This window comes from Pelobates fuscus, chromosome 1 (genome assembly GCF_036172605.1).
Source record: "Pelobates fuscus isolate aPelFus1 chromosome 1, aPelFus1.pri, whole genome shotgun sequence".
In the NCBI taxonomy this organism is placed as follows: domain Eukaryota; kingdom Metazoa; phylum Chordata; class Amphibia; order Anura; family Pelobatidae; genus Pelobates; species Pelobates fuscus.
In genome coordinates this window covers 403,300,553-403,444,731 of record NC_086317.1, presented here as the reverse complement: position 1 = coordinate 403,444,731, position 144,179 = coordinate 403,300,553, and the positions used below count along the sequence as shown (strand labels likewise).

Sequence of the window (144,179 nt, the reverse complement as noted above, 5' to 3'; positions counted from 1 at the left end):
TTTTTTTTTAAGGCAAACAGCATGCAGAGTTACAGCTTCATGCTTGAAGATTTTGCTATATTTATGGAGGCATGAGGGGCGCATGGGGGATAGATGGTGGTTTTAACACTATAGGGTCAGAAATACATGTTTGTGTTCCTGACCATATAGTGATCCTTTAACGTTTATTTACGGATTCTGTCCTTGTCTATTGATCTGCCTTTGAGACCTTGTTTGTCGCAACTAGAGTAATATATTATAATTATTACATGCCTTTATATCTATAGGTCTTTCCTCTAGTTGTTGTCTTTTCTTAACAGGTATGATATTGCAATCCTTCATCTGGCATCGAGCGCCACTCTGAACAGCTATGTAAAACTGGCAACACTGCCAAGTTCTGGGGCTGTCCTGGCCCACAATTACGCTTGCACCGTTACTGGATGGGGCAGAACCAGCAGTAAGCATCTGATTTTTAAAAAATAATAATAATATTATATCTATACAGTCTTGCTTTTTCTGTTCATCAATAAATATGAAAAAATATAAGTTCCTCCAACAGGTTATTAGAGAAAATATTCTGATGATTAGTAGATACTACATATGTTCCATTTAACATCATATTCTGCTTAACATGAGCACTTGTTTTCCCCACAGCTGGTGGATCCCTCCCATCAATCCTCCAGCAGGCCCCTCTGCCTGTGGTCGCTCACTCAACCTGCTCGTCAAGTTCCTACTGGGGCAGTACCGTGAAGACCACCATGGTGTGTGCAGGTGGTAATGGAGCTCAGGCTGGATGCAATGTAAGATATTGAGTTACATTTTCATAATCTTACCATGTTGTGCAATTTTTCCTAGATAGGTTTATTACTGCAGATTCTCAGTTCTTGAAATTTTGAACGCATTGTTTGAGTTTGTTTTTGCCTAGCTACCTTTCTAAGACAAGTGTTTCGCTATTTTAACATGTCTTACTTATCATTCAACGATTCTGAAGACACATTATAAAAAACAGTGAAGGATCTGTAGATGGAGGAAGGTGGCCTCTTGTTCTCTCTCCTCATTTGCTTGTCCTTTTTATCTAGGTCAGGTTTTCAAAGCATCAGTCACTTAATTATGTCTAAGGCCAACATGGTACTGATGACTAGGCAGTGCAGCACATGTCTGTCTTGCATTGATTAATGGCACAAAGATTTTGGGGTGACAATGTAACTTGGAATTAAAAAAAAAAACACCTCATCATACACAAAGGTACACTGCTTAATTTTTAAAAAGTTTGTAAAAATTTAAATATTTAATCTGTTTCAATAAAGCATGGAGGGAGGAAGAAACAATGGTACACATAGGTGAAGTGGAGGTAATATGGATAAAAGAAGAGCTTGAAGCCAGAGACAGGATATACAGGATGAATAAAAGAGATGGAAAGAAAAGTGTTATTATTAGGCAGAAGGATTCTGGGTTGAAGTGAAGGGATCTGAAACACAAATCAAGATGAATGACTGAATGGCTGCACGGATGGCTGGCTAACTGGATTGATTGATTGGTTGATGGGTGGTTGATTGTTTGATGGGTGGTTGGCTGGCTGGAAGGATGGATAGCTGTCTGGATAGATAGCTAGCTAGCTGACCTACAAAACAAGAGATGGACTGGAAGGTAGATAAGAGAAATAGGAGTACATTTTTCAGTGTAGTTTTGTAGGTGTTATCCATGTTTTTTAATCATGTATGTGATAATATTCCTAACCGTAGTTTTGTAGACATATTGGTCTATATAATAAAATTATAACATCTATTCAAACATTTTTAGTAACTGATTGAAAATGTATGTCATTATTGCAAGCATACCCTTGGATGCTTACATTGGATAAAGATGGTCTAGACTACATTTTTTTTTTCCGTTATAGGGAGATTCTGGGGGACCCCTCAACTGTGCTGTCAGTGGAGTTTACCAGGTCCATGGTGTAACTAGTTTTGTGTCTTCTTCTGGATGCAATGCCTACCAGAAACCAACAGTGTTCACCAGAGTCTCTGCTTATATATCCTGGATCAATGCTGTAAGTTTATTTTACAAAAAATAGATATGTATGTGCTCTAGAATGAACATTGTGAAAATAGTAATGTCTGTTCCTTTATCCATTTGTAATTTTATCAAATTTATAAATAAATGTAGTGTTCTCCAATATCAACATATGAAAATTAGAATTATTTTATATTTCCATTTTGCTTGCACAAACATAATTAGTATGAATATTCACCAAAGTGCATCCAGGCATTTGGTGTCTAATGCATGCTATCCATAGCTATATATCGGATCATGGGTAAGAAAAGCATGGTAAGTCAATTGGGAAGAAAAAAAGGAAATATATGAGACAGAAAGAGTTAGAGCAAAGACCATCACCTGCAGGCAATGTGGCTGTTAATAAAAGCATGAGAGGAAACCAACAATGTAATTTTCTACTCAAATCATCGGTGCCTGCACTATAGATCTGGATCTTTTTGAAACTTTAACATCCAACACTAGCAAAACATATTGTGGGCTTTTGTTCACATCAAATGGAAAGCCATTGTGGCTGCGCTTCTCCTTTTCTCTCGCCCCACCACTTGCCCGCTCGATCCTGTCCTATCTCACCTTATCGGGTCTCTCTCTCCTTGTCTTGTGCCTTCCTTAACACACATCTTCAACTGCTCTCTCTCTTCTGGTGTTGTCCCTGCTGATCTTAAACATGCCACTGTAGTACCTATCCTGAAAAAAACATCTCTTGACCCGTCCTCCCCCTCCAACTATCGTCCCATATACCTGCTTCCAACTCTCTCCTTGACCCTCTTCAATCTGGCTTATGCCCTCTCCACTCTTCTGAAACTGCTCTTATCAAAGTTACTAATGACCTAATCACAGCTAAATCCAAAGGCCACTGCTCCATACTAATTCTTCTTGACCTCTCTGCTGCCTCTCTGCTGACCTCTCTGCTGACCGTTGATCATGCTCTCCTTCTTCAAACTCTTCAATCACTCGGTCTCTGTGACTCTGTCCTCTCGTGGTTTTCTTCTCCATCTCTCCCAACCCTCATTCAGTATCTCCTTTTCTAATGATACCTCCTCCCCTCTTCCTGTCTCGGTTGGAGTCCCCCAAGACTCTGTCCTTGGTCCCCTTCTATTTTCTCTTTATACTGCCTCTCTTGGCAAACTTATTACCTCTCTTGTATTCCACTACCACCTGTATGCTGATGACACCCAGATACATCTCTCCTCCCCGGACCTCTCCCCTGCCATCATGCAACGTGTCACTGCTTGCCTTTCTTCCATCTCTGACTTGATGTCTTCCCACTTTCTGAAACTCAATCTCTCTAAAACTGAGCTCCTTGTCTTTCCTCCTCCTAATACTAATCCTCCTCTTTCGCTCTCCATTAAAGTTAGTGGTATCCACATAAGTCCATCCTTGCAAGTGCGCTGTTTTGGTGTCATACTTGATTCTGGCCTCACCTTTGAGCCTCACATGCAGTATGTTGCGAAATCCTGTAGATTCCATCTTAAAAACATAGCCTGCATCCGCGCCTTTCTTATGCAAGACGCTACCAAGGAGCTTGTCCATGCTCTGGTAATTTCCCTCATGGATTATTGTAACCCCCTCCTAATTTGTCTACCCAAAATACTTATTGCCCCGCTACAGTCTGTAAGGAATGCTGCCGCCAGACTAATTTTCCTCTTTAGTCGGTCCTCTCACACTTCCCCCCTCTGTCAGTCCTTACATTGGCTTCCTGTATCCTATAGGTGTCAATTCAAAGTACTAACCCATACCTATTAAGCACTGAACAATTCTAGCCCATCGTATATCTCTTCACAAATCCATAGGTATGCCCCTTCTCGGTCTCTCTGCTCTGCCGTGACCTTCTCCTGCTTGCTCACACCCGTACGGCAAACTCACACTTGCAGGACTTCTCGCTGGCGGCTCCCTTCTTATGGAATAGCCTGCCTACCACCATCAGACTCTCCCCTAGTCTTGTATCTTTTAAGAAGTGCCTTAAAACCCATCTCTTTAGGAAAGCTTATGGCCTCCCAGAGTAACCTCTACCTTACATACCGGTCTCCTACTGTCTCCTAAATTGCAGAACTCTACTGTCTCCTCCACCTCTGCTTCACTCCACCTTGTTTGATTGCTATTTCCTGTCCTAATGTGTTTTCTCCACCTCCTATAGACTGTAAGTTCGTTTGAGCAGGGTCCTCTACAACTTATCGTTCCTGTAAGTTTTCTTGTAATTGTCCTATTTATCGTTAAATCCCCCCTCTCATAATATTGTAAAGCGCTGCGGAATCTGTTGGCGCTATATAAATGGCAATAATAATAATAATAATTGTTGGCAGTAATGCACGTGGGATTTTTAAAATTTTAAAAATAAATTATTTAAGAGGTCAGGAAAACATTTGCTCGCAAAGGTATACATTTGCATATGGCACACTTTGTCAGAGAAAGTGGCATACTTGGATTTCAAATACATAACATGTCATGGTATACATCATGTTCAATTACACAGCAATGTTGTATCATGATGGAGACAACACTTTTTTAAAGCAATATACAATTCCCTCTTGTAGTAAGAGAATAGAAACCATATGGAGAGGATAATTGGGGAGATAGAAGGGAAGTAGAAGATGAAGAAGAGGGAAAAAAATGGGGGAAGTCCCCTCCATGCTCGATCCTGCACATACGTAGCCCCATCAACCCCATCGCGTCAGCATTCAAACCTTACCCTTCATATACCTCCCAAAGCTGTTATACTTTATTAAATGTTGTCATTGAATTATGAACTTGGGCCATGTGTTTGGACATTAAATAATTATCTTTACATTTCAAAATTATTTTTCCTTTGTTGGGCATATCCATTCCCAGCCACATCTGCACTAGAGCTCGCTATGCTGCCAGTGTGACTTTATTTAATCATTTTTGTTCCTTGCGTGGAAGACCCTCTGTGGCTTTAGCATATAAGAAGGACCAGGGCTTAATATCTATGTGTCAGCAAAATACTCTCGCTAATAGATTCCTGATTATCTACCAATACTGCTGCACATTGGAGCATGTCCTCCATATATGAATATATGCTCCCCCCAGCACTGCCAGCACACGTCCATCATTGATTTGCCCATGTGATGCAAGTTGATTGGGGTCGTACACTATCTCATCATGGTCTTAAAAGATTGTTCCTGTAGATAAACGCACATTTAGATTTTTGCGGCAGCATTCAATATGTTCCCACTTCCCCGCTTCCATTGCTGCAAATCAGCTTCCCACTGTATGACATACCGGAATATATCCCTCTCACCTCCCAGGGCACCAAGATGAGCACAGAGCACTTGGGCTTTTTGATGCATATCAAGAATATATTAAGAACATATCACTTTTTCATTGGTAACTAACAATGCATTATTCTTCTTTCAGAATATCTAAACAGAAGACATGTTACCAAGAAACACTTATAAAGACATCAAAAAAAGATTGTTCTTATACTGTTTGAATTCTGTATTGGAACCCAACATGCATTAAAGAACAACATATTCTTACCAGCTGTCGTAGCACTATTGTTGTGTTTTGTTTCATTTAAATCTAACGTTTATTTATTTTTTAATAAAAATTGTAATCTAATGCGTAAGTCATGGTGGGCAATGCTCAGTATTATTCTTTAATTAACCTCTTCACCACCAAGCTCTTTTCATTTAAAATAATAAAGTAATATGTATTCGAAACATAATGCACACAACTATAGGGTGCAAGATCATTCTTGTAAAACGTATTTTATGTTAGAGGTTAATGTGCACCATTTTTGTCACGAACAGTAGGTGCAGTAAATATATGTAGCTACTTGTTAAACAAAAGTGTCTAAATAGCCCAAAATCCACCCCTCCCACCAGATATTTTCTATAAGTCAGGTGACTGTTATAGCCACTGTAGAATTTCCAGGACTACTTCTGCAACCAAGCCATGGTGGAATTTGAGGTATGCTTGGGATCATTGCCTTGTTGGAAGGTCCAATGACGCCCAAGCTTCAACTTCCTCACAGTCAGCATGATGTTTTCTTCTAGAATCTCATGATACTTCAATGGATTCATCTCACCTTCCACATGCTGCAGGTTTCCAGTGCCAGAGGATCCAAAGTAGCCGCAGAGCATCACTGAGCCACCACCATGCTTAACTGTTGGCAGTATTCGTTTCTTTGTATACTTCATTATTTTTCCTCCAGACGTGCTAATGGGCCGAAAAGTTCCTGTTTTGTTTCATCAGTCCACAACACAGAAGCCCAAAACTTCTGTGGCTTATTTATTAGATTTAGAGCACATTTGAACTGACTTTTCTTGTGCTTTTGGGTCAGTAGTGTTGTACATCTAGGAGTTCCGGCATGGAACCTTCTGCGTTTAGTACGCTTTTTACTGTGCTCATTGAAACCTCAGTGCCTGTTGCCACCATATATTGCTGCAGGTCTTTTGCAGTCACTCAAGGGTTTTTCACAATCTACCTTCTAAGAAATCTGGTTGCAGCCATTGATAGCTTCCTTTTTCTGCCCCATTCAGGTAGTGTAACCACTGTTCCTTAAACGATGAACATGTAAACTAGTGAGCCTTTGAAAAAGCCTTTTTATACATAGTTACATAGTTACATAGCTGAAAAGAGACTTGCGTCCATCAAGTTCAGCCTTCCTCACATTTGTTTTTTTTTTTGCTGTTGATCCAAAAGAAGGCAAAAAACCCAGTTTGAAGGTGAAACACGTTAGAGTTATTAACTTTTTTATGTTTGAATTTTATACCTTTTATAATCTCCAAATAAAGCTAATTGTTTCGTACCACCTTGGAGATTCCAGACCTATATTTGAAATTTTATCCTGAAATATTATCCTGAAGATACTCCTTGGTGAGGATTATACCACCCAAGCCTTGTAGGATTGAGCAATACCTGTGTTTGCTCTCTGTTTAGGATATCTGACTGTCCCCCAGTGGTACAACAATTAAAAGCCTGGGAACAATACTTATCAAGAACCACAAGGATCGACTATCATATGCACAGACGGGGATTGTTCCATCCACGCGTATCCATCTGGAGTTGAACATAAGCTGCAGAATATTGTAAGTGCATTTCTGTTCTTTTATATTCCACCAGGATTTATAATATACTACACTATATTAAGTTTTTTCTGTTCATTTTATATACCACTTTGGATTTGAGAACAATTCTACAGGCGCTGTCTCCCGCGCCCTTCTCTGTATACCAACTACAATACCAGAAAGAAAAGACTCTGGTTAGGGAATACCAAGCTGCCGTACATACAAAGTACAGGCACCAAAATTCCATCCCCTTACTATTCCTGACACCTCTCAGTCTGTACTTTTCTTACTAACATGCTTAAATTGTCTCAGTCACCTTCTGGGCTCTTCACATATCTTGCAAACATTACAATGGTGACATCGCTACTTGGTGTCCAGTGGGTCAAGAATATAAGATATAATTACCTGATGCTGTGCATGGGTGCCACCATCTTCTTTTTTCAGCTCCTAGCACTTCATCCACCAGGAGCCCATGTCAGTGCTTTACTCTTGCGCATGTGTGGGAGTACAGCATTGATGTCTTGAGAGACTCCATAGAAGCTCTCTTGCGATCAGTGAGACAATGCCATTTTCACACCGCCATCACTACCAATGGCAGGGGTATTGACAAAACTTGGATATTCTCTGGCTTATGTAATTTCTTCCCACTTAATAAGAATGTATATTTTAGGACAAATTAGTAAAAACTATTTTTGATTTAGGTAATGTTTCCAATACCATTATTTTGGTCTAAAATTTGCAGCAGTTCACTGTTTAGTAAATAGCCTTGTATTAATTCTTGTTCTAAATTAGGCTGTTTTAAGTTATTATACTGCTCTAATTTAAGCATTTAAGTTATATGTATAAATACACATGGCCAAATTGAATAACCTTTAAAACTTCATCTGTTGTGAGCTTGACTCTAACACTAACAAGGGAACATTGTAAACGACATATGTTTAATAAGGTGAAGCTTAGTACAATTTACCTGGCATCCAGCCTGAGCTCTGTTACCCCCAGCACCCATCGTCATAGACTTGACTGTGCTCCCCCAGTAAGAGCTGCTGGAGCAGGTTGAGTGAGTGACTACAGACAAAACTTTCTAATCTCTTTCATCAGTTCTTTCATAGATTTACAAGATTCTTGTAGCGTAAGAATAGTATCATCTGCATATAAGTTGATCTTAATATTATCCTCTTTATTCTCAAAACCTCTTATATTTTGATTACAACGGATAGAAACTGCTAAAGACTCAACTGATATAAGAAAAAAGAGGTGAGAGGGGACATCCCTGTCTTACTCCGTTCATAAGTTTAAACCAATAAGAATGAAAACTGCGCCCTACTACCCTAGCTGAGGGGCCAGAATAAAGTATCATGATTTTGGCCATTATCGCATTGCGTAGGCCAAAAGCTAATAATGCCTCTTTCACAAAGGACCAGTTGACCCTGTCGAAGGCCCTTTTGGCATCTAGCGACAGGGTCAACAAGGGCCTCTGGTCTGATTTTACCTTATCTAGAATGTCTATCAATCTCCTAATATTGTTTACTGAGGATCTTCCTGGTACGAAACCCACTTGGTCCAAATGTATCACAGAGGGTATAATATTTTTAAGTCTTTCCACTAAGATTGATGAATAAATCTTGATATCCACATTTAATAGTGAGATAGGCCAGTAGTTCATAACATTATCTTGGTCTTTACCCTGTTTGGGAATCGGGATTATATGGGCTTGAACCATTTCCTCTGGAATCTTGCTAGATTTCCCCAAATCATTAAAGACTTTAGTAATATCCTTTATGATGTTGTCTTTCATCAATGTATAGAATAAGTTATTATACCCATCTGGGCCAGGAGTTTTATTTTTCTTACATTTTACAATGGCGAGTTCAATTTCTTTCTGAGTAAAAGGTTGGTTTAGTTTTATTAATTGAGCCTGAGAAATCTTAGGTAGATTAAGGTTTTCGAAGTATCTTTTAACTGCTTTGATTGGACCTGGATCTGGAAGATTATACAGTATTTTATAAAAGTTGTTAAATGTTTCTCCAATCTCTTTGGGTGACATCACCAATTTGTCCCCATATTTTATTTTTGTGATAAATCTCTTTGCTTTTTCTTTTTTTAACTTATTGGTCATCTAATTACTAGTTTTATTACCTTGATAATACCACTTCCTTTTAAGGAATTCCAGTGCTATGTTAGCATTGGTGATTAATAAGTCTTTTTTTTTTTCGTTGCCATTATATTCGATATGGTATTGTTAGATGGATTTAATTTATTTTCATTATTATTTAAACCATCCAATTCTGTATATAATTTCGGGAGGTTATTAAATGTATCTCTTTTATCTGTAGACCCTATTTTAATTATGTGACCCCTAATCACGCATTTGTAGGCACACCATATGGTTGATGTGTCTACCTCAGTATCTCTATTCTCCCTAAAATATAGATCTGTCATTATCTTTAGAAAATCCAAATTACTCTTTTTTTGTAAGAATTTGATCATTTAATATCCATTTCTTTCTCTGTTTTATATATGAGTCTTGAATATCTAAACTATTCCATTATGATCCGACCAAGGAATAGTTACTATGAATACCTTTTTAATCTTATTGGTCAGATTGATATCACTTAGTACTACATCAATTCTTGAATATACAAGATGAGTTTTTGAAAAATAAGTAAAATCAAGTTCCTTTGGTTGGGACACATGACACAGATCTAGCAAAGCATGGTTTCTTATTAATTCCCTCAGCCTTTTAGCATCATTTTGAACATTTCTGTTGGTTTTAGGAACCCCCATATTTTTACAATCATACATTATGTCCATGACACAGTTAAAATCCCCCATCACAACAACAGATCCTTGTTTAAACTTTTCTATTTCTTTAAACATCTTTATAAATTTAATTTGAGATTGGTTAGGTGCATATATATTAACAATTGTATATAATAGATTATTTATATCTCCGACTACAATTATATATCTTCCCTCCGGATCACACTTTTGAAATAAAATCTTTACATCCAATTACTTTGAGAACAAAATAGCTACTCCTCTTTTCCTTTTTTCTTTTAAAGAAGCCCCAAAAATGAGAGGAACATTTCTGGATTTTATCCTAAAATAATTCTCCACCTTCCATTGGGTCACTTGCAGGCCACAGATTTCAACTCTTTTTTCTCAAGGTTATATCTTTTTCGGGGGAAAATTAATACCTTGCTCATGAACATATAAGCTAGGGTTTTATACAACCCTATCACATAGGAGTAAAAATCCCCCTTTATGACTGACACGCTACTCCACATATATTCAACCACAAACAATCAAAAGAAATAAAATATTGGTAGAACACCGCCTCCCGACGGTGTTCAAGCTGGTAAAGGTAGAATGGGCTATTAAAGTCTATAGGTGAGAGGGGCTGAGAAGTGAAGACACATAGTTAAAAATAAAAAAATAAAAAATAAAAACATCTATCTATATACTCTGATCTGATTTGATAACTTGTGCTAGGTTGAACAGCAACTTAGAACTTAATGCGCTACATGTACGAATTACATAATTTGTGCTCTATTCTATATTATTATTATATTTTCTTTTTCTATTTATCTAGTTCTTTAGTTAAATTTTCTTTAAATGAACCCCTTAATACTTGATTTATCTCTAGTCATTCTGTGTATTAGTTTTCCCTGCAAAATATACCAAATATCACTTTATATCTTTATTCCCATATCTTATCTTATCTTATCGTGAATACTATTCAACAAATTTTTAGGCTATTTAATGCCCGCTAAAAAAAAAAAAAAAAAAAAAAAAACATTTAAAAAAAAAGGACACATATATTGTCTGGTATGTTATGGTGGCAATGCCTAGATTGGGCTTCACCCTTATATATTACATTCTTGCTATATTTCTCCTAAAACTTTGTGTGAGGTAACTTCAGAGTTACAAAATTTCTATTTTATTCTACATCAATTCCTATCACAGTGTTCTTGTGTCTAAGTTTACCATTCTCTTCTTTTCCCCTTCTTTTCCCCTTCTTTTATCTTCCCTTCTTAAGCACATTATAGTGGTTATAGTGATTCTACACCCCTTTAATTTAATCTATGTCTTTAGTCACTCTATAGTATTTATAGTATATTCCCTTGTTCTCCACTACAGTGTACAAGTAAGTGCAAAATACTAAAGTACACTGCATTTTTAAAGTGCAAACAATCAATCCATAAGCGCATTATATATTTAAAGTGCATAGAATAATAGTGTAATAGTATAAACTATATTACCATAACACTAAATACACTAACTACTTGATAAACTGCAATAATCAACTATGGATATCCAATTATATTCAAAGTATAAGTCAAGTTAAAAAACAAAACAAAACAAAACATATCCAATTCACTAGTCTTCTTCTTCTGTTGTTCTTGACTTTGATTTTCTTTGTTATAAAAGATAAGCCCTATAGTAATCAATGTAAATTAAAGAGACAGTACAGGGGATAACCCTAAGTAGAGAATGCGAGCAAAAAGGAAAAGGGGGGGACTGTCCCTCAATAATGAAAGGTATCAGAGAGAATTACTTTAATAAATTGAAATAAAAACACACACAAAAAGACTGACAAAGTTACTGTTCACTACTGCCTCAATAATGGATAATTGGGGCAGAAAAGGTGACTGTAACTGTACTTACTGGGTGTACACAGACGAAGAGGCGGTGAACAAACAATTAGGACACAAATGGGGCAAAAAGTCTAAACAGTAGTTAAGTAAGTATGTCCCTGCAGGGATGGCTGTATGATAGCCTTGTACAAGTTGCCCAGGGTAAACTTAGTATACGGATACTGATGCCATGTAACGGAATAACAATGGTAAAAGTAAGAACCGATTGGCTACAGTGTGCTGTATATGACCCTGCAAATCCAGGTGGTAACTACTGAAAAAGAAAAAATTGCCCAGCATAAAAGAAAAATATATACATAAGCTACTATCCCCCTAGGGAATAACCCTGTGTTGAAAGAAATGTGTGTATACAACAGGGTCCCAATGGGTATATCGGAGGATGTAGCTCAACAAGCAGCACGTTGCTAACAGGAGATGGGCATAATATCGGTCTAAACAATACCCATAATGAAGTTAGAGTTAGTGGCTAGTCTGTGCCTTGGTGGGCACTTAGCTAGAATAGCGACGAAGCTATACAGTTGCTAGTAAGTTGTCACTAGCTGCAAGGGCTAATAAACCCCTGGGCGATGTCCCTGCGTAACAATCAAGTGCAGCAGAGTCCCAATGGGTATATTGGAGGATAAAGCCAATAATGAGTGAGCAGCTAATAGTAGGTCATAGGATAATTAGATTACAAGCTAGCAAGTGCCTACGTGGGCACCTGACTGTAATAACACTGGATGCCAGACTATAGACCCCCTAGGAAATACCACTGCGTAAACATAAAGTACAGCAGGGTCCCAATAGGTATACAGGGGGGTATAGCCAATGATGAGAGGGCAGCAAATGTTAGGGCACAGAGCAAAAATCTTTGTGGCTAGTGTATGCCTTCGTGAGCGTCTGGCTATAATGGCAACACTGTACACTAGCTAGCGGTTGTCCTAAACTGTGCCTTCGTGGGCACCTAATAAAAGAGACAAAATATATATATCTTGCTAGCAAATACCCTAATCAGTGCCTTCGTGGGCACCTAGCAGTAAAGATAATAAACCCACTAACGTGCTAAAATAAAGTCTCCAAGCTATTACCCTAATCTGTGCCTTCTTGGGCACCTAGCAGTAAGGATAATAAGCTTGCTAACGTGCTAAATAAATTCTCCGAGCTATTAATCTAATGTCACGAGATTAAGAGAGGAGAGGTCCAAGGATCCTGAGTAGAGCAGAGATAAATGCAATGTCTATATGCAGGGTAGCACAAAACTCAACACAAGGTGAGTTACACAGGACCAAACGTCGAGCCCCGACGCGCGTTTCGCCAGAGACAGGCTCATCAGGGGGATGTTTACGCAGTGGTATTTCCTAGGGGGTCTATAGTCTGGCATCCAGTGTTATTACAGTCAGGTGCCCACGTAGGCACTTGCTAGCTTGTAATCTAATTATCCTATGACCTACTATTAGCTGCTCACTCATTATTGGCTTTATCCTCCAATATACCCATTGGGACTCTGCTGCACTTGATTGTTACGCAGGGACATCGCCCAGGGGTTTATTAGCCCTTGCAGCTAGTGACAACTTACTAGCAACTGTATAGCTTCGTCGCTATTCTAGCTAAGTGCCCACCAAGGCACAGACTAGCCACTAACTCTAACTTCATTATGGGTATTGTTTAGACCGATATTATGCCCATCTCCTGTTAGCAACGTGCTGCTTGTTGAGCTACATCCTCCGATATACCCATTGGGACCCTGTTGTATACACACATTTCTTTCAACACAGGGTTATTCCCTAGGGGGATAGTAGCTTATGTATATATTTTTCTTTTATGCTGGGCAATTTTTTCTTTTTCAGTAGTTACCACCTGGATTTGCAGGGTCATATACAGCACACTGTAGCCAATCGGTTCTTACTTTTACCATTGTTATTCCGTTACATGGCATCAGTATCCGTATACTAAGTTTACCCTGGGCAACTTGTACAAGGCTATCATACAGCCATCCCTGCAGGGACATACTTACTTAACTACTGTTTAGACTTTTTGCCCCATTTGTGTCCTAATTGTTTGTTCACCGCCTCTTCGTCTGTGTACACCCAGTAAGTACAGTTACAGTCACCTTTTCTGCCCCAATTATCCATTATTGAGGCAGTAGTGAACAGTAACTTTGTCAGTCTTTTTGTGTGTGTTTTTATTTCAATTTATTAAAGTAATTCTCTCTGATACCTTTCATTATTGAGGGACAGTCCCCCCCTTTTCCTTTTTGCTTAGATTTTCGTTGTCTTCAGACCTTCTCTCCTGACTTTGAAGCTTCAAGATTCTTGTCTTGCATTTGAATTTTCAATGTTGTTGCTGTATCTAAGGACTCTCTTTTCCTTTCATAGTATAGGGTGATTCCAGATGGATATCTCCAATCATATTTGATCTTCAATTTTCCACAGGGATCTTGTATGGAACGACAAATCTGGAAAAAACATTATTTGTTCATATGGGGATCCTTTTAAAAAAAATTCAAACATTGCTTTCATAATTTGATCTTTGTATCTAACAGCAGGGCAGCATATCAGAACATCTCTTGGAGTATTGATATTTCGATCTACAAATGGATGAACACGATGAAATCGTTCTAGAAAGTTAACTTCTTTGTTCGTGGTTAATCCTAAGAACGTAAAAAATGATGTCAAGTATTTTTCCAAATCAGTTTGCATCCATATTCTGGAATGCCTCTTATCCTTATATCCTCCATTTCTGCTGATTTTGCTTCTATCTCTTCCATTTTTTCTAAGGATTTAATTCAGTCATTCTGTGTATTTAGTTGGAATGTGAGATTCTCCATACGCTCTTCAGATTTCTGGAGTCTTTCTCCTAGTTATCTTAAATCATTGCTCAATTCCATCGTTTTTCTGTTAATTTCTTCTTTAAATTTCAGAAACAGATAGTAAAGAGCAGCTTTTAAAAGGTCTGGAGTAATGTTTTGTTTTTCAGGCCATGATGAGTCTGCACTATCTTTTGTGTTATCAATATCTTTTGAGGAGTTAGAATTTAAAGTGAAATCCTTTTTTCCCCTTAAATATCTGCTTGTGGGGAAAAAAAATTGACAGGCTTTTGTCTGATTTATCATTTTTCTTTTCTTAATTAATATGTTTATTTCCACTATAGATTTAACCAGGTAACTTCAAATAGATCAGATTTAATTATGGCTTATTCAGAGGCCGCACTTTTCCCTTCCAATCATACAGACAAAGTATTCCCCACAAGGGAAAAAAAAGGGAAATGTATTTTATCTCGTCCTCTCTTTCCTTTCCCTCTTTTCCTTCTTTTCCTTTCTCCTTTCCTTCCACTTTCCTACTTTCCTTTTCTTTCCATCCTTTTTCGTTTTCTCTTTTTTTTTTACCCCCTTTCCATTAAGCTTCTATTTTTAATTTTCCACCTAAGCACTTTAAGCAGTCTTATTTTATGCTTCTGTTGCACTTTACTGAAAAAAATTCACTGCGTCCTGGCGTTAGGCGTTACTTGTCGCGATATCCCTGTAATGAATTGATCAGCTCTGTGTAGTCTCTTTGTATTGACTGCCATACTGTTCTTAGTCTGACTCCATTCAGCTCACTCTCCGACTCTCTGGCTCCTTACTTTATAAGGTCGTCCTCATTCGTACTTCATTCATGCCGCCACGAGTCATTCGTTTGCCCGCCTCGAGACAAATGCTGCTTGAGATTAGTGTGAATTGTCTCCTGTGCGGATATGTAACTATATAATATTTGGTGCTATTACCTTTCTACACAGTGAGCACCGGTCAGGACACGGTTAGCACGGATAAGAGAACCTTCATATGTGTGATACCAGCTGCTGCCAGAGAGATACTGGAGGGACATTAATAATAATAAAGAAAAGTAACTAAATTAATAAAACAGACCCGAAGATGTTTGTTTCAAATAATATTGAGTATCTACTTTGTAGTTCAGACAAACATAGGTTTTGATTACAGTACATGCTCATTGAAAATTCTTGCTAGACGAGATGCATCTTTTTAATCAAAGTTAATCTCTTGTTTTAAAAAACATATTGATGACAAGTTCACCTTTACATTTGCACATATTCAAACTGTATGTTGTTCCGGCAAAATTTCTAGGAGTTTTACACATTAAAATAAAGTCTCACCTTCAAGAAGCACCATGACCTCTGCAGCCACTGTAGTGTTTTGCGGTGTCATAAATATTTTGTTAGATGATAAACCTGGATTTATCTACAGAGCAAAGCAGGACCATGACAGATAGAATACCAGCTAGGTTATCTCAGCCAATGAGTTTAGTCCTGCAAAGTCCAGCTTTGTCCTATAGAGCAGTCTTTTCCTTTTGGAGAAGACTGTATGCAGAGGAGGTAGATTTGGGCAACGAGCAAGAAAACATTATTTCTGTCCACCTCATTTGCACTGTCTGTCACGCCAAGGGTGCATAATTCATTGTTGCATAATAGAATATTAAAGTAATTTGTGTAGTGCATATATGAATTGACCACTTGGTAAGGATCAGATGACAGAATGAGTAGTGTGAATTGCACAGGAATGTGAAAGGGAGCTGATGGTTTACCATATGCATTGATCCTTTGATTAAGCAAAAGCTCTGTAAGGTGTGAGAAGTCACACATAAGTGGCCTGGAAGTCTAGCTCCAATGTAAACTAGCTGACTTCAGCCATATGGCGTCTTCCTTTTAATTGATGAGTGGATATCTTTGAAATGTTAATGATCATTAGCTTTCAAGAAAAGAGAAAAAACAAGCCTTGTGTTCCAGTATTAAATGAAAAAAAAGAAACATTAATATTTACCTACAGAATAATAATTAAGCCTAATTTTTGTTATATTTGGAATGTGACCAGCACAATCTTCTAATCAAGCCCACGCATGATTTGCGTAACTTAACCATAGGGGAAGGGATTGTGATGTCTGCTATATTGGGTGACAAGTAAGAAGTGTGACATATCTATGGATTGGGAAAATGGTAACACATTCATAGATGCAATTATTATTTCTGTGGCAAGTACATAAAAGGAGATAGAACCAAATGTTTCCATTTGGATTGATGTTGGTCTGCAACACAAGGGGGTGTCACTTATAGTTACTATAGGTATGCATTATCTCCACCTCTGGGCGGGATTTGGTAATCCACAGGGTATATGTCTAATGATTCTGAAATGTGTCTTTGTACTTGCTTGAGGGCCCAGAATCTAATTCTAAGTGAGTCACCATCGTTCTTACCAGAGACCCCCTGGGGCAGAAGTTTTAATCTGAAAAGCTGAGTAAGTGATTAGGACTTCTGTTATTTTATCCCTTTTGTTTTTATCTGTTGTTGGTGTAAATAATTAGTTTAGCATCTATTTTTTGTATGCACTGTGACTATTTTTTGATCATAATACATATTCCTTTATTTACTTCTGCCTTTGTCTGGTAAAGAATCACGTTACCTGAAGAGACTAATTAGTATTTTGCAATTACATAAATATTGTGCTAAGTTACCTTTGGTGGGTTTTTATTAGTAAGTTACCTGGGGGACCAAAGCACCCCATTTTATAAATTATTATAAAGTCTTAGTGGTGGCAGCATTAATATAGTAATAATACTGTGATAAGTAGGAGCAGCCCTCCGACGCTTGTCCGCATGGTACTTCTGGGAGGCAGAATTAGAAAGGTGCTGGTCAAGGACAGGCATACCCACATCAGAGAGCACAGCAGGGAGGATGGTGGGATGATCACCGTAAGTGACAACAAATGGAAAATGACCAGAGGATTTGCATTGTTCCTAGCGAACTCGGTCGACGGGAGCAATTCTGACCAATTGTCCAGATCTTGAGACACAAAGCAACGTAAGAACTGTTCCATAGATTGATTGGTACGTTCGGCAGCACCGTAAGATTGTTAATGGTAGGCAGAGGAGAATGCTAGTTAAATGCTCAGTTCCGAACAGATGTTACGGTGTTTTATTTAACAATTGGATAACCAGCCATTTTAGTATCATGAAAAAGATGCAACAATTCCTTTCGATGAGCAGTAGAAACAAAGAGCCTGCCCAATGGCGTATTAGGAGGGGCATTGGTTTGATCAGCTTGGATAGACTCCATTAATGTGGAAGAAAGAGTTGTGAAAGTAGCAGCAATTATATTATCAGAGGGAACAATAGAAGATACCCTGGAATCTGAATTGTCAATCTCATCATACATACGAGATAGAGCATCTGCCTTGGCATTACGCAAACCTGACCTGTAAGTAATAAGGTAGTTAAACCTGGACAGAAACAAAGACCATCTACCTTGTCTGGGATTCAGTCTTTTAGCATCTCCAAAATTGGAGAGCTTCTTATGATCAGGGAGAATCATAACTTGAGTTTGAGGCCCTTCCAAGAGATGTCTCTATTCTTTGAGGGCGAGTATAATAGCTAGCAACTCCCTATTACCTATGTCATAGCTTTTTGCTGCTGGAGATAACTTTCTAGAGAAAAAAAACACATGGATGAAGGGGTTTCTCTGGGCTTTCTCTTTGGAACAGGATAGCACCTACATCTAATTCAGACGCATCCAGCCACATGACGAAGGGACAAGAATGATCAGCATGCATCAGAACAGGAGCAGTAGAGAAGGACTGTTTCAGGACCTCAAATGCCCTTGTGGCTTCTTGTGACCACACCTTGGAGGATCCCTTTTTAGTTAAAGCAGTGATAGGTGCTATGATAGAAGAAAAAATATGTATGTGCATTCTATAATAATTGGCAAAACCAATGAATCTTTGGATGGCTTTGAGTCTATGAGGTAAGGGCCATTCAAGAACTGCTGAAACTTTTTTAGAATCCATTTGTAAACCTTTTGATGTAATGATGTAACCCAGAAACTGAACCTTTTCCTAGTAAAACATGCACTTCTCAAGTTTACAAAATAAACCGTTGTCAAGGAGTTGCGAACCTTGCAAACATGTATAGGATGTGTCTTTATATAAGGTGAATGTATGAGTATGTCGTCCAGGTACACAAGGACAAAACTTTTAAAAAGATGGCAGGGGCATCGCATAAGCCAAAAGGCCAGTGCTTTGTCTGTCAATAAATTCATGATAAAGGCTATCTTAGCCTTATCTGTAGCAAATATCCTGGGTGAGAGCTCAAAATTAACCCCAACCTGATTAAGAAAACCCCTGCAATTTGCTGAATCTCCTCTGTATCTAGGGGGAGGAGTGAGGTGAATGCAAGGACTAGGCCCAGCTGCCTGGGCAGAATCAGGAGGAGTCTGGCTACTAATAGACTTGCTGTGATTCCTGTTGGAGACATGCAGTCCTAGTCAGTATGGTCTGTAAAGCTTGGGCAAACTGGTCCATCCTGTGGTCCATTTGTTCCAAACGGGCTTCGTTATTGGCCAACTGTTGTCCTAAACCTGTAGGGTCCATGGCCCTGTCGTTATGTCAAGATTGGGTAGCCCACACACACAGAGTATAGGGAAACAGTAACCAGAATGAATGGGAAAAAAAAAGAGAGAAGGTACGTATTCCGGACTTTAGAATGGCCGGGTTAACGTGTGCCCTAGATAGGCGATATATACAGAGTAAAAATAGGAAACCAAGGTCAAGGACACCCGAGATACTCAAATACCAAATGACAAACCAAAGTCAGGGTACCAGTAAATCAGAAAAGTCAAATACAAAGCCGGGTCAGTAACAAGAAAAACAAATAACAACTACACAGTAAGCACTCTCGGGCAGAATAAATTACGACAATGATCTCCAGAAAGAAGGAAGTATAAATAGGGAGAACAAAAATCTTATTGGACATCATCATCACCCTTCACCAAATAAAACAAAGGGGAGTGATATGTGAAGGGCAGATGATGTGTCCAAATAATATGACCTGTCACTTTAATGCAATTAAAAGTCTACACTTACAGGGTCCTGTAATCTCCAAGGACTTCTGTAGGTGGCGCAATGCTGCCAAAATGATCAGGAAGCCTTGCCAGAAGACAGATTGTGCAGAGGCTGCTCTGCACATGGAGCAATGAAACACAGCACAGTGTTCACTGTGGCCGGGACGGAGACTTCCTGGCTGCTGCGTGGCACCCCCTTCCTTGCTGCTGCACCGCACCCCCTGGAAGCATACCGAGGTATGAAACCATGGAAAAGCGTTTTGCACAGTATTTGTTCCTCCTACCACATGCTCATTTCCCTTGGCATTTTAATAACATTGTTATTTTGTGAGAGTGGAATATGTTAGTGTTTTACATTTACTTTGTGTTTTAATAACTGGTTAATATATATTAGTTTCTCCAAGGTAAAAATAACCAAATAATTTCAACATTCTCGTGACACAGAAAACATTTGATTTGATAATGCAAAGACATGCTACAGTTTTTAATTGCATAATTATATTGTGCAACTTAGGGTGTGACACTTTGACTGCAGTATTATTAGCCTACAAATATTGCTAATAACATTTATTAAACTTAATTAAAGCTAATGTATTGACACAATTTTATATCAAGACGTATTTTTATTTGAACCTCTATATTGTCATAATGATGACATTCTAGAAATATTGTTTTTTGTGTTTCAGTGGATGCTCACAGTGCCATGTTTTGCATCCAATACAGGCCCCAATGTAATATTGTTGAGATTTTTTTTCACTGACACAGTGGCTATGATACATACACTGCTATCTATCTTTTTAGCATAAACTTTAAATTCTCCAGCTGGTGTCCAAGCATTTTAAATATTTTTATTATATGGATGATGTGACAAACTCTCCTTTTCCTGTGAGTTTGCCATGAGTTTTTGGAGGGGCTTGTTTGCCAGCCTCTTTCCCCAGGACTATGGCCAATGTATTAGACCTGGCTTCAGCACTGTGGACAGGCTTTGTTCATGCCTTTTCCCCTCTGCGGTTCGGTATATGGGGCTACCGAATGGATTCTACTTATGGTGTTCGTTTACCGAACAAACAACCGAACAGTCAGACCACACACAAGTGGAGTGTGCAACCCATTTATCCCCCAGGCTGGGAGTTAACCACAGCCAAAGTGACAAACGACTGGGTGGTCGCCATTTGTATAGTCGAACACGTGGCGATGGCCATCTTGTTTAATCGAGCGCAGTCAACAGTGTTTTGCAGTCGAATTCATGGAACTAAAATCAGACACTTGACGGGACGAACACCGCTGGGACTTCCACCTCCATCTATGTTCGGCTAAATATGCACGAACAGAGCGCTGTTCGGTAGAAATAATCTACCGAACACACTTCAACCCTGACTTTGTGCACGAACAGTCCCGTTTGACTATTTGAAGTGTACCTTTATTATTGGAACTATTTTGGGCATGAAGCCATGCTTGCGGCCAGTCAAAAAGACACTTCCATGGAACCTTTGAACCCCTGCTCTAATCTGGGTGATTTTTTAATATGTTGCTCGCCCAGATCAGGGCTATCCGGGGATCCCAACCAAGCTGCGGCGGTTCGTGGGGTTTGCAGTGGTTATGGTACTCCAATGCAGTGCTTATGGTACTCGTCAGTACTAGGAAGCAGTGATTGACGGAGGTACCGGTCGGGGTGCAGTCGGTCTGTCACAGATGATAACCATTTTGGATATTGAGTTTGAATACTTTGACCCCCATGGGCTTTAATTTATCTGACCACCTTCTTCTAATATTCATGAAATATACATAACAAGCTAGTTGACTAGTTGACTAATCACAACTCATTTTTTCCTAACTCACTCTACTTTTATATATTTAAGTATGTCCTAATTTTCAATATTTTTTGTTTAACATTTTTTTCATTCAGAATCTTGTTGAAGGCAATGTTATTCATTTTTTGGACAGTAAGAATAACTCTAAAATCCTGAGAGGTTTTGCTTGTTTGTACAACATTGTTGTGGTTGTATTGTTTTTTGTCAATGTCAGACATGCCTTTTCTAACCTTTTATATACATTTCTCAGTGTTATTTTGAAAGGAACATTCTGATCACCAATACCAATTAAGTGTATTGAATATGTGTGGCCTTATATTCATGCTATGGCTTTTGTACCTGTTTAAATTTATGTAGATTCGCTAAAAAAGCAAAAGGCTGTGTTACTGCATTCCGCAAAACAATCCTGCACCTTAGCCATGCATCCCTTTTTCATAAAACATCTTTCTGAAGATATACAGTTTAGATTAGCAAATGAAAGATCTGTGTGAGTTGAACTACTGGCTTGACTGTTGACTTATGTATAATACAGTTGCATTCAAAATTATTCAACTCCCCTTGAAAAATAGGTTTATTGTCAACATTTACAGACTTTCAGCTGTTTGCAATGAACAAATGAAACAAAAGTAATTGAAAAACCTAACACAATGAAGTCTTCAAGTGGTTTCCCCAAATGCAACTGAACATGCAACTTATAATGACATCTCCAGTCTGACAATTATTCAACACCATAAATAGAATCCCTCACAACAGCACAAATATGCAAAACAGGTGTTGTCTCAGACATACCTGATGAAACTAATCAAGGGCTTCACCAAGTGTTTGAGCTTGAACACTTGATCAACCTGAACTGGATAGAGATTTGTTGAGGGTCAGGTTTGACTGCATGTTAAAAATAGGGCTCGGGGGGCAGAGCCTGACTGCCGAGCAGGATAGACGTGCTGTACATCAACTCCTGCAAGAAGCGACAATAATGGGGATAAATACCCCAAACACAAAACCACCCACCAGTCAGGGGGCATGGGACGAGCTGGGGAAACCCGGGTGCATCAAAGGAACCCACAATCGAGACTCACACTGCCTGGGATCCCACGCAAAGCACAAGGGGCCTACATGCGGCCGAGCCAGGGAGAGACGGCCGCTCTTCTGGATGGTAACACCGCACACACACCTCTCAGTGCACCAGCCTTCCTCCCCCCCCCCCCCGGGCCGGCGGGGGTTATCCCGGCCCGCGCTCGACATCCACAAGCACCAGCTGAGACAGCAGTACAAGCCTGACGCAGACAAGCAGAACTACAACCTCCTCCAAGGCGCACCTAAAATGGCGGCCGGCAGCGAGACATGCAGGATGGCCATGCGCCCGACACAACCGCACTGGAGTGACCCACTGCAGAGCCTGGGGGCGATACCGACCCACTTCTGGGATATACTCACACAGCGGCAACAACCAACGGGGGAAGGGACCTCGCAGAGCTACGGACCCACGTGCCACTCACTCAGAGCCGGTGTCGGCTGACCAAGACGGAAGGACCTAGAGACAGTCTGTGCCCCTACAGGCCCTGCAGCAGAGACTCTGCAAGATCCCACCGCACAGTATGTCCCACACTGCGGTCAGAACTGGCCCTAACAACTCGCAGCACAGACTGTTGCATTCATATAGCAGGAGTGGAGCAAGCAACACATTATAAGAACAGGCAATTAGCTTGTTAACTATAGATCAGTTAGCCGATGATTATCCATTGCAAATGTGATCTATTGTATGTCAGTATTTACCTTTTAAAAAAAAATGTGCAGATTCCACTAACTGCTCTCAAATCTTTATGCATGATATATTCTCAAGTTCACTCTGTATAATGTTGTTTTCCTCTTCTCTGCTTGTCCGTGAACATATTCTGCACTCAGTCAGCTATTAAGCCCATCTCCTAAATATAATGTCAAACATGCAAATTACTAGTTAGTTCTATTCCTTAAACTTACTCTCAAATAGTCAGCCAGCATAGCCTATGTTTAAACACTTACTGCACCACTGACTATTACTCTGCCTTTTACCGATTTCTCTACTGTATAAAAAAAAAAATGTGCACTCATTTTCAATGCCACAACTGTTATGCTTTGTTTCCTCTACAACATGTCACTGCTGTTGGGGCAAGACATGTATGATTGTTATGATAAACCCATGCACGGAAAAATAAAGAATTAAAAAAAAAAAAAAAAATAGGGCTCAATCAAAAAAAATGGTCCATGAAGTTAAGAGAAGAGATCACCTTCACAAATTAGGATCAGGATCCAAAAATATATTGAAGACATTGAATGGACTTATAGACACGGTTGAAAGCAAAGTTTGCAAGTACGAAGTTAAAGGAACTGTGATTAAACTACCTGAACAGGGCAGAAAAAGGAAACTATCAATGAATGCATTTAGGTTTCTGAGAAGGCAGGTGGTGAAAAACCCTTGAGTGACTGCAAAAGACCTGCAGCAAGAATTGGTGGCAACAGGCACTGAGGCTTCAATCGGCACAGTAAGAAGCATACTAAACGCATATGGTTTCCATTCCAGTACTGCAAAATGTACACCACTACTGACCCAACAGCACAAGAAAAGTTGTCTCCAAATTGCTCAGAATTGTATAAATAAGTCACATACATTTTGGGAATCAGTTCTGTGGAGCAATGAAACAAAACTGGAACTGTGTGGCACAATGGATCAGTAATATGACTAGAGGAAGAAGAATGAAACATTCAATGAAAAGAGCACTCTGCCTACAGTTAAGCATAGTGTGGTTTGGTGATGCTCTGGGGCTGCTTTGCATCCTCTCGCACTGGAAACCTGCAGCTTGAGGAAGGCAAGATAGATTTATTGAAGTATCGGAAAATCCTAGGAGAAAACATCATGCCGCCTGTAAGGAAGCTGATGCTTAGGTGTCATTGGACCTTCCAACAAGACAATGAATACAAGCATACCTCAAATTCCACCAAGGATTGGTTGGAGAAATTTCTACAGTGGCCATCACAGTAGCCTGACTTGAACCCCATAGAAAATCTCTGGTGGGATTTGAAGAAGGTGCTTGCAGCATGCAAACCCCAAAATATTACTAAATTGGAGGCCGTTGTTCATTCAATGGGCTAAGACTCCTCAGGAACGCTGCAAGAAGCTAGTGTCTGGCTATGCATCTCGTTTGTAGCAGGTCATAACAGCAAAAAAGGTGCTCTACTAAGTACTACAGATGCTTAGCATGAAGGGGTTGAATAATTTTAATACTGGACAAGTCATTATAAGTTGCATTTTCAGTTTCATTTGGGGACACCACTTTTTTGTTGTGTTGAGCTATTTCAATTGCTTTCAAGTGATTTGTTCATTGCAAACAGCTGAAACTCTGTAAATTTTGATAAGCCTGGTTTTCAATGGGTGTTGAATACTTTTTTGTTATAACTGTAGATAATCCTTAGACAAATACACTGAGGCAAAGGCAAAAAAAGACTCGAATGAGTCTAGAAATGAGAACACTAAGAACTGGCAAAAAAATAACCTTAACCTTTGGTTAAGTCCCTTTTCAGGTCGCAAGCTGTTGTAAACAAACACATTTATAATGGATGTGTTTGCAAACAACAGCAAAATAATATAACATTTTCATAACCATCAAAACAATGAAATTTAAAAAACAATGCTAAGTCATAGCTCAACATGCTAATACTTTAGTAATGGATTCCTTAAAGAAATATACCTAGCACAACAGCCACTGCAGAACTGTGCAGTGTTTATGGTGCCAGGAGTACCCTGGGGATGACCTAATCTAAATAATCAAGCAATATTAGACTTTGACGACGTTCCTGGTGTTAGCTTGGTGCCTCTCCTGACCTCCTCTCAGCCTTCAGGAGAGCAAGAAGCTCCTGATTAGAAGCTTCCATTAGTTCTCCTGAGCTAAGCCCTGCAATGGCCCTTCAGCTCACTGGCTGAGAACATCAGCTGATCACAACCAGGCAATGAGCTAAAGCAATGCAAACAGCTGTGCTCAGGAGACCCCAGAACTAAATAGAATGGGGGTGCCAGGGGCATTCCTGGCTTTATAAATGCTACAGTTATGTTCATAGTGGTAATGGTGCTTGGAGTGTTCCTTTAATGTGCCATCAGTGTTAACCTTCTGAAAAATTTTAAAATAGGAAAAGTTCAGTGCAAGTATACAGTGTCCTTGATGAAACTTAATAGCATTGGTAATTGTTTTACAGAGACTACCAAGAACCTAATGGTTCTGCTTGCAACATCTGCAAATATTCCCATTACTGATTACGGCTCATGGTATATATAAAGTGATCACAGAGGACCAGTTTACCAGAACATTTACCAGCTACTGACTGAAGATGTTGAGGCTCCTTGTCCTTGCTGCTCTCGTCCTTTGTGGTAAGATACATTGACAGCTAACTGCACACCATCTGCTAATCCAACTTCACTTTGCTTTACACTTCACTAACTATTATTTTTGAAATGTAGTGCTTGTTCTCACATGTAAGAGTTTCAGTTATACTGTCTTACTTACACTGTGAATAATAACAATTATTATATTTTAACAGTTCTTCAACCCTAAACATTACATGTCTCTCTTCCTATCTTCACATTATTATAGTTTACGTTACATGCATTTTATGGGGTTCCTCTGTTATCAATGTCCCCTTACTCACTGATCTTAAAACATGTTTTTTTTATTAAATTAAGTACATTAGATGTCCTTTCAATTTTTTTTTAATGCAATAGCCCACACCTACTGACCACAGGAGTTATTCCCCCATTATTAAGTGCAGTGGTGTATCCTGGTTTTGTGCTGACCTAGGCAGGACAAAACTCAGGCGCCCCCCCCGCGCCACCCTCACCCAACCCTTCCCCCCGCACCGCCTTCTAAACACACACACACACACATTCACTTACAGATACGCATAAACTAGCTAACAGACACACACACTCACTAACAGACACACACACTCACAGGCAAACACACTCACACTTACAGACACACACTCACTCACTAGCAGACACTCACTCACTAACAGACACAAACACTCACACTAACAGGCAAACAGACACACAGTCAGAGAAACACACACAGTGTCAGACACATACACACACACACTGACACACACTAACAGACACACACACACACACACACACACACATTAACAGACACACACACTAACAGGCACACACTCACTAACAGACACACACACACTCACTAACAGACACACACACTCACACTAACAGGCAAACACACATACAGTCAGACACACACACTAACAGACACACACACATTAACAGACACACACTAACAGACACACACTCACTCACTCACTAGCAGACACACACACACTCACTAACAGACACACACACTCACACTCACACTAACAGGCAAACACACACAGTCAGAGACACACACAGTCAGACACACACACACTAAGACATTTTTTATTTTTGTATTTAACCTCCCCCCCAGCCTCCTTACCTTTGGGAATGCTGGGGGGGGTCTCTTTCTCCCTGGTGGTCCAGTGTCTGCTGGGCGGGCGGCGCTGGCGGCTGACAAGGGAGAGCTCCCCCTGAGCTGTCTGCTCAGCTCCCTCGCGCACCGCCCGCAGAGTGAGGCTGGGAGCCGGAATATGAGATCACAATATAAAGCTCTTCGCTGTAGGATTTATAGTTTTTAAACTATGACCATTTTATGATGGCAACCGCCAGTGAAGTGAACAATTTGGAGCAGTTTGTTTTTAACCGCTGTTCTCTGCCCTTGCTGTAGAGTGAGTTGCCATAGGAACCCAGGTGTGTGAGCAGCCAGCAGAGTGTTCCGGAACATAGAGGCTGCTACATGAAACACATTCTCTAAACTGCTGTCATTCCTACAGTTTTGATAACACAAAAGTGAGCACTATCACATTTAACCCCTTAAGACCGCAGGGCGTACTATTACGTCCTTTTTAAAGCGGCTCTAAACGCCGCAGGACGTAATAGTACGCCCTAATTTTTTTTTAATTACCCAGGGAGCCCCCCGCGGCACCTCCGTCCTCTTCAGCCCCCCCGGGCCATGTGAGAGCGAGGTCCTTGTGAGGACCTCACAATCACATGGCCAGGATAGCTGCCTGGTGCATTGCCAGCAGGGGGACTAACTGTAATAACAGTTAGTCCCCCTGTTGGCTGAAAATCAAATTAAAATAACTTAAAATAAGTGTAAAAAAATATATATATACTTATATCATATATATATATGATCTAAGTATATATATATACACATATACACACATATACACACATACACATACACTGTCTAGGTGTATTTTAATATTAATATATATATATAATTGTATATATATATATATATATATATTAATATCAAATTACACGTAGACTGATACTGATTAAATATATATATATATAATTATTGTTATATATATATTTATATATAATATAAAAAAAATTTAAATACGTAAAAAAATAAAATAAAAAAAATAATTACAAATAAAATATAAAAAAATATATAGATGTGTTTTATTTCGTTCTAACTGTATTGTGATATTAATATATATATATTTATATATATTAAAATAAAATACAAGTAGAACGAAATAATATATATATCTATATACATAAATATATACGTATATATCACTATATATATACCTATATATAAATACAAATATTTAAAAAAAATTATATATATATATATATATATATATATATATATATATATATACGTATATATACACATATGTATATATATACATATATTAATTCTACACATATATTTATGTAATAATTTTACATAATTAGGTATCCTAATTAATTACAATTAGCGGGACCTGCCTGACAACCCATGCCGAAAGTATAGGGAATTCAATTTGCTAGCACTATATTTAACCCTATAACTTTCCAAGACACCATAAAACCTGTACATGGGGGGTACTGTTTTACTCGGGAGACTTCGCTGAACACAAATATTAGTGTTTCAAAACAGTAAAATGTATTACAACGATAATATCGCCAGTAAAATTGAAGTTTTTTGCATTTTTCACGCACAAACAGCACTTACACGGACGATATTATTGCTGCAATACTTTTTACTGTTTTGAAACACAAATATTTGTGTTCAGCGAAGTCTCCCGAGTAAAACAGTACCCCTCATGTACAGGTTTTATGGTGTTTTCAAAGATTACAGCGTCAAATATAAGGCTTGTGTTTCATTTTTTTCACATTAAAATTCGCCAGATTGCTTACGTTGCCTTTATGACCCTATGGTAGCCCAAGAATGAAAATTACCCCTATAATGGCATACTATTTGCAATAGTAGACAACCCAAGGTATTGCAAATGGGGTATGTCCAGTCTTTTTTAGTAGCCACTTAGTCACAAACACTGGCCAAAATTGGTCGTTTTTTGCATTTTTTCACACACAAACAAATACTAACGCTAACTTTGGCCAGTGTTTGTGACCAAATGGCTACTAAAAAAGACTGGACATACCCCATTTGCAATACCTTGGGTCGTCTACTATTGCAAATGGTTTGCCATTATGGGTGTAAATTTATTTCCTGGGCTACTATACAGTCTCAAAGGCAACGTAACCAATCTGGCGAATTTCAATTTCAAATGTAACGTGCTATATTTGACCCTGTAACATAACCAAAACACCATAAAACCTGTACATGGGGGTACTGTTTTACACGTGAGACTTTGCTGAATACAAATATGTGTATTTTATTGCAGTAAAAGCAAACAGTATTATGACATTGACAGTTAAAATGTCATGTAGAACTAAAAAAATAAAACAAAATCTTATTTTCTCCCATTTTCTTCATATTAAATTATGTTTCATAGCTAAGTATTTGATATTACATGAAAGCTCTGTTTCCCCTGAATAAAATGATATATAATAAGGGGGGGTGCATTTAATATGAAAGAGGTGAATTACGGTTGGACAGACATATAGCGCAAATGCCAGGTTTTGTTTACATTTTGTTTCGTTCACAACTTGTACATTTGGCTGCGGTCTTAAGGGGTTAATAAATATATTTCAAGCCACTCCAAATAGTTACTTTACTCACTCCAAACACTCCACACAGTTACTCTGCCCACTCCTTAAAGTTACTCTGCCGAGTCCAACCTTTCCACAGTTACTCCAGCCACTCCAACCACGCAACAGTTACTCAAGCCACTCCACCCGGTCACTCCGCCCACTCCAGTTGTAGACTACTGGTGGAGGCAATTCCCCAGAAATTGTAGCTTTTCTAATTTCATTTAAAGTCTCTCACCTGATTGGCTGGGAAGTTGTTAGTTTCTGCGTTTAGTAGATATGATTCAATAAGTGGTGACACTTGACCTCTACAAGCTTTTTAAAATCTTTCAATGTGGTGGTGTTGGAACATACACCTGTTCTGTCCTTGGTGATCTCCAGAACTGCGTATAACTGTGTATAAAGGCAAATTGTAAAAGTTGCATTCACAAATGGCCACTCACACTTTTACTGAAGTTTGCAAGCCTTGAATATTCTTTTTCAAAATGGAAATTCCAAATCTTCTGTCTGGATTAGAATCTACATAAATGTATTGGCATATATGTGCTCAAGAAAAAAGTATATATATAAAAAAATAGATGCACATTCAGAGTGAAGTACAAAAAGAGTATTTAATAACTTACATCAAGGTATAAAATCATCAGTGTAGTCCCTCTATGTCACCACCAGGGGTCCTACGCGTTTCATCCAACCAAATAGGACTTCCTCAGGGACTTGTGTGGTGTGTGATCAACAGGTACAAATTAACAAACAATAAACAATAAAATTCCCCTCCCTCCCCAGTCATTATATATCCCTTAGTGTCCACATAATGAGTAGTCTCCTGCAGGTGTCTCTTCTCTATTTTCCGGGCTGATTTCACGATCTCCTCACATGCGCCGGGTGTTATGACGTCATCATGTCCGACGACGCTTGCGTTCCAGCATGCGTTCCTTTGCCGAAACCCGGAAGTTAGCCGAGAATTACTGTCTTTCTGCTCCCTGCTCGATCTCAGTCAGGCATATATTTATAGTTAGTGGAAACAAGGAACAAGAGGAAGGGGTAATAAATACATTACTCTGCATCAAAGAGGTTCAATACTTAAAAATAATCAATTATCATTATTCTTCATATATCAATTGATACTATCTATATTATAAAAATACATACATATGAATAAAAATAAATACAAAAAATATATATAAAAAATATACAATTTCTTTCAAGAGCACAAACATTCTTATAGTGAACAAAAGGTGCAATACCCAAATGTATATTGCATTCTTCCCATTGCTTTTTAGTACAAAAATATAGACCATTTAAGTGTTTTTTGCAGAATCCATTTCAAAAGAAATACTTTCTCCACTCTATATAGTTGTAATGTTATAGGTCTATATTGGAAAATTATATTATATGTTTATTTAATTTTCATATAGGGGGAAGGGGGGCGGTTTTTACAACCTACCTCCACAATTTCTTTCAACTTCAAGGCATGCCATTTACAAATTCCAAAAAATATAAAATTTGCCTATTATGAGTTCCATTCTTTCAATTTATTAAGCCCCAAGAATTTCATTAATTTGGATCTATTAGATTCAAAATATATGTTAATTTTATTTTTTTATGGATAGAGATAGTAGCCTGGATCTACATAAAAGATGATATTATAGTCTTATTAGCCACAGAAAAAATGCAATATTTACAAAGGAAGTATAGAGAAGAAGGTACAAAAAAAAAAAAAAAAAGGTTTTTTAATCTTCAAAAAAGTTCCACAAATCTATGTCCAAATTTAATCCATAGGGCTGCAAAGTTTTTAATTTATTAATCCAAAAGGTCTCTCTTTGTGAGAGGCTCTTGGCAAGATTGCCCCCTCTCCAATAGGGTTCAACATGTTCAATGCCCATGAAGGAAAAACCTGACCAGTTGAACTTGCTGCAGTTGTTACAATGAATTGGAACAATATGTTTAGTTGATTTTTTTCAGATGTTATTCTGATGTTCTAATATTCTTTCTTTTAATTTCCTGCAAGTTCTTCCTACATATTGTTTCCCGCATGGGCATTGTAACATGTACACTACATTTTTGGTATTACAATTTATATTGGATTTCACCTTAAATTTTTCTTTAGTCATTGTACTGTTGAATTCTTTTTTCTGTATATATCTTTGATTCTTACAGGCCTTACATGAGTTACATGGGTTGAAACTCTTTATATTTGTTTCATTCTTTTTTCGCTGGACCTTTAACGCATAGCTTGGGGCCAATACATTCTTTAGATTTTTTGTTTTTCTAAAAATAATTGTTGCCTTTTCTAGTAGTGCTTTTACCAATATTGGATCTTTTTATGTAAAATATCCCAATGTCTATATAGAATCTTTTTTATTCTCCAATGATTAGTGTTATATTGTGTGACAAATGAATATTGGTAATTATTCTTAACTGCCTTTTTTGGTTTAGATGTCATTAACTTCTTCCTATCTTGCCTTCCAATTTCTCCAATTTCCTTTTCCAATAATGTTGGTTCATATTTTTTCGTTATAAATTAATTTTTCAGATGTTTAGCCTGTTCCTGGTAATCTAGATATTTAGAACAATTTCGCCTTACTCTCATAAGTTGCCCCTTTGGAATAGACTCCAACCATTTTTCCTCATAGCAACTTTTCCTATGTATATAGCTATTTCCTTCTGTTTTTTTTGAAATAACATTTGGACTGAATGACTTGATCTTCTACAAAAAAAACATATATCTAAAAAATTGATTGTTTTAACATTTATCTCATAAGTGAATTTTAATCCATAATCATTTAGACTTATATAGATAAGGAAAAGTTGTAGTTCTTCTCGTGAGCCCTGCCAGATCATTATTACATCATCGATAAAACGCTTCCATAGGACCAGGTTCGCAGCCCAGCCATGCCCCCTCCATACGTGATTGGATTCCCAATCACGCATGTATATGTTGGCATAGCTGGGGGCGAACCTGGTCCCCATTGCTGTCCCGGTGTCACGATTCGGAGAACCCAACACGCTAACACACACATACACACACACAGAAAGTATGCAGTACCGGACCTTAGAGTGGCCGGGCTAAGCACACAAAGAATACTCAGGAGAACAAGCCGAGTAAGGGGAACCAGAAAACAGAATAACGAGAAACAAGCCGAGGTCAAAGGGTAGGAGAAAGTCACAAAGTCAGTATAACAAGCCAGAGAGTACGTAACCAGAAAGCACACGTTCAGTATCAATACTATAAAGCAAAGACCACAACAGGGCAGGGAGGAACAGGAAAGGTAAGTATTTAAACCATCAGGTTAATTCTGATTGGATAATTTCCAATCAGAATTAACAATCACACGTGGGAGATATCTAAACGCCCCACTGTGATTGAGGCACTGTGCCTTTAATGCCGGGTCAGGTGACTGACCCCGGCGTGACATATCTTGGGCAGTCTTCCAGCGTGCAGCGTCATGCATGCTGCCGCTGGGGGGCGTGGAGGAAGACGCGGGCGGCATCCGAGGCTGGAGGGATGCCGCTCGCCGAGCCCACGTGGAGAAGGGGACCGCGGACGGCTGGAGGGTGAGTGCCGCGAGCGGACTGCAGCCTCCCCTTGCAGCCGCCCGCGGGATCCTGACACCCGGTAATCTGGAGATAAAACGAATCATCGAAGAAGAAGTAATTATGCTTCAAAATAAAATGAATGCTCTTAAGTATGAATTCATGAAAATCTGTTGAGACATTTTCATCTTCCATCATGACCCGTTCCACTGCATTTAAACCTTTATTATGTTTAATGATTGTATACAATGAAGCAACATCTATAGTCACCCAAATGAAATCCTGTTTCCAAGTGATGTCTTCCATTATTCTTAAGATGTGCGATGTGTCCTTTAAATAAGAGGGTGCTTCCTGAGCATATTTCTGGAGGTTATGATCTACAAACTCTGATAAGTGGGCAGATATAGAATTAATACCACTAATAATGGGTCTTCCGGGTGGTGTTACTGGGTTCTTGTGTAATTTGGGCAAAAAATAAAATATTGGAATTACGGGAAAATTGTTAAATAAATATTCCTTATTTTCTCTGAAAATGATACCTTTCTCATGTGCTTGATTTAATTGAGATTTAAGAATAATATTAAACCTTTTAGTTGGATCATCAGTGAGTTTAATATATGTATTTATTTCCCCTAAGATGTTAAAGGCTTCATTTACATAATATTCTCTGGTCATAATTACTATGGCTCCTCCCTTGTCCGCTTCTTTTATAATTATATTATCCATTTTCTGTAATTTAGTTATGCCGGCCACTTCCTCTTTGCTCATATTGTATTTGTTACCCCTCCGGGCCTCTTCTCTGTCTAATTTTTCTAAATCATGGCATACCATGTTGTTAAAGGTTTCCAAAAAGGGACCTTTGTCTCCTACAGGATAACATTGGGATTTTCTTTTGAATTTATCATAATGACTACCACTTATTTCGTCTGGATAAGTAACAACCTCTGAATCTCTTTTTAAGAAAAATATTTTCAATGTCATTTTTCTAATATATTTTTGGAGGTCTATATATGTATTAAAATGGTTCATTTTTTGATTGGGGGCAAATTTTAATCCTCTATTTAGGGCTTTTAAATCTGTATCAGTTAATTCTATATCTGTTTAATTATAGATTCCATATTGTTTCTCTAATTCCCTTTTCTCAGGAAGTCCTCCCTCCTGAGATCTTCCTCTGATCTCTTTCTTTTTGGTGGAGTTAATTGATTGTCTGGTGGGGTTCCCATTAGGTTGTATCGAGGTTTGAAGAATTGTGTGATTCTTTTTTTTGCTTATACTGTGTGGAAGACAAGAGGAAGTCTTTTGGGATACTATTGGAAATCTTATCCTATACAGGAAAGTTTCTCTCTGCTGATATAAATTAAGCACTTATTACACTGTGGTGGGTGTACACACACATTGTTTCTTTTTGATCTCCAGAACTACCTGCTATGGCCTTATAGTACTTGTGGAACACTCAATGATTAGACCATTGAGTCAATGCAAAAAATGTTCAATCTTTATTAGATAGGACAAATGTTTTAAGAAATTCTACTAAGGGGCAGTCTAGGAGTGTCTCATTAATTACCAATCAAAAAGTGACAATTATTAATTAATAGCATGTAAAGCTTGTGCAAACAGCATGGTAAAATAAAAGTATATATGAGTACATTGTAGTAAAAATAGTCCTGATCTACTGATGATGCTACTTACAGATGTAATTAATTTGGAAATTAACAGACATCCAGCTGTTTAAAGGTGTAGTCTATTTGCAAAGTAGCAGACATCACGCTGTTTAAAGGTGTAGTCCATTTGGAAAGTAGCAGACATCCATTGAAATCTGTATCACAGATCTCCAGGCTTTAAGGCTATCATCCAAGTCACACAACAGTCATGGGTAAAACATTTTCTGGCTAATCAGGTTTTGCCAGTGGCCCTGGTATCAGGGGACATATTGGAAAAAATAAGAATGTCCTGCAGTGCCTGCTTGTCACTCACGATTAGCATTGGGTCAGCGGGCAAGTAAATCTGAAGCGATATCTCTCAAAGAGTATTGTTAAACAATACAACTTCATGATTTATTATTTATTCTTATAATAGTAATTCTAATACATTTAACTAAGTCATGTAACTAAGCATTACACTTTAATTTACAAAGTGCTTCATTGCCCTTTATGAACACTATCTGATCTGTGAGAGAGGCACATGTTTTATATGATAACATTCAGTTTGCATGCATCTAATCAGTACCTTAGTCTTCAATTAAATATTCAACTAGATATTGAACAAAGCAGAATCAGGCCATTTCTCTTTAATTCTTAGTTCTTGATGGAATCCCAAAATTTCACCTGTCTTGGGACTACCTTCTGGTGGTCAGCCAGAAGCAAATATGACAAACAAACTGCTTTATTTGCAGTCTAAACCACATATATGTATGTTTTTTCCTAACCTAAAAGGCTGCTGGACAAATCTAACTTGTACTTGTATACTACTGGAGAGAAAGACTAAAGGAGTAGTAGTTACATTGAATAGGTTTATAATGAGGGGTAATAAAAACAAATATCAACATACAGGTGAACAAACACTTAACAAATTCAGGTAGAGCACATTAACTGCTAAAATTATTAAATTAAAAATAACATTTAAAATAGGATATCGAAAATCAATGTGTAGCTATGAAATGCTTTACAACTGGTTAAAATTCACATTCATTTTTTTCATATCATTTTTAATCAGTCACTGGAATGTTCTAGGAACAGCGTAGCTCCTAGCCACACATCCTACTCACACACTTAAATGTATATATCTATATCTCTCCCTCTCCATCTCTCTCTCTCTATCTCTCTCTCTATCTCTCTCATATATATCTGTTTTGCTTTTCTATTTATTTGTTTATTTCAAAATACGACAGAGCATGCGGTGTGTTTTTTTTTTTCAACTTCTTTTTATAATTCAAAACAATTAATTATATACTACCACTATGTTACTTAAAAATTAAACTTATTTAAATAGATTATACCATATACATGTAACAAACAAAATGTAATTGATTTAAACGTGAGAAATATATTCTTATGGTAGATAGTGGGACATAGATATTGAGCATCCCAAACAAGGTATTGAATAATTTATTAACAATAATTGCAATAACTCAATAACTTCCGAATTTTAGCTGAACCATATTCAGGCTCATTCCGAAATCTCACTGCAAAATCTAGGCATTGTTAAATAATGTGACCAATGTCCGGATTTTGCAGTCCAAATGACCCAGTAGAGCAGGGCTTCCCAAACTTGTCATTTTTTGCTTTTAATGCATATTTTAAAAATTTACACCACGGCAATCTGCTTAAGAGGCATACAATTGGCACACCATGGCAATTAGTTTTAGACGCATAAAATTGGCACGCCATGGCGATCAGTTTTAGAAATATACAATTGGCACACCATGGCAATCAGCCTTAGAGGCATACAATTGGTACACCAAGGAAATCAGCTTTACAGGAAGATAATTGGAACATCATGGTAGCTTTAGAAGCATACAATTGGTACACCATGGCAATCAGTTTTAAAAGCATACAATAACTTCCGAAGTATGCATCATGACAAACAGCCCTAGATGCATACAGTTGGCACATCATGTCAGCTTTAGAGGCATACAATTGGCACACCATGGCAATCAGTTTTAGATGCATACAGTTGGCACACCATGGCAATCAGTTTTAGATGCATACAATTGGCACACCATGGCAATTGGTTTTAGATGCATAAAATCAGCTTTAGAGGCATACAACTGGCAAACCAGGGCAATCAGCTTTAGATGCATACAACTGGCAAACCAGGACAATCAGCTTTAGATGCATACAATTGACACACCAGGGTAATCAGTTTTAGATGCATAAATCATGCCATATCATGGCAGTTTTAGAGGCATAATTCTGGCATATCATGGCAGTTTTAGTATTAGATGCATAATTATGGCATATGATGGCAGTTTTAGAGGCAAAAACTTGGACTATCATGGCAGTTTTAGAAGCATAATTTTGGGTATCATGACAGTTTTAGAGGCAGAAACTTGGCACTTCATGGCAATCAGTTTTAGAGACATACAACTGCTTACCCCCAGACTCAGTCAGAATCAGAAGTGCTGTGTCCTGCTCTTTCATCCAGGCACCTCATGTTGATTATCCCAGTGGTGGAACTAATGTAGGGAGGGCCCTGGTGCAAGTCTGTTTTCTAGGCGCCCCTCTAGTGCAAGCGTGGCCAAAAGGTAGATCCTCATCTGTCGGAGAACTTCAACAATGCTATACCAGCTGGGGATCTACCATTTGCTGATTGTTGCAGGGTGATATTTGTGAGCAGTGTTTGAGCATTTGAATGTAAGCATGTTTTTCTTATTAAGTATATGTGTGCATGTATGGGTGTATTTGTATGTACTGTTGCCATTGGAATGTAGTGGTATACTTGTGTGTAATGTTTGCATCTGAATGCAGAGGTGTTTGTATGTAGTGTTGGACTTTAAATGCAGGTGTGCATTTGTGTGCAGTGTATACACTTCCACACACATTGAAACACATACACAGATATACAGAGACACAGACACCCAAATATATACACTGACACAGCGATACACACAGACACACACACAACACCTAGTTTCCCGCACACAGATACACGGACACTCATGTACACAGATACACACTGACACAAAACACACAGACACACATGGACACACAAATACACACACACTGACACTAAAAGATAAATGGATACATGTAACGGCACCCCCCAGGCATAAAAGGGTTACACCGCTGTTTAGTAGATCTTCCCTTCCAGAGACACAGGCACAGCTACTGTAGACACCAATCCACCGAACCAGAGAAGCATATGAATGCCGTAAACAGCTGAACCGGAACCATACGAATGCTGTAAACAGCCGAATAGGAAAAACCATGCAAATAGGTTAACACTCCTAGCAGTCAAACTGGAACAGCATACAGTAAATACCCCCAAGAACGAGACAAAGCTCTGTGTTGAGGGTCAAGCAGTGGACAGAGCTGTGGCTTTATTGTCCTTATGTACACATTAGTACCACCCTCAGGGTTTTGGGAAACAACCAATAAACACGTACAATACACTCAGACACTCCCACACAAAACCATCCCCACTGCCTGTGATACAATTACCTTACACAAGGGGTAATGTAATTATCACAAGCAGCGACATACAGTTTTTCCACATTATTCGTAACTTTAAAAGTATGCATCACATTCACATAAAACATACATTTTCAGAATCAGCATACTCCAAATACAAACATATGTCATTGGTCCATTGGTCCACATTGGTCCACATTGGTCCACATTGGTCCATTGGTTCAAAAGATAGATTAAAGTCCTTTGTGACCAAAGGAAGCATGGCTTTTCTGCCCAAAACCAGTTCCACAGAGTCTTCTATCCTTGAGATAATTGGGAAGTAATCCAATTATCTCCAAGGACAGAGGCAAAACTCCATTAAGCACATGGCAGTAAAAAGACAGTAAAATACAATAAAATACACAAGGTTACATTTATTACATAAAATACAGACATGCAACATATCCCCAGATAGCTTAGGTATGAGCGCACATTATTACTGAATGGCGCTCAGACCACACACATACAGTTCAATTGCTATGGAGCCAAAGTCTTTTATTACATGAATAGGCTCCATGGCATAGCTATCTGGGTTAAATGAGTTAATTCAGTAAATCAGAGAATCTACCGAACGCCAGGGCAGAAATACATGAATAGACCTTTCTGCATAGGAAAATAAAGTATTTAAATGCTGGTCCATAGTCAAAAGGCAGCAGGCAGGCAACCAGGCTCCTACAATGCACAGTGGCGAGATTGGTCTCGTCACAATACACATACACACAGAGACAGGAGGTGAGGGTGACAGTGTGGGAGGGAGTGTTTGTGTACTGGTGACAGTGTGGGGGGACAGTTTGAAAAAGGGTTGCAGTGTGGTGGGCAGAGTGAGAAAGGGTTACGAACTGTGTGGGGCAGGGGGAGAAATGGCTACAGTGGGGGGCAGGGTGAAAAAGGGTTACAGTGTGGGGAGGGGGGCAGAGTAAGAAGGGGTTACAGTGTGGGGGGGATGGGTGAGAAAGGGTTACAGTGGGGGGAGCAGAGTGAGAAAAGGTTACAGTGTGAGGGCAGGGTGAGAAAGGGTTACAGTGGGGGGGGGCAGGGTGAGACAGGTTTACAGTGGGGGGAACAGAGAGAGACAGGGTTACAGTGTGGGGGCAGGGTTAGAAAGGATTACAGTGGGGGGTAGCAGAGTGAGAAAATGGTACAGTGTGGGGCAGGGTGAGAAAGAGTTACAGTGTAGGGGGCTGGGTGAGAAAGGGTTACAGTGGGGGGAACAGAGAGAGAAAGGATTACAGTGGGGGGGGCAGTGGGAGAAAGGGTTTCAGTGTGGGGTGCAGGGTGAGAAAGTGCTTCAGTGTGGGGGCAGGGTGAAAAAAGGTTACAGAGTGACAAGGGAGGGAGAGTGAGAAGAGGTTACCGTGTGGCTGGCAGGATGATAAAGAATTACAGTGGGGGCAAAGTGAGAAAGGGTTACAGTGGGGGGGCAGGGTTATAAAGGGTTAAAGTGGGTGGGCATGGGGAGAAATGATTATAGTGTGGGGGGGCAGGGGGAGAAAAGGCTACAGTAGGGGGCAGGGGGGAAAGGGCTACAGTGAGTGGGGCAGGGGGAGAAAGGGTTACAGTGTGGAGAGGGGGCAGAGGGAGAATGGGTAACAGTGTGGGGAGGGGGGCAGAGTGAGAAGGGGTTACATTGTGGGGAGGGAACAGGGTGAGAGGGTTAAAGTGTGGGATGGGGGGCAGGGAGAGAAGGGGTTACCATGTGGGAAGGGGGCAGGGTGAGAAAGGGTTAAAGTGTGGGGAAGAGGGCATGGTGATGGAGGTTACAGTGTGGGGAAGGGTCAGGGAGAGGAGTTACAGTGTAGGGGGAGATACACTATGTCCTACCTTTATTTTTAATATAATACATTTCCTGGTGGTCCAGTGTCTCCCTGGTGGTTCGGTGGGTTACCTCTCCGGTCTGCAGCTCCGCCGGGTGCAGAACTGCAGTGTGATAGAGGTCTCGCAGGACTCAGAGTGTTGCCATGCTAACGCTCTGGGAGCACGCAAGACATCTATTACACAGTCTGCTGCTATGCACCCGGCGGAGCTGCAGACCGCAGGTTGTGGTCTCTCTCTTGGGCAGACTGATGGAGGGGTGCGGCATAGAGGGCAAGTCGTCGGGCCCCCTCCTGTGTCGGGCCCGTGGTCATGGACCGATGGCCAGACTAATCAGTCTACCTGACGGTCTCATAGCCCTAGGTCGCCGGCGGCCCACACTTTGGGAAACCCTGACGTAGGGCATAAGATGTTTTTTCTCATTCAGTACATGGCTATTCTGACTTTAATGAATAACCATGAGAGTGAATTCACTGAGCTTATACTCACAGTGTTTTATTTACCCCAAAGGACAATGTTATGAAGATGCTGAAGGAAATGAGAGGGTGGTAGGAGGATCAAATTCTGCACAAAATGCATGGCCTTGGCAGGTACGTGTGGCTAACTTCTCTCTTTAGAAGGCAATAGAAAGTATTGCAATGAAAACTCCAAGTGCGACTGTGGAACTCTACGATAAACTACACATTTATTTAACAAGAAAATGCTAAATTATATACTGTTTATGATTTGCTTGATATTTAATACATATGTTGAATCATTTCCCTTGTCCAGATTTCCCTTCAGTATCAGTCTGGAAGCAGCTGGTACCACACCTGTGGAGGTTCTCTGATCCGTGCTAACCGTGTCATGACCGCTGCTCACTGTGTAGACAGGTAAAACCATCAACATATAATATTGTGTTAGCAGCATTAATACAAACATTATAATCTACCTAAAATAGATATCCCAAGCACCATAACCACCAAAGTTAATTGGATATTTAAACCATTGTGAATCAACACATCCCTTTTATTGCTATCCCTTTCAATGGCCATGATGAAAAGACTACACTGATTCAATGTATTCGAAATAGTCCATACTCTAGTGTTTGGAACTCTTGCAGACTCTTGAATATGCAATTTGTGCTCATACCATACACAAACTCATGGAAAGTGAGGAATGAGTTTACTTCGTTATAGATATCTCAGGCTAAAGGAGTAGTAGGCTTTAGGTGCTGGAGATTCCTTTTGTTAACCCAATTTAAAACAGCATAGCTTTGAGGCTCTATAGCCACTGCAAAAAGCTGCAGTTTTTATTGGGTACTATTGATGTGCTTCCTACATTTTATAATGAGCATCCGTATGAGTAAATATAAACTAAATGATTAATGAATTAATGATAAATGAAAAATAAATGATTATTTTCTTTAATAGTACAATAACAAGTAAATATTAATCACTAGTAAAATCTATTTAATGTATACAGCAACAACACAATTTGCCAACATATAAATGTATATTTGCATACTCAGACGTATACTAATATAAATTTTTTTGCAAAAATCTTAGTCCGTTACAACTACAGAATTTCCTTCGATCTTTCACTGCTTTTTCTGTCATCAAATAATTTCTGATCCTTGCTAAGATTCTGTACTTTGCTTCATCTTAAATTGAATCTCCTATACCAAACGCTAGTTAGACAGATCCAGTCTAAGAGTCCATGGCAGGGTACAAAAACTATGGAAAACAAAACAATACTATCACCACATTAACGTGTGAATAGTGTGAAATAAGTATGCAATATATTTAGCAGGTAAATCAAGTGGACAGCCTTCCAAGGATCACTTCCCAGGTAGTGATCTTTAGACCAGAATACAAGCAGAACACATATTGGATACGGCTGTGGAATCTAAAAAGAACACAAAACATAGTGTAATACAATTTTAACAAATAATGTGCACTGTACAAAAATGCACTCACAAGATGTGGACATATTATTCGCTCAACGGGTGCCTCCCCCGATGTAATTGGGGGGCTATGGATCTCTCTCCGCTGTCTGCAGTATAGCAGGAAATCAGGACTCTGCACGGTAGTATAAAATAGCGGCTTTTATTATAAATCAAATAAAATTGGTAAAACAGCAGTAGTTGTGGGCTTACGTGTTTCGTCCCACATTTGGAACTTCCTCAGAGACCATAAAATCAAAGTAAATTACAGATGGTTATACAAAAATAACAGCCTAACAATTCCCACCCCAGAGTCCCTTTAACCCCTTAAGGACACATGACATGTGTGACATGTCATGATCCCCTTTTATTCCAGAAGTTTGGTCCTTAAGGGGTTAAATAGGGCTAATCCATGAGTTCATTGGTGGTTCAAAGAGCGTTGCTTCTCCTGGTCTTGCTGGTTCCCTTCTTGCACTGGATCACTTGTAGATCTTCAAAGAATTATCTCCCATGTCTCGTCTGGTAATTAGACATCTGCCAAAAAACTGGAACTGGAAGTGTGTCCCATTGAACACTTCCACGTTCCATTCACTGAGTGATGTGAGCCACAGAGATCAAGACGGCTGTATATGTGCCATATGTAGTGTGCGACCTCTAGTGGTCACCAAAGATATTGAAAGATTTAACAATGGTATTACTAAAACGAAACAGCAAGTATTTAATCTGCTATAGAAAAGGGTTGTAATACCATGGATAATCATTAATCAGAACCCTCAATATGAATTAAAGTGCAAGAAAATTAACTTATATCATGTGATTATTGCATAATTATTTTTCTTTTATTAATTATATCTCTAGTTTTCTTTTTTGTTTTTTTGACTTCATTCAATTAAAGATTAATTCTTTAAAGTGACAGTGAATATATTAAAGGGAATATGTGCAATAATTGATGAATGTCAATTGTTCTTTCTCATGTTCTAAACAATAATTATTTAAATAAAATAACATAATCTAATGTAACCACACATACCTAGTCGTGAAATAGCAACTAATTACATTTGATGTCCCTAATTTAAAGATGGACAAAAATAATTTATATTTCTATTTTTCTTTTGCTACAATAGTTTTAATCATAGAATTATTTATTAAGAGTAACACCAGATATGTTTAGGTGAATAGGTACATTAAACCATAAATACCTAATATTTAAATTATATTCAAAATAGTGATACGGATGTACTGTATTGTTTTTATACATCCTCACTACTATAATATGTAATTGTGTAGGCTATCATAAATCGGTGATTGGTATCCCCCATATATAGAGTATATAGAACATATGTGTACAGAGGAAGATAATACATTTAGAAAAAAATACACCAAAGGTGCATGAACCAAAAACAAAGAGGAGAAGATATGATAGAAGAGCTAGATTTAATTCGTTTTTTGTAATTTGGACTATGTCCACATTAAGTCCCTTTGGTTCCAACATTTGGAGTTTGTGAATCCAATAGGTTTGACGTTGAGCAAGTTTCTTTACCCTGTCACCACCATGCCAATACGATGTCACCCTTTCAATACCTATACATTTAAAAATTTTAAATGAAAAATTGACAGGACTTGCAATGAACTGGGACCGAATGTGTATGTGTCATGAGGCTCTTCTTTATATTATTTAGATGTTCTAAAACCCTGACCTTAAGGATTCTTTTAGTACATCGACATTCTGTTTGCCACACGGGCACTGCAGCAAATAAACTACAAAGTCCGTGTGGCATCCAGTCTCGGACTTAATCTTAACCCCTTAAAGACACATGCCATGTATGACATGTCATGATTCCCTTTTATTCCAGAAGTTTGGTCCTTAAGGGGTTAAAGGGACACTATAGTCACCTGAACAACTTTAGCTTAATGAAGCAGTTTTGGTCTATAGAACATGCCCCTGCAGCCTCACTGCTCAATCCTCTGCCATTTAGGAGTTAAATCCCTTTGTTTATGTGCCCTAGTCACACCTCCCTGCATGTGACTTGCACAGCCTTCCATAAACACTTCCTGTAAAGAGAGCCCTATTGCAAGTTCTGTTTAATTAAGATTTTCTTATCCCCTGCTATGTTAATAGCTTGCTAGACCCTGCAAAAGCCTCCTGTATGTGATTAAAGTTCAATTTAGAGATTGAGATACAATTATTTAAGGTAAATTAAATTTGTTTGAAAGTGAAACCAGTTTTTTTTTTCATGCAGGCTCTGTCAATCATAGCCAGGGGAGGTGTGGCTAGGGCTTCATAAACAAAAACAAAGTGATTTAACTCCTAAATGACAGTGAATTGAGAAGTGAAATTGCAGGGGAATGATCTATACACTAAAACTGCTTTATTTAGCTAAAGTAATTTAGGTGACTATAGTGTTCCTTTAAAAATTTCTCCCGTTGTAAAGCTGGAGAATTAATTTACCCTATCCAAAAACATAGTGGAACAAGCTTTACAAGAATATTGAAAAAATAATTACATCCTCTAAAGGTACCAGAGAGCCCCATGGTGTTCCAACACTCTCTGAGGAAGGTCCAAGTGTGGGACGAAATGCGTAAGACCACAACTACTGCTGTTTTACCAGTTTTATTTGGTTTATAATAAAAGCCGCTATTTTATACTTCCATCCGGAGTCCTGATTTCCTGCTATCCTGCAGACAGCGGAGAGGGATCCATAGCCCCCCAATTACATCAGGGGAGGCACCCTTTGAGCGCATAACATATCTTGTTACTGCATTTTTGTACAGCGCACATTATTTGTTAAAATTGTATTACACTATGTTTTATCTATGTTCTTTTTAGATTCCACAGCCGTACCCCATATGTGTTTTGCTTGTAAAAAAAAAAAACTATGGGCTGGATTTATTTAGCAGAGTAAGGGTTTAATCTACTTACTTAATAGTAATTTCTCCATTGAATACTATGGGTAAATTGTTATTCAGAAAACAACCCAATCTGTCATAGTACTAAAATATTTTTTTTTCAACAAAAAAGTACTATTGTAACATATTTGTCATACCTAAAACGTATCTCATTTTCATGATATATACCTTCTACATACTGTGAGTGACATAAAAAACAACTATATTATTTTATTTCTAATAAACAGAGTTTATACCTTCCGTGTGGTTTTGGGAGAACACAACCTGAGTGTAAACGAGGGCAGAGAACAATATATCTCCGTGTCTAGAATTGTAAAACATGCCAGCTGGAACACCAACAATGTGGCTGCAGGGTAAGAAATAGGGAAAACTAATGTGTGAAATTATGAATTTGCCACTTCATAAAAATAATATTAGAATATTTGTTTATAAGAATAACAACATTCACAAAAAATGACATTTGTTAAGTGAAAAGTGGATGTAAACTGCTCCCCTTTCCGAATATTAATATTCTGATCTTAGGGCTCCCAGTCCTTTGAAACACTCTGGGACAACTATCCATTAAGTACATATTCATCTTAAACATACATTTTAACTGATAAATATTTTTTTAATATTATATTCTTGGGATACACGTAATGATGTCCTTTTGCTATCATTTTTATCCACACAATGTTCTCCTAAGCTGCTATTAACATACATTTAAGAACTCTGTCATTGTAAATAGCTACAGTAATATATTGTGTAATTATAACCTACATTTACATCTATAGGCCTTTCTTCTAGTTGTTGTCTTTTCTTAACAGGTATGATATTGCAATCCTTCATCTAGCATCGAGCGCCACCCTGAACAGCTATGTAAAACTGGCAACACTGCCAAGTGATGGGGCTGTCCTGGCCAACAATTACGCCTGCACCGTTACTGGATGGGGAAGAACAACCAGTAAGTATCTAATTTGTTTGTTTTTTAAATAGTATACCTAAACATTCTTGCTTTTTCTGCTCATCAATAGATATATAAAATATCAGTTCATCCAACTGGTTATTAGAGACAATATTCTGTTTGGTTAATTCTGATTGTTGAATAGTAGATTATTACATATGTTCCATTTGACATCATATGCTGCTTAATATGAGCATGTGTTTTCCCCATAGCCGGTGGATCCCTCCCCTCAATCCTCCAGCAGGCCCCTCTGCCTGTGGTCGCTCACTCAACCTGCTCAACAAGTTCCTACTGGGGCAGCACTGTGAAGACCACCATGGTTTGTGCAGGTGGTAACGGAGTTCAGGCTGGATGCAATGTAAGATATTGAGTTACATTTTCATAATCTTACAGTCTGTGTTTTGCAATTTTCCCTTGAAAGGTATATAAACGCAGCTTCTCAGTTATGGTGAAAGGTGACAATGTGTCAGGGTGGGGGTCCGGTGCCCGGGGGACCCAGTATGCCTGATGTTCAAAGTAGGAGTCACAGTGTGGAGGTGGATTAGCAGGGTCTAGTGCAGGGTATCCGCACGCCCCCTGGTGTTGAGCACCAGCGTTTGTGCAGCCACATACCAGAATCCTGATTCAGCTTATACGGATCCCAGGAACTAGGAGCTTGGAATTAAGCAGACCTCCCAGAACTGAATAGGGAGGTACTGCAGCAAGAATGTATCCAGTAAAAGGCAAAACTAGGAAAGGCACCAAACATGGAAACAAGACAGAACTAATAGAACCCAGAACCAGAGAAGGATAGGAAGCTAAACCCAGAACATGTACATAATACATAAGGGAAATAATGACATAACATGGACAGGACTGTACATGGACTGGGAATACAAACTAAAACAAGACAAGATATGATAGGCAAACAAGAGGAGAAATAACTAAGTACTACATATGAAAATCATGGGGATTTAGTTACATTATATGATCATATATTGCATAAGCCTGCCAACAAAGCCAATGTACCCCATATCTGGCCGGTCCTACTCTGCCTAATGTATGCTAAAACAACCAAAGTAGACATATATAGCACTTATCTGCAAGAAAGGGCAGAAGCCTTGAGCAGCTGCCTGCAGGAACACTGAAACAAAAGGAATGATGGAAAACAAACGGGTATGGCAACATAAAACATAAAACATTTAAAGGAACCCTAGAGACTGGGAATTCCTGGGACGGAATACAAGAATGAACCCAGAAAAACCCAGCATAAAGAAAACCAGACATAGAATAGAAAACCAAAAAAAAGAAGAAAAATTAAACAAGAATTGTAAAAAGAGTACTGGACACCAGAAGCCATTGCCAGAATGATCCGCAGCTAGGAACAGGATGTGACACAATGTTTGAAAATTTGAATGCATCGTTTGAATTTTATTGCCCAGCTACCTTTCCAAGGCAAGTGTTTCACAAGTTTGACCTGTGTTACTAATCATTCAACGATTATGAAGACCACATGGTATAAAACGGTGAAAGATCTGGAGGTTGAGCCTGCAGGCCTCTTGTTCCCTCTCCTCATTTGCGTATAATCTTCATCTAGTTAAGGCTTTCCATTTTCTCAGAACATCAGTCACTTAATTATGTCCAAGACCAAGAGGGTACTGATAAGTAGACAGTGCAGTACATTATTGCCTGGCATTGATTAACGGCTCAGAGATTTTGGACTGACAATGTAACTTCTCATCAGACGCAAAGGTACAATATTTAATTTCAAATAAAAAAACAAAACAATATTTAATCTGCTTCAATAAAGCATTAAGGAAGGATTTGAAGTCACAACAACAGATACACAGTGGAGCAGAGCTCCCTGTACCCTGGCTGGGATGGAGCCTCTCCATCCTGGAAAAGGGTTGGGGACTAGCTCTATTTCATCCCAAGGACTGGATGACACGACACACAGTCCTGGGAGAGATAGTTCTTACAAAGACTTCCCCACTTAATCCTCCACAAGCTGGAACAAGATGCTGAGCAGTAATTAGCCCTTGCCCCTTCCAATAACTAGTCAACACATACTTCTGGGAGTGCAACAGATTTTAATGAGACAAACTCGTCCATTTATGCACAGACCCCCACAGTGGGTCTCCAAACAATACAATACAAGCCTCTCCCAGGTGTCTCTGTGCCTGGGAGATAATTGAGTTAAATACCGGTAAGTTAATTATCTACCAGGAACAGAGAGCCAAACATAAAAGTACCCCAAAACATTATAAAAACATGCAATAACCTCACATATCCTACATCCCCAAAAAGCCCTGATATAAGTGCCCAAGTTGTCCAAATAGTGTCTAGGGAAAGCTGCTGAGGGCGGTTGAGCAGGGTAACTCCCAAACGTGGTGTGCGACCTGGACCGTAGTCGGTGGGCAGGAGACCAGCTTCCACACTCCTCCAGGAGCTCATGGCAAATGTTCATGGGAAGGAGTGTTTGTCGCACACAGGAATGAAGTTGAGGTAATATGTATAAAAGAAGAGTTGATAGCTAGACAGGATATGTACGAGGAAGGAAAGAGGTGGAAAAAGTGTTGTTACTATTTGAGAGAAAGAATCTGGGTTGAAATGGAGGGATCTGAAAGACAAATCAAGGTGAATGAATGATTGGTTGGATGAATGGCTGGATGGTTTGATGGATGGAAGGATGGCTGACTGGCTGACTGGATGGATGATCGGATGGCTGGCTGGCAGATAGAAGAAGATATGAACTAGAAGGGCTTTTTAAGTATAGTTATGTTAGTGTTTTAGATTATCCATGTTTTTTAATTATGTATTTGATAATATTGCTAACCATAGTTTTGTATACATATGGGTCTATATAAAACATTATAAATATATTCTAACATTTTTTTGTAACTGGGTCAAAATGTATGCCAATATTGTAAGCATACCCTTACTTAAAGCTGGTCTAAAATACATCTACATTTTTTCTACTATAGGGAGATTCTGGCGGACCCCTCAACTGTGCTGTCAATGGAGTTTACCAGGTCCATGGTGTAACTAGTTTTGTGTCTTCTTCTGGATGCAATGCCTACCTCAAACCAACAGTGTTCACCAGAGTGTCTGCTTATATCTCCTGGATCAATGCTGTGAGTTAAATTTGAATAAGAATAAAATTCGTATTATATTTATGTGCAGTAGATTGACCATACATAGTGAAAATGGTAAAGTTTGCTTCTTTATCCATCTGTCATTTTATCAAATGTATGGATATATTCGTTGTTCTCCAATATGAACATGTGAAAATTTAAAAAGTATTTTATATTTCCATTTTACTTGCACAAACAACATTTGTACAAATATTCACTATTCACCAAAGTGCATTCAGCCATTTGGTTTCTAATATAGTCCATGCGTGAGATAGGCATAAGGCTATCCTAGACTTAAGATAAGGCCAGGGACTAATTAAAAGTATTTTGAAATAATGGACAGACTAGATGGGCCGAATGGTTCTTATCTGCCGTCACATTCTATGTTTCTATATACTGGTTCATGGGCAAGAAAAGCATGGTGAGTCAAAAGGGAACAAAAAAGGCATGATATGAGGCAGAAAAGGTTAGAGCAAAGTCCATTACCCGCAGGCAATGTGGCTGTTTATAAAAGCAAGAGGAAAACAACAATGAAGTTTCCTCTTTAAATCATAGGTTTCTGCACTGTAGATCTGGGTAACAATATAGCTATAGAGTTGTTGTTAACATCAAATGGAAAGTCGTTGTTGGCAGTCATGCACTTGGGCTTTTTAACCCCTTAACCCCTTAAGGACACATGACATGTGTGGCATGCCATGATTCCCTTTTATTCCAGAAGTTTGGTCCTTAAGGGGTTAATGAATGTCAAGAACTTATTAAGAACATATGACTTTTTCCTTGGTAACTAACAATGCATTATTCTTCTTTCAGAATATCTAAACAGAAGACACGTTACCAAGAAACACTTATAGAGACATCAAAAAAGATTGTCCTTATATTGTTTGAATTCTGTATTGGCTCAACATTCATTAAAGAACAGTATATTCATACCAGGTGTCTCTGCTCTATTGTTGTGTTTTGTTACTTTTAAATACAAGGTTTATTTGTTTAAATCAAAATTGTAACCTAATGCTCAGGGCATGGTGTGCAGTACTCAATATCATTCATTAATTAATATCTTCACTACCAGTCTCTTTTTATTTTAAAAATAGCATAATATATATTTGATGCACACAATGCACATAAATATAGTGTGCAAGACCATTCTTGTGCAAATTATTTTATGTTTAATGTACTCACTTTTTGCCACAAACAGTAGATGCAGTAAATATAGGAAGATACTTGTTAAACAGAAGTGTTCAAATAGCCAGGTAGATGTTATTGTTTAAGACCAAAACACTACCTAATAATAAATTGCTAACTGTAGCATCAATTAAAGGGACACTATAGTCAGCTGAACAACTTTAGCTTAATGAAGCAGTTTTGGTGTATAGAACATGCCCCTGCAGCCTCACTGCTCACTCCTCTGCCATTTCGGAGTTAAATCCCTTTGTTTATGAGCCCTAGTCACACCTCCCTGCATGTTACTTGCACAGCCTTCCATAAACACTTCCTGTAAAGAGAGCCCTATTTAGGCTTTCTTTATTGCAATTTCTGTTTAATTAAGATTTTCTTATCCCCTGCTATGTTAATAGCTTGCTAGACCCTGCAAGAGCCTCCTGTATGTGATTAAAGTTCAATTTAGAGATTGAGATACAATTATTTAAGGTAAATTACATCTGTTTGAAAGTGAAACCAGTTTTATTTTCCATGCAGGCTCTGTCAATCATAGCCAGGGGAGGTGTGGCTAGGGCTGCATAAACAGAAACAAAGTGATTTAACTCCTAAATGACAGTGAATTGAGCAGGGGAATGATCTATACACTAAAACTGCTTTATTTAGTTAAAGTAATTTAGGTGACTATAGTGTTCCTTTAAATGACCTGTGTCTTTTCATGCAATCCCCCTCCCCCTGAGGGAATGAGTTTTAGTGGCTATCATGCTTAAACTATTCCTTGTGTGACAAATTAAGCTCACAAATTATTCTCCAAATGGGAACAAGGGGATTGGTGTTTAAAAGGATGCTTTTGGGGATACTGCAGGCACACGTTGGGCACCAACACAACTTAGTACATTTGATTTTGGTTTATTCATTTTGGCTTCATATTCCTACTGCTTTTTACTTTAAATTCAAATCTCTTTATTTGCCTAAAAAATAAGAAAAACAATAGTTGCAAGCAGGGCCGGTGCAGGGATTTCTGCCGTCCTAGGCAAAGATCCATTTTGCCTCCCCCTTCATATCACTAACTCACTGAAAGACACACACTGACAGACACACACACTTACTGACAGACACACTCACTGACACACACATTCACTGACACACACACACACTCATTCACTGACAGACACACAAACACACACTCGCTGACAGACATACACTCACTCACTGACAGACACTCACTGACATACATACACTCACTCATTGACAGACAGACAGACACACACACACACAAACACACACACAGACACTTACTGACAGACAGACAAACACTCACTTACTGACAGACATACAAACACACACTCACTGACAGACATACACTCACTCACTCACTGACACACACACAGACACTCAGTAACATACATGCATACACTCACTCACTGACAGACACACACACAGACACTCACTGACATACATACACTCACTCACTGACACGATACACACGCACACACAGACACTCACTGACATACATACATACACACACTCACTCACTGACAGACACACACACACACACACAGACACTCACTGACATACATACACTCACTCATTGACAGACACACACACACACTCACTGACAGACATACATACACTCATTGACAGACAGACACACACATATACAAACACACACACAGACACTCACTGACACTCACTGACATACATACACTCACTCACTGACACACACAAACATAGACACTCACTGACATACATACACTCACTCACTGACAGACACTCACTGACATACATACACTCACTAACTGACAGACACACACTCACTCACTCACTGACACACACACAGACACTCAGTGGCATGCATGCATACACTCACTCACTGACAGACACACACACAGACACTCACTGACATACATACACTCACTCACTCACTGACAGACAAACACACACACACACACAGACACTCACTGACATACATACACTCACTGACTGACATGATACACACGCGCACACACAGACACTCACTGACATACATACATACACACACTCACTCACTGACAGACACACATACACTCACTGACATACATACACTCACTCATTGACAGACATACACACACACTCACTGACAGACATACATACACTCATTGACAGACAGACACACACATATACAAACACACACACAGACACTCACTGACACTTACTGACATACATACACTCACTGACACACACAAACATAGACACTCACTGACATACATACACTCACTCACTGACAGACACTCACTGACATACATACACTCACTAACTGACAGACACACACACAAACACACACAGACACTTACTGACAGACAGATGTGCACTCACTTACTGACAGACACACACTTATTGACATACATACTCACTCACTGACACACACACTGACCTCCCTGCTGGGGTCCAGTGTGGAGCAGCTCCTCACACCTTCGGCGCGCCGTCTAGTATGCCGGAGCCGGAATTACGTCATACTCCGGCTCTCGGTATTACAGAGGGCACGTGAGGGAGGAGTGAGAGGCTGCAAGAGCAGCCTCCCTCACTGCCTTCCTGCTCCGTTCCCCCCATTCTTCCGGGCACTGGCTGTTTTTTGGCAGAGCATGCACCTGCCATCAAGTAGGTGCCTGCTATGCCTTACCTAATACAGGTTCGGGGGGCCACCTCCTGGGCCCTCTGTGACAGCGCTCTTCTTGGTGCCCCTACCCTCAGGCACCTTGTGGTTCGGCCCAGTGCTGGGATCGGCTCAAGAGCCGCTCTCCCAGCGCTGCAGCCCCAGACAGGGGGAGCCCACCAGGAAATATCCTGGTGGGCACCCCCAGCAGGCCGGCACCCTAGGAGAATGCCTAGTTCACCTAAAGGTGGCGCAGACCCTGGTTGCAAGCTTTTCCAGCTTTCTGAAGTGCAACTCTGCTTCTTAATAACACTCACCGTTTCCACAAAGCAACTGGCGTATTAGATAAAGTATGCACTATGCTTAACCAATGAGAAATCAGTGTGAGTTGGGTGGTGACATCAATCCACTCTATAGCCAATCACTGTCCTCCTATTATCTACCCCCTTACCTCTCCCCCTCCATCCCCCCTCCATCATTGGTTAGAAATTATATACTAATAAGACAGCAGTCAAGTCAGCAGCTCAGCTCACATTGGTCTTTCATTTGCTCAACTACACTGAATATCTTTCCATCAGAAAAATTATTTGTGAAAAAGGGAGGCAGGTTTGTTTAGCTTTTTGCTTTTGTTTAGGACAACTATAGAAATTTGAACAAGTAGAAAACCATAGCATAAATGTAAGACCAGCACATATAAAATACACTTAAAGGGAAACTCCAGTGCCAGGAAAACGATCTGTTTTCCTGGCACTGGAGGGTCCCTCTCCCTCCCCCCCCCCCAATACCCGGTTACTGAAGGGGTGAAAACACCTTCAGTGACTTACCCGAGGCAGCGGCGATGTCCCTCGTCGCTTTCTCCGCCTCCGCGGCGCTCCTCCTCTTCATTGCATCAGCCGGTGGGCGAGACTGATCTCGCCCAGCGGCCGAGGGGACCTAATGCATTACGTCTCCCCATAGTAAAGCATTGAAAAATAATTTCAATGCTTTCCTATGGGGTTTTGAGCGACGCTGAAGGTCCTCACACAGCGTGAGGACGTCCAGCGACGCTCTAGCACAGGTTTCCTGTGCTAGAACCCAGGAAGTGACCTCTAGTGGCTGTCTAGTAGACAGCCACTAGAGGTGGAGTTAACCCTGCAAGGTAATTATTGCAGTTTATAAAAAACTGCAATAATTACACTTGCAGGGTTAAGAGTAGTGGGAGTTGGCACCCAGACCACTCCAATGAGCAGAATTGGTCTGGGTGCCTAGAGTGTCCCTTTAAGTTATATTGGTGACAAAAATGTTCCTTTCAAAGAAACACTGAGGAATGGATGTGAAAGGTTAGAAAAAGTTTGTCTCATAGTGACAAAAAAACAAACATGCAATACAACCACAACAAAGTGAAACACCGCCACTAAGTAGTGTAAAAACAAGCAGCAATCTCACATTACAAAGGATTCTCCTTTCTATCCAAAAAAATGAATTACCTTGCCTTCAACAAGAATCTGAATGAAAATATTGTTGGACTAAAAATATAAAAAATTAGGAAATACTCAAATATATAAAAACAAAAAAGATAAGTAGAGTAAGTTAGAAAACAAAATTGGTGATGATCCACATGTAAATATGAACTAAAAGTTTGGCAACTAGCTAGTTATGTTTTATTCATGTATCTAAGAAGAAGGTGGTCAGTTCAATGTTGTAATTAAAGCCCACGAGGATCAAAGTATTCAAGTTTAATATCCAATATGTCTATCATCCATGTAATAAAAATATTTAAAATGCTTGGACACCAAACGGAGAATTTAAAGGATATGCTAAAAAGATGGTTAGCAATGTGCGTATCACTGTGTCAGTGAAAAAAATAAATCTAAAAAATATAATTTAAAAAGAGAATGCCGCATTACAACTGGAAATGTAATGGCCTTGCAAACATTGTATTGAAGTAGGTATAATCTTGTGATGGATTCCCACTAATTGATTTTAACTTATCCTACGAATAAATATTTGAGTTATCAAATCCTAGATCACTTGCACCAATACAGAATCCCCAGTTGTGTTTATTTCCCAACCTTATGACTTTAATATTTTCCATTACTCTCTATGGAGTTCTATATTACCAACAAAACAATGTAATAGCAAACAATGTCACTAGAAAATGAAGAAGTTGCCGCGCACACTGCACAAAAAACTGAAATAATTGCTTTATATCCTAAAATATGATTATTGACATTTTTTTAAATTAATAAAAAACTAAAATGTTATTGTACTATTATTCCTTGGGTTGAAATTAAGAACATGCCTCTAAAAGATAACTAATGATTAAGTTACAAATATTTGATTTGCACATGGCGTGCATTTATTTTATCCTGCTTTTTAGATTTTTATTCCTATAGTCTGCCTTACATGAACATATGCTTCTTTAGTTGTATTGGACATTCTTTAGAACTTACATTTACTGCCAAGTGAAAGGACTACCCTGGCCCACAATTACGCCTGCACCATTACTGGATGGGGCAGAACCAGCAGTACGTAGATTGTGAATAAATGTAGATCATTTATACAACCTTTTTTTATCATCATATCATGTATAACTAAAACACTTGTGCACTAATAATTGATCTAAACTGCTTATTATTAGGGCCCTCCAGCAGGCCCCTCTGCCTGTAGTCGCTAACTCAATCTGCTCCACCAGCTCTTACTGGAGTTTTATAGCCAAGTCCACGATGGTGGGTTCTGGTGCATCTTGCAGCCGCTTAGTAGAAAACTCCCTAATTCCCACGGTATTAGGGAGTTATCTACTAAAAGGCTGAAAGACCTAAATTGGCCTTTCATCCACATTTACTAATACTAAGTAAATATTACTTAGTATTAGTAAATTCTGCCCCTACTCGCTATACCGCGAGTAGGGGCATGTCTAGTAAGCAGCCAGTGGCTGCTCGCTGTAAAAAAAAAACACAAAAAAAACAACCTATTGGCTCCCACCCCTGTGCGATGGGTGGGGGCCATAAATTACAATGGGAGGAGGGGACCTACTGCCCTCCCCCCGGCCCCCACCCTTGAGCGGTGGGTGGGGGCCATAAAGATAATGAGGGGGGGACCTACTGTCCTCCCCCCGGCCTCCACCCCTGGGCGGTGGGTGGGGGCCATAAAGATAATGAGGGGGGACCTACTGTCCTCCTCCCCGGGCCCCCACCCCTGGGCGGCGGGTGGGGGCCATAAAGATAATGAGGGGGGGGACCTACTGTCCTCCCCCCCGCCCCCACCCCTGCACGGTGGGTGGGGGCCATAGAAATAATGAGGGGGGGACCTACTGTCCTCCCCCCCACCCCCACCCCTGCACGGTGGGTGGGGGCCATAAAAATAATGAGGGGGGTTACCTACTGTCCTCCCCCCGGCCCCCACCCCTGCGCGGTGGGTGGGGGCCATAAATCACAATGGGGGGACCTATTGTCCTCCCCCCTGGCCCCCACCCCTGAGCGGCGGGTGGGGGCCATAAATACTAAACAGGGGGGGTGACCTAAGGTCCTCCCCCCTTGCCCCCACCCCTGAGTGGCGGGTGGGGGCCCTAAATACTAAATTTTACTCATAACACTCTGATTGGTGGATTAAGTAACCAATCAGAGAGTTATGAGTCAAATTACACAGCATGGGAAAATTCCAAAGAACTTTCCCACGCTGTGTAAAATGACACAGAGCACTCTGATTGGTGGATTTCAAACCAACCAATCAGAGTGCTGTGACAGGTAAATGTAGAGACTTACCTGTCAGTCTCTTCATTTACCTGTCAGAGCACTCTGATTGGATGGCTTAAACCCACCAATCAGAGTGCTCTGAGCCTAATTGCAGGGCAGGGCAAGGCTTTATAAGCTCAGTCTGCGCGGAGCCCTCGCCGGGTGAACATGGATTATTTTTTTTGCGCTCGTTTTTTTTTTTTTTTTTTTTAAATTGCGTCGGTTATTATGGTTTTTTATTTGGCCTTTTTTGGGGCTGAGAAAAGAAGATTTAGAAGAAAGAAAGCATCGAATGGTAAGTTTTTTTTTTTTTACATGTACTTAAAGGTCCCCCCTCATTATTTTTAGGATGAGGGAGGTAGGTAGGGGGTTAATATTTTTTTTCAGGGGGAGGGGTGACTAGGGGTTTGGGGACCCCTAGTCACCTGGGGGGACACATTTTTTTAGGGCCCCCACCCGCCACTCAGGGGTGGGGGCCAGGGGGGAGGACCTTAGGTACCCCCCTTTTTTAGTATTTAGGGCCCCCACCCGCCGCTCAGGGGTGGGGGCCAGGGGGGAGGACATTAGGTCCCCCCTTTTTAGTATTTAGGGCTCCCACCCGCCGCTCAGGGGTGGGGGTCAGGGGGGAGGACATTAGGTCCCCCCATCTTAGTATTTAGGGCCCCCACCCACCACTCAGGGGTGGGGGCCAGGAGGGGACAGAAGTTCCCCCCCTATTTTTTTTTAGGGCCCCCACCCACCGCTCAGGGGTGGGGGCCGGGGGGAGGACAGTAGGTTCCCCCCCATATCATTGAGTAAACTCTGACAACCCCCCTCCCCACCCCCACCCCCAAGCGGCAGGTGGGGGGGTTGTCAAAGTTTACTCAATGATATGGAATAGGGGTCGGACCGAACATCGCATATGTTCGCCCACCGTGGCGAACGCGAACAAGCGATGTTCGCCACGAACTATTCGCCAGCGAACTGTTCGGGACATCTCTGCTAATCACATGCTTCTGTGGAGTCTCCTACAATCTTATGGGACCTTACGTAGCTATGAATGTTGTACTATGACACAAGCACAAGAGTAAAACACTGACATGGGCTCCTGGTGGATGAAGTGCTAGGAACTGAACAGAGAATATGGGGGCACCCACGAGGTACAGCATCAGGTAAGTATATGTCATATCCCCGGCCCACTGCACGCCAAACAGCAATGTCACCATTGTCGTTTTTGCAAAATTTGTGAAGGCCCCAGAAGGTGACTGAGCCAATTTAAGCATTTTAGCAAGAAAAGTACAGACTGAGACGTGTGCCTATATATTTATTAAATATATGGCTCCAAGGGATTAAACAGGGCATATCACCCATTCTCTAAGATGTGAGGCCTTTTGAGGTAGTTCACTTTTGTCCAATGAGTGCTCACAGAACCGTGGATTATGGCACTTGTGAGAGGGCCTTAGCTATTAAGGATATCTGATCCTGTGACAGCAGTTAGAGAGATTCCAAGATCCACCTCTACTTCCTTAGTTGTGAAAGTGCATTACGGCAGATGATATTAGAATATAAAACCATATTATCTGCAAGAATTTACTAGCTTAAATGGCCGCCAGAGTGTGGGAAAACGGATAAAAATGATATCTGCAGGCAAATGTTTACATTGTGTACTAATACGCAATTTTCCACTGACTTCCAACAAATGAGTACAGAGGGAAGTGGAACTGAAAAGATAAAATATGTTACATGCAATAATTCACTAGCTTAAATGGCAGCCAGAGTGTGCGAAAACAGATTAAATGAGCTCTGCAGACAATTGTTTACATTCTATAAAACGCCCTCACAAAAATGTTAATTATGCACTATCCCAAATCCCTGTGCACATTCAAATAACTGGAGGTTTTTAGTAAAAGTTATCAGTTAAATTTTTTACATAACTGTTCATATATTATAGATAGAGGGAAAAAATAGGAGGAGTAAAGCAAATCTATCGTTATATATGATATATTCATAAACATATCTATCTAACTGTAGATTTTTTACTGTTCCTCCATTTTGGGAAGAAATAGAAATACTGAAAGTTTGTCCATCAAGCTAGATGTTTAAAATACCTTTATTAATATTTCACATAATGCAATCGAGTTTCTTAATAAACAGAATTGTTTGGCTTACAGTTAAAATATAGATATATAATTACCAATATTTCATTTATTTGTTTCCTGACCTCTTTATTATCTCAGATATCAAATTATTTATCCTGCTGTATGACCACTGATCGGTTGTATCTTGAATTGGCAAAAATATTTTGGATGATTTTAAAGATGTATTTTCCATACATTTGATCTGTTAGAAATAAAGTATTATAGAAAAAGTTACAACCAATTATTTAAAATAGTTGTGGACTTTTTATATTATCGAGTGGATTTATTTTATAATATATACATTTTTATTAATTTACATAAGTTAATGGTCATTCTTATTCTAGTCCAAATTAAGTGTTTATATTTATCTTATCTCTATTATATGTGAACTGCAGTTTGCCTCATATGTTTAAATTCTAGTACTTTGTATCTAATATTATTTAGAGATCTTGAATTTCAGGAGCATGCTTACAGGAAACTACTTTGTTTTTTAATTCTCGTTCTTCGTTCTTGTCTCATGTCTGGTTAATTCATTTATCTTATGGTCCAAAGAGTTCTTATAATCCAATTAACTAATGGTCCTCAAAGGTCTACTTTGATATTTAACTCCATACTCTAGAAGAAAAAACTATTAATAATTCAATTTGACAGTATTCTTCTCATTCAGTGACAGCTGCCAAAGGGTGTTGATATGCATTAAAAAGAGCTGTAAGACATTAACTATTCTTCTCAAATTACAGTTATGTAAAATATGTGTGATAATTTTTATTTGCAACACTACACATGTATAACATATCGATATGTTGTATTACTGATAAGCTGTGTAGAAAAAAAGGCATAGAGGCAGGTGTGAACATAGAGGAGTAAAGCATCGCATTAAAATCCCACATACAGACACTCCTCACTTACCTACAACCCGGTTGTAAAACGAATTGGTTGATAAGTGAGGAGTTAAGGGATTCCCTGCTCTGGTGCGTTCGTCTATGTTCGGGGAAACTTCCCCAAACATAAACGAACGCACCAGAGCAGGGAATCCCTCTAATCTATGTTCAGGGAAATTTTGAGAACTTTTGCATATTTACATTTAGAATGTTTTTTTTTGTTTTGTTTTATGTAATTTCTAAATACAAACAAGATATTTTAAATTTACAACTGCAATTTTTTTATTATTACAGTACTGATGTAATATACACGTATGATGTAATATTGGATGATGTACATTCATTGTATTTCCCCTGTTTTTGGTATACAGGTAATACAGGTACTGTCATAAAAAGAATTGATCGGTAAATGAGGTCTATGTTCAGGGAAATTTCCCCGAACATAGATTAGAGGGATTCTCTTCTCTGGTGCCTATGTCTACATTTGGGTAAATTTCCCTGAACAAAGACAAGTGCAGCAGAGCAGAGAATAGAGGGAATCCCTGCTCTGCTGCGCTTGTCTACGTTCTAGGAAATGTACCCAAATGTAGATATACACACCAGAGCAGGGAATCCCTCTAATCTATGTTCAGGGAAAATTCCCCAAACATAGACTAGCTCTCTAACATGGGAATCCCTTGAATCCCAATGCTAGAGAGCTGGTCGTAAGTGTGAGCAGTCGTAAAACAGGTAGGTCGGAATGTGAGGACCACCTTTAGTTATTATCTGTATTGTTATTGAAAAATGTATTAATACAAATATTTGAAAAGAATGGTTTAGAGTTGGGGAAGTTTTAGTATATCTATAGTTAGCATGGTGTCATGGGAGGCGTACCCCAACACACAGGAAAGAGGAAACCCACAAAAGGATCCAAAAGGCGTATTACTGAGTCTTAGAATGGCTGGACTTAACGTATTAATCCAACAAGAAACAGGGTCAAGATAAATCACAGAAATACTCAGAGTCAAGACAAAGGCAGGGTCAGGATACCAGAAATCACGAGTCAAATATGAAGCCAGGGTCAGGATACCAGAAAACATGAGTCAGATACAAAGCCGGGGTCAGGATACCAGAAAGTCAAATACGAAGCCGAAGTCAAACACAGGAAAGCAAAGACGAAGCCAAGGTCAAACACAGCAAAGCACAAGGGAATCACCAGGAGCACTAAACGAGGATCCAAACAGAAACCATGATAGGGCAAAGAATGGAGGCTAAAACAAACTTTAAATAGGCTAAAAAAGTTTCCATTGGTTCACATCATCTCTGCAAGCCCAAACAGCATTGAGTTGCCAAGATGACGTGGTCCCTTTAAGGTAATGACGTCATGGCTTTTTCTTTTATTTTTAGGAGTTGCAGTTCGTCCTGCAAACTAGCAGAGGGAGCCGTTCGCGGGACCAAAGGTAAGTGTTATATCCGGGCAGCATGGCCCGAGGACTAAGGCAATGTGGCCACGCGGTAAGTTCTGCCTGCATGGTCTGAAGAGAGGAGCTGCGCGGGCACCGGGTAAAGTAATTTTGGGATGCATGGTCAGTATGTATTTGTATTGTTCAGTAAACTTGGGCATTGGTCCTAATTACTGTTTCAATTTGAATTTCATTATCTCTGAAGTGCCATGCAGACAGAAAACCAAGCAAACTTGGTTGATTTAGTAGTTACATTTCTTCCCAAAAAGAAAGAACAGTAAAAAATAGACATGTGCAATTCGTTTCGGTCTGAATATGAATTCGGACGAATTTCTGGCAATTCAGACATTCGGGTACTTCCGAATGTCCGAATTGCCGAAGTGCCGAATTGCCGAGGTCCCGAAGTTTGGAAATTACTGAATTTCCAAAGTGTCGAAGTGCCGCAGTTGCCGAAGTTCCGAAGTGGTAAAGTGCCGAAGTTCTGAAGCACAGTATTGTCTAAGTACTAATATACTTACCCAGTGAAAGAAGAAGAATGTTACATTGTAAACAATTTAAATAAAAAGTATACAAACATAGCCAGGATTCAGCTGTAAGCATTTGCAACACTTACAACAATCAAGTAACATACATCCATATAAAATGTAAGTTACTTGGCCAGTCAATGTAATGACAGGAATGAATAAGTAGATAACTCCCTAATTCCCACGGTATTAGGGAGCTATCTACTAAAAGGCTGAAAGACCTAAATTGGTCTTTCACCCAAAATTTACTAATACTAAGTAAAGATTACTTAGTATTAGTAAATTATGCCCCTACTCGCTATACCGCGAGTAGGGGCATGTCTATTAAACAGTGAGCAGCCTGTGGCTGCTCACTGTAAAAAAAAAGATTTTATTTTTTTGCCCCCCCGCACCCACCCCTGAGCGGCGGGTGGGGGCCCTAATGTAAAATAATGGGGGGACCTATTGTTCCCCCCAGGCCCCCACCCTTGAACGGCAGTTGGGGGCCCTAAATCAGAATAAGGGGGGGAACCTAATGTCCTGCCCCCGGGTTCCCAACCCTGAGCGGTGGGTGGGGGCCCTAAATAATAAGGGGGGGACCTAATGTAGGGGCAAAATTTACTAATACTAAGTAATTTTTACTTAGTATTAGTACATTTGGCTGAAAGACCAATTTAGGTCTTTCAGCCTTTTGGTAGGTAACTTCCTAATACCGTGGGAATTAGGGAGTTATCTACCAAGTGGCTGCAAGAGAAGTCCCGAAGCCAAAGTCCCGAAATTCCGAAGTGTCGAAGTGCCGAAGTGCCGAAGTTGCCGAATTTCCAAAGTACCGAAGTGCTGAAGTTCCAAAGTTCCAAAGTTGACGAATTTCCGAAGTTCCGAAATTCCGAAGTGTCGAAGTGCTGAAGTACCGAAGTTCCGAAGTTGCCGAAGTTCCGAAGTCTTGAAGTGCTGAATTGCCGAAGTCACGAATTGCGAAAATCCCGAATTTTCCCCATGCACATGCCTAGTAAAAAAATCTATATTTATATAGATATATTTATAAATATATCATATATATATATATATATATATATAAATATATTTGTTTTACTCCTTCTCCTTTTTTCCCTCTATCAGTGTTTTATCACTTGATATGGGAATCAAATCAACATTTAGTGGCTGTCCCCCAACTGTCAATCATCTTTTTTCCCATCAATCATCTCTTTTGTTCATGCCATGGGTGGAATTCTGAATCACAAATCATATGAAATTATTTAGTACTTTTACTCCTCCTTTTCTCTCTATTGGTTACTTTTTCTCACATGATCTGTCAGCGAAATGGCATGAAAATACACCTACCGGTGTACTATAAAATATATACACAATATTCATATTATATTTATTTTGCAGTATAGTAATTGGTCCATTTTCGCTTCAGGTTTTAGTTGTCCGAATGTTTCTCTGAATATTATCCCATAGACGAAACTTTGGAGAACCAAACTGGTACATAAATGAGCGTTGGACATCCGGAACAAACATTTGATTATGGAAAATATAATTTGGCTTAACTGAACTTTCCTGCTGTGCATAAGACTACAATTCAGTAAAATTTGAGTTCAGATGCTGATATGTGAATAAAAATGAATGTATAGTTTTGAGCTACTGAGTATAATGTCACATTGCGATAAGCAGTGTTTTATATTACTGCAACTTTATGTAAAGAATTATGCAATGTTTCCTATTTCATTTTCCTTCCAAAGATTTTTAAAATAGGTACGTGTATATAAATATACCTTGTCCTTGAAGAAACTATACAGTATTGGTAATTGACATATTTTACAATATACTATTGCAACATGTAACATTTGCAACGATTCCCATCATTACGTTTTGTACGTTCTCTTGGTATATATACAGGGAGATGAGACTACAACTTTCTCTGTTGAAATTAGCAGGAACTAACTGAAGATGTTGAGGCTCATTCTACTTGCTGCTCTTGTCCTCTGTGGTGAGTTCTATTCATAGCAAATCGTAGATCACTGACCTCAATTAATTATATGTTAGTATCTACTGGCATCCTCTATTCCTTTGTAAACAAGACGAATACTGTCTTCAATAACATGTTTAGTCTTATTGTCCTCTTATTAAAAATTGGGCAAAGTCAGGTAAGTAAAACATAAATAAATTATGTAGCACAAGTAGTAACATAAATAATTGCAAAGTTTTTATAATGACTTACCTTGGTGAATGTAGATAATATTCACATTGCCATTGTTACAAAAAGTTAATTTATTGAATGCTACTTACTGTATAACTCTTTCCTCAAAGGACAATGCTATGAAGATGGCCAGGGAAATGAGCGAGTTGTTGGAGGATCAAATTCTGCACAAAATGCATGGCCATGGCAGGTAAGTGTAGCTACTTAGTAAGTTTAGAATTTGATAGAAACCTACCCTATAACTAATCTAAGTAACACTATTACCATTACCAAGGTTTGGTATTATCTAACCATTGACTGTTAGTTAGAACTATCTAACCATTGACAGTTGGCGAGTATCTTGTATAAAGAGTATGATGGACAAGCTAGAGAAGCAGAGATTATGAATTATAATCTAGAGTTTCAGGGGCAATGGTGTACGTTTTGAAAGCAGAGGATTTTCTAAAGGTAGAGTGGGTTTGAGAGTAGGTTAGACACATGTGCATGTGAGATAAGATCCACCATGTGAGTTATGGCTTCAATCTCCGGGCTCAAAATGTGAGTGCAGCACCACATATTTGTCAACTTTGCCTGAATTCCAAGCCCTTACTTGTCAATTCCACCTTCATCCCATGTAATTATACCTTACTTAACCCCCTAAATGGAGTATGAAATGAAGAAGTATATAGGCTACTGATCTGGTTATATATAATATTCCCAATATCCAGCTAGTATGTTCAATAGTTATAATAAATGTATTTGTGAGATCTAGCAAATAAAATCAAATATTGTGGAACTGAGTGGTTCCATGTCAGTTTACTAGCAATCACATACACTCTGTCTTAGTTGGTCATGTCTGGCATTGCACATGGTGTGTGGTGGAGGAGAAATGCAAACAATGGGCTTTTTATCAAAGAGTTCTGGTCTAAAAAGCGGCCTAGAGTACGAAAAGTGAGGCAATCACCTTGGAAACCAGTGGGACGTGCAGGCATATTCCATTGGTGACTCTACCATGTTTATATTTTTGTACCACTTTTTAGAACAAAAGGCTTTGATAAATATTCCCAGTGTTTCTGTTGGAAATAGGAATTAATACTTCTGCATCGTTCAAATAGGATAATGTGAAACCACCGGACTAATCAAAACTTCTCTTAGCCAATCACCAACAGCCAGGTTTGATGAAATTGACAATGATGATTGAAACTTGTTAATACCATATTTTCAATGCATACAAGTAAGTGGCTTTGGCGGTGGAATCTAGATGCCATAGAGTGGACAGTAATTGTTGAACCACTTCTTAACGGCTTGACATAAAACTAAGGACCCTCTCTTATAAACCCTAGACAAAAAATACTAGCTGTACTGATTATGGTGCTTTGAATGCACACTTCTTTCCATTGCAGTAAGAGAAACGTCTTTGAAACTGCAATTGTCCTTTCCAGTGTCACGTAACTGAAGATTAGAATGATTAGTATAATTAAGATATTGAACAAATATCAATGAGGAACATTTGGCATGATTATGATTATTTATTTATTTATTTATTTATTTTTTACCGGGTAGGACTCTTACAATTATCAAAAGCAATATGCAAGATAATATAACTAAAACCTTTTTTTTAAAATATTATACCTAGTTGCTTTATTGTAAAATAATATTTTTAACAATTAAAAGAGTATTAAATATTCCATGCAATTCATATTCATTTAAACCATTTATCAACTTCCTTCACTCAGATTTCTCTCCAATTTCCAGTTTGTTACAATTCACTGTCTAGTAACAGAGCCTTCAGGCAATACTGAACACAGTTATACTGATAAGGTTATTCACTAAACCCTGATTTTTTAATAAGTGACCAGGAAATGCCAAATTAGATCAGAAAAAGTGTCCATGAGGCTTGAAATACATTAGCATCCTCTGGTGAATACTCTCCACCTCTTGTGTACTTGGTATGATTAGCTTTAATTTGTAATGAGGAATGAATACATTTTGTATATATCATATTCTGCTTTGTTGGATTCCATATTGTGTTTTGCTGCAAGCCTTGGTCTTATACTTTTTATAAATACCCAATATTTCAGAGATGGCTTGTCTAGAGCAGTGCTTCCCAAACCAGTCATCAAGACCCACCACCAGTACAAGTTATGTCAGTATCCCATTGGAATAAAACAGGGAAATATTTAAATCCAAGCCATAAGGACTGTTTTGGCAACCACTGGTCTAGAACATTTGTTTTGAAACAAATACAAACGAACAATAGCTTTATGATAAATGTGTTTGGACTTTTCCCCCAGATTTCCCTTCAGTATCAGTCTGGAAGCAGCTGGTATCACACCTGTGGAGGTTCTCTTATCCGTGCTAACCGTGTCCTGACCGCTGCTCACTGTGTAGACAGGTAATAGCATCAAGCAATTTACCTGGACTATTTACATATTTTTATTATTTCTAATATTAAAATGTGTTTTAGTTTTTATTCATCAACATTAGCTATACAGTGCATAAATATTTTAAGAAAACATACTTTTACTACTTTTACCCTAACCTTCTGCCCATTGCTATTCCAGCCAATCACATTGCTCATCTGTTGTTAAACAATATATGCTTGAAATAATGGGTTAATAAAATCATATAAGGCAACATATATATTGCAATTTTGTCCATAATCCAAAATTATTAGCTATACTTTGGGGTCCCCTTAAGAGATATTGGTACTGTTTTGGTTGGCTTAGGAAGGCTATTAAAGTGAAACTTATTTGAATCAATTCGTAGCTGTTTAGAACATTTTTCAAGTTCATATACTGAGTGAAAATCTTCACAAACGTTGCCTGTGAATTGCTGAACTTTGTAAATAATCCAATAAAATGAGTATAGGTACATCTCCTAGATTTACAATACAAATACATTTGAAAACATAAAGTGGACACTAATAACTAGGCTTATGTTTAGTGAATAAATCCTAATATGTTAAACCAATTTACCTATTTTTTACAGTGTGGTTTCATATCGTGTGGTTTTGGGAGAACACAACCTGAATGTGAACGAAGGCAGAGAACAATATATCTCCGTGTCTAGAATTGTAAAACATGCCAGCTGGAACACCAACAATGTAGCAGCCGGGTAAGACGTTAAATAGTCAAAATACAAAACACACAGTTCTACATATATATATATAAAGTTATTGACAAAAAGTTAATCTCCAAAAATATTTACTGTAAAAAAAAAAAAAATTGACTCAATGAAGAAAGAACTCAGAAAATCATATTTGTCCTGGGAAATGTATGGTGTTCTATTGTTCCGGTAAGGTTCTATAAGTCACTAATAGTGAGCATGAAGTGACTTGAAGTGGCTGTAATGTTGTGAAGGGTTAAATGATATTGTAAAACTCTTTTCCTAACAATAGATTTTTTTGTTCCATCGGCCCCGAAAACTCTTGCTGAGCTCTAAGTCACTGGAGCAAATTCAGCTAGTTTGTAACTAATATTTCAGCTCTGGCCTCAATTTAATAGTTTTTGGAGTTGCTGTTGATATGATAGAATATTTTTGGCTAAACTTTTAAAATTATTTAATACTGTGAACATTAATTTAATTTATTTTTTTGTATATATATTTTCATATTTTTTGACACATTTTATTATTGCTTATCCTACAATTGTTAATGGTGGTCTTTACCTGGGCAGTTTTCTGTCGATCCTTTGTATATAAGGTGTATATCATTAATAAGACAACACAAAACAGTTACATCACAAAAGAGAATGGAGAGACTTATAAATAAACCTTGTGGAATCTTATAAATAATTATTTTATGATGGGAAGAATTTAAAGAAAAAGATCTAAAGAAAAAGATCAGTTATAAAACTTTGTGACAAACTGATTCATGGGAGGATGCAATCTGAAATAGAAGTGATGTTAACCTTATTTGTAAGATATATTTAAAGATGCATACATTCTAAATAAAATGACTCTGAATATCTATATAGTATAATAAAGTGACTCTGCTTATTGCGGCTAAGATTATATAATTTCCTTTTATTCATTTACATGTATAACGTCTTATGTATTATAAATGTCTTATAACCAAACACTCTTTTAACAGGTATGACATTGCAGTCCTTCATCTGGCATCCAGCGCCAGCCTGAACAGCTATGTGAAGCTGGCAACACTGCCAAACAACGGAGCTGTCCTTTCCAACAATTACGCCTGCACCATTACCGGATGGGGCAGAACCGTTAGTAAGTAATATGCTTATTTTGTGATGTAATACAGTTCGTCTGCTTTTTTTCCGATCAAATATGCAGAACTTCAGTCAGGGAATCGTCACACATGTTGCTTTTATCTTTATGGATGTTACACAGCCCTAAGTGAATTGTATCTTCCCCACAGCTGGTGGATCCCTTCCCTCAATCCTTCAGCAGGCCCCTCTGCCTGTTGTAGCTCAATCAACTTGCTCCACCAGCTCTTACTGGGGCAGCACAGTCAAGTCCACAATGGTGTGTGCCGGTGGTAACGGAGCTCAGGCTGGATGCCAGGTAAGATATGTAAAGTTCTAGAGTAACAAACATGTAATAAGGTTTTTGCAATATTTCCTGTTAAGTGTTATATCACGTATTAGAAGAGCTGTACTTCTAAGATATAGCCATTAAGTGGCAACTAAATGGGGGGAGGTTTAGGTGGTAGGGTCAGGGGAAGGCTCACAGAGCCCAGCATAGATTTTATTAATGTGGTTTACAGAAGAGAGTCAAGCATCATTCTGTTCTCCTCTGGAGCAATGAAAGGGTTAATTTCACTGGAGTCTTAAAGCATTGGGCTCTAGTAAAATCACCTTGATAGTATTTTCATTTCCTTTTATACAGTTCACACAAACATATACAGGAATGCTATTGAAACAACCCTGTTAATATGGTTCTATTGATTTCAAGTGGTCATGGTACCTAAAGTCTGTATGTGCCATACTTCACTTTGAAATGCTGCACATATTAAGTTTGACCCTTCTTCTGCCGGAGGAAGAGAACGTCAGTCATTGGTTGAAAGAGGTCAGCTGACACTCTCAGCCAATGAATGGTGTTGACAGCAGCTTCTAGGATTCAACGGCTCTGCAGAAACAGGAAGATTGTCACCAGATCACCAAGAAGCATCGGAGCCAGGAGTGGACCCAGGTAAGGGGGCAAATCATTTGTCCCACTATTGAGGAATCGAGCCAGGGTATTCCTGGCATCAAAAGCACTACAGCGGCCTGTAACAATTTAACTCTGTCACAGTGTGAGTTGAATGTATGTGTGTCTATCAGAAACATTAATTATTGGGTTAAAAAACAATTATTGGCTAAGATACTTTAATTGTAGCACGGCATTAAATCTGCACTCATACGCCAATTCATTTGCAGAACTACACATTGTCTTACATTTCTTATTTTGCTTAGCTTGCTTGTGATACATGGGAACATAAATAAAGATTAATTGTGCATGGTTTGTGGTTTATGATTTCTAACAACATTACAGTGCCCTGTGGTCCCCCCTCCCTCGTGGCCTTGCCTGGCATGTAAAGGTTTAAAAACCTTTTATTCGATTACCCAATTCCAGCTCGGATGACCCTCGGTGCTGGGTCAGGTCTTTGCCTCCTCTGACATCAGGAGGAGGAATATGGGGCCTAATGCACATGTGAGGCGAGCATTGTGCGCACACTAGGACGTTCCTATAGGAAAGCACTGGAGATTTCACTGACACTGGAGATCCTCATGCAGGGCATGAGGACCTCCAGTATCTTTAAGCGACCTGGAGTCCATTAGTGTTGTCTGACTGACAGTCACAAGAGGTTGTCTTAGTCCTGCGAGGCAATCATTGCAATTTCTCTAAAACTGCAATGATTTACATTGCAAAACTAAGTGGAACAGGAACAATGCCCCTAGACAGCTTCAATGAGCTGAAGTAGTCTGGATTAATATAGTGTCCCTTTAACATTAAATGATAAAGTGCATTCTTTAAAAATTCAGCAACTATATAAATATGTACATGTTCTAAATGTTATGAAGCTGTATATACTCTGTCTATAATATTGTGTTTTTTTATTATAGGGAGATTCTGGCGGACCCCTCAACTGTGCTGTCAATGGAGTTTACCAAGTCCATGGTGTAACTAGCTTTGTGTCTTCTTCTGGATGCAATGCCTACCTCAAACCAACCGTGTTCACCAGAGTCTCTGCTTATATCTCCTGGATCAATTCTGTGAGTTAGTTTACCAAGGCACAGGATATGCGTTCTGTAAATATTAATAGACATATTGAAAATAGTTAGAATCTTACCTTCATCCATTTGTCATCTGATCAAACTGAGTTTCACTTGTGTTGACCTTTAATCATCAACATATAGTTTAGGTAGAAGACTTTTACGTTTCAGTTATCTGCAGAAATCCCAGAGGTATTTATGAATATCAACAAAAGTCAATAACAAGCTAATGTACATCATTGAGCATGTGGAAGACTGAGACATGTATAAAGACAACATATAGAGAAAATGTCATAAACAGGTAAAGATTCTGTGACGCAGAAGGTGAGGTGAAGATTATAAAATTCACCATTAGAGAAAGAACAGATTATAATAAATCAAGAAATATTAATGTTTAAATATAAAAGAGTGAGCAAAAAATGCATAGGTCCTATTGTAAATGCTAGCTTTTTATATTGAAAGACTGGTCAACAGTAGCCATCTTATGTTAGTTAGACTAAAACTGCAATCATGCTCATCTGGCAAAATGCTGGCAGACTTGAAATCAAATCTCAACTGGAAAGCTAAACATTCATATATTTATAACATATAATTGGAATTGACTGTTTTTCTCTCCTTTTTACTGACTCTGCGTTATTCTTATTTCAGAATTTCTAAAGAAATTAAACTTACAAGATGTTCAAGAAACGTGCTAGAGACATCAAAAATAATCTTATTTGTGTAATTTAAATTTTCTGTCTATAAGCACAATTCAGTAAAGAATGTTATATAAATTACACGTGTACCATCTTTGTCTTTTATACATTGGATGTGGAGTTTTATTCTTTTTTCTATATCAGTTATATGTATTCTTTAGCCTGTTACTAGCTTTCCTCTCTTTGTCACCCTATTTCCCCCTGTTTGCATTTCTCTTTGAAATGTCACCTGTTCCATTCCTCCTTCCTATTTCACTTATCTCTTGCCACTTCTAGTGTTATCCAGCCACTCTTAATCTCCTTACATTTTCATTTAATCTCTTTCTTCAAGCAATTTGTTCTTGTTTAGTGCCATAACATTAACACACAGCATAGCTACATAGGTTTTGATATTGTTTTATCGAATTGTGTCATTCAAAATAATGTAGAACTTAGAAAATTATTTGTTGGGATCCACAATTGTATACTTTGAGGCAAGCACACCTTTCAAATGAATTAATATTTCCTCTGTAGGGAAAGACATCAGTTATTGTTGCTATATAGTGTGTATTGGCTGTATTGTCCTGGGTGACCCTATATGCTATAGTGATGGGTTCCAGGTTCCATGGTAACTCCTGACTAAATAATCAGGCTTTTCTTATATTGACAAGGTTACCCCCAAATATTACCTATTATATCCTTCAACATTGTTTAAAAAAATAAAATAAAAACTATACTATTACAATCTGGTAAAACCACCTTTGCTCTAAGGAACATTTTGGACTGTTCTTGACACTGTAACAGCCTGATAATTGGCACCACATGCTTAACTGGCTATACATTTCAGAGTCCAGCTAAAGTCACAGGAATCACGTAATGACATTGCTTTATACCGCACATGTGCTCAATCTGTAGAAGTACCAACTATTTCTGTAAGTCTTATCAAGGAATGCTGAACTGCAGTTTTACACCACATGGCTATACACGGATTTTGAGTTGCAAGAACTGTCATTGTGCTCCACCCATGGATAAACATGACCAAGGCCAGATTTCCCATTAGGTAGAGTAGGCACATGACTACAGATGCCTAACCACCAGGAGGCGCCTGTTTTTAGTACTTAAAATGTGCCCTTTGAACTTGTAATGGCTGGTGGGGAGAGCTAAATACCAGTAGCTTTGGCTAGCATGTTCTGTAGTGCATTATGTAGTCCCGTCAGCCTTAATAGTAGAGCTCCAGGAACACTTTTAGAGGGTGTAAAACTCAGTGCGGTCCTAGCTCCTCCGATGTCTGTGTGTGAGGCCGGACAGGAAGTGGGAGGGATCATATCCAATCTGCCCACTAGTAACCTCTCACACAAAAAAACAAAACTTTACTGTAAACATGTTTAACTACTCTTATAAAATAAGTACTTCATGTACCCAAATACAAAATGTAACCCAAATCTGGTCCTAAACTCAGTAATCCTAAACAGCCTTTATACTATAACCTTAACTTCTCTCACGCTGTTTATCTTCTTAACACTAAACACTCTATGTAACCTAACTTTGACATTAACCCCTCTCTAATCATAACCACCCACCTTTCCCTAACCACTTCTAATAGTATCTTTAACCCTGAATGCATTTACACAGCTGCATACACTCACTATACTCACAGATTAAAACACAATACATTACAAGTAGAAATATACACATACATATTCTTAGATATTTTTAGTCCTGCAATATCCTGTTAATATATTTATTATACTTTATCTGCCTTATTTTGAGGTTGGGGAGCGCCTTAAAAGTTTGTGCCTAAAGTCACCTGACATGTAAATCCCGCCCTGAAGAAGACTGCTATAGAACTTTTAGACTGAGGTATCACAATGTCTCTTTCTACAAGGAACACGTTTAACAACAAAAGATCCTTTGAGGCCAATTATAAGCACAAAAGAAGACCTCTGAGTAGCCTATGAAATGTCATTCACACAGTTTGTGGAGAATTGACTCTCTCCTGTTGGGTACTGCTGCCTTAAAGGAACACTATAGGGTCAGGAACACAAACATGACCCTATAGTGCTAAAAACTATATCTAGCCACGCCCCCTCGCCCCCCCCCTCTACATACAGTAAAACCTTACCTTTATATAACTCTGCAGGTGCTGGCTCTACCCCTGATCAGCTTTCTTGGTAACGATCTCCAACAATTATTATTATTATTATTATTATTATTATTATTATTTTAGTATTTATATAGCGCCAACAAATTCCGTAACGCTGTACAATGGGTGGACTAACAGACACATAATTGAGATCAGACCACTGGATGTACAGGAACAGAGGGGGTTGAGGGCCCTGCTCGATGAGTTTACATGCTAGAGGGAGTGGGGTATAGTGACACAAAGGGTTAAAGTAGGGGAATTCAATAGTTTGTTAGAGAAGGGTTTATTGAGTGCTTGGTAGGTCATTTTTGACAGTTGCAGGAAAGGAGTCATGGGGTGGGGGATGAGAAACCTGCTGACAGTTTAATTGATACGCTTTAATGAAGAAGTGAGTTTTCAAAGATTTTTTGAAGGAGTGGAGGCTGGGTGAAAGTCTGATTGAGGAGGGAAGGGAGTTCCACAGAATAGGTGCAGCCCTGGAGAAGTCTTGAAGGCGAGCGTGAGAGGTCGGGATCCGGGCAGAGGATAGGCGTAGGTCTTGGGCTGAGTGCAAGGGTCGCGACGGGACATACTTGTGTATGAGGGAGGATAGGTATGTTGGAACAGCATTATGTAGGGATTTGTAAGCAAGCGCCAGAATTTTGAATTGGGCCCTATATCTAACTGGAAGCCAATGCAGGGACTGACAGAGCGTGGAGGCGTGGGAGGTGCAACCGGACAGGAAAATAAGCCTCGCAGCCACTTTCATTATAGATTGCAGCGGTGCAAGCTGGGAACATGTAAGACCGGTGAGAAGGGGATTGCAGTAGTCGAGGCGAGAGAGAACAACAGCATGAACCAGTATCTTAGCCGCGTCCGGCGTTAGATATGGGCTGATGCGCGCTATGTTCTTGAGTTGGAAGCGACAGGATTTGACTATTGATTGGACATGGGGAGTAAAAGAGAGGTCAGAATCAAAAAGATCTCCTAGGCAGCGAGCCTGCCCATAGGGGAGCATTTGATTGGCTGAGATTGTCAAGTAGGCAGAGTTGAGGCAGAGCCAGCACAAGCCAAACACAGCCCTGGCCAATCATCATCTCCTCATAGTGATGCATTAAATCAATGCACCTCTGTGAGAAAAGTACAGTGTCTGCATGCAGAGGGTGGAGACACTGAATATCATGTTATGAATCTCTGTTGATGGTGAGGGAATGTAGAATTACCATCTTTATTTGGATAATGTGTGTTCAAAGGGAATCTGCCATTTCTCTGTCATTACATTGACTAAAACAGGGAAAATCACCTATAACTTGTGTCAACCTTTTTTCGTATGATGAACTAAATAAAAATCCCAGACCAATGAAATGTCAATAAAGTACTGGTTTATTGTTTAAAACTTCACTTTTATTTTATGTGAGTCACATTTATTACTGACATTATTCTTTTAAACTGATAAACTAAAAGTGAAGTTTTAGACAATAAACCAGTACTTTATTGACATTTCATTGGTCAGGGATTTTTATCTAAGTTCATCTCAATATTTCATTGGGTCCATGCCCGAATTTATCCCCTTGAACATTTTATGTTATACTCCCACCCTTCCCATTTTTTTTTCGCATGATGTTCTATTCAGCCTGCAGACACAGAATTTAGAATAACAATACCTGACAGCAGGGGTGTACCTAGAGCATTTGGCACCCGGGGCGGGTCCTATTTTTGGCACCCCCCCTCCACCCCCCAACTTTAAAATGTAAAAAGCAACCACATTTTTTTTTTTTTTTTTATGTATTTAGTACTAAGCAGTGTTTATGCTTTTAAATGTAAGCATGTTTTTGTATGGAGTATGTTTGAGTGAATGTAGGATGTGTGTCTGTATGTGGTGTTGGCGATTGAATGCAGGCATGCATTTTTATGTAGTGTGGTTTTTGAAGGCAGTGGTGTGGTTATATATAATGGTGACGTTGAAATGCAGGGTTGTATTTGTGTGTAGTGTTGGTGAGATTCTGAGATGTATGCACATATACACATACACACACCTAAATACACACTGACACACATGCAGATACATAGACACATAGGAACAATATATAGGGGGTAAGATACCACAATCCAAACTGGGGGGGGGGCACTAAAACTTTTCACTAAGGGATGGGGTAATGTGCTGCCATTGGCAGCATGCAGTGCACGTTGGCATCAGTCAACAAATTTGCATATAATTCACATTAGCCACCCAGATTTCTTGTTCGTGGGCTAGCTGACTTCCTTAACGTTGATCTTTGTTTATCAGATAACTCCCTTATTTGCTATCCTTATGTGGGATTGCCATATTTAGGGACACCAAATAAGGATAAGGGAGCTATCTGCTAAACAGAACCCTAATTTGGTATCTTTAAATATGGAAATCTCACATAAGGACACCAATTTAGAGAATTATCAACTAAACAGCCAAAAGATGAATTAAAAAAAACAACCTTTTCCTAATTTCAGTTGTTTAGTAGATAACGCCCTTATTTGTTATCCTTATGTGGGATTGCAATATTTAAGGACACCAAATAAGGGAGCTATGTACCAAACACATACACATTTATATACACACACAATAACACAATAGGTGTATGTCTGTGTGTATATCTGTGATTGTGTGTGTGTGTATGTATATATATATACACGTGTGTATGTATGTGATGTTTGCGTGTGTATATCTAATTATGTGTGTTTGTAATTGTATGTGTGTGGGTCTGTGATTGTGTATGTATCTCTGTAGTTAAGTGTGTTGTGTGTGTATATATATGTGTATATATATATATATATATATATATATACACACACACACACACACACACACACTTAACTACAGAGATACACACACACACACACACACACTTAACTACAGAGATACACACACAACCACACACATAAACACATACATACACAATCACAGACCCACACACATACAATTACAAACACACATAATTAGATATACACACGCAAACATCACATACATGCACACATTTAATAATTAAGAGGTCCACCCAGCCTCCCTACCTTGCTCTGGGAGGGCTAGAGTGGATCCTCAGTCCCTGGTAGTCAGTGGTTGCTGCTGGGATCTCTGTGCTCTTCATGCACACGTCCCTTGCACATCCTGTAATATGACGCCGATGATGTTATGTGCCGACTCACTGCAGGGCGAAGACAGTCAGATACAGTCAGATGTACACAGTTATACGCATATACTGTCAAATACAGCCACATGCACACCATACCAAACACATAGTCACTTGCACACTGTCAAACGCACAGCTGCAGGCAGACAGTAACACACACAGTTACAGACCGACAGTCACACACACACAGCTACAGGCAGACAGTCACACACACACAGTCTCACACACACACAATTACAGGCAGACTGTAACATAGTTACAGGCAGAACACAGTCACACACACTCAGTGACATGCAGACAGTCCCAGGTAGACAATCACAGGCAGACATTCATACATACAGGAACAGGCAGACAGTCACACACACAGTCACCAAAAGTCAGTCTCATGCACAGTCACAGGCAGACAGTCATACTCAGTCCCAGGTAAACTGTCACAGGCAGACATTCATACACACAGGCACAGGCAGACAGTCACAGACGCAGTCACAGGTAGACAGCCACAGGCAGACATTCACACACAGTCACAGATAGTCACAGGCAGGCATTCACACACAGTCACAGATAGTCACAGGCAGACATTCACACACAGTCACAGATAGTCACAGGCAGACATTCACACACACAGTCACAGATAGTTACAGGCAGACATTCACACACACACAGTCACAGATAGTCACAGGCAGACATTCACACACACAGTCACAGGCAGACAGTCACAGACGCAGTCACAGGTAGACAGCCACAGGCAGGCATTCACACACAGTCACAGATAGCCACAGGCAGACATTCACACACAGTCACAGATAGTCACAGGCAGGCATTCACACACAGTCACAGATAGTCACAGGCAGACATTCACACACACAGTCACAGATAGTCACAGGCAGACATTCACACACACAGTCACAGATAGTCACAGGCAGACATTCACACACACAGTCACAGATAGTCACAGGCAGACATCCACAGACACAGTCGCAGGCAGACATTCAAACACATTCACAGACACAGGCAGACATTCACACACAGTCACAGACAGTCACAGGCAGACATTTACACACAGTCACAGACAGTCACAGGCAGACATTCACACACAGTCACAGACAGTCAAAGGCAGACATTCACACACAGTCACAGATAGTCACAGGCAGTCATTCACACACACAGTCACATATAGTCACAGGCAGACATTCACACACAGTCACAGATAGTCACAGGCAGTGGCGTACGTACCGCGGTCGCAGCTGCGACCGGGCCCGGCACTCCAGGGGGCCCAGCCGCCCTGTGGCCCCCCGCGACCGGGTAGCAGCTGCCATGCTTTCATGCTTTGCGGCCCCGGCCCGCACGGCAAACCGCCGGGGCCGCATGTTAAGGGACCACCCGATGGACATGGATTGTAAGGGGGCCCGGTCTGCGCTGAGCGCTTTAAGAGCGCGACCGGACCCCCTGTGATGAGATCATCACACGCTGGGAGGAAGTGACCGCACGTCACTCCTCCCAGCATACTGAGAGCCTGCGCGGGAGGAAACAGAAAGGATTAGGGAGTCAGAGTGAGAACTCTGACTCCCATCAGGCTGAGCCACCACTGGACCCCAGGGAAATCACACATGGTAGGAAACATTTTGTGTCTCTGTATGTGTGTATGTATGTGTGTCTGTCTCTCTGTGTGTGTGTATCCGTATGTATGTCTGTGTTTGTGTGTATGTGTGTGTCTCTGTGTGTATGTCTGTCTGTGTCTTTGTCTCTGTATGTGTGTGTATGTGTTTATGTATGTTTGTGTCTGTGTCTCTGTATGTGTGTATGATTGTATGTCTGTGTCTCTGTATGTGTGTATGTGTGTGTCTCTGTATGTGTGTATCTGTGTGTCTCTGTATGTGTGTATCTGTGTGTCTCTGTATGTGTGTATCTGTCTCTGTATGTGTGTATCTGTCTCTGTATGTGTGTATCTGTATGTATGGCTGTGTATGTATGTGTGTATCTGTGTCTCTGTATGTATGTGTCTGCATGTGTGTACGTATGTGTCTGTCGGGGGTGTGTGTGTGTGTATCCGTATGTATGTCTGTGTCTTTGTCTCTGTATGTGTGTGTGTATGTGTTTATGAATGTTTGTGTCTGTGTCTCTGTATGTGTGTATCTCTGTATGTGTGTATGTGTGTCTGTCTCTGTATGTGTGTATCTGTATGTATGGCTGTGTATGTATGTGTGTGTCTGTGTCTCTGTATGTATGTGTCTGCATGTGTGTATGTATGTGTCTGTCGGGGGTGTGTGAATGTGTTTGTGTCTGTATGTATGTGTCGGGGGGGAAGGACCCATAGTCAGGGGGGAGAGGGTCAGGGTAGGGGGGGGGCACGGATCAGATTCGCCACTGGTCACAGGCAGACATTCACACACAGTCACAGATAGTCACAGGCAGACATTCACACACAGTCACAGACAGTCAAAGGGAGGGATTCACACACACAGACAGTCACAAGCAGTTTCACACACACAGTCACAAGCAGTTTCACACACACACACACACACACACACACACACACTCTCTCTCTCTCTCTTACTTACTGGTGGAGGAGTCCAGTCAGTGAGTCCCTGGTGTGTTGGAGTTGGGGAAGCAGGGCCTCCTTCCTGCTTCCCCTCAGTGTGCTGCAGTGAAAGGCAGCAAATGGAGGCTGGCTGTAGCTCCGCCCCCGCATCCGGTTTGGCTCCGCCCCCATTTCTCCGTGCAGTACACTGTACTGCTGAATTCCCAGCCCCTGCGTGTGTGAGCTGTGTGGCTCCCGGCGCCCTGTGCAGCCACACAGCTCACAGATTCACAAGCCCTGGAGGCACCCCCTTACCTGGTGGCACCCCCCTAACTGGTGGCACCCGGGGCGGACCGCACCCCCGCCCCCCCCTTAGTACGCCACTGCCTGACAGTGAGCTAAGATGAAAATACAGAGTTGAAGGATAAATAGATATGAATTTCTTCATGTAATTTTGCAATGGACAGCCATTGCTGTCACTAAAAAGGCCCTGTTATGGTTTGTGTAAAATAATGACCTGGCTCAGGGTCCCCTTTCCATCACCTTTGGGTTTCGAATTGAAGCTTAAAATTCAATAAAGAGGGTTGATAGGACACTGTCCACCCCCTATTCCCATTAAGGCTGACCCGGTGGGCGCTCTGTAAAAACAAAAAACATGGGGGACATAATAAGGCCCTCTTCAGCCCCACCAATAATGCAGCAGGTGACGGCTTTTTATATAATAATGTAGGGTGACATCTCACTGCCCTCCCAGCCCAGGCAATATTCTCAGGTAAGTTTTGTAAGAAAAGAGACTTGCTTGTCAGAGCATTCTAATAGGTTAGCTTCCAAGCCAACAAATCAGGATATCTTCAAAGCATGGGGAACTTTTATAAAAGCTCATTCTGTGTGCAGCCCTTGCAGAGCTCATATGTATTATTATTTTTTTGTTGCGTGGCTTTATTTCTCAAAAATTAGCAATTTGTTTCTTTTTTTTCTTTTTAAAATTTCTGGGGACCTTCAGATATCTTCTTTTTTTTAACCTTGCAGTTAGGGCAATTTTATTAAGGGTGGCTATAAGCTTGGTTACCTCTAACCACTGGATGAAGGGAATGGGCAAGTTGTAACAAATCTTTTTTGAACAATACGTCGTCTACCCCTTATTACATTTAATATCCCCATATCTGCTGATTTTGGATGGAAGCTAGGGGGAACAGAGGATTTTTTCTTCGGGGAAATAGTAACCTTCACTTGTCCCAGGGGCAGAGGGTGACATTAGTATGACCCCATGGGTTGGGTCAGGGGATTGACGGTGACTGGTCCATACCACTTTCTTGAATTTTAAGTCCTACCCCATGCTCTTGGGTGGCTGTTCATTATTATTATTATTTAAATAGCACCAACACAATTCCATAGTGCTGTAAATGGGTGGACTAACAGACACGTAATTGTAACCAGACAAATAGGCGCACAGGAACAGAGGGGTTGAAGGCCCTGCTCAATGAGCTTACATGCTAGAGGATGGGGGACCTTTTCTGTTTAATAGCCATATCCAGTGGCGTACACATGACCCATGGGGCCCCGGTGCGAAAACTGATCCGTGGGCCCCCCCCCCTCGCGCTTACTCTGGGCGGGCCGGGGCAGCAACACATGGCGGCGGGCACCTGGTCGCAGGGGTTGCGACCGCGGTATGTACGCCACTGCATGCAGATGCACACACACTTAAAGGACCACTACAGACACCCAGATCACATCAGCTCAATGAAGTGGTCTGGGTGTCAGGTCCCTCTAGTTTTAACCCTGCAGCTGAAAGCATAGCAGTTTCAGAGAAACTGTTATGTTTCACTGAGGGTTAATCCAGCCTCTAGTGGCTGTCTCACTGACAGCCGCTAGAGGCGCTTCCGCCATTTTAAGACACTGAACGTCCATAGGGAAGCATTGAGTAATGCTTTCCTATGGGCGGTTTGAATGCGTGCGCGGCTCTTGCCGTGCATGCGCATTCGGAGCTGAGAGGCGGAGGGATCCCCAGCGCCATGGGAGTCCGGCGCTGGAGAAAGGTAAGTGCTGAAGACACACACACACTCTCACGAACAAATGCATACACACTAGCTAACAGATACACACATTTACTGACAAAGACACACTCAGCGGCAGACATACATACACACTCACTTACAAAACATACACTCTCACTGACAAACACACACTCACTAACAGACATCAAACAGACTCACTAACACACACACACACACACAAACACACTCAGTAACAGACACACACAGTAACACTCACTAGCACACACTCTAACACAAACACACACACACACACACACTAACGCTCACACACACTAACGCACACACACTAACACACACACACACTAACACACACTCACACACTAACACTCACACACTAACACTCACACACACACTAACACTCACACGTTTTTTTATTTTTTTATTTAATCCCCCCAGCCTCCTTACCTTTTGGAGTGCTGAGGGGATTCCCTGGGGTCCAGTGGTGCTGCTGGGCTCCTGGGGGGGCCGGTCACCCGGCGGGCTGGCTGGTCCTGCGGGCGCGCGAGGGAGCACTCTCCCCTGAGTGCTTCCTCTTCAGCTCCCTCGCGCGCCGCGTACTGATACCGGCGCCGGAAGATGACGTCATCTTCCGGCTCCGGTATCAGTGCGGTGCGCGAGGGAGCTGAAGAGGAAGCACTCAGGGGAGAGTGCTCCCTCGCGCACCAGCCGGCCGCCGGGTGTAAGCAGGGCCAGCCTCGGGGGGCCCGGAGGTGGCCGGCTCCTGGGCCCCCCAGGAGAAGAGGCTGGCCCAGAGCGTACATACCGGGTCGCAGGGGCGGCCGGGCCCCCTGGTGGGCCGGGCCCGGTCGCAGCCGCGACCCTGGTATGTACGCCACTGGCCATATCTACACCTGTGGCATGGCAGATTAGCCATAAGACAGGTATTAAGCCTCCCTTATGTTAATATAAGGGTCTTATTAACACCAAGTACTTTTTAAAAAAATGATTACTATTTAATGTGGCTATTAAGTGCTGGCCAGTTATTATTATTATTATTATTATTATTATTGCTATTACTGCCTCATAAGTTAACCCTCATGCTGAGTGTTTTTTTTTTTTTTCACGAATTGTCCACTGGCTGCTAGGACTGCCAGTGGATAAATAGCTTGGAATTTTAAAATCCAGATACTTAACAAACCAGGTCAGGATTTTAGCTGCCTGACAGTTTTTGGTCTGCCTGAAATCCAGACTAAATATGTGCTCATTCAGAGCCTGCTCTGCAAAATCAGGACATTGTAACATACTGTGAACAATGTTTGATTTTGCACTCTACTTTGGACTTTAGTGAATAATCTAGTTCGTTGACATTTTGCACCACCCAGTAGTTAAACATGGGTATTGCATTAAAAGAGAATAGCACTGCACTGTGCAGACTAGAGTGATTCCCTACTAGGTAGTGATTCCCTACCTTTAAATATATAAATTTGTCTGAAAGAAAATACCGTGGGAAAATACAGTGGGAATTAGGGAGTTATCTACCAAGCAGTTGCAAGAGAAGTTCCGAGGTGCCGAACTCCCGAAATTTCCGAAATGCCGAAGTTCCGACATTCCGAAGTGTTGAAGTGCCGAAGTTGCGAATTTACCAAGTGCCGAAGTTCCGAAGTTGCCGGATTTCCGCAGTTTAGAAGTGCCGAAGTGCCGACGTTCCGAAGTCTTGAAGTGTCGAATTGCCGAAGTCCTGAATTGCGAAAATCCCGAATTTCGAAATGCCGAACCGAAAATTTTCCCCATGCACATGCCTAGTAAAAAATCTATATTTATATAGATATATTTATATATATAGATTTGCTTTTCTCCTTCTCCTTTTTTCCCTCTATCAGTGTATTATCACTTGATATTGGAATAAAATCAACATTTAGTGACTGTCCCCCAACTGTCAATCATCTTTTTTCCCCATCAATCATCTCTTTTGTTCATGCCATGGGTGGAATTTTGAATCACAAATCATATGAAATTATTTAGTACTTTTACTCCTCCTTTTCTCTCTATTGGTTACTTTTTCTCACATGATCTCTCAGCGAAATGGCATGAAAATACACCTACCGGTGTACTATAAAATATATACACAATATGTTTATATTATATTTATTTAGCAGTATAGTAATTGGTCCATTTTCGCTTTAGGTTTTGGTTGTCCAAATGTTTCTCTGAATATTATCCCATAGACGAATGTTTGGAGAACCAAACTGGCACATATATGAGCGTTGCACATCCGGAACAAACATTTGATTATGGAAAATATAATTTGGCTAAACTGAACTTTCCTGCTGTGCATAAAACTACAATTCAGTAAAATTTGAGTTCGATGCTGATATGTGAATAAAAATGAATGTATAGTTTTGAGCTATTGAGTATAATGTCACATTGCGATAAGCAGTGTTTTATATTACTGCAACTTTATGTAAAGAATTATGCAATGTTTCCTATTTCATTTCCCTTCCAAAGATTTTTAAAATAGGTACGTGTATATAAATATACCTTGTCCTTGAAGAAACTATACAGTATTGGTAATTGACATATTTTACAATATACTATTGCAACATGTAACATTTGCAACGATTCCCATCATTAAGTTTTGTACGTTCTCTTGGTATATATACAGGGAGATGAGACTACAACTTTCTCTGTTGAAATTAGCAGGAACTAACTGAAGATGTTGAGGCTCATTCTACTTGCTGCTCTTGTCCTCTGTGGTGAGTTCTATTCATAGCAAATCGTAGATCACTGAACCCAATTAATTATGTTAGTATCTACTGGCATCCTCTATTCCTTTGTAAACAAGACGAATACTGTCTTCTATAACATGTTTAGTCTTACAGTCCTTTTATTAAAAATTGGGCAAAGTCAGGTAAGTAAAACATAAATAAAATATGTAGCACAAGTAGTAACATAAATAATTGCAAAGTATTTATAATGACTTACCTTGGTGAATGTAGATAATATTCACATTGCCATTGTTACAAAAAGTTAATTTATTGAATGCTACTTACTGTATAACTCTTTCCTCAAAGGACAATGCTATGAAGATGTCCAGGGAAATGAGCGTGTTGTTGGAGGATCAAATTCTGCACAAAATGCATGGCCATGGCAGGTAAGTGTAGTTACTTAGTAAGTTTAGAATTTGATAGAAACCTACCCTATAACTAATCTAAGTAACACTATTACCATTACCAAAGTTTGGTATTATTTAACCATTGACAGTTAGTTAGAACTATCTAACTATTGACAGTTGGTGAGTATCTTGTATGAAGAGTATGATGGACAAGCTAGAGAAGCAGTGATTATGAATTATAATCTAGAGTTTCAGGGGCAATGGTGTACGTTTTGAAAGCAGAGAATTTTCTGAAGGTAGAGTGGGTTTGAGAGTAGGTTAGACACATGTGCATGTGAGATAAGATCCACCATGTTAGTTATGGCTTCAATCTCCGGGCTCAAAATGTGAGTGCAGCACCACATATTTGTCAACTTTGCCTGAATTCCAAGCCCTTACTTGTCAATTCCACCTTCACCCCATGTAATTATACCTTACTTAACCCCCTAAATGGAGTATGAAATGAAGAAGTATATAGGCTACTGATCTGGTTACATATAGTATTCCTAATATCCAGCTAGTATGTTCAATAGTTTGAATACTTAGCACTTATAATAAATGTATTTGTGAGATCTAGCGAATAAAATCAAATGTTGTGGAACTGAGTGGTTCCATGTCAGTTTACTAGCAATCACATACACTCTGTCTTTGTCGGTCATGTCTGTCATTGCACATGGTGTGTGGTGGAGGAGAAATGCAAACAATGGGATTTTCAGCAAAGAGTTCTGCTCTAAAAAGCGGTCTAAAGTATGACAAGTGAGGCAATCACCTTGGAAGCCAGTGGGACATGTATTTTTGTACCACTTTTTAGAACAAAACACTTTGATAAATATTCCCAGTGTTTCGGTTTCTGTTGGAAATAGGAATTAAGACCTCTGCATCGTTCAAATAGGATAATGTGAAACCACCGGACTAATCAAAACTTCTCTTAGCCAATCACCAACAGCCAGGTTTGATGAAATTGACAATGATGATTGAAACTTGTTAATACCATATATTCAATGCATACAAGTAAGTGGCTTTGGTGGGGGAATCTAGATGCCATAGAGTGGCCAGTAATTGTCGAACCACTTCTTAACGGCTTGACATAAAACTAAGGAACCCTAGACAAAAAATACTAGCTGTACTGATTATGGTGCTTAGAATGCACACTTCTTTCCATTGCAGTAAAAGAAACGTCTTTGAAACTGCAATGGTCCTTTCCAGTGTCACGTAACTGAAGATTGGAATGATTAGTATAATTAAGATATTGAACAAATATCAATGAGGAACATTTGGCATGATTATGATTTTTTTTATTTTTTACTGGGTAGGACTCTTACAATTATCAAAAGCAATATGCAAGATAATATAACTAAAACCTTATTTTTTAAAATATTATACCTAGTTGCTTTATTGTAAAATAATATTTTTAACAATTAAAAGAGTATTAAATATTCCATGCAATTCATATTCATTTAAACCATTTATCAACTTCCTTCACTCAGATTTCTCTCCAATTTCCAGTTTGTTACAATTCACTGTCTAGTAACAGAGCCTTCAGGCAATACTGAACACAGTTATACTGATAAGGTTATTCACTAAACCCTGATTTTTAATAAGTGACCAGGAAATGCCAAATTAGATCAGAAAAAGTGTCCATGAGGCTTGAAATACATTAGCATCCTCTGGTGAATACTCTCCACCTCTTGTGCACTTGGTATTTTTAGCTTTGATTTGTGAGGAGGCATGAATACATTTTGTATATATCATATTCTGCTTTGTTGGATTCCATATTTTGTTTTGCTGCAAGCCTTGCTCTTATACTTTTTATAAATACCCAATATTTCAGAGATGGCTTGTCTAGAGCAGTGCTTCCCAAACCAGTCATCAAGACCCACCACCAGTACAAGTTATGTCAGTATCCCCATTGGAATAAAACAGGGAAATATATAAATCCAAGCCATAAGAACTGGTTTGGCAACCAGTTGTCTAGAATATTTACAACCAAAAAATAGCTTTATGATAAATGTGTTTGGACTTTTTCCCCAGATTTCCCTTCAGTATCAGTCTGGAAGCAGCTGGTATCACACCTGTGGAGGTTCTCTTATCCGTGCTAACCGTGTCCTGACCGCTGCTCACTGTGTAGACAGGTAATAGCATCAAGCAATTTACCTGGACTATTTACATATTTTTATTATTTATAATATTAAAATGTGTTTTAGTTTTTATTCATCAACATTAGCTATACAGTGCATAAATATTTTAAGAAAACATACTTTTACTACTTTTACCCCAACCTTCTGCCCATTGCTATTCCAGCCAATCACATTGCTCATCTGTTGTTAAACAATATATGCTTGAAAAAATGGGTTAATAAAATCATATAAGGCAACATATATATTGCGATTTTGTCCCTAATCCAAAATTATTAGCTATACTTTGGGGTCCCCTTAAGAGATATTGGTACTGTTTTGGTTGGCTTAGGAAGGCTATTAAAGTGAAACTTATTTGAATCAATTCGTAGCTGTTTAGAACATTCTTCAAGTCCATATACTGAGTGAAAATCTTCACAAACGTTGCCTGTGCATTGCGGAACTTGGTAAATAATCCAATAAAATGAGTATAGTTACATCTCCTAGATTTACAATACAAATACATTTGAAAACATAAAGTGGACACTAATAACTAGGCTTATGTTTAGTGAATAAATCCTAATGTGTTCAACCAATTTACCTATTTTTTACAGTGTGGTTTCATATCGTGTGGTTTTGGGAGAGCACAACCTGAATGTGAACGAAGGCAGAGAACAATATATCTCCGTGTCTAGAATTGTAAAACATGCCAGCTGGAACAAAAACAATGTAGCAGCCGGGTAAGACGTTAAATAGTCAAAATACAAAACACACAGTTATATATATATATATATATATATATATATATATATATATATATATATATATATATATATATATATATATATATATATATAAAGTTATTGACAAAAAGTTAATCTCCAAAAATATTTACTGTAAAAAAAAAAAATTGACTCAATGAAGAAATAACTCAGAAAATCTATTTGTCCTGGGAAATGTATGGTGTTCTATTGTTCCGGTAAGTTTCTGTAAGTCACTAATAGTGTGCATGAAGTGACTTGAAGGGTTTGTAATGTTGTGATGGGTTAAATGATATTGTGAAACTCTTTTCCTAACAATAGATTTTTTGTTCCAGCGGCCCCGAGAAATCTTCCCGAGCTCTAAGCCACTGAAGCAAATTCAGCTAGTTTGTAACTAATATTTCAGCTCTGGCCTCAATTTAATAGTTTTTGGAGTAGCTGTTGATATGATAGAATATTTTTGTCTAAACTTTTAAAATTATTTAACACTGTGAACATTAATTTAATTTATTTTTTGTATATATGTTTTCATATTTTTTGACACATTTTATTATCGTGAAAGCTTATCCTACAATTGTTAATGGGGGTCTTTACCTCGGCAGTTTTCTGTCGATCCTTTGTATATAAGGTGTATATCATTAATAAGACAACACAAAACACATAAGACATCACAAAAGAGAATGGAGAGACTTATAAATAAACCTTGTGGAATCTTATAAATAATTATTTTATGATGGGAAGAATTTAAAGAAAAAGATCTAAAGAAAAAGATCAGTTATAAAACTTTGTGACAAACTGATTCATGGGAGGATGCAATCTGAAATAGAAGTGATGTTAACCTTATTTGTAAGATATATTTAAAGATGCATACATTCTAAATAAAATGACTCTGAATATCTATATAGTATAATAAAGTGACTCTGCTTATTGCGGCTAAGATTATATAATTTCCTTTTATTCATTTACATGTATAACGTCTTATGTATTATAAATGTCTTATAACTAAACTTTTAACAGGTATGACATTGCAGTCCTTCATCTGGCATCCAGCGCCAGCCTGAACAGCTATGTGAAGCTGGCAACACTGCCAAACAACGGAGCTGTCCTTTCCAACAATTACGCCTGCACCATTACCGGATGGGGCAGAACCGTTAGTAAGTAATATGCTTATTTTGTGATTTTATACAGTTCGTCTGCTTTTTTTCCGATCAAATATGCAGAACTTCAGTCAGGGAATCGTCACACATGTTGCTTTTATCTTTATGGATGTTACACAGCCCTAAGTGAATTGTATCTTCCCCACAGCTGGTGGATCCCTTCCCTCAATCCTTCAGCAGGCCCCTCTGCCTGTTGTAGCTCAATCAACTTGCTCCACCAGCTCTTACTGGGGCAGCACAGTCAAGTCCACAATGGTGTGTGCCGGTGGTAACGGAGCTCAGGCTGGATGCCAGGTAAGATATGTAAAGTTCTAGCGTAACAAACATGTAATAAGGTTTTTGCAATATTTCCTGTTAAGTGTTATATCACGTATTAGAAGAGCTGTACTTCTAAGATGTAGCCATTAAGTGGCAACTAAATGGGGGGAGGTTTAGGTGGTGGGGTCAGGGGAAGGCTCACAGAGCCCAGCATAGATTTTATTAATGTGGTTTACAGAAGAGAGTCAAGCATCATTCTGCTCTCCTCTGGAGCAATGAAAGGGTTAATTTCACTGGAGTCTTAAAGCATTGGGCTCTAGTAAAATCACCTTGATAGTATTTTTCATTTCCTTTTATACAGTTCGCACAAACATATACAGGAGTGCTATTGAAACAACCCTGTTAATATGGTTCTATTGATTTCAAGTAGTCATGGTACCTAAAGTCTGTATGTGCCATACTTCACTTTGAAATGCTGCACATATTAAGTTTGACCCTTCTTCTGCCGGAGGAAGAGAACGTCAGTCATTGGTTGAAAGAGGTCAGCTGACACTCTCAGCCAATGAATGGCGTTGACAGCAGCTTCTAGGATTCAACGGCTCTGCAGAAACAGGAAGATTGTCACCAGATCACCAAGAAGCATCGGAGCCAGGAGTGGACCCAGGTAAGGGGGCAAATCGTTTGTCCCACTATTGAGGCATCGAGCCAGGGTATTCCTGGCATCAAAAGCACTACAGCGGCCTGTAACAATTTAACTCTGTCATAGTATGAGTTGAATGTATGTGTGTCTATCAGAAACATTATTCTTGGGTTGAAAAGCATTTATTGGCTAAGATACTTTAATTGTAGCACGGCATTAAATCTGCACTCATACGCCAATTCATTTGCAGAACTACACATTTTTTACATTTCTTATTTTGCTTAGCTTGCTTGTGATACCTGGGAACATAAATAAAGATTAATTGTGCATGGTTTGTGGTTTATGATTTCTAACAACATTACAGTGCCCTGTGGTCCCCCCTCCCTCGTGGCCTTGCCTGGCATGTAAAGGTTTAAAAACCTTTTATTCGATTACCCAATTCCAGCTCGGATGACCCTCGGTGCTGGGTCAGGTCTTTGCCTCCTCTGACATCAGGAGGAGGAATGTGGGGCCTAATGCACATGTGAGGCGAGCATCAGGGCCGGACTGGCCCACCGCGATACCGGGAAATTTCCCGGTGGGCCGTCGGCACCTGGGGCCGGGGTAACCTGCGGCCGCAGGGAGAACTTGAAAGGCGGCCGCAGGGGAAGCTCTTCATGAGGCCGGGAGCAGGCTCTTCTGGGGGAGCAGGCTGTTCTGTCTCTGCTCCCCCTCCCTCGTGCGCTAGAAATAGACCGGGGCCGGAATATGACGTCATATTCCGGCTCCGGTCTCATTAAGCTGCGCGCGAGGGAGGGGGAGCAGAGACAGAACAGCCTGCTCCCCCAGAAGAGCCTGCTCCCGGCCTCATGAAGAGCTTCCCCTGCGGCCGCCTTTCAAGTTCTCCCTGCGGCCGCCAGCACAGCTACCAGTCTGCCCACCCACAGGTACTAAAAAATATGTATGTCAGTGGGAGTGTGTGTGTGTGTGTCATGCTGTGTGTGTGTGTGTGTGTTCCATGCTGTGTGTGTGTCTATGTCATGGTGTGTGTATGTGTCTGTGTCATGCTGTGTGTGTGTCTGTATCATGCTGTGTGTGTGTGTCTGTCTGTCTGTCTGTGTCATGCTGTGTGTGTCTGCGTCATGCTGTGTGTGTTTGTCTGTGTCATGCTGTGTGTGTGTCTGTATCATGCTGTGTGTCTGTCTGTGTCATGCTGTGTATCTGTCTGTGTCATGCTGTGTGTGTGTGTCTGTATCATGCTGTGTGTATGTCTGTGTCATGCTGTGTATCTGTCTGTGTCATGCTGTGTATCTGTCTGTGTCATGCTGTGTGTGTGTGTGTCTGTATCATGCTGTGTGTCTGTCTGTGTCATGCTGTGTCTGTATCATGGTGTGTGTCTGTCATGGTGTGTGTGTGTGTGTGTGTGTCTGTCATGGTGTGTGTGTGTCTGTCTGTGTCATGCTGTGTGTGTCTGTCTGTGTCATGCAGTGTGTGTGATTCTGTCTATGTCATGCTGTGTGTGTGTGTGTCTGTCTGTGTCATGCTGTGTGTCTGTCTGTGTCATGCTGTGTGTGTGTCTGTCTGTGTTACGCTGTGTGTGTGTCTGTCTGTGTTACGCTGTGTGTGTGTCTGTATGTGTCATGCTGTGTGTCTGTCTGTGTCGTCTGTGTCACGCTGTGTCTGTATCATGGTGTGTGTGTCTGTCATGGTATGTGTGTGTGTCTGTCATGGTGTGTGTGTGTGGGTCTTTGTCTGTCATGGTGTGTGTGTGTGTGTGTCAGTCATGGTGTGTGTGTGTGTGTGTGTGTGTGTGTCAGTCGTGGTGTCTGTGTGTGTTTTTAAAAATAGTGTTTTACTCACCTTTTTTTTTTCCAACGTCGTGCTGGTCTCTGCCTCTATGACTGAGATCATCAAGCTTGATGATCTCAGCCAATCCGCACTGACACAGGAAGCGCCTCTAGTGACCGTCTGAGTGTCTGTCACTAGAGGTGTCACTAGGAAGCAATGTAAACACTGCCTTTTCTCTGCAAAGTCAGTGTTTACATTCAAAAGCCTGCAGGGACAGGCTATAGACACCAGAACCACTGCATTAAGCTGTGTGTGTGCGCCTGCTAGTGAGCTTGCTTGCATGTGTATGTGTTTGTGTGTGTGCCTGCTAGTGAGTGAGCTGGTGTTTTTATGTCAATGAGCTTATGTATATTAGTGAAATTGTTTGTCTATGAGGCTGTGTATCAATGAGCTTGTGTGTGTCAGTGAGATTGTCTGTGTCTGCATGTGAGTATGCTTACTGTATAATCAAATGTTTTACTCTGAAAGGACCAATATATTATATTAGAAAAAGCAATATATATATATATATATATATATATATATATATATATTGCGACAATATATGGCGCAATGACTTATGGGGCTGGCATAGATTTTTTTTTTCCAGGGCTGCTTTGTATCCCCAGTCGGGCCCTGGCGAGCATTGTGCACAACCCTAGGACGTTCCTATAGGAAAGCGTTGGAGATTTCACTGACACTGGAGGTCCTCATGCAGGGCATGAGGACCTCCAGTATCTTTAAGCGACCTGGAGTCCATTAGGATCCAGGAAGTACCACTAGGGGTTGTCTGACTGACAGTCACTAGAGGTTGTCTTAGTCCTGCGAGGCAATCATTGCAATTTCTCTAAAACTGCAATGATTTACATTGCAAGACTAAGTGGAACAGGAACAATGCACCTAGACAGCTTCAATGAGCTGAAGTAGTCTGGATTAATATAGTGTCCCTTTAACATTAAATGATAAAGTGCATTCTTTAAAAATTCAGCAACTATATAAATATGTACATGTTCTAAATGTTATGAAGCTGTATATACTCTGTCTATAATATTGTGTTTTTTTTTATTATAGGGAGATTCTGGCGGACCCCTCAACTGTGCTGTCAATGGAGTTTACCAAGTCCATGGTGTAACTAGCTTTGTGTCTTCTTCTGGATGCAATGCCTACCTCAAACCAACCGTGTTCACCAGAGTCTCTGCTTATATCTCCTGGATCAATTCTGTGAGTTAGTTTACCAAGGCACAGGATATGCGTGCTGTAAATATGAATAGACATATTGAAAATAGTTAGAATCTTACCTTCATCCATTTGTCATCTGATCAAACTGAGTTTCACTTGTGTTGACCTTTAATCATCAACATATAGTTTAGGTAGAAGACTTTAATGTTTCAGTTATCTGCAGAAATCCCAGAGGTATTTATGAATATCAACAAAAGTCAATAACAAGCTAATGCACATCATTGAGCATGTGGAAGACTGAGACATGTATAAAGACAAGATATAGAGAAAATGTCATAAACAGGTAAAGATCCTGTGACGCAGAAGGTGAAGTGAAGATTATAAAATTCACCATTAGAGAAAGAACAGATTATAATAAATCAAGAAATATTAGTGTTTAAATATAAAAGAGTGAGCAAAAAATGCATAGGTCCCATTGTAAATGCTAGCTTTTTATATTGAAAGACTGGACAACAGTAGCCATCCTATGTTAGTTAGACTAAAACTGCAATCATGCTCATGTGGCAAAATGCTGGCAGACTTGAAATCAAATGTCAACTGGAAAGCTAAACATTCATATATTTATAACATATAATTGGAATTGACTGTTTTTCTCTCCTTTTTACTGACTCTGCGTTATTCTTATTTCAGAATATCTAAAGAAATTAAATTTACAAGATGTTCAAGAAACGTACTAGAGACATCAAAAATAATCTTATTTGTGTAATTTAAATTTTCTGTCTATAAGCACAATTCAGTAAAGAATGTTATATAAATTCCACGTGTACCATCTTTGTCTTTTATACATTGGATGTGGAGTTTTATTCTTTTTTCTATATCAGTTATATGTATTCTTTAGCCTGTTACTAGCTTTCCTCTCTTTGTCACCCTATTTCCCCCGTCTGCATTTCTCTTTGAAATGTCACCTGTTCCATTCCTCCTTCCTATTTCACTTATCTCTTGCCACTTCTAGTGTTATCCAGCCACTCTTAATCTCCTTACATTTTCATTTAATCTCTTTCATCAAGCAATTTGTTCTTGTTTAGTGCCATAACTTTAACACACAGCATAGCTACATAGGTTTTGATATTGTTTTATCGAATTGTGTCATTGAAAATATTGTAGATCTTAGAAAATTATTTGTTGGGATCCACAATTGTATACTTTGAGGCAAGCACACTTTTCAAATGAATTACTATTTCCTCTGTAGGGAAAGACATCAGTTATTGTTGCTATATAGTGTGTATTGGCTGTATTGTCCTGGGTGACCCTATATGCTATAGTGATGGGTTCCAGGTTCCATGGTAACTCCTGACTAAATAATCAGGCTTTTCTTATATTGACAAGGTTACCCTCAAATATTACCTATTATATCCGTCAACATTGTTTAAAAAAATAAAATAAAAACTATACTATTACAATCTGGTAAAACCACCTTTGCTGTAAGGAACATTTTGGACTGGTCTTGACACTGTAAAAGCCTGATAATTGACACCACATGCTTAACTGGCTATACATTTCAGAGTCCAGCTAAAGTCACAGGAATCACGTAATGACATTGCTTTATACCGCACATGTGCTCAATCTGTAGAAGTACCAACTATTTCTGTAAGTCTTATCAAGGAATGCTGAACTGCAGTTTTACACCACATGGCTATACACGGATTTTGAGTTGCAAGAACTGTCATTGTGCTCCACCCATGGATAAACATGACCAAGGCCAGATTTCCCATTAGGTAGAGTAGGCACATGACTACAGATGCCTAACCACCAGGAGGCGCCTGTTTTTAGTACTTAAAATGTGCCCTTTCAGCTTGTAATGGCTGGTGGGGAGAGCTAAATACCAGTAGCTTTGGCTAGCATGTTCTGTAGTGCATTATGTAGTCCCGTCAGCCTTAATAGTAGAGCTCCAGGAACACTTTTAGAGGGTGTAAAACTCAGTGCGGTCCTAGCTCCTCCGATGTCTGTGTGTGAGGCCGGACAGGAAGTGGGAGGGATCATATCCAATCTGCCCACTAGTAACCTCTCACACAAAAAAAACTAAACTTTACTGTAATCATGTTTAACTACTCTTATAAAATAAGTACTTCATGTACCCAAATACAAAATTTAACCCAAATCTGGTCCTAAACTCAGTAATCCTAAACAGCCTTTATACTATAACCTTAACTTCTCTCACGCTGTTAATCTTCTCAACACTAAACACTCTATGTAATCTAACTTTGACATTAACCCCTCTCTAATCATAACCACCCACCTTTCCCTAACCACTTCTAATAGTATCTTTAACCCTGAATGCATTTACACAGCTGCATGCATTCACTATACTCACAGATTAAAACACAATACATTACAAGCAGAAATATACACATACATATTCTTAGATATTTTTAGTCCTGCAATATCCTGTTAATATATTTATTATACTTTATCTGCCTTATTTTGAGGTTGGGGAGCGCCTTAAAAGTTTGTGCCTAAAGTCACCTGACATGTAAATCCCGCCCTGAAGAAGACTGCTATAGAACTTTTATACTGAGGTATCACAATGTCTCTTTCTACAAGGAACACGTTTAACAACAAAAGATCCTTTGAGACCAATTATAAGCACAAAAGAAGACCTCAGAGTAGCCTATCAAATGTCATTCACACAGTTTGTGGAGAATTGACTCTCTCCTGTTGGGTACTGCTGCCTTAAAGGAACACTATAGGGTCAGGAACACAAACATGACCCTATAGTGCTAAAAACTATATCTAGCCACGACCCCCCTACATATAGTAAAACCTTACCTTTATATAACTCTGCAGGTGCTGGCTCTACCCCTGATCAGCCTCCTTGGTAATGATCTCCACCAATTATTATAATTATTATTATTATTATTTTATTATTTATATAGCGCCAACAAATTCCGTAGCGCTGTACAATGGGTGGACTAACAGACACATAATTGAGATCAGACCACTGGACGTACAGGAACAGAGGGGGTTGAGGGCCCTGCTCGATGAGCTTACATGCTAGAGGGAGTGGGGTATAGTGACACAAAGGTTTAAAGTAGGGGAATTAAATAGTTTGTTAGAGAAGGGTTTATTGAGTGCTTGGTAGGTCATTTTTGACAGTTGCAGGAAAGGAGTCATGGGGTGGGGGATGAGAAACCTGCTGACAGTTTAATTGATACGCTTTAATGAAGAAGTGAGTTTTCAAAGATTTTTTGAAGGAGTGGAGGCTGGGTGAAAGTCTGATTGAGGAGGGAAGGGAGTTCCACAGAATAGGTGCAGCCCTGGAGAAGTCTTGAAGGCGAGCGTCAGAGGTCGGGATCCGGGCAGAGGATAGGCGTAGGTCTTGGGCTGAGGGCAGGGGTCGTGACGGGACATACTTGTGTATGAGGGAGGATAGGTATGTTGGAGCAGAATTATGTAGGGATTTGTAAGCAAGCGCCAGAATTTTGAATTGGGCCCTATATCTAACTGGAAGCCAATGCAGGGACTGACAGAGCGTGGAGGCGTGGGAGGTGCGACCGGACAGGAAAATAAGCCTTGCAGCCGCATTCATTATAGATTGCAGCGGTGCAAGCTGGGAACATGTAAGACCGGTGAGAAGGGGATTGCAGTAGTCGAGGCGAGAGAGAACAATAGCATGAACCAGTATCTTAGCCGCGTCCGGCATTCGATATGGGCGGATGCGCGCTATGTTCTTGAGTTGGAAGCGACAGGATTTGACTATTGATTGGACATGGGGAGTAAAAGAGAGGTCAGAATCAAAAAGAACCCCTAGGCAGCGAGCCTGCCCATAGGAGAGCATTTGATTGGCTGAGATTGTCAAGTAGGCAGAGTTGAGGCAGAGCCAGCACAAGCCAAACACAGCCCTGGCCAATCAGCATCTCCTCATAGTGATGCATTAAATCAATGCACCTCTATGAGAAAAGTACAGTGTCTGCATGCAGAGGGTGGAGACACTGAATATCATGTTATGAACCTCTGTTGATGGTGAGGGAATGTAGAATTACCATCATTATTTGGATAATTTGTGTTCAAAGGGAATCTGCCATTTCTCTAACATTACATTGACTAAAACAGGGAAAATCACCTATAACTTGTGTCAACCTTTTTTCGTATGATGAACTTAGATAAAAATCCCTGACCAATGAAAAGTCAATAAAGTACTGGTTTATTGTTTAAAACGTCACTTTTTTAATGTGAGTCACATTTATTACTGACATTATTCTTTTAAACTAATAAACTAAAAGTGAAGTTTTAGACAATAAACCAGTACTTTATTGACATTTCATTGGTCAGGGATTTTTATCTAAGTTCATCTCAATATTTCATGCCCGAATTTATCCCCTTGACCATTTTATGGTATACTCCCACCCTTCCCATTTTTTTTTCGCATGATGTTCTATTCAGCCTGCAGACACAGAATTTAGAATAACAATACCTGACAGGGAGCTAAGATGGAAATACAGAGTTGAAGGATAAATAGATATGAATTTCTACATTTAATTTTGTAATTCACACCTCAAACGTACTTTTACCATTAAAAAAAACCTGAGAGGGGAGGAGCTAAGCAACGGAGCTGAATGGCCGCATGTTCTCTGAGCTCCAGGCCACCTAACGAAAAACAAGCGATTACAGGGGACTTTCACACCCCAAAACCAGGTTAATTGAGCCCACTGCACACCCGCATGAAATGGGGAGAAAAACTAAGAAGCCTAGGGCCGAGAAACCGGTCATGGGCATGAACATCGGCGATCTCTGGCGCCAGGCCCGGAGGGAAGCAGTGCCTAACATGGCTGACCTCTCCGACGACTCGGAGATCTCCGAGGACTTTTTAATGGGACCACCAGGAGGTCAGATACCCGAGCAGAGAGCTGATAAACCCACCACCCCTCACACAGACTCGACCCCGGTGACGACCGCGATCTTGAAGGGCCTCTTAGCGGAGCTCCAACACACAATCCAGGCCGACGTGGCCCAGCTTCGAGGGGACTTACAAGGCCTCATGACCCGCATGGGCGCTATAGAAAATGACGTCCAGAATCAGGCCCAACAAACAACACGTCTCCACACAGCCATAAAAGAGCTACAAACCCAACATAGCAAAATGGATAAAAAGCTTGCAGAGCTGGAGGACCGGAGACGCTCACCGAACCTCAAATTAAGAGGCATTTTGGAGGAGATCCCGGAAAAGGAGCTGCCACACTTACTACGTCGACTGCTCACTAGACTGCTACCCCACAAGCAGGCCAAACAGGTGGGAGTTGAGGGGCCATTCCGACTCCGTAAACCGGCGACTGCACCAGCGACAGCACCGAGAGACGTCTTGGTAAAATTCCACAGCAATGATGACAAAACTGCACTAATGAACGCTGTTCGAAACAACACACCATACCCCTTCGAAGGCATGCATCTGACGTTCTATGCAGACCTGTCTGGAGACACCATGGCGTGGAGGAGGTCGCTCAGGCCCTTCACGGCGATACTCCGCACCAACGGCCTCAGATACCGATGGAGACTGCAACGCACACTTGAGATTCTACACGGCATCGACACACATTCTGTCAGCGACCTCAAGGAGGCAGCCGGCCTGTTGCCCACACTGGGGCTACCAACGAATGCCCTGGACACAGCACGGTCGAACACGATGGCACCCCTACCTCATGCCTGGAATCCGGCAACGACACGTCCCTTCATACCACGGGGAGCGAGGCAAGACGAGCAGGCAGCTACCAATACCTGAGTGGCCATAGATAGCCCGCTGAAACAGGCCTGAACTTGCCACATCACTGAAGGGTATTTTCAAATATCTCAATTGACTCTCACTGACTTTCTGTTACTCGAATATGTTCCTTTCTCTTTTTTTTTTTTTTTTTTTGTTAATATTTTTTATGTCTATTTTTACTGCTGATGATATCTACCATGTTCGGATCCCTCACCACTGAGGCCACCCGCATTCCACCACCCCTCGCATTATATAAAACGGGGCACTACATAACGAGCCACCGTACCGCCAGGTCTTCCCACCACCACATCCCCAATGCTAAAGCCTTCTAATGACAACGCCATAGAAACTATTCCGGCTGTGACAGCTAGTATCTAAATCACCCTACAGGCTAAGCAGCTAGCGGTACCTGGCACCATACCTTGCAAACTACCATGTATATCAGCACTTGACACTCATAAGCACAGCACCCATGACATACGGACACAGCTCACGCCTCACACTCCACTGGGTTAGCAATACACATGTACTTAAGCCTAAGTCTCTTGATACACTATAAAATTATGCTCTGTGTTTAAATTGCAATGCCCTAAGGAGCCACTGTCTCTATATATAAACTTTTGCATATGTTGTCAGGGCACTACAAAATAGTATGTGCCTACCTGTCCTCTTTACTCGCCAGCAACTCGTTCTACCCAGCCTATATAATCACTGTTACATGCACACTTTGTTTTTAGAGCTGTATTAGGCGTAAATAATATCACTGCATCTACTAGTCTCAAGAACTAGCTACTCAACAACAAGACACAACATGCTTGTATCTTATAGACACACTAACTTAACTTACTGAGCAGCATAGCATATTGTGTAATTAACTCGTTTAGTTGTAAGCTTGTTTAATTTGGTTAATTTTGTTAGTATTTAACCATCTTTCTTTTTCTGGTAGTTCTCAATAGGCATCATTCGCAGAGAGGCATCTCATGCTCTCTAACCACCCTCTCCATAGTAAACACTCATTTTTTCTTACTAAACACCGGATTTATCCAGTGAAAATGGTAAAATTATAGCCAGGATGGCAATTCTCATATTTGTCCGAATTCAGTCAACCAGATTAAATCTACACCAATCAGCCAGATGTACTCAGTGTCTGGTTTAAAATCAGAGCTTTTCTCATCTGAACCCTATACAAGGTATACGATTTGGAATATGTAGAAAGCACCCTTTTTAAACTGAATACGGACCCAATGCATCCAGTAAGATGCACATAAGCAAATTATCTTTCAAATGTTTTTGTGCAAGCGTACTATAATTTAAAGTGCTATTTGCCTTTGGCAATGCTAGCAGTCAGCAAGCAAATAGTAAAAAAAAAAAAAATCCTCAGCAGTGCATAGGTTAACTATGTGGCATAGAAACATAGAAACATAGAATGTGACGGCAGATAAGAACCATTCGGCCCATCTAGTCTGCCCAGTTTTCTAAATACTTTCATTAGTCCCTGGCCTTATCTTATAGTTAGGATAGCCTTATGCCTATCCCACGCATGCTTAAACTTCTTTACTGTGTTAACCTCTACCACTTCAGCTGGAAGGCTATTCCATGCATCCACTACCCTCTCAGTAAAGTAATACTTCCTGATATTATTTTTAAACCTTTGTCCCTCTAATTTAAGACTATGTCCTCTTGTTGTGGTAGTTTTTCTTCTTTTAAATATAGTCTCCTCCTTTACTGTGTTGATTCCCTTTATGTATTTAAATGTTTCTATCATATCCCCCCTGTCTCGTCTTTCCTCCAAGCTATACATGTTAAGATCCTTTAACCTTTCCTGGTAAGTTTTATCCTGCAATCCATGAACCAGTTTAGTAGCCCTTCTTTGAACTCTCTCTAAGGTATCAATATCCTTCTGAAGATAGGGTCTCCAGTACTGTGTACAGTACTCCAAGTGAGGTCTCACCAGTGTTCTGTACAATGGCATGAGAACTTCCCTTTTTCTACTGCTAATACCTCTCCCTATACAACCAAGCATTCTGCTAGCATTTCCTGCTGCTCTATTACATTGTCTGCCTACCTTTAAGTCATCAGAAATAATCACCCCTAAATCCCTTTCCTCAGATGTTGAGGTTAGGACTCTATCAAATATTCTGTACTCTGCCCTTGGGTTTTTACGTCCAAGATGCATTATCTTGCACTTATCCACATTAAATGTCAGTTGCCACAACTCTGACCATTTTTCTAGTTTACCTAAATCATTAGCCATTTGGCTTATCCCTCCTGGAACATCAACCCTGTTACATATCTTAGTATCATCCGCAAAAAGACACACCTTACCATCAAGACCTTCTGCAATATCACTAATAAAAATATTAAAGAGAATGGGTACAAGTACAGATCCCTGAGGTACCCCACTGGTGACAAGCCCAAGCTTCGAATATACTCCATTGACTACAACCCTCTGTTGCCTGTCACTCAGCCACTGCCTTACCCATTCAACAATATTGGAATCCAAACTCAAAGATTGTAGTTTATTGATAAGCCTTCTATGTGCAACAGTGTCAAAAGCCTTACTGAAATCTAGGTAAGCAATGTCTACTGCACCACCCTGATCTATAATTTTAGTTACCCAATCAAAAAAATCAATAAGATTAGTTTGGCATGATCTCCCTGAAGTAAACCCATGTTGTCTCTGATCTTGAAATCCATGTGTTTTTAGATGTTCAATAATCCTATCCTTTAACATGGTTTCCATCACTTTCCCCACTACTGAAGTAAGGCTTACTGGCCTATAGTTGCCCGACTCCTCCCTATTACCTTTCTTGTGAATGGGCACAACATTCGCTAACTTCCAATCTTCTGGGACTACTCCTGTTATCAATGATTGGTTAAATAAATCTGTTAATGGTTTTGCTAGTACACCACTAAGCTCTTTTAATAGCTTTGGGTGTATTCCATCTGGTCCCATTGACTTATTTGTCTTTACTTTTGACAGTTGAAATAGAACCTCTTCCTCTGTAAACTCACGTGTAATAAATGACTCCTTTATCCTTTTTCTTAACTGAGGTCCCTTTCCTTCATTTTCATCTGTAAATACCGAACAAAAATATTCATTGAGGCAGTCAGCTAGACCTTTATCCTCATCTACATACCTTCCTTCTTTTGTTTTTAATCTAACTAATCCTTGTTTTACTTTTCTTTTCTCATTTAGGTATCTAAAAAAAGTTTTGTCCCCCTTTTTTACTGACTGTGCTATTTTCTCTTCTGTGTGTGATTTGGAAGCTCGTATAACTTGCTTAGCCTCTTTCTGCCTAATCTTATAGGTCATTCTGTCTTCCTCACTCCGTGTTTTTTTATAATTACTAAATGCTAACTTTTTGTTTTTTACTATTTTGGCCACATCTGCGGAGTACCACAGTGGTTTCTTGAATTTTTTGCTTTTACTGACAGGCAGCTGGCGAGTGCTTGTTAGCCAGTTGCCACATTAACTCCTTAAGTGTGACATGTCATGATTCCCTTTTATTCCAGAAGTTTGGTCCTTAAGGGGTTAAACATGTGAGTAAAAATAGAAAAAAAAATCAATATGACTATCTTATAAATATAAGGGAGCTTTTTAAATCAGCCGCTGCTCACTGTAACTAAAAACTAACAAATGGACAGCCATTGCTGTCACTAAAAAGGCCCTGTTATGGTTTGTGTAAGATAATGACCTGGCTCAGGGTCCCTTTTCCATCACCTTTGGGTTTTGAATTGAAGCTTAAAATTCAATAAAGAGGGTTGATAGGACACTGTCCACCCCGTATTCCCATTAAGGCTGACCCGGTGGGCGCTCTGTAAAAACAAAAAACATGGGGGACATAATAAGGCCCTCTTCAACCCCACCAATAATGCAGCAGGTGACAGCTTATTATATAATAATGTAGGGTGACATCTCACTGCCCTCTCAGCCCAGGCAATATTCTCAGGTAAGTTTTGTGAGAAAGGAGACTTGCTTGTCAGAGCATTCTGATAGGTTAGCTTCCAAGCCAACAAATCAGGATATCTTCAAAGCATGGGGAAGCTTTTATAAAAGCTCATTCTGTGTGGAGCCCTTGCAGAGCTCATATGTATTATTATTTTTTTGCTGCGTGGCTTTATTTCTCAACAGGTTTTTAAAAAGTTTTTTGCAATTTGTTTCTTTTTTTCTTTTTAAAATTTCTGGGGGCCTTTTTGGGCACTGAAGAAAAAAAATACTTTCAAAAAATTACCTTCAGATATCTTCTTTTTTTTGTCCTTGCAGTTAGGGCAATTTTATTAAGGGTGGCTATAAGCTTGGTTTCCTCTAACCACTGGATGAGGGGAATGGGCAAGTTGTAACAAATCCTTTTTGTACAATACGTTGTCTACCCCTTATTACATTTAATATCCCCTCACCTGCTGATTTTGGATGTTAGGGGGAACAGAGGATTTTTTCTTTGGGGAAATAGTAACCTTCACCTGTCCCAGGGACAGAGGGTGACATTAGTATGACCCCATGGGTTGGGTCAGGGGATTGACGGTGACTGGTCCATACCCCTTTCTTGAATTTTAAGTCCTACCCCATGCTCTTGGGTGGCTGCTCATTATTATTATTATTTAAATAGCACCAACACAATTCCATAGTGCTGTAAATGGGTGGACTAACAGACACGTAATTGTAACCAGACAAATAGGCGCACAGGAACAGAGGGGTTGAAGGCCCTGCTCAATGAGCTTACATGCTAGAGGATGGGGGACCTTTTCTGTTTAATAGCCATATCTACACCTGTGGCATGGCGGGTGAGCCATAAGACAGGTATTAAGCCTCCCTTATGTTAATATAAGGGTCTTATTAACACCAAGTACTTTTTAAAAAAATGATTACTATTTAATGTGGCTATTAAGTGCTGGCCAGTTATTATTATTATTATTATTATTATTGTTATTACTGCCTCATACGTTAACCCTCATGCTGAGTGTTTTTTTTTTTTCACGAATTGTCCACTGGCTGCTAGCACTGCCAGTGGATAAATAGCTTGGAATTATAAAACCCAGATACTTAACAAACCAGGTCAGGATTTTAGCTGCCTGCCAGTTTTTGGTCTGCCTGAAATCCAGACTAAATATGTGCTCATTCAGAGCCTGCTCTGCAAAATCAGGACATTGTAACATACTGTGAACAATGTTTGATTTTGCACTCTACTTTGGACTTTAGTGAATAATCTAGTTCGCTGACATTTTGCACCACCTAGTGGTTAAACATGGGTATTGCATTAAAAAAGAATAGCACTGCACTGTGCAGACTAGAGTGATTCCCTACTAGGAATTGCTGTCCATTTTATTTGCATTTTTTCATTATTTCTATTTTAGCCATGTCAGAGTCTTCCATTTTAAAAGTCTCACATTGGGTTTGTTGAAGCTACTTATTCAGGGTAAAAGTCATTTTTAATATGTGTTAACATTTAGGAATGCAGCAGTTTTCAGTATTTTTTTTCAATATAATACTGCTTTTGCAGCTCATTCATTGCTTTTTTTAACTATGAAGATTTTGATGTTATTGCGGCAAAAGCACCCGTGCGTTCAGACTTTGTTAAGATAAAGTGTGGCCAACAATAAGCCTTTAAATATATAAATTTGTCTGAAAGACCAATTTAAGTCTTTCAGCCTTTTTGTAGATAACTCCCTAATACTGTGGGAATTATGGAGTTATCTACCAAGTGGCTGCAAGAGAAGTTTCGAGGTGCCGAACTCCCGAAATTTCCGAAATGCCAAAGTTCCGACAATCCGAAGTGTTGAAGTGCCGAAGTTGCCGAATTTCCGAAGTGCCGAAGTTCCAAAGTTCCGAAGTTCCGAAGTTGCAGAATTTCCAAAGTTTAGAAGTGCCGAAGTGCCGAAGTTCCGAAGTCTTGAAGTGCCGAATTGCGAAAATCCCGAATTTCGGAATGCCGAACCGAACCGAAAATTTTCCCCATGCACATGCCTAGTAAAAAAAATCTATATTTATATAGATATATTTATAAATATATCATATATATATATATATATATATATATATATATATATATATATTTGTTTTTCTCCTTCTCCTTTTTTCCCTCTATCAGTGTATTATCACTTGATATGGGAATAAAATCAACATTTAGTGACTGTCCCCCAACTGTCAATCATCTTTTTTCCCATCAATCATCTCTTTTGTTCATGCCATGGGTGGAATTGTGAATCACAAATCATATGAAATTTTTTAGTACTTTTACTCCTCCTTTTCTCTCTATTGGTTACTTTTTCTCACATGATCTCTCAGAGAAATGGCATGAAAATACACCTACCGGTGTACTATAAAATATATACACAATATTCATATTATATTTATTTTGCAGTATAGTAATTGGTCAATTTTCGCTTCAGGTTTTGGTTGTCCAAATGTTTCTCTGAATATTATCCCATAGACGAATGTTTGGAGAACCAAACTGGCACATATATGAGCGTTGCACATCCGGAACAAACATTTGATTATGGAAAATATAATTTGGCTAAACTGAACTTTCCTGCTGTGCATAAAACTACAATTCAGTAACATTTGAGTTCAGATGCTGATATGTGAATAAAAATGAATGTATAGTTTTAAGCTATTGAGTATAATGTCACATTGCGATAAGCAGTGTTTTATATTACTGCAACTTTATGTAAAGAATTATGCAATGTTTCCTATTTCATTTTCCTTCCAAAGATTTTTAAAATAGGTACGTGTATATAAATATACCTTGTCCTTGAAGAAACTATACAGTATTGGTAATTGACATATTGTACAATATACTATTGCAACATGTTACATTTGCAACGATTCCCATCATTAAGTTTTGTACGTTCTCTTGGTATATTTACAGGGAGATGAGACTAAAACTTTCTCTGTTGAAATTAGCAGGAACTAACTGAAGATGTTGAGGCTCATTCTACTTGCTGCTCTTGTCCTCTGTGGTGAGTTCTATTCATAGCAAATCGTAGATCACTGAACCCAATTAATTATGTTAGTATCTACTGGCATCCTCTATTCCTTTGTAAACAAGACGAATACTGTCTTCTATAACATGTTTAGTCTTACTGTCCTCTTATTAAAAATTGGGCAAAGTCAGGTAAGTAAAACCTAAATAAAATATGTAGCACAAGTAGTAACATAAATAATTGCAAAGTTTTTATAATGACTTACCTTGGTGAATGTAGATAATATTCACATTGCCATTGTTACAAAAAGTTAATTTATTGAATGCTACTTACTGTATAACTCTTTCCTCAAAGGACAATGCTATGAAGATGGCCAGGGAAATGAGCGAGTTGTTGGAGGATCAAATTCTGCACAAAATGCATGGCCATGGCAGGTAAGTGTAGTTACTTAGTAAGTTTAGAATTTGATAGAAACCTACCCTATAACTAATCTAAGTAACACTGTTACCATTACCAAAGTTTGGTATTATCTAACCATTGACAGTTAGTTAGAACTATCTAACTATTGACAGTTGGCGAGTATCTTGTATGAAGAGCATGATGGACAAGCTAGAGAAGCAGTGATTAAGAATTATAATCTAGAGTTTCAGGGGCAATGGTGTAAGTTTTGAAAGCAGAGGATTTTCTGAAGGTAGAGTGGGTTTGAGAGTAGGTTAGACACATGTGCATGTGAGATAAGATCCACCATGTGAGTTATGGCTTCAATCTCCGGGCTCAAAATGTGAGTGCAGCACCACATATTTGTCAACTTTGCCTGAATTCCAAGCCCTTACTTGTCAATTCCACCTTCATCCCATGTAATTATACCTTACTTAACCCCCTAAATGGAGTATGAAATGAAGAAGTATATAGGCTACTGATCTGGTTACATATAATATTCCTAATATCCAGCTAGTATGTTCAATAGTTGGATACTTAGCACTTATAATAAATGTATTTGTGAGATCTAGCGAATAAAATAAAATTTTGTGGAACTGAGTGGTTCCATGTCAGTTTACTAGCAATCACATACACTCTGTCTTTGTCGGTCATGTCTGTCATTGCACATGGTGTGTGGTGGAGGAGAAATGCAAACAATGGGTTTTTCAGCAAACAGTTCTGCTCTAAAAAGCGGTCTAAAGTATGAAAAGTGAGGCAATCACCTCGGAAACCAGTGGGACATGCAGGCATATTCCATTGGTGACTCTACCATGTTTATATTTTTGTACCACTTTTTAGAACAAAAGACTGATAAATATTCCCAGTGTTTCTGTTGGAAATAGGAATTAATACTTCTGCATCGTTCAAATAGGATAATGTGAAACCACCGGACTAATCAAAACTTCTCTTAGCCAATCACCAACAGCCAAGTTTGATGAAATTGAAAATGATGATTGAAACTTGTTAATACCATATTTTCAATGCATACAAGTAAGTGGCTTTGGTGGGGGAATCTAGATGCCATAGAGTGGCCAGTAATTGTCGAACCACTTCTTAACGGCTTGACATAAAACTAAGGACCAGTTCTTAAAAACCCTAGACAAAAAATACTAGCTGTACTGATTATGGTGCTTAGAATGCACACATCTTTCCATTGCAGTAAGAGAAACGTCTTTGAAACTGCAATGGTCCTTTCCAGTGTCACGTAACTGAAGATTGGAATGATTAGTATAATTAAGATATTGAACAAATATCAATGAGGAACATTTGGCATGATTATGATTTTTTTTTTTGATTTTTTTTATTGTGCAGGACTCTTACAGTTATCAAAAGCAATATGCAAGATAATATGACTAAAACCTTATTTTTTAAATATTATACCTAGTTACTTTATTGTAAAAGAATATTTTTAACAATTAAAAGAGTATTAAATATTCCATGCAATTCATATTCATTTAAACCATTTATCAACTTCCTTCACTCAGATTTCTCTCCAATTTCCAGTTTGTTACAATTCACTGTCTAGTAACAGAGCCTTCAGGCAATACTGAACACAGTTATACTGATAAGGTTATTCACTAAACCCTGATTTTTAATAAGTGACCAGGAAATGCCAAATTAGATCAGAAAAAGTGTCCATGAGGCTTGAAATACATTAGCATCCTCTGGTGAATACTCTCCACCTCTTGTGTACTTGGAATTATTAGCTTTTATTTGTGAGGAGGCATGAATACATTTTGTATATATCATATTCTGCTTTGTTGGATTCCATATTGTGTTTTGCTGCAAGCCTTGGTCTTATACTTTTTATAAATACCCAATATTTCAGAGATGGCTTTTCTAGAGCAGTGCTTCCCAAACCAGTCATCAAGACCCACCACCAGTACAAGTTATGTCAGTATCCCCATTGGAATAAAACAGGGAAATATATAAATCCAAGCCATAAGGACTGGTTTGGCAACCACTGGTCTAGAACATTTGTTTTGAAACAAATACAAACGAAAAATAGCTTTATGATAAATGTGTTTTGACTTTTTCCCCAGATTTCCCTTCAGTATCAGTCTGGAAGCAGCTGGTATCACACCTGTGGAGGTTCTCTTATCCGTGCTAACCGTGTCCTGACCGCTGCTCACTGTGTAGACAGGTAAAAGCATCAAGCAATTTACCTGGACTATTTACATATTTTTTATTATTTATAATATTAAAATGTGTTTTATTTTTTATTCATCAACATTAGCTATACAGTGCATACATATTTTAAGAAAACATACTTTTACTACTTTTACCCCAACCTTCTGCCCATTGCTATTCCAGCCAATCACATTGCTCATCTGTTGTAAAACAATATATGCTTGAAATAATGGGTTAATAAAATCATATAAGGCAACATATATATTGCAATTTTGTCCCTAATCCAAAATTATTAGTTATACTTTGGGGTTCCCTTAAGAGATATTGGTAATGTTTTGGTTGGCTTAGGGAGGCTATTAAAGTGAAACTTATTTGAATCAATTCATTGATGTTTAGAACATTTTTCATGTTCATATACTGAGTGAAAATCTTCACAAACGTTGCCTGTGCATTGCGGAACTTGGTAAATAATCCCATAAAATGAGTATAGGTACAACTTCTAGATTTACAATACAAATACATTTGAAAACATAAAGTGGACACTAATAACTAGGCTTATGTTTAGTGAATAAATCCTATGTGTTAAACCAATTTACCTATTTTTTACAGTGTGGTTTCATATCGTGTGGTTTTGGGAGAACACAACCTGAATGTGAACGAAGGCAGAGAACAATATATCTCCGTGTCTAGAATTGTAAAACATGCCAGCTGGAACACCAACAATGTAGCAGCCGGGTAAGACGTTAAATAGTCAAAATACAAAACACACAGTTCTACATATATATATATAAAGTTATTGACAAAAAGTTAATCTCCAAAAATATTTACTGTAAAAAAAAAAAAAAAATTGACTCAATGAAGAAAGAACTCAGAAAATCATATTTGTCCTGGGAAATGTATGGTGTTCTATTGTTCCGGTAAGGTTCTATAAGTCACTAATAGTGAGCATGAAGTGACTTGAAGTGGCTGTAATGTTGTGAAGGGTTAAATGATATTGTGAAACTCTTTTCCTAACAATAGATTTTTTTGTTCCATCGGCCCCGAAAACTCTTCCTGAGCTCTAAGTCACTGGAGCAAATTCAGCTAGTTTGTAACTAATATTTCAGCTCTGGCCTCAATTTAATAGTTTTTGGAGTTGCTGTTGATATGATAGAATATTTTTGTCTAAACTTTTAAAATTATTTAATACTGTGAACATTAATTTAATTTATTTTTTTGTATATATATTTTCATATTTTTTGACACATTTTATTATTGCTTATCCTACAATTGTTAATGGTGGTCTTTACCTGGGCAGTTTTCTGTCGATCCTTTGTATATAAGGTGTATATCATTAATAAGACAACACAAAACAGTTACATCACAAAAGAGAATGGAGAGACTTATAAATAAACCTTGTGGAATCTTATAAATAATTATTTTATGATGGGAAGAATTTAAAGAAAAAGATCTAAAGAAAAAGATCAGTTATAAAACTTTGTGACAAACTGATTCATGGGAGGATGCAATCTGAAATAGAAGTGATGTTAACCTTATTTGTAAGATATATTTGCATACATTCTAAATAAAATGACTCTGAATATCTATATAGTATAATAAAGTGACTCTGCTTATTGCGGCTAAGATTATATAATTTCCTTTTATTCATTTACATGTATAACATCTTATGTATTATAAATGTCTTATAACTAAACACTCTTTTAACAGGTATGACATTGCAGTCCTTCATCTGGCATCCAGCGCCAGCCTGAACAGCTATGTGAAGCTGGCAACACTGCCAAACAACGGAGCTGTCCTTTCCAACAATTACGCCTGCACCATTACCGGATGGGGCAGAACCGTTAGTAAGTAATATGCTTATTTTGTGATTTAATACAGTTCGTCTGCTTTTTTTCCGATCAAATATGCAGAACTTCAGTCAGGGAATCGTCACTCATGTTGCTTTTATCTTTATGGATGTTACACAGCCCTAAGTGAATTGTATCTTCCCCACAGCTGGTGGATCCCTTCCCTCAATCCTTCAGCAGGCCCCTCTGCCTGTTGTAGCTCAATCAACTTGCTCCACCAGCTCTTACTGGGGCAGCACAGTCAAGTCCACAATGGTGTGTGCCGGTGGTAACGGAGCTCAGGCTGGATGCCAGGTAAGATATGTAAAGTTCTAGAGTAACAAACATGTAATAAGGTTTTTGCAATATTTCCTGTTAAGTGTTATATCACGTATTAGAAGAGCTGTACTTCTAAGATATAGCCATTAAGTGGAAACTAAATGGGGGGAGGTTTAGGTGGTGGGGTCAGGGGAAGGCTCACAGAGCCCAGCATAGATTTTATTAATGTGGTTTGCAGAAGAGAGTCAAGCATCATTCTGTTCTCCTCTGGAGCAATGAAAGGGTTAATTTCACTGGAGTCTTAAAGCATTAGGCTCTAGTAAAATCACCTTCATAGTATTTTCATTTCCTTTTATACAGTTCACACAAACATATACAGGAATGCTATTGAAACAACCCTTGACATGCGCACAGTCGTTATTCGGCTTGTGGCATTTTGATCCCCATAACCCCCCAATAAACACAGACACCAGTTTCTGTTGGAAAATAAAAGTCCACAGCTTTATTTAAATTTTTCAATAAACAAGATAACAAATTGGGGTCATTGCCAAATAAAATTAATTTACCCCCACCCCCATCCGTACAGCATTAACCCAGACAATGACCCCATACCATAAAAAATATATAACAATATAAATAACACATAAATATAACACACGGCCTACCAAAGAGGCCCCATAATTATAACTTTATTAACTGTAGGGGTGTACCGAGACACCCCTACACCACCAGGTTCGGAGCCACCGATGAGCTCGAACCAACAGACCACTTCCAACTCTGGCCTAATTCAACCTAAGCTTAGCCTAGCCACTTGCTAATCCACTTCCATCCCAATTACCCTAGCCCTATCCCGCCGCTGTGACCAAACGGGACCTGCTAAAAAACCAGGGAGGGTGGGAGGGACAATTAACAGGTCAGTGCAGATTCTGATTAAAATGGCCACTTGCTAAAATGGCCGCTTAATATACTTGCACTTTTCACACCCTTTAACATGCTCCACCCTAATTCCCCACCCCTAAATCTATAGCTCCACCTGCCTACTCCTTGGCTCTGTCAAGGCCCATTCCCCTGACTGCGCTGATCCATGGGCTTCATGACATGCGCACAGTCGTTATTCGGCTTGTGGCATTTTGATCCCCATAACCCCCCAATAAACACAGACACCAGTTTCTGTTGGAAAATAAAAGTCCACAGCTTTATTTAAATTTTTCAATAAACAAGATAACAAATTGGGGTCATTGCCAAATAAAATTAATTTACCCCCACCCCCATCCGTACAGCATTAACCCAGACAATGACCCCATACCATAAACAATATATAACAATATAAATAACACATAAATATAACACACGGCCTACCAAAGAGGCCCCATAATTATAACTTTATTAACTGTAGGGGTGTACCGAGACACCCTTACACCACCAGGTTCGGAGCCACCGATGAGCTCGAACCAACAGACCACTTCCAACTCTGGCCTAATTCAACCTAAGCTTAGCCTAGCCACTTGCTAATCCACTTCCATCCCATTTACCCTAGCCCTATCCCGCCACAGCCCGAGACTTGATCCCTTAATGTCTCGAGCGCCCCCCACCACACAGAAATAGGGCCCGGGAAATCCCTTCCTGAAAACCTAGGTTAAGCAAGTCACAACCAACCTCCGAAAGGTGCACCCCATCCTTACGATAATACCCAGGTAACATACCCTCTAGCTCCCAATGCCTGACCGGGACCCCACCTGACCTCCGAACGAAAACAGACATGGCCTTGTTAACTTTCCCCCGACATCTCGCCACCGCAGCTGTGTCCCTGGCGTGTCTCCAATTAAATCTAGGCACCATCTCAGACCATACTATAACCACTCCCGGCACCCGCTCCCGAAGGCGATCCAAATCCCGCTTCATCCTCCTAATTAACTCCCTCTGGGGGATAAGCCCCAAATCGTTACCCCCACCATGTATCAGTAATACGTCCGGGGGATTTCCTTCCAACAATTTTTCAAAAATCACTCCACTAATGCTCTGCCAGCTGAAACCACGAAAACCAAACCATTTTAACTGCACAGTGTCCTGAAGAAAGCCCAGTTGTGATCCATTCCTCCGAACTGCGGCCCTCTTCTGCGCCCAATAAACGTTGGAGTGACCCACCAACCATACAACCCGACCTAGAAAGAAACACAAGTTATTAACTAGCAGAGCATTGAAACCATACTTTCAAACCAACCAGACCCCCCCTTCAAACCAACTTATCCGTTCGTACATACGTCCTAAAACGCGCGGACTCCCACCGACCTATCTGTTTAATCCGGTCATCCCCGAGTCCAAGCCGCGCTGCCTCCGTTGCCGCCCCTATGCGAAATGAATGAGTCCCAAATTGCATGGGATGCAAACCCAACCGCCGCAGTCCCATGCGAAAGACCCTGACAAATTGGAAGCGCGACAGCGCAAGACCATCCTTGTGAACGAGGAAGCACCCCAAGCCTTGAGGGCGAACGCCTAAGTATTTGTGCCCGCATGCTACTGGGCAGACTTCCGACCCCGGCAACGCAAACAAAATTATTGTCTTACCTCTCCCAAAGACATCCGTCTTGGAGCACCTCAGGTGTATCTCGACTTTGTCCTGCCCCAGCACCACATCCTCGAACCGGATCCCGTTCGCCCCGAACTTATTAGAGCTGACCAGTTCGCCGATGCGGAACGCCCCAAAGAACGCCCAGACAAAAGCTACGGTAAACAAAAGCACTTCAAACGGAGATGTACAAATGTCATGCAACCCCTCCGTCAAGCCCTGTAGAATGTTAAACGACACAGGCCGTCTTGAGTCTACAGTCCTTCGTCCTTTACGAAAGCCGCGTAACGCCTGCCTCACCCAAACATTTTTTTGTAATATCCTCCTTACCCGTGAATTTAAACCAAAATGCCAATGCTGACATGTAACGGTCCACCTTCGCGGGAGAAGCCCCTTCCGCGAATAACCGACACAACAACCATAAGAGCGTGTCCAACCTACCTGCCGGCGAATTCGCCCCTCCCGACTGCCCCATCATCTCCTCCCATTCAGACCATACCCTGGTGTACGCTGTCCACGTTCCGGGCGCCAGGGAACTTCTTATAAAGCCCCCAAGCAAGACGTCCCGAGCCGCCACATCTCCGCCGGGCATGCCTGACCCGTCTCCCGAGCTCCCGGCGCCGCTGCCCAAAAACGCTCCCACTGTGAACGAGATAAGGCGTCAGCGATAACATTCAACAATCCCGGGACATGTTTTGCCCTAAACACAATATTCCAAGACATGCACAGCAGCACCAGGTGCCTCAACAACCGTACCACAGGCATAGAAGAGGCCAAGATATTATTAACTGCCTGCACCACCGCCATGTTATCGGAGTGAAAGATCACCTTCCTGTTCGCGAGCTCTTCGCCCCATAAAGAAACCGCCACTACCACAGGAAAGAGCTCTAGAAATGCCAGGTTCCTGATCAAGGCGCTTCCCTTCCATGCCTCCGGCCACTCTTCCGCGCACCACCTCCCTGCCAGGTAAGCACCGAAACCTACGCTCCCGGAAGCGTCCGTAAATAAGCCGATTTCCTCCGACGAGGCTGCCTCATCCCTAAAATACACCCTACCATTGAACTCCTGCAGGAAACACAACCAAACATCCAGATCAGCCTTCATCGCAGCGGAGACTCTGATATAATGACCTGGTAATCGCACACCGCAAGTTGCTCGAGCCAACTGCCTGCAAAAAACCCTCCCCATAGGGATCACTTTACAAGCAAAGTTCAAGCTCCCCAGCAGGGACTGTAACTGCCTCAAGGTCACCTTCTTCGAACCCCTGACTACCCCCACCCGCTGGCGGAGCGCTGTCAGTTTATCCGATGGTAACCTACATTCACCCTTCACCGAATCGATCTCCAGCCCTAGGAAGCTCAAGCATACCGTCGGGCCCACCGTCTTCTCAGCCGCCAACGGGATCCCAAAGACCTGTGCCACCCATTGCAACACCCCCAGTATTTGCCCACAACGGTCGGACCCTGCCGGTCCTACGCACAAAAAGTCGTCCAGATAGTGCACTACTGCACCCCCAGCCGACTCCTGACGCACCACCCATTCAAAGAAAGAGCTGAACTTTTCAAAGTATGAGCAAGAAATAGAGCAGCCCATGGGCAAACACAAATCCACAAAAAAACCCTCATCAAAGAAACATCCCAATAAATGGTGACATGTCGGGTGAATAGGAAGCAACCTGAAAGCTGCCTCCACGTCCACCTTCGCCATCAACGCTCCCGGCCCCGCTCTCCGTACCAACTCGACCGCTTGATCGAATGATGCGTAGGAAACGGAGCTTAAGGCCGCGTCAATGTCGTCGTTAACAGAAGCCCCTTTTGGGTAAGACAAATGGTGTATCAACCGAAATTTGCCTGGCTCCTTCTTGGGGACCACCCCCAACGGAGACACCCTCAAGTTCGGCATAGGTGGGACCACATAAGGTCCCGCCATCCTGCCAAGCCGTACCTCCGACATCAATTTTTCCCGCACCACCCCTGGGTGATCCCGAACGGATCGTAAATTCAAACATAAAGTCCCTGGCCCCTTCCCTTTGAACGGTATCATAAACCCCTCTGTGAATCCTTTCCTCAAAAATTCCGCGTCAGCCCGGTTAGCGTAGCGCTTTAGCCACGGCAGCATCTCGCCTACCTTCACCGGAGTTGCCCCCAGTGGCAGCGGCAGGGGCCGTGGCGCCGATGGGACCTCCCCCGCTAGCCGGTTTGCCTCTCTTGAAGCACCTATTAACTCCATGCGCACCGCCGCAACCGGAACACTCGTGTTTGAATCTACACGACGAGCCCCATTTACATTGGCCCTCGTTGAAGAGCCAGCAGAAACCCTTCTTTTGTCCGGCCGGCGCCGCTCCCCCAGGTGCTGCACCGGCCGCCCCGTGAAAGGGCGCAGCCTTCTGCGCCATCATGAGCCGCATCCACAGGGGCAGATCCATCTGATCCCATCTCATGCTCGGGTTCGCTGCCAAACGCTGGCGGAATTGCTCATCGTATTTCCACCAAGCAATACCCCCGTACGTCCGGTAAGCGTCCCCTATCCCGTCTAAGTAGCAAAAAAGCTGCGAACAGCGATCGGGAAACTTTTCCCCGATGACGCTGGCCAGTATGCAAAAAGCCCGCAGCCAGTTCGCAAACGTCTTAGGTATCTTCCGATACCTACGCTTCTTCTCTTCTTCCTCCTTCTTCGCATCCTTCTTATCCTCATCCTTTAGATCGAGGAACTCCTCCAGAGGAAGAAGAGAAAAAACCTCTACGAACTCACCTTTCCAAATCCTGTCCTTTACCTCAGACTTCAGGTGACATCCCAAGGGGCCTGCGAAAGAGACATGCACATTCTGCCGTGCCGCATCGGAAACCTCCCCTCCTCCGACCGAACCTAAGCCTGTCTTCTCACCTGGTTCAGGCGTACTCCGTCCGGAGACACCACTCACCGCTCCCTTAGCCTGTCCCGTTGTCCCGGAACCCGCTTCCGGAACCCATACCCTCGAAAATTGCGGTGAAGCCCCCTCCCCACTGACCCAGGAATCTAACAACGATTTTAGGCAAGTTAACATGGAATCAGAATGTGATGTAACAGGCAACTCACCGCCAGAGCCTCCGGCCGCGGAGGGCCGCGGGGTCGTTTTCCTTCCACCTGCCGTGTGCGGCTCTGGAGTGTCCAGTTGACGCCGACTCCCTTCCGCCGGATCCCGCCGTGGGACCGTAGGTGTACCGCTCCGTGACCTGTAAGGAGAAGAACACCTGGGTAGTCTGTTCGAGTGCCCGTCTACCCGCCCTTCCTCCTTACGTTCCCTGCCGTCAACCCTGCGCCTCTCCCGCCTAGTAACCAGGCCCTCTAGGCCGTAAGAACTCTCCGGCTGTCCTTGGGTGCTCCCGTTAGAGGACCCAGACTCGCTGCGCCGTTCCCTTCTCCTCCTGGCCCTGCAGACTGACCCCCGCCTACTGTACCCGTCAGTAGACGGGCTCCTCTCCCTGACACACCCTGCCCGGTTTTGCCTGGCGCTTGCCCCGCGCCGCCTCTTGTATTCCGCAGGCCTAGGGTTGTCTCTGTAATCCTGCCGTCCCCGGGAGCAACATTTATGGCCCTCCAGTCCACTCCTAACCCCGCTGTCAGAGTGTGTGTCATACCCCTGAGACAATCCCTCACTGTCCGCTCCTCTGTCCACCGGGGACGCGCTGCGCTGGCCCTGACAAGCGGAAGCCCCTTCCGTTGCCGTCCTGACTTGGTCCTGCTGCCCTAGCTGGGTGACCTGTCCTGTTGTCCCCCCGCTGCCTTGCCTGGGCCTTGTCTCGCCCGCCTGATCGACTCCCCCTCCACTGGCGTCCCTTGCTGCCCTCTGAGGTGGTGTCAGCCCGTCCTCCCCAGTCCCCAGTGCCTTTCCTTGCCGCCCGGTATTTAAACCGGCGGCAGACTCACCGGGACGTGTCTGGGCTCCATCCACACCTCCGACATCCTCTGCGGTCCCGGTCTCCTCGGAGGCCGTCGCCAGTTTTGCCGCCTTGCCGCCCGCCGTCCTGCGAGCAGCGCTCCTCGTGGTAGGCCGCGACACCATGCCAGGCCTAGTCGCCGCCCTTGCCTTACCGGCGCCGCGTCGCACAGACGGGGCCGGCGGCGTTTGCGATAGCTCCGACCGGCCTGCCTCCACAACCGATGAGCCGCTCGCCTCTCTGGATGGACTCCGTCTCCGACGCGCTGCGGGCATCACGCCCGGGCTCAGCCGCTGGGGCGGTCTCGCCCTCCGCACCGAGCGCCTCTCCACAGCCGCCGGGGGGTTACCGCTGGTCCCAGGAACCGCCAATTGCTGTTGCAGCCATGCCATCCCCCTGTCTCTCACGGCTGCTCTCACACCGTCCAGGATCTCTTCAAGCGAAGCCATCTGAAAAACAGAAGAAAAGAAACCACACAACCTGCCAAAACAATTAACAGGTCAGTGCAGATTCTGATTAAAATGGCCACTTGCTAAAATGGCCGCTTAATATACTTGCACTTTTCACACCCTTTAACATGCTCCACCCTAATTCCCCACCCCTAAATCTATAGCTCCACCTACCTACTCCTTGGCTCTGTCAAGGCCCATTCCCCTGACTGCGCTGATCCATGGGCTTCAGTTAATATGGTTCTATTGATTTCAAGTGGTCATGGTACCTAAAGTCTGTATGTGCCATACTTCACTTTGAAATGCTGCACATATTAAGTTTGACCCTTCTTCTGCCGGAGGAAGAGAACGTCAGTCATTGGTTGAAAGAGGTCAGCTGACACTCTCAGCCAATGAATGGTGTTGACAGCAGCTTCTAGGATTCAACGGCTCTGCAGAAACAGGAAGATTGTCACCAGATCACCAAGAAGCATCGGAGCCAGGAGTGGACCCAGGTAAGGGGGCAAATCATTTGTCCCACTATTGAGGAATCGAGCCAGGGTATTCCTGGCATCAAAAGCACTACAGCGGCCTGTAACAATTTAACTCTGTCACAGTGTGAGTTGAATGTATGTGTGTCTATCAGAAACATTAATTATTGGGTTAAAAAACAATTATTGGCTAAGATACTTTAATTGTAGCACGGCATCAAATCTGCACTCATACGCCAATTCATTTGCAGAACTACACATTGTCTTACATTTCTTATTTTGCTTAGCTTGCTTGTGATACATGGGAACATAAATAAAGATTAATTGTGCATGGTTTGTGGTTTATGATTTCTAACAACATTACAGTGCCCTGTGGTCCCCCCTCCCTCGTGGCCTTGCCTGGCATGTAAAGGTTTAAAAACCTTTTATTCGATTACCCAATTCCAGCTCGGATGACCCTCGGTGCTGGGTCAGGTCTTTGCCTCCTCTGACATCAGGAGGAGGAATATGGGGCCTAATGCACATGTGAGGCGAGCATTGTGCGCACACTAGGACGTTCCTATAGGAAAGCGCTGGAGATTTCACTGACACTGGAGATCCTCATGCAGGGCATGAGGACCTCCAGTATCTTTAAGCGACCTGGAGTCCATTAGGATCCAGGAAGTACCACTAGGGGTTGTCTGACTGACAGTCACTAGAGGTTGTCTTAGTCCTGCGAGGCAATCATTGCAATTTCTCTAAAACTGCAATGATTTACATTGCAAGAATAAGTGGAACAGGAACAATGCCCCTAGACAGCTTCAATGAGCTGAATTAGTCTGGATTAATATAGTGTCCCTTTAACATTAAATGATAAAGTGCATTCTTTAAAAATTCAGCAACTATATAAATCTGTGCATGTTCTAAATGTTATGAAGCTGTATATACTCTGTCTATAATATTGTGTTTTTTTATTATAGGGAGATTCTGGCGGACCCCTCAACTGTGCTGTCAATGGAGTTTACCAAGTCCATGGTGTAACTAGCTTTGTGTCTTCTTCTGGATGCAATGCCTACCTCAAACCAACCGTGTTCACCAGAGTCTCTGCTTATATCTCCTGGATCAATTCTGTGAGTTAGTTTACCAAGGCACAGGATATGCGTTCTGTAAATATGAATAGACATATTGAAAATAGTTAGAATCTTACCTTCATCCATTTGTCATCTGATCAAACTGAGTTTCACTTGTGTTGACCTTTAATCATCAACATATAGTTTAGGTAGAAGACTTTTACGTTTCAGTTATCTGCAGAAATCCCAGAGGTATTTATGAATATCAACAAAAGTCAATAACAAGCTAATGCACATCATTGAGCATGTGGAAGACTGAGACATGTATAAAGACAACATATAGAGAAAATGTCATAAACAGGTAAAGATTCTGTGACGCAGAAGGTGAGGTGAAGATTATAAAATTCACCATTAGAGAAAGAACAGATTATAATAAATCAAGAAATATTAATGTTTAAATATAAAAGAGTGAGCAAAAAATGCATAGGTCCCATTTTAAATCCTAGCTTTTTATATTGAAAGACTGGTCAACAGTAGCCATCCTATGTTAGTTAGACTAAAACTGCAATCATGCTCATGTGGCAAAATGCTGGCAGACTTGAAATCAAATCTCAACTGGAAAGCTAAACATTCATATATTTATAACATATAATTGGAATTGACTGCTTTTCTCTCCTTTTTACTGACTCTGCGTTATTCTCATTTCAGAATATCTAAAGAAATGAAACTTACAAGATGTTCAAGAAACGTGCTAGAGACATCAAAAATAATCTTATTTGTGTAATTTAAATTTTCTGTCTATAAGCACAATTCAGTAAAGAATGTTATATAAATTCCACGTGTACCATCTTTGTCTTTTATACATTGGATGTGGAGTTTTATTCTTTTTTCTATATCAGTTATATGTATTCTTTAGCCTGTTACTAGCTTTCCTCTCTTTGTCACCCGATTTCCCCCTGTTTGCATTTCTCTTTCCAATGTCACCTGTTCCATTCCTCCTTCCTATTTCAATTATCTCTTGCCACTTCTAGTGTTATCCAGCCACTCTTAATCTCCTTACATTTTCATTTAATCTCTTTCTTCAAGCAATTTGTTCTTGTTTAGTGCCATAACTTTAACACACAGCATAGCTACATAGGTTTTGATATTGTTTTATCGAATTGTGTCATTCAAAATAATGTAGAACTTAGAAAATTATTTGTTGGGATCCACAATTGTATACTTTGAGGCAAGCACACCTTTCAAATGAATTACTATTTCCTCTGTAGGGAAAGACATCAGTTATTGTTGCTATATAGTGTGTATTGGCTGTATTGTCCTGGGTGACCCTATATGCTATAGTGATGGGTTCCAGGTTCCATGGTAACTCCTGACTAAATAATCAGGCTTTTCTTATATTGACAAGGTTACCCCCAAATATTACCTATTATATCCTTCAACATTGTTTAAAAAAATAAAATAAAAACTATACTATTACAATCTGGTAAAACCACCTTTGCTGTAAGGAACATTTTGGACTGGTCTTGACACTGTAACAGCCTGATAATTGACACCACATGCTTAACTGGCTATACATTTCAGAGTCCAGCTAAAGTCACGTGAATCACGTAATGACATTGCTTTATACCGCACATGTGCTCAATCTGTACAAGTACCAACTATTTCTGTAAGTCTTATCAAGGAATGCTGAACTGCAGTTTTACACCACATGGCTATACACAGCTTTTGAGTTGCAAGAACTGTCATTGTGCTCCACCCATGGATAAACATGACCAAGGCCAGATTTCCCATTAGGAAGAGTAGGCACATGACTACAGATGCCTAACCACCAGGAGGCGCCTATTTTTAGTACTTAAAATGTGCCCTTTCAGCTTGTAATGGCTGGTGGGGAGAGCTAAATACCAGTAGCTTTGGCTAGCATGTTCTGTAGTGCATTATGTAGTCCCGTCAGCCTTAATAGTAGAGCTCCAGGAACACTTTTAGAGGGTGTAAAACTCAGTGCGGTCCTAGCTCCTCCGATGTCTGTGTGTGAGGCCGGACAGGAAGTGGGAGGGATCATATCTAATCTGCCCACTAGTAACCTCTCACACAAAAAAACGAAACTTTACTGTAAACATGTTTAACTACTCTTATAAAATAAGTACTTCATGTACCCAAATACAAAATTTAACCCAAATCTGGTCCTAAACTCAGTAATCCTAAACAGCCTTTATACTATAACCTTAACTTCTCTCACGCTGTTTATCTTCTTAACACTAAACACTCTATGTAACCTAACTTTGACATTAACCCCTCTCTAATCATAACCACCCACCTTTCCCTAACCACTTCTAATAGTATCTTTAACCCTGAATGCATTTACACAGCTGCATACATTCACTATACTCACAGATTAAAACACAATACATTACAAGCAGAAATATACACATACATATTCTTAGATATTTTTAGTCCTGCAATATCCTGTTAATATATTTATTATACTTTATATGCCTTATTTTGAGGTTGGGGAGCGCCTTAAAAGTTTGTGCCTAAAGTCACCTGACATGTAAATCCCGCCCTGAAGAAGACTGCTATAGAACTTTTAGACTGAGGTATCACAATGTCTCTTTCTACAAGGAACACGTTTAACAACAAAAGATCCTTTGAGGCCAATTATAAGCACAAAAGAAGACCTCTGAGTAGCCTATGAAATGTCATTCACACAGTTTGTGGAGAATTGACTCTCTCCTGTTGGGTACTGCTGCCTTAAAGGAACACTATAGGGTCAGGAACACAAACATGACCCTATAGTGCTAAAAACTATATCTAGCCAAGCCAAATCGCCGCCCCCCCCCCCCCCTCTACATACAGTAAAACCTTACCTTTATATAACTCTGCAGGCGCTGGCTCTACCCCTGATCAGCTTCCTTGGTAATGATCTCCACCAATTATTATTATTATTATTATTATTTTAGTATTTATATAGCGCCAACAAATTCCGTAGCGCTGTACAATGGGTGGACTAACAGACACATAATTGAGATCAGACCACTGGACGTACAGGAACAGAAGGGGTTGAGGGCCCTGCTCGATGAGCTTACATGCTAGAGGGAGTGGGGTATAGTGACACAAAGGGTTAAAGTAGGGGAATTAAATAGTTTGTTAGAGAAGGGTTTATTGAGTGCTTGGTAGGTCATTTTTGACAGTTGCAGGAAAGGAGTCATGGGGTGGGGGATGAGAAACCTGCTGACAGTTTAATTGATACGCTTTAATGAAGAAGTGAGTTTTCAAAGATTTTTTGAAGGAGTGGAGGCTGGGTGAAAGTTTGATTGAGGAGGGAAGGGAGTTCCACAGAATAGGTGCAGCCCTGGAGAAGTCTTGAAGGCGAGCGTCAGAGGTGGGGATCCGGGCAGAGGATAGGCGTAGGTCTTGGGCTGAGCGCAGGGGTCGCGACGGGACATACTTGTGTATGAGGGAGGATAGGTATGTTGGAGCAGCATTATGTAGGGATTTGTAAGCAAGTTCCAGAATTTTGAATTGGGCCCTATATCTAACTGGAAGCCAATGCAGGGACTGACAGAGCGTGGAGGCGTGGGAGGTGCGACCGGACAGGAAAATAAGCCTGGCAGCCGCATTCATTATAGATTGCGGCGGTGCAAGCTGGGAACATGTAAGACCGGTGAGAAGGGGATTGCAGTAGTCGAGGCGAGAGAGAACAACAGCATGAACCAGTATCTTAGCCGCGTCCGGCGTTAGATATGGGCGGATGCGCGCTATGTTCTTGAGTTGGAAGCGACAGGATTTGACTATTGATTGGACATGGGGAGTAAAAGAGAGGTCAAAATCAAAAAGAACCCCTAGGCAGCGAGCCTGCCCATAGGAGAGCATTTGATTGGCTGAGATTGTCAAGTAGGCAGATTTGAGACAGAGCCAGCACAAGCCAAACACAGCCCTGGCCAATCAGCATCTCCTCATAGTGATACATTAAATCAATGCACCTCTATGAGAAAAGTACAGTGTCTGCATGCAGAGGGTGGAGACACTAAATATCATGTTATGAACCTCTGTTGATGGTGAGGGAATGTAGAATTACCATCTTTATTTGGATAATGTGTGTTCAAAGGGAATCTGCCATTTCTCTAACATTACATTGACTAAAACAGGGAAAATCACCTATAACTTGTGTCAACCTTTTTTCGTATGATGAACTTAGATAAAAATCCCATACCAATGAAATGTCAATAAAGTACTGGTTTATTGTTTAAAACTTCACTTTTATTTTATGTGAGTCACATTTATTACTGACAATATTCTTTTAAACTGATAAACTAAAAGTGAAGTTTTAGAAAATAAAACAGTACTTTATTGACATTTCATTGGTCAGGGATTTTTATCTAAGTTCATCTCAATATTTCATTGGGTCCATGCCCGAATTTATCCCCTTGACCATTTGATGTTATACTCCCACCCTTCCCATTTTTTTTTTTTCGCATGATGTTCTATTCAGCCTGCAGACACAGAATTTAGAATAACAATACCTGACAGGGAGCTAAGATGGAAATACAGAGTTGAAGGATAAATAGATATGAATTTCTACATTTAATTTTGTAATTCACACCTCAAACGTACTTTTACCATTAAAAAAAACCTGAGAAGTGACAGGCTCCTTTTAAGTTCATTTAAACGTTTCCCTTTAAAGATAATACTTTGTGTTAACTGAGAGGATTTAGTAATTAATTTGTTAAAGTGTTATTCACTAAACACCGGATTTATCCAGTGAAAATGGTCAAATTATAGCCAGGATGGCAATTCTCATATTTGTCCGAATTCAGTCAACCAGATTAAATCTGCACCAAAAAGCCAGATGTACTCAGTGTCTGGTTTAAAATCAGAGCTTTTCTCATCTGACCCCTATACAAGGTATACGATTTGGAATATGTAGAAAGCACCCTTTTTAAACTGAATACGGACCCAATGCATCCAGTAAGATGCACATGAGCAAATTATCTTTCAAATGTTTTTGTGCAAGCGTACTATAATTTAAAGTGCTATTTGCCTTTGGCAATGCTACCAGTCAGCAAGCAAATAGTAAAAATAAAAAAAACTATGTGGCAGCCGGCGAGTGCTTGTTAGCCAGTTGCCACATTAACTCCTTAAGTGTGACATGTCATGATTCCCTTTTATTCCAGAAGTTTCGTCCTTAAGGGGTTAAACATGTGAGTAAAAATAGAAAAAAAAATCAGTATGATTACCTTGTAAATATAAAGGAAGGTTTTTAAATCAGCCCAGCCCAGGCAATATTCTCAGGTAACTTTTGTGAGAAAGGAGACTTGCTTGTCAGAGCATTCTGATAGGTTAGCTTCCAAGCCAACAAATCAGGATATCTTCAAAGCATGGGGAAGCTTTTATAAAAGCTCATTCTGTGTGGAGCCCTTGCAGAGCTCATGTGTATTATTATTTTTTTGCTGCGTGGCTTTATTTCTCAACAGGTTTTTAAAACGTTTTTTGCAATTTGTTTCTTTTTTTCTTTTTAAAATTTCTGGGGGCCTTTTTGGGCACTGGGGATAAATACTTTAAAAAAATTACCTTCAGATATCTTCTTTTTTTAACCTTGCAGTTAGGGCAATTTTATTAAGGGTGGCTATAAGCTTGGTTACTTATAACCACTGGATGAGGGGAATGGGCAAGTTGTAACAAATCCTTTTTGTACAATACGTTGTCTACCCCTTATTACATTTAATATCTCCTCACCTGCTGATTTTGGATGCTAGGGGGAACAGAGGATTTTTTCTTTGGGGAAATAGTAACCTTCACCTGTCCCAGGGACAGAGGGTGACATTAGTATGACCCCATGGGTTGGGTCAGGGGATTGACGGTGACTGGTCCACACCCCTTTCTTGAATTTTAAGTCCTACCCCATGCTCTTGGGTGGCTGCTCATTATTATTATTATTATTTAAATAGCACCAACACAATTCCATAGTGCTGTAAATGGGTGGACTAACAGACACGTAATTGTAACCAGACAAATAGGCGCACAGGAACAGAGGGGTTGAAGGCCCTGCTCAATGAGCTTACATGCTAGAGGATGGGGGACCTTTTCTGTTTAATAGCCATATCTACACCTGTTTCATGGCAGGTTAGCCATAAGACAGGTATTACGCCTCCCTTATGTTAATATAAGGGTCTTATTAACACCAAGTACTTTTTAAAACATTACATTTAATACTTTTTAAAACATTACATTTAAAACATTACTATTTAATGTGGCTATTAAGTGCTGGCCAGTTATTATTATTATTATTATTATTATTATTATTGTTATTACTGCCTCATAAGTTAACCCTCATGCTGAGTGTTTTTTTTTTCACGAATTGTCCACTGGCTGCTAGCACTGCCAGTGGATAAATAGCTTGGAATTATAAAATCCAGATACTTAACAAACCAGGTCAGGATTTTAGCTGCCTGCCAGTTTTTGGTCTGCCTGAAATCCAGACTAAATATGTGCTCATTCAGAGCCTGCTCTGCAAAATCAGGACATTGTAACATACTGTGAACAATGTTTGATTTTGCACTCTACTTTGGACTTTAGTGAATAATCCAGTTCGTTGACATTTTGCACCCAGTGGTGAAACATGGGTATTGCATTAAAAGAGAATAGCACTGCACTGTGCAGACTAGAGTGATTCCCTACTAGGAATTGCTGTCCATTTTATTTGCATTTTTTCATTATTTCTATTGTAGCCATGTCAGAGTCTTCCGTTTTAAAAGTCTCACACTGGGTTTGTTGAAGCTACTTATTCAGGGTAAAAGTCATTTTTAATATGTGTTAACATTTAGGAATGCAGCAGTTTTCAGTATTTTTATTTCAATATAATACTGCTTTTGCAGCTCATTCATTGATTTTTTTAACTATGAAGATTTTGATGTTATTGCGGCAAGAGCACCCGTGCGTTCAGACTTTGTTAAGATAAAGTGTGGCCAACAATAAGCCTTTAAATATATAAATTTGTCTGAAAGACCAATTTAAGTCTTTCAGCCTTTTGGTAGATAACTCCCTAATACCGTGAGAATTAGGTAGTTATCTACCAAGCGGCTGCAAGAGAATTTCCGAGGTGCCGAACTCCTGAAATTTCCGAAATGCCGAAGTTCCGACATTCCGAAGTGTTGAAGTGCCGAAGTTGCCGAATTTCCGAAGTGCCGAAGTTCCGAAGTTGCCGAATTTCCAAAGTTTAGAAGTGCCGAAGTGCCGAAGTGCCGAAGTCTTGAAGTGCCGAATTGCGAAAATCCCGAATTTCGGAATGCCGAACCGAACCGAAAATTTTCCCCATGCACATGCCTAGTAAAAAATCTATATTTATATAGATATATTTATAAATATATCATATATATATATATATATATATATATATATATATAGATTTGTTTTTCTCCTTCTCCTTTTTTCCCTCTATCAGTGTATTATCACTTGATATGGGCATAAAATCAACATTTAGTGACTGTCCCCCAACTGTCAATCATCTTTTTTCCCATCAATCATCTCTTTTGTTCATGCCATGGGTGGAATTTTGATTCACAAATCATATGAAATTTTTTAGTACTTTTACTCCTTTTCTCTCCTTTTCTCTCCTTTTCTCTCTATTGGTTACTTTTTCTCACATGATCTCTCAGCGAAATGGCATGAAAATACACCTACCGGTGTACTATAAAATATATACACAATATGTTTACATTATATTTATTTTGCAGTATAGTAATTGGTCCATTTTCGCTTCAGGTTTTGGTTGTCCGAATGTTTCTCTGAATATTATCCCATAGACGAATGTTTGGAGAACCAAACTGGCACATATATGAGCGTTGGACATCCGGAACAAACATTTGCTTATGGAAAATATAATTTGGCTAAACTGAACTTTCCTGCTGTGCATAAAACTACAATTCAGTAAAATTTGAGTTCAGATGCTGATATGTGAATAAAAATGAATGTATAGTTTTGAGCTATTGAGTATAATGTCACATTGCGATAAGCAGTGTTTTATATTACTGCAACTTCATGTAAAGAATTATGCAATGTTTCCTATATCATTTTCCTTCCAAAGATTTTTAAAATAGGTACGTGTATATAAATATACCTTGTCCTTGAAGAAACTATACAGTATTGGTAATTGACATACTTTACAATATACTATTGCAACATGCAACATCTGCAACGATTCCCATCATTAAGTTTTGTATGTTCTCTTGGTATATATACAGGGAAATGAGACTACAACTTTCTCTGTTGAAATTAGCAGGAACTAACTGAAGATGTTGAGGCTCATTCTACTTGCTGCTCTTGTCCTCTGTGGTGAGTTCTATTCATAGCAAATCGTAGATCACTGACCTCAATTAATTATATGTTAGTATCTACTGGCATCCTCTATTCCTTTGTAAACAAGACAAAAACTGTCTTCTATAACATGTTTAGTCTTACAGTCCCTTTATTAAAAATTGGGCAAAGTCAGGTAAGTAAAACATAAATAAAATATGTAGCACAACTAGTGACAAATAATTGCAAAGTTTTTATAATGACTTACCTTGGTAAATGTAGATAATATTTACATTGCCATTGTTACAAAAAGTTAATTTATTGAATGCTACTTACTGTATAACTCTTTCCTCAAAGGACAATGCTATGAAGATGTCCAGGGAAATGAGCGAGTTGTTGGAGGATCAAATTCTGGACAAAATGCATGGCCATGGCAGGTAAGTGTAGTTACTTAGTACGTTTAGAATTTGATAGAAACCTACCCTATAACTAATCTAAGTAACACTATTACCATTACCAAAGTTTGGTATTATCTAACCATTGACTGTTAGTTAGAACTATCTAACCATTGACAGTTGGAGAGTATCTTGTATAAAGAGTATGATGGACAAGCTAGAGAAGCAGAGATTATGAATTATAATCTAGAGTTTCAGGGGCAATGGTGTACGTTTTGAAAGCAGAGGATTTTCTGAAGATAGAGTGGTTTTGAGAGTCAGTTAGACAAATGTGCATGTGATAAGATCCACCATGTGAGTTATTTCTTCAATCTCCGGGCTCAAAATGTGGAGTGCAGCTCCACATATTTGTCAACTTTGCCTGAATTCCAAGCCCTTACTTGTCAATTCCATCTTCACCCCATGTAATTATACCTTACTTAACCCCCTAAATGGAGTATGAAATGAAGAAGTATATAGGCTACTGATCTGGTTACATATAATATTCCTAATATCCAGCTAGTATGTTCAATAGTTTGGATACTTAGCACTTATAATAAATGTATTTGTGAGATCTAGCAAATAAAATCAGATTTTGTGGAACTGAGTGGTTCCATGTCAGTTTACTAGCAATCACATACACTCTGTCTTTGTCGGTCATGTCTGTCATTGCACATGGTGTGTGGTGGAGGAGAAATGCAAACAATGGGTTTTTCAGCAAACAGTTCTGCTCTAAAAAGCGGTCTAAAGTATGAAAAGTGAGGCAATCACCTCGGAAACCAGTGGGACATGCAGGCATATTCCATTGGTGACTCTACCATGTTTATACTTTTTTATACCACTTTTTAGAACAAAACACTTTGATAAATATTCCCAGTGTTTCTGTTGGAAATAGGAATTAAGACCTCTGCATCGTTCAAATAGGATAATGTGAAACCACCGGACTAATCAAAACTTCTCTTAGCCAATCGCCAACAGCCAGGTTTGATGAAATTGACAATGATGATTGAAACTTGTTAATACCATATTTTCAATGCATACAAGTCAGTGGCTTTGGCGGGGGAATCTAGATGCCATAGAGTGGCCAGTAATTGTCGAACCACTTCTTAATGGCTTGACATGAAACTAAGGACCATCTCTTAAAAACCCTAGACAAAAATACTAGCTGTACTGATTATGGTGCTTAGAATGCACACTTCTTTCCATTGCAGTAAGAGAAACGTCTTTAAAACTGCAATGGTCCTTTCCAGTGTCACGTAGCTGAAGATTAGAATGATTAGTATAATTAAGATATTGAACAAATATCAATGAGGAACATTTGGCATGATTATGATTTTTTTTTTTTTTTTTACTGTGTAGGACTATTACAGTTATCAAAAGCAATATGCAAGATAATATAACTAAAACCTTATTTTTTAAATATTATACCTAGTTACTTTATTGTAAAAGAATATTTTTTAACAATTAAAAGAGTATTAAATATTCCATGCAATTCATATTCATTTAAACCATTTATCAACTTCCTTCACTCAGATTTCTCTCCAATTTCCAGTTTGTTACAATTCACTGTCTAGTAACAGAGCCTTCAGGCAATACTGAACACAGTTATACAGATAAGGTTATTCACTAAACCCTGATTTTTTTAATAAGTGACCAGGAAATGCCAAATTAGATCAGAAAAAGTGTCCATGAGGCTTGAAATACATTAGCATCCTCTGGTGAATACTCTCCACCTCTTGTGTACTTGGAATTATGAGCTTTAATTTGTGAGGAGGCATGCATACATTTTGTATATATCATATTCTGCTTTGTTGGATTCCATATTGTGTTTTGCTGCAAGCCTTGGTCTTATACTTTTTATAAATACCCAATATTTCAGAGATGGCTTGTCTAGAGCAGTGCTTCCCAAACCAGTCATCAAGACCCACCACCAGTACAAGTTATGTCAGTATCCCCATTGGAATAAAACAGGGAAATATATAAATCCAAGCCATAAGGACCGTTTTGGATACCACTGGTCTAGAACATTTGTTTTGAAACAAATACAAGCGAAATATAGCTTTATGATAAATGTGTTTGGACTTTTTCCCCAGATTTCCCTTCAGTATCAGTCTGGAAGCAGCTGGTATCACACCTGTGGAGGTTCTCTTATCCGTGCTAACCGTGTCCTGACCGCTGCTCACTGTGTAGACAAGTAATAGCATCAAGCAATTTACCTGGACTATTTACATATTTTTATTATTTATAATATTAAAATGTGTTTTATTTTTTATTCATCAACATTAGCTATACAGTGCATACATATTTTAAGAAAACATACTTTTACTACTTTTACCCCAAACTTCTGCCCATTGCTATTCCAGCCAATCACATTGCTCATCTGTTGTAAAACAATATATGCTTGAAATAATGGGTTAATAAAATCATATAAGGCAACATATATATTGCAATTTTGTCCCTAATCCAAAACTATTAGCTATACCTTGGGGTTCCCTTAAGAGATATTGGTACTGTTTTGGTTAGCTTAGGAAGGCTATTAAAGTGAAACTTATTTGAATCAATTCATAGATGTTTAGAACATTTTTCAAGTTCATATACTGAGTGAAAATCTTCACAAACGTTGCCTGTGCATTGCGGAACTTGGTAAATAATCCAATAAAATGAGTATAGGTACATCTCCTAGATTTACAATACAAATACATTTGAAAACATAAAGTGGACACTAATAACTAGGCTTGTGTTTAGTGAATAAATCCTAATGTGTTAAACCAATTTACCTATTTTTTACAGTGTGGTTTCATATCGTGTGGTTTTGGGAGAACACAACCTGAATGTGAACGAAGGCAGAGAACAATATATCTCCGTGTCTAGAATTGTAAAACATGCCAGCTGGAACAAAAACAATGTAGCAGCCGGGTAAGACGTTAAATAGTCAAAATACAAAACACACAGTTCTACATATATATATATATATATATATATATATATATATATATATATATATATATATATATATAGTTATTGACAAAAAGTTAATCTCCAAAAATATTTACTGTAAAAAAAAAAAAAATTGACCCAATGAAGAAAGAACTCAGAAAATCACATTTGTCCTGGGAAATGTATGGTGTTCTATTGTTCCGGTAAGGTTCTATAAGTCACTAATAGTGAGCATGTAGTGACTTGAAGTGGCTGTAATGTTGTGAAGGGTTAAATGATATTGTGATACTCTTTTCCTAACAATAGATTTTTTTGTTCCAGCGGCCCCGAGAACTCTTCCCGAGCTCTACGTCACTGGAGCAAATTCAGCTAGTTTGTAACTAATATTTCAGCTCTGGCCTCAATTTAATAGCTTTTGGAGTAGCTGTTGATATGATAGAATATTTTTGTCTAAACTTTTAAAATTATTTAATACTGTGAACATTAATTTAATTAATTTTTTTGTATATATATTTTCATATTTTTTGACACATTTTATTATTGTGAAAGCTTATCCTACAATTGTTAATGGTGGTCTTTACCTGGGCAGTTTTCTGTCGATCCTTTGTATATAAGGTGTATATCATTAATAAGACAACACAAAACAGTTACATCACAAAAGAGAATGGAGAGACTTATAAATAAAATAAAAGAAAAGAAAAATAAAAGAAAAAGATCTAAAGAAAAAGATCAGTTATAAAACTTTGTGACAAAATGATTCATGAGAGGATGCAATCTGAAATAGAAGTGATGTTAACCTCATTTGTAAGATATATTTAAAGATGCATACATTCTAAATATAATGACTCTGAATATCTATATAGTATAATATAGTGACTCTGCTTATTGAGGCTAAGATTATATAACTTATTTTTATTCATTTACATGCATAACGTCTTATGTATTATAAATGTCTTATAACTAAACACTCTTTTAACAGGTATGATATTGCAGTCCTTCATCTGGCATCCAGCGCCAGCCTGAACAGCTATGTGAAGCTGGCAACACTGCCAAACGACGGAGCCGTCCTTTCCAACAATTACGCCTGCACCATTACCGGATGGGGCAGAACCGTTAGTAAGTAATATGCATATTTTGTGATTTAATACAGTTCGTCTGCACCAATTAGCTTTTTTTCTGATCAAATATCAGGAAATAGTAGTTTAATCACGTTAGTTTACCTAAACCAGTTTTTATAAAGAACATATTTTTCACAATATGCAGAACTTCAGTCAGGGAATCGTCACTCATGTTGCTTTTATCTTTATGGATGTTACACAGCCCTAAGTGAATTGTATCTTCCCCACAGCTGGTGGATCCCTTCCCTCAATCCTTCAGCAGGCACCTCTGCCTGTTGTAGCTCACTCAACTTGCTCCACCAGCTCTTACTGGGGAAGCACAGTCAAGTCCACAATGGTGTGTGCCGGTGGTAACGGAGCTCAGGCTGGATGCCAGGTAAGATATGTAAAGTTCTAGCTTAACAAACATGTAATAAGATGTTTGCAATATTTCCTGTTAAGTGTTATATCATGTTTTAGAAGAGTTGTACTTCTAAGATGTAGCCATTAAGTGGCAACTAAATGGGGGGAGGTGGAGGTGGTGGGGTCGGGGGAAGGCTTACAGAGCCCAACATAGATTTTATTAACGTGGTTTACAGAAGAGAGTCAAGCATCATTCTGCTCTCCTCTGGAGCAATGAAAGGGTTAATTTCACTGGAGTCTTAAAAAAATTAAAGCATTGGGCTCTAGTAAAATCACCTTGATGGTATTTTTCATTTCCTTTTATACAGTTCACACAAAAATATACAGGAGTGCTATTGAAACAACCCTGTTAATATGGTTCTATCTATTTCAAGTAGTCATGGTACCTAAAGTCTGTCTTTGCCATACTTCACTTTGAAATGCTGCACATACTGAGTTTGACCCTTCTTCTGCCGGAGGAAGAGAACGTCAGTCATTGGTTGAAAGAGGTCAGCTGACACTCTCAGCCAATGAATGGTGTTGACAGCAGCTTCTAGGTTTCAGGGCCTCTGCAGAAACAGGAAGATTGTCACCGGATCACTGGATCAGGAAGCATCGGAGCCAGGAGTGGACCCAGGTAAGGGGGCAAATCGTTTGTCCCACTATTGAGGGTATTCCTGGCATCAAAAGCACTACAGCGGCCTGTAACAATTTAACTCTGTCACAGTGTGAGTTGAATGTATGTGTGTCTATCAGAAACATTCATTCTTGGGTTGAAAAACATTTATTGGCTAAGATACTTTAATTGTAGCACGGCATTAAATCTGCACTCATACTCCAATTAATTTACAGAATTATGCATTTTCTTACATTTATTATTTTGCTTAGCTTGCTTGTGATACATGGGAACATAAATATAGATTAGTTGTGCATGGTTTGTGGTTTATGATTTCTACCAACATTACAGTTCCCTGTGGTCCCCCCTCCATCGTGGCCTTGCCTGGCATGTAAAGGATTAAAAACCTTTTAGTCACTTACCTGAACCCAGCTCGGATGACCCTCGGTGCTGGGTCAGGTCTTTGCCTCCTCTGACATCAGAAGGAGGAATGTGGGACCTAAAGCACAAGTGAGGCGAGCATCATGAGCACACTAGGACCTTCCTATAGGAAAGCATTGGAGATTTCACTGACACTGAGGTCCTCATGCAGAGCATGAGGACATCCTGTGTCTTTAAGTGACCTGGAGTCCGTTGGTATCCAGCAAGTACCACTAGGGGTTGTCTGATTGACAGTCACTAGAGGCTGTCTTAGTCCTGCAAGGCAATCATTGCAATTTCTCTAAAACTGCAATGATTTACATTGCAGGACTAAGGGGAACAGGAACAATGCACCTAGACAACTTCAATGAGCTGAAGTAGTCTGGATTAATATAGTGTCCCTTTAACATTAAATGATAACGTGCATTCTTTTAAATTCAGCAACTATATAAATATGTACATGTTTAAAATGTTATGAAGCTGTATATACTCTGTGTATAATATTGTGTTCTTATATTATAGGGAGATTCTGGCGGACCCCTCAACTGTGCTGTCAATGGAGTTTACCAAGTCCATGGTGTAACTAGCTTTGTGTCTTCTTCTGGATGCAATGCCTACCTCAAACCAACCGTGTTCACCAGAGTCTCTGCTTATATCTCCTGGATCAATGCTGTGAGTTAGTTTACGAAGGCACAGGATATGTGTGCTGTAAATATGAATAGACATATTGAAAATAGTTAGAATCTTACCTTCATCCATTTGTCATCTGATCAAACTGAAATATGGAATGGAGTTTCACTTGTGTTGACCTTTAATATCAACATATAGTTTAGGTAGAAGACTTTTATGTTTCAGTTATCTGCAGAGGTCTCAGAGGTATTTATGAATATCAACAAAAGTCAATAACTAGCTAATGCACATCATTGAGCATGTGGAAGACTGAGACATGTATAAAGACAACATATAGAGAAAATGTCATAAACAGGTAAAGATCCTGTGACGCAGGAGGTGAGGTGAAGATTAGAAAATTCACCATTAGAGAAAGAACAGATTATAATAAATCAAGAAATATTAATGTTTATATACAAACGAGTGAGCAAAAATGCATAGGTCCCATTTTAAATGCTAGATCTTTATATTGAAAGACTGGTCAACAGTAGCCATCTTATGTTAGTTAGACTAAAACTGCAATCATGCTCATCTGGCAAAATGCTGGCAGACTTGAAATCAAATGTCAACTGGAAAGCTAAACATTCATATATTTATAACATATAATTGGAATTGACTGTTTTTCTCTCCTTTTTACTGACTCTGCGTTATTCTTATTTCAGAATATCTAAAGAAATGAAACTCACAAGATGTTCAAGAAATGTGTTAGAGACATCAAAAATAATCTTATTTGTGTGATTTAAATTTTTTGTCTGTAAGCACAATTCAGTAAAGAATGTTATATCAATTCCACGTGTACCATCTTTGTTTTTTATACATTGGATGTGGAGTTTTATACTTTTTTCTATATCAGTTTTATGTATTCTTTAGCCTGTTACTAGCTTTCCTCTCTTTGTCACCCGATTTCCCCCTGTTTGCATTTCTCTTTCCAATGTCACCTGTTCCATTCCTCCTTCCTATTTCACTTATCTCTTGCCACTTCTAGTGTTATCCAGCCACTCTTAATCTCCTTACATTTTCATTGTCTTCTCTTTCTTCAAGCAATTTGTTCTTGTTTAGTGCCATAACATTAACACACAGCATAGCTACATAGGTTATGATATTGTTTTATCTAATTTTGTAATTCAAAATAATTTAGATCTTAGAAAATTCTTCGTTGGGATCCACAATTGTATGCTTTGAGGCAAACACACCTTTCAAATGACCTACATTTACCATTTCCTCTGTAGGGAAAGACATCAGTTATTGTTGCTATATAGTGTGTATTGACTGTATTGTCCTGGATGACCCAATATGCTATAGTGATGGGTTCCAGGTTCCATGGTAAATAATCAGGCTTTTCCTTACATTGACAAGGTTACCCCCAACTATTACCTATTATATCCTTCAATATTGTTTAAGAAAAAAATATGAACTATACTATTACAATCTGGTAAAACCACCTTTGCTGTAAGGAACATTTTGGACTGGCCTTGACACTGTAACAGCCTGATAATTGACACCACATGCTTAACTGGCTGTACATTTCAGAGTCCAGCTAAAGTCACAGAAATCACGTAATGACATTGCTTTATACTGCACATGTGCTCAATCTGTAGAAGAAAGAACTGTCATTGTGCTCCACCCATGGATAAACATGACCAAGGCCAGATTTCCCATTAGGTAGAGTAGACACATGACTAAAGATGAAAGGCAAACAAACAAAGGGTGAGCAAAGTAAATGACATTAAAAGTCCTGGTTGAGGTAATAAGCTGCAAGCTATTCATACCAGAGCTGGATTAAGCTCTACAAAAAGTGAATACCTTTTGGATCACCCTTTATCATTATTATTTTCATCACTCATCGCCCTCCTCCATATACCTGCAAGGAGCGATACTCTACAACTTCAGAGACCAACATAGGACCAAAGTTCCATTATACTGGACTCTATTTCAAAATTATTACCTCAACCAGGACTTTTAATTTCATTTACTTTGCTCACCGGCGCAGTCCCATCCCTTTGTTTGTTTGCCTTTCCTATTTATTTCAACGACACGTGAGGGAGTCCTTGTTTGGGATTGCTGCCCTTTGTACCTCTTTCTGATATATTAGCGCTGACTCTATTCTCTGTTTTTTGTTACATGACTAAAGATGCCTAACCACCAGGAGGCGCATGTTTTTAGTATTTAGAATGTGCCTTTTGAGCTTGTAATGGCTGGTGGGAAACGATAAATACCATTGGCTAGCGTCTTCTGTAGTGTCTTCTGTAGTCCCGTCAGCCTTAATACTAGAACTCCAGGAACAGTTATAGAGGGTGTAGAACTCAGTGTGGTCCTAGCTCCTCTAATGTCTGTGTGTGAGGCTGGACAGGAAATGGGAGGGATCATTTCCAATCTGCCCACTAGTAACCTCTCACACACACACAAAAAAAAAACTTTACTGTAATCATGTTTAACTATTCTTATAAATTGAGTACTTCATGTACCCAAATACTAAATTTTACCCAAATCTGGTCCTAAACTCAGTAATCCTAAACAGCCTTTATACTATAACCTTAACTTCTCTCATGCTATTAATCTTCTTAACACTAAACACTCTATGTAATCTAACTTTGACATTAACCCCTCTCATACATAACCGCCCACCTTTACCCTAACCACTTCTAATATTATCTTTAACCCTGAATGCATTTACACAGCTGCATACACTCACTATACTCACAGATTGAAACACAATACATTACAAGCAGAAATATACACATACATATTCATATATATATATATATATATATATATATATATGGAAGGCAGGGCCTGAAGTTGTGGGAGGAGCTTGGTTCCCCTTCTTAAGGAGTTCCAGCCCTTCACTCACTACAGTCTCAGGTCTAGAGATTTGCATAACCGAACTTCCGGTCCTTGCAAATCTCCTTTTTCGCAGGCTGAATCTCGTGGATACACTTACCTGGTCCTACTACTCCGGTTCAGCTTGCACGGTGGTCCTAACTTCCCAGTGTATCCGCATATCGGCTTATCTGAATAAGCACCCGGCGACCGGTGCCGTTTTTGACAACAAACCGTAAGTCACGGCTGCCGTCGTGCGGCAGTCGCGGTCACTCCGTGTCATCTTGGGATATCCCTATACAATACGGAGCTTATCCATTTCGTCACAATTTTGATTATTTTGGCGGGCGGTCGGGATAGCACGAACGCTGGGCAAACTTACAAACTATTTCTCTGCATGATTTCATTTAAATCATAACTCGATCTTACGTACATATAACCTGGTTAAAGGAATGTTCATTTGTGATGCCAATACACTCGTTATTCATTCATTAAACGGCCCATTAAAACTTTCATTGTTTTGAGAAAATTGAGAAAAAGGAATATTCCATTCCCATCTTCGGCTAGGAAAGCCGAATTGTATAGACTTTTGAACACGCAAACTGATAATACAGGGGCTGATGAAGGGTCTAGTAGCGGTCAGTCTTCTGATCTGCACGCGGTATTATCCTCGGTCTTGACCTCTTTAGGTTGTATTACCGATAAACTGGATAAAATGGACACAGATAGCCGACAGCAGTCGCAAACGGCTCTGGGAAATAGTGACACGGCGGTTGTCCCCAGCCCTTCTCCTGGTAATGTTCCAACTGGTACTAGAGATCCTGATATTATTAACCCGGCACACTTGGTGCTTGCTAATTTGAGAAAGGACATCTTGGAGGGGAAGGATGTAAATTTGGTACGATCATACGTACATATAACCTGGTTAAAGGAATGTTCATTTGTGATGCCAATACACTCGTTATTCATTCATTAAACGGCCCATTAAAACTTTCATTGTTGGGTTTAGGTGGGTTAGGTCGGCCCCTTGTGGTCATACTAATTATGACATATTGTGCAAATTGAAAGCTTATTTTTGTTACATATAGTATTAAGTATTTAATGCAGATATGGTTCCTGCCCTCTGCACCTGAATTCAGACCAATTACATGTAGGTCTGGCATGATACATTCCGTATTCTAGATACTGCATAGCAATCAATATGATGCATTTTTTTTTTTTTATGTTGCACATAAAATTTCTAAAAACACGTTCAGTTACACATATAATTTTAGCATGTTATAAACTAGCCACTTGAGGTTTTGCATAGCCGGTGGACTTACGTGTAACTTCTGCATTTATAGGCTAGGCCGTCCGTGCAACCTTTGGGTTTTTGGTTCCAGTTTCCAATTTAGGATAAATCTACCTGGTAGGTATCTTGGGTACAGGAGGGATTTTAGAGGTATATATCGATAAACCACTAAATAGTTATTAAATTAAAATTAATTTTAAACTCACTATTAATCTTGTAGGACCTACAATTCACCTGTATTACCTTATCCGGCTAAATATTTGGCTCAACAGGTACGTCCTTTTTCCACATGATTCCCGTCCCCGTCTATTTTCATAAGCTAGTTATACACTGACATTGAAGCATAGAAGCCTCTAGGTACGTTCTTCCTGGCCTTCTACGCCTTACGTTAGTGGTCCCGCAAGGCCAACACCCATCCTCAAAACGGAGGTACGACATCCCCTCGGGCCAAATCATAGTTAGCCGCCTCGCATGGTTGCATAGAGAGGGCCTCACCTGTCACTCCCATTCTGTCTTTTTTCTGGTTATTGTCACAGAGGGGCCAACTCCCCGCTATAATGTCAATGGCCTCATACCCCAATCGGGCCAATTCATAGGTAGAGCTTCTCACAGCCGCTTGGCAACTATCAGGGCCTCACCTGTCACCTATCGTCTTAATTGTTTCGCCGCTTGGCACTAGTTAAAGCAGCCAGTGAAATTTTACCCTAGGTAAAACGTCTAATATATTTTATAGCATATCACAACTACCAGAAGGCGGGGAAGAACTGCCTATACCTAGCACACCGGCTAGATCATTTACTCCATCTCAAGGAGGCGACAATGCAAGCCCTTCATCTCTCCTCTCCTGGACTGTTCCTCGGATCACCGCCGAATTGAGAAAAATTCCATTCCCATCTACGGCTAGGAAAGCCGAATTGTATAGACTTTTGAACATGCAAACTGATAATACAGGGGCTGATGAAGGGTCTAGTAGCGGTCAGTCTTCTGATCTGCACGCGGTATTATCCTCGGTCTTGACCTCTTTAGGTTGTATTACCGATAAACTGGATAAAATGGACACAGATAGCCGACAGCAGTCGCAAACGGCTCTGGGAAATAGTGACACGGCGGTTGTCCCCAGCCCTTCTCCTGGTAATGTTCCAACTGGTACTAGAGATCCTGATATTATTAACCCGGCACACTTGGTGCTTGCTAATTTGAGAAAGGACATCTTGGAGGGGAAGGATGTAAATTTGGTATCACTACTCATTGCCTCCCAAGATGTCCTGGAAAATAAGACATATGCTTATGGTGACATATCAGTGGTACTTAAATCTAGGGACCCCAGACTGAATCGTAAGCTGTCAATCCCTGAATTTGTCTTGGATTTTGGGACCTACAGGGATGTAGTATGCTCAGTGCATCCCCATAGGAGGGAGGAATTGGATCTGTACCTACACAAGCTGGTGGATTTGGGGCACAAGTACATTGGTACGGCTTTTTACGACTACCACCGTGCTTTCGCCGCAAAGGCGTCGGCGGCTCTATCCCAGTTTAGTTATCAAGTAGACTGGATTGTGCTGGATACGGAGCTCTTTTATCGACACTTTGCGGGCCTCAAGACACCAGCTTGTGCCATTTGTGCTTCCAATTCGCACACGGCAAATCTATGTCCCAATACCCCAGAGGTAAATACTTTCTACCCCCCTCCCAATATGACACCGGCCGGGAGACCAGCCAAGGTCCTTAAAGATAAACTGGGCCGCGATATTATATTTCTGGGGAAGTCGCAAGTTTGCAATAATTTTAATACAGGCACTTGCGGGTTCAGTGCCTGTAGGCTGCTTCATGTTTGTTCCTTATGTTTCCGAGCTCACTCTAAAGCAATGTGCCCAAATAAATTATACCCCAAGCAGTACTTATTGTCTATTGATGTCTCACTGCTGAGAGAGTTATTAGGTGATCTCACCCATCTCAACACTTAGTGGAATTTTTGGTGTCAGGTTTCACATCAGGATTTCACACAGGTATTATCCACATGCCTACTGGGGTCTTAGAATGCAAGAACTTGCAAACAGCCATAGCGGATCCTGACGCTATTGACCGACTTATACAGAAAGAGATTGTCCAAGGGTTTGTAATTGGCCCTTTTGATTCTCCACCTTTTGCTGTATGGAGAACTAACCCCATATGTCTGGTCACGGGTAAATCCTTAAACAAGCAAAGGTTGATTCTTGACCTCTCTGCTCCCCATGCATCATCTACACCAAGTCTAAACTCACTTATTCCGTCAGAAGAGTTTTCGCTGCAATACGCAACTATAGATAATGCCATCACGGCCATCCTCTCAGCAGGAGTGGGCGCTTGGCTTAGTAAGATGGACATAGTAAATGCATTTAAGCTACTCCCTATTCATCCATCCCTGTGGCATTTACATGGTGTTAAATGGCAAGAGTTATATTATTTTTTCACACGTCTCACATTCGGTTCCAAGAGCAGCCCACGTATTTTTGATATGTTTGCCGAGACGTTGTGTTGGATATTGCTTAACACCTGTAGATGCCCCACCATTATTCATTATCTGGATGACTTTCTATCCATAGAAAGTAACCTCTTACCTCCCAGTAGCCTCCTGGCTACGAAACAAATTTTTACACAACTAGGAGTCCCGATTTCACCTACTAAGACTGAAGTTCCCGAAACGGTAATCAACTTCTTGGGGGTTGTGCTTGATTCTGTACACATGCAGGCTAGTCTCCCCAGGGAAAAGATCGAAAGCCTACTGGCCGCCATTGATCTTTACTTAACCGAACAGTCATGCAGCAAAAAGGAGTTGCAATCCCTGTTGGGTTCCCTTAATTTTGCCATGAAAATTATTCCTAAAGGGCGGGCTTTTATATTCCGCCTGCTCAGTTTATTTCCTCGTTTTCAGACCGATTCCTCCCGTATAACATTAGATGTGCAGGCCACCGCTGACTTACGCATGTGGAGGGAGTTTTTACTGCACTGGAACGGAAAGAGCATTTTCGTACCAGTATTATCAGATGAGTCTGTTTCTATTTGGACAGATGCTGCGGCCACTTCCGGTTTTGCCGCTATTTTTGGCAATGAATGGATGTGGGGCAACTGGCCAAAGGAAATTGCTGAGATTCCAGAATTCAAGGACACGTCTGCTTTATTTGAACTTTATCCCATTGTAGCAGCAGCGGTTAAATGGGGAGCTGTCTGGTCAGAGAAGTCGGTGCGGTGTTTCTTGGACAACATGGCAACATGCCATATTGTTAACAAGGGACGTTCCTCTTCCCTGGCCATCATGCGATTTATTAGGAATCTCACATGGCAAGCAGCGAAATACAGTTTTTGCCTGAATTGCATACATGTTCCTGGGGTTCTCAATGTTGCCGCTGACCATTTATCCCGATCTCGTTTTCAGGAGTTCCGGGCGGCCCTACCCACAGCGGCCTTAATACCCACTCCAGTACCACAGTGGCAGGAGATGGTATTGGATTAAACAGATTACTCGCTCACGGATATCACCTCTCACAATTAGGGCTTTCTGTTAACACTAGAAAGGTTTATGGCAGGGCTTTTCATATGTTTAATAAATTTGGAACACAAAATTCAAATTTAAAAATTCAAAATTCAAATTTGGAACACAAAATTTCTGACAAATTTGCCATGAGCACAATGATTGCGTTTATTTCTTTTTGCCATCTTCACTTAAAACTATCCGTTAACACCATTAAATTATATATCACTGGTATTCAACACCACATCCTCACCACATGGCCTGATAAAAAATGTTTCCTGTCCTCTTATCAAGTAAAGTCCGTACTGAAAGGTATCAAGGACTCCACCCCGGCACCTACACCGTCCAGATTACCTATACACGATCTTCTATTTCAGTCACTGTCGAATCTTTTAGACACTTCACCTTTTGAGACTCGCACAAACCAGGTCATTAAAACAGCCATCTACTTGGCATTCTATGGGTTCCTTCGGCCCAAAGAGTTTACCACCACTAATTATAACACCCCAAACTTCCTCACAAGAGCTAACCTAGTTAAAACACACGACCACTATTCACTGTTCCTACACCATACAAAACCAGTGTGAAGGGACAGACGGTCACTATTCCCTATTACCCTACTGACAATAAATGGTGCCCTGTGGTAGTCTTCGACCAGTACCTTTCTTCCATCTCAATGACACCAAAACAACCACTACTGGCATTATACGGTAAGACTCTGACGATCAGTAAGTTCATGCTCTACGTAAGAACATTGTTAGTACGCTTGGGATTAAACCCGGCCAAATATTCTGGTCATTCATTTCGAATAGGATCAGCTACTACCGCTTCAAAAAAGAATATCCCGGCACACATCATTAAAATTATGGGCCACTGGAAGTCCACAGCTTGTTATTGTTATTGTTATTCTAAATTCTGTGTCTGCAGGCTGAATAGAACATCATACTTAGATAAAAATCCCTGACCAATGAAATGTCAATAAAGTACTGGTTTATTGTCTAAAACTTTACTTTTATTTTATCAGTTTAAAATAATAATGTCAGTAACAAATGTGAGTCACATTTATTACTGACATTATCCTTTTAAAACTGATAAACTAAAAGTGATGTTTTAGACAATAAACCAGTACTTTATTGATATTTCGTTAGTCAGGGATTTATATCTAAGTATGATGTTCTATTCAGCCTGCAGACACAGAATTTAGAATAACAATACCTGACAGGGAGCTAAAATGGAAATACAGAGTTGAAGGATAAATAGATATGAATTTCTACATTTAATTTTGTAATTCACACCTCAAACATACTTTTACCATGAAAAAAACCTGAGAAGTGACAGGCTCCTTTTAAGTTGATTTAAACGTTTCCCTTTAAAGATAATACTTTGTGTTTACTGAGAGGATTTAGTAATTAATTAGTTCAAGTGTTATTCTCTAAACACCGGATTTATCCAGTGAAAATGGTAAAAATATAGCCAGGATGGCAATTCTCATATTTGTCCGAATTCAGTAAACCAAATTAAATCTGCACCAATCAGCCAGATGTACTCAGTGTCTGGTTTAAAATCAGAGCTTTTCTCATCTGACCCCTATACAAGGTATACAATTTGGAATATGTAGAAAGCACCATTTTAAAACTGAATAGGGACCCAATGCATCCAGTAAGATGCACATGAGCAAATTATCTTTCAAATGTTTTTGTGCAAGTGTACTATAATTTAAAGAGCTATTTGCCTTTGGCAGTGTTAGCAGCCAGCAAGCAAATAGTAAAAAAAAAAAAAAAAAATATCCTCAGCAGTGCATAGGTTAACTATGTGGCAGCTGGCCAGTGTTTGTTAGCCAGCTGCCACATTAACTCCTTAAGTGTGACATGTCATGATTCCCTTTTATTCCAGAAGTTTGGTCCTTAAAGGGACACTATAGTCCCCTGAACAACTTGAGCTTAATGAAGCAGTTTTGGTGTATAGAACATGCCCCTGCAGCCTCACTGCTCAATCCTCTGCCATTTAGGAGTTAAATCCCTTTGTTTATGAACCCTAGTCACACCTCACTGCATGTGACTTGCACAGCCTTCCATAAACACTTCCTGTAAAGAGAGCCCTATTTAGGCTTCCTTTATTGCAAGTTCTGATTAATTAAGATTTTCTTATCCCTTGCTATGTTAATAGCTTGCTAGACCCTGCAAGAGCCTCCTGTATGTGATTAAAGTTCAATTTAGAGATTGAGATACAATTATTTAAGGTAAATTACATCTGTTTGAAAGTGAAACCAGGTTTTTTTTCATGCAGGCTCTGTCAATCAAAGCCAGGGGAGGTGTTGCTAGGGCTGCATAAACAGAAACAAAGTAATTTAACTCCTAAATGACAGTGAATTGAGCAGTGAAATTGCAGGGGAATGATCTATACACTAAAACTGCTTTATTTAGCTAAAGTAATTTAGGTGACTATAGTGTTCCTTTAAGGGGAGTAAAAATAGAAAAAAAATCAATATGACTACCTTGTAAATATAAAGGAGGTTTTTAAGTCAGCCGCTGCTCACTGTAACTAAAAACTAACAAATGGACAGCCATTGCTGTCACTAAAAAGGCCCTGTTATGGTTTGTGTAAAATAATGACCTGGTTCAGGGTCCCCTTTCCATCACCTTTGGGTTTCGGATTGAAGCTTAAAATTCAATAAAGATAGTTGATAGGACACTGTCCACCCCCTATTCCCATCAAGGCTGAAAAAAACATGGGGGACATAATAAGGCCCTCTTCAGTCCCACCAATAATACAGCAGGTGAGGGCTTTTTATATAATAATGTAGGGTGACATCTCACTGCCCTCCCAGCCCAGGCAATATTCTCAGGTAAGTTTTGCAAGAAAGGAGACTTGCTTGTCAGAGCATTCTAATAGGTTAGCTTCCAAGCCAACAAATCAGGGTATCTTCAAAGCATGGGGAAGCTTTTATAAAAGCTCATTCTGTGTGGAGCCCTTGCAGAGCTCATATGTATTATTATTTTTTTGTTGCGTGGCTTTATTTCTCAACAGGTTTTTTAATTTTTTTTGCAATTTGTTTCTTTTTTTCTTTTTAAAACTTCTGGGGGCCTTTTTGGGCACTGAAGAAAAAAATACTTAAAAAAAAATTACCTTCAGATATCTTCTTTCTTTTAACCTTGCAGTTAGGGCAATTTTATTAAGGGTGGCTATAAGCTTGGTTACCTCTAACCACTGGATGAGGAGAATGGGCACGTTGTAACTAATCTTGGAGGTAATGGACAATACGTTGTCTACCCCTTATTACATTTAATATCCCCTCACCTGCTGATTTTGGATGGGAGCTAGGGGAAACAGTGAATTTTTTCTTTGGGAAAATAGTAACCTTCACCTGTCCCAGGGGCAGAGGGTGACATTAGTATGACCCCATGTGTGGGGTCAGGGGATTGACGGTGACTGGTCCATACCCCTTTCTTGAATTTTAAGTCCTACCCCATGCTCTTGGGTGGCTGCTCATTATTATTATTATTTAAATAGCACCAACACAATTCCTAGTGCTGTAAATGGGTGGACTAACAGACACGTAATTGTAACCAGACAAATAGGCGCACAGGAACAGAGGGGTTGAAGGCCCTGCTTAATGAGCTTACATGCTAGAGGATGGGGGACTTTCTCTGTTTAATAGCCATATCTACACCTGTGGCATGGCGGGTTAGCCATAAGACAGGTATTAAGCCTCTCTTATGTTAATATAAGGGTCTTATTAACACCAAGTACTTTTTAAAAAATGATTACTATTTAATGTGGCTATTAAGTGCTGGCCAGTTATTATCATTATTATTATTATTATTATTATTATTATTATTATTGTTATTACTGCCTCATAAGTTAACCCTCATACGGAGTGTGTTTTTTTCCCACGTATTGTCCACTGGCTGCTAGCACTGCCAGTGGATAAATAGCTTGGAATTACAAAATCCAGATACTTAACAAACCAGGTCAGGATTTTAGCTGCCTGCCAGTTTTTGGTCTGCCTGAAATCCAGACTAAATATGTGCTCATTCAGAGCCTGCTCTGCAAAATTAGGACATTGTAACATACTGTGAACAATGTTTGATTTTGCACTCTACTTTGGACTTTAGTGAATAATCCAGTTCGTTGACATTTTGCACCCAGTGGTGAAACATGGGTATTGCATTACAAGAGAATAACACTGCACTGTGCAGACTAGAGTGATTCCCTACTAGGAATTGCTGTCCATTTTATTTGCATTTTTTCATTATTTCTATTGTAGCCATGTCAGAGTCTTCCGTTTTAAAAGTCTCACACTGGGTTTGTTGAAGCTACTTATTCAGGGTAAAAGTCATTTTTAGTATATGTGTTGACATTTAGGAATGCAGCAGTTTTCAGTATTTTTTTTTCAATATAATACTGCTTTTGCAGCTTATTCATTGATTATTTTTTTAACTATGAAGATTTTGATGTTAAAGCGTCAGAAGCACCCGTGCGTTCAGACTTTGTTAAGATAAAGTGTGGCCAGCAATAAGCCTTTAAATATATAGCGTCCATATGTCTTTCAACTCTTAAAAACATTTTAGCATTTAAAGATACAGTCTTTTAAAAGAAAAGTTAACTAAACAGCACTTTCGTTAGCCAAGTTTAAAACCATTA

The 144,179-nt window shown here is 39.9% G+C and overlaps 6 protein-coding genes and 1 long non-coding RNA gene across 8 annotated transcripts in view; all 7 read left to right on the top strand.

The window, feature by feature from the left end:
* The window catches only part of LOC134569191 (chymotrypsin-like elastase family member 1), a 13,217-nt gene extending 7,760 nt beyond the window's left edge, over nt 1-5,457 (top strand). The window contains exons 5-8 of the mRNA XM_063428103.1: nt 300-436; nt 634-779; nt 1,877-2,026; nt 5,404-5,457. Of these exons, the coding sequence (XP_063284173.1) occupies nt 300-436; nt 634-779; nt 1,877-2,026; nt 5,404-5,412 (442 nt within the window). The 3' untranslated portion in view covers nt 5,413-5,457. The remainder of the gene's footprint in view (nt 1-299; nt 437-633; nt 780-1,876; nt 2,027-5,403) is intronic.
* Nucleotides 5,458-25,694: 20,237 nt separating this feature from the next.
* LOC134569179 (chymotrypsin-like elastase family member 1) lies at nt 25,695-70,750 on the top strand. 2 transcript variants are annotated; one of them, XM_063428095.1, is made up of 8 exons: nt 25,695-25,783; nt 40,453-40,532; nt 40,714-40,814; nt 45,001-45,126; nt 45,580-45,716; nt 45,929-46,074; nt 48,680-48,829; nt 70,318-70,750. In XM_063428095.1, the coding sequence occupies exons 1-8, from the start codon at nt 25,744-25,746 to the stop codon at nt 70,324-70,326; spliced, it is 789 nt and encodes a 262-aa protein (XP_063284165.1). In that variant the 5' UTR covers nt 25,695-25,743; the 3' UTR covers nt 70,327-70,750. The 2 variants fall into 2 exon arrangements, with proteins under 2 accessions (XP_063284165.1, XP_063284160.1); XM_063428090.1 differs by lacking the exon at nt 70,318-70,750 and adding an exon at nt 49,640-49,758.
* LOC134569171 (chymotrypsin-like elastase family member 1) lies at nt 63,155-70,750 on the top strand. The gene is made up of 8 exons (XM_063428083.1): nt 63,155-63,262; nt 63,583-63,662; nt 65,746-65,846; nt 66,443-66,568; nt 67,545-67,681; nt 67,833-67,978; nt 69,520-69,669; nt 70,318-70,750. The coding sequence occupies exons 1-8, from the start codon at nt 63,223-63,225 to the stop codon at nt 70,324-70,326; spliced, it is 789 nt and encodes a 262-aa protein (XP_063284153.1). The 5' UTR covers nt 63,155-63,222; the 3' UTR covers nt 70,327-70,750.
* Nucleotides 70,751-82,786: 12,036 nt separating this feature from the next.
* Nucleotides 82,787-92,027, top strand: LOC134569175 (chymotrypsin-like elastase family member 1). Its single transcript, XM_063428087.1, has 8 exons — nt 82,787-82,894; nt 83,213-83,292; nt 85,324-85,424; nt 86,021-86,146; nt 87,185-87,321; nt 87,473-87,618; nt 91,100-91,249; nt 91,898-92,027. Exons 1-8 carry the CDS (start codon nt 82,855-82,857, stop codon nt 91,904-91,906), a joined length of 789 nt encoding a protein of 262 aa, XP_063284157.1. The 5' UTR covers nt 82,787-82,854; the 3' UTR covers nt 91,907-92,027.
* Nucleotides 92,028-103,840: 11,813 nt separating this feature from the next.
* Nucleotides 103,841-117,890, top strand: LOC134569082 (chymotrypsin-like elastase family member 1). The gene is made up of 8 exons (XM_063427961.1): nt 103,841-103,922; nt 104,241-104,320; nt 106,409-106,509; nt 107,106-107,231; nt 108,204-108,340; nt 108,492-108,637; nt 116,963-117,112; nt 117,761-117,890. Exons 1-8 carry the CDS (start codon nt 103,883-103,885, stop codon nt 117,767-117,769), a joined length of 789 nt encoding a protein of 262 aa, XP_063284031.1. The 5' UTR covers nt 103,841-103,882; the 3' UTR covers nt 117,770-117,890.
* A 425-nt stretch (nt 117,891-118,315) lies between these two features.
* Nucleotides 118,316-133,354, top strand: LOC134569091 (uncharacterized). The gene is made up of 2 exons (XR_010084079.1): nt 118,316-118,406; nt 133,232-133,354. It is a non-coding gene; the product is annotated as an uncharacterized LOC134569091 (long non-coding RNA).
* LOC134569088 (chymotrypsin-like elastase family member 1) lies at nt 125,285-132,703 on the top strand. Its single transcript, XM_063427974.1, has 8 exons — nt 125,285-125,380; nt 125,699-125,778; nt 127,869-127,969; nt 128,566-128,691; nt 129,692-129,828; nt 130,061-130,206; nt 131,770-131,919; nt 132,579-132,703. The coding sequence occupies exons 1-8, from the start codon at nt 125,341-125,343 to the stop codon at nt 132,585-132,587; spliced, it is 789 nt and encodes a 262-aa protein (XP_063284044.1). The 5' UTR covers nt 125,285-125,340; the 3' UTR covers nt 132,588-132,703.
* Nucleotides 133,355-144,179: the final 10,825 nt, after the last annotated feature.

Coding starts and splice junctions, on each gene's coding strand:
- LOC134569179 (XM_063428095.1), top strand. CDS start 25,744: ATGTTGAGGCTCCTTGTCCTTGCTGCTCTCGTCCTTTGTG. Junction 45,127..45,579: donor ACCAACAATGTGGCTGCAGG/GTAAGAAATAGG, acceptor TTTTCTTAACAG/GTATGATATTGCAATCCTTC. Junction 45,717..45,928: donor TGGATGGGGAAGAACAACCA/GTAAGTATCTAA, acceptor TTTTCCCCATAG/CCGGTGGATCCCTCCCCTCA.
- LOC134569088 (XM_063427974.1), top strand. CDS start 125,341: ATGTTGAGGCTCATTCTACTTGCTGCTCTTGTCCTCTGTG. Junction 128,692..129,691: donor AAAAACAATGTAGCAGCCGG/GTAAGACGTTAA, acceptor CTCTTTTAACAG/GTATGATATTGCAGTCCTTC. Junction 129,829..130,060: donor CGGATGGGGCAGAACCGTTA/GTAAGTAATATG, acceptor TCTTCCCCACAG/CTGGTGGATCCCTTCCCTCA.
- LOC134569175 (XM_063428087.1), top strand. CDS start 82,855: ATGTTGAGGCTCATTCTACTTGCTGCTCTTGTCCTCTGTG. Junction 83,293..85,323: donor AAAATGCATGGCCATGGCAG/GTAAGTGTAGTT, acceptor CTTTTTCCCCAG/ATTTCCCTTCAGTATCAGTC. Junction 87,322..87,472: donor CGGATGGGGCAGAACCGTTA/GTAAGTAATATG, acceptor TCTTCCCCACAG/CTGGTGGATCCCTTCCCTCA.
- LOC134569171 (XM_063428083.1), top strand. CDS start 63,223: ATGTTGAGGCTCATTCTACTTGCTGCTCTTGTCCTCTGTG. Junction 66,569..67,544: donor ACCAACAATGTAGCAGCCGG/GTAAGACGTTAA, acceptor CTCTTTTAACAG/GTATGACATTGCAGTCCTTC. Junction 67,682..67,832: donor CGGATGGGGCAGAACCGTTA/GTAAGTAATATG, acceptor TCTTCCCCACAG/CTGGTGGATCCCTTCCCTCA.
- LOC134569082 (XM_063427961.1), top strand. CDS start 103,883: ATGTTGAGGCTCATTCTACTTGCTGCTCTTGTCCTCTGTG. Junction 106,510..107,105: donor GCTGCTCACTGTGTAGACAG/GTAAAAGCATCA, acceptor TATTTTTTACAG/TGTGGTTTCATATCGTGTGG. Junction 107,232..108,203: donor ACCAACAATGTAGCAGCCGG/GTAAGACGTTAA, acceptor CTCTTTTAACAG/GTATGACATTGCAGTCCTTC.